This window comes from Equus quagga, chromosome 5, assembly GCF_021613505.1.
Source record: "Equus quagga isolate Etosha38 chromosome 5, UCLA_HA_Equagga_1.0, whole genome shotgun sequence".
NCBI classification, from domain to species: Eukaryota; Metazoa; Chordata; class Mammalia; order Perissodactyla; family Equidae; genus Equus; species Equus quagga.
Window position 1 is genome coordinate 51,414,979 of NC_060271.1, and position 144,179 is coordinate 51,559,157.

The 144,179-nt window shown below is 43.6% G+C and overlaps 1 protein-coding gene across 2 annotated transcripts; it reads left to right on the forward strand.

The window, feature by feature from the left end:
* Positions 1–17,893: 17,893 nt before the first annotated feature.
* On the forward strand, positions 17,894–89,625 carry ST6GAL2 (ST6 beta-galactoside alpha-2,6-sialyltransferase 2). Of its 2 annotated transcripts, XM_046660184.1 has the most exons (6): positions 17,894–17,940; positions 55,465–56,460; positions 64,532–64,629; positions 66,037–66,138; positions 70,906–71,080; positions 84,699–89,625. In XM_046660184.1, exons 2-6 carry the CDS (start codon positions 55,518–55,520, stop codon positions 84,968–84,970), a joined length of 1,590 nt encoding a protein of 529 aa, XP_046516140.1. In that variant the 5' UTR covers positions 17,894–17,940; positions 55,465–55,517; the 3' UTR covers positions 84,971–89,625. The 2 variants fall into 2 exon arrangements, with proteins under 2 accessions (XP_046516140.1, XP_046516139.1); XM_046660183.1 differs by lacking the exon at positions 17,894–17,940 and having other exon boundaries at positions 55,228–56,460.
* Positions 89,626–144,179: the final 54,554 nt, after the last annotated feature.

A 144,179-nucleotide genomic window follows, 5' to 3' on the forward strand; every position in this document is an offset into this window, starting at 1 on the left:
CTAGACGTGCCAAGGAGAGAGAGCTTCAACACATGGAAAGGAGAGCAGATCAACTTGTAAAGTGTGGTTTAGGATCAGCTGGGGAACTATCCTGCTCCCTCACTCTCCGTGGTAACAGACCCTCCCCCTTCCCCTAGAACCCCCATCGGAGGCCTGTTTGCAGAAACCTTGAGAGCTCCTGCTTTTGCCTGCTGGGCGTCCTGGCTCACAGCGCTGCCTACGCTCCCCTTAGGAGGCTGAGGGCGTGGTCGCATGACCTGCCGATCAGAATCCTTCCTCCTGACTGGTCTGAGGGACGTGACTGAGGCCTCTAACCTCTGAGGTCACGGAGCTGACTGAATGAAGAGTCCTTCAGTCCTTGGTGCCCAGTTCCCTGCCTGTGGAGAACGCTTCCTGCACCAACAGAGAATGGCAGGCATTGGGAAACCTTTAGAGGGAGTTGTAAACCTTTAATGGATTTGTAAACCTTTAAGTAATGTTGTCTTCTCAAAGAGCAGAAATGCTGGAAAGGGAAAATATAAATAAAAATGAAACAGCTTGCTTTTCTGATATAACCATAATTTTACTACAATTTTAACCCTATGAAATACATCTTTTAAAAAAAGTGATGCTAGTGAAATAAGTCAGACAAAGAGAGAAAAATACCATTTGATTTCACTTATATATGGAATCTAAGAAACAATAACAACAATGAATTCATAGATGCAGAAAACAGATTGATGGTTTACAGAGGTGGGGGGGCGGGTGGGCAGATGGAAAGAGTGAAGAGGGTCAAAGGTACAAACTTCCAGTTATAAAATAAATAAACCACGGAGATGCAATGTACAGCATGGTAGTTATAGTTAATAATACTGTTTGCATATTTGCTAAGAGTAAATCTTAAAAATTCTCATCACAAGAAAAAAAATTTGTAATTATATATGGTGATGGATGTTATTGAGACTTACTGTGGTGATCATTTCACAATATATACAAATATTAAATCATTATGTTGTATACCTGAAACTAATATTGCGTTATATGTCTATTACACCTTATTTTTTTAAAAAGTTACAATACTTTGAATTAATCACACAATTTTTTTTTAATTTGAAAAAAGAGATGCTATAGCGGATTGAATAATGGTCCCTAAAATGATATGTGCAAGTCCTAAACCCCAGAATATTCAAATGTGACCTTATTTGGAGAAAGGGTCCTTGCAGAAGTAATTAAGTTAAGGATCTCAAGATGAGGTCATCCTGGATTATCTGAGTGGGCCCTAAATCAATGACCAGTGTCACGAAGAAGACACACAGAAGAGCAGCCGAGTGAAGATGGAGGCAGAGATTGGAGTGATGCAGCCACAAACCAGGGAATGCTGGGAGCCACCAGAAGCTGAAAGAAGTGAAGAAGGATTCTCCCCAGAGCCTTTGGCGGCAGGGCAGCCCTGCCAAAACCCTGAGTTAGGGCTTCTGGCCTCCAGAACCAGCTGAGAATAAATTTCCACTGTTTTAAGCCACTGCGTGTGTTGTAATTTGTTACAGCAGCCCTAGGAAATTAATACAAATGCTAAATAAAAACCAGTTTGCTGACTGATCCCAAATTTTGGCTATAGGAGGTAAATTCCTAAAACCAATTTCTTGTTCATTTTAATTCTTCATCTAACATTAAAAGAATACTAAACAAAATGCTGCGTGTTTACCCAAAAATATTTACTTTCAAGCTAAGCCAAATTGGGGAAAAGTCCTAGCCTGTTTTTACAGACTGGCTTTGAATCCTGTTTCTTAAGTCAAAAAGTAATGTACTTTTTGACTACCACTAGAGGTGGCAGAGAAGGACAGTTTAAAAGGGATTAGTATCTTCAAATGAATTTCAGATTTCTTTTTCGGGGTGGGGTGCTTCTAACTATGTGAGTATTTTGACAGATACACTTAAGGCCTTTAACAGAGTTTTCATTGTTTGGTTCCATATTCTTAAATTTTACGCCATGATAAAACATGAAGAAAGGGTAATATTGCTACTACCCTTCAGGAAATAGGGACCACAGTGTCCTCCATACATTTACATTGGTTTCTTCATACTTTCACATTTTTCTAAGGCTTGCAGCATCCAAGAAGTAGAAATGGCACTTCCCTCTTATAAAGCATCATATTGTCACCAGCAAGGAAAGCACCTATGTGATCGTAGGGGAAATTAAACAATTATATTTTCAATTGATTCTTACAATGTCCCAGTGTGGTAGTTCAATATTATTTCCAATCTCCTGACAGATGAAGAACCGAGGTGTTACATTCTTTTCCCCCAAAGCATTCAGTGGCTCAGGAAAGGACAGCCCTCTCCCTCCCAGGTCCCTGATTAGAGCCCCAGGCTCTAGTGTTAATTTACTCATCCACATGGCTCACCTGCTGAATCCAATCTTCAGCGGGACACTGCTTGTCCTTAACCCAAAACCAGAGGGAGACTAGTTCCAGAACAGCTGTAGGTGGTGCTGACCCATTTGTAATTGTTATGTGTTAGCACGGCCTGAGAAAAGCGAAGCTGGCACTCCCCTCCCGTCCTACGACGGGCAGCCACTCTTCGAGGCTCGTATGCCTGAAATGGCCCATTCGACACCCTTTCATTCCCCTCTTAGAATGTAACTCAGCCTGAAGTGGTACCGCACTCAACTGCTAACATCTCATTGAGGATTTGTCTGAAACTATCTTAGAGAGATGAGACGTTGGGTTGCCAGAGAGCACTAGGGGCTGCTCTTGAAGAAGACTGGAATAGCAAAAGTTCTCAAAAAGGGTAGTGAAGATGCTGCAACAAGACACGGGGAAGATAAGCACCCCTCCTAAACAGTATTCCTGCAACATATAGAGAAGAAAAAATCATGGAGGGAGGGCTAGAGCTAAAGGGAGCAATTTTTCATCCCGGTATTTTAGATTGTGTACCGAATGCGCCAATGCAGCATTAGGGGTACCTTCTAGATACCCACTTGGTTAGTGTTGCTGATGCTATTGGTGTTCTGCCATACTCCATCAGGCCTTGCCATTGTAGCGCACCAGGCTGACTTCCAGCTGCCATCATGTCAGCTCTGTGCCTGGGGACATTCTCTGACAGCTATAGTCCTCTTGGTCAGCAACAAAGAATTGACACCACTCTCACCACCTCCCCCACCTAGGCAGCCCTTGAACAGAGACTGACAGGAGCTAATGTGCAAAACCCCTGGCTCCTTCACACTCCAAGCTGTGTGTACCACACTGGTGCCCACAGTACCCCACAGGATTGAGCTCAGAGTGTCCACACTGGTTATTTGCTTCACAAGCACTCTTCATTGGCTGCCTTCCCTGCCAGGCCTTCCTTCCCCACACCCCCTCCTACTGATGTTTCCTGGGATCACCTCCAAACAAACTTGCACTTGTCTCAAGGTCTGCTTCTGGGGAAACCAAAATAAAACAATTGGCAAAGTTACCTGTAACCAGAACCTTTTCTTTGCCTAAATGACTGCTGGCTGTACATTCACAAAGCCTTTCTCTGTCAGTAGTGCTATCTTATCCTCTCAAGAAAGAATCAGCCAGAATAGTTATCTGGTGTAAATACATTATTTTCTTCTCAGCTATGATTTGATTATTGACAGAGAAATGCTTTTAGATCCATCATTTTTAACACCCCAAGAAAGAAAATATGCTGGGAGCCAAGGCAGTATCAAGTAGAGGGCGACAGGGCACCTAAAGCCCACCCCCACCCAGCAATTCCAGGGAGTCCCAGCTGCCCCCGCGAGGCCAAGTGGAGACTTTCACCACCGCTTGGGAGTGACAAAGTACCGTCCCTTCTCCCCTCCCTGGAGTGGTGTCAGAGGAGCCCTACTAAAACACAGGATGTAAATAAGACCCTGAATCTTATAGTATCCAAAATATCCAGGTTTCAGTAAAAAATCACTGCCATACGAAACATCAGGAAGATATCAAACTAAATGAGGCAAGACAAGAGACAATCGATAGACGTCAACCTGTCACTGATGTTGGAGTTACCTGACAAGCATCTAAGCTAGCCATTACGAAAAGGCTTCAATGTCCTAATGCGAAACCCTCCAATAATATGTATTCTTTTGTGTCTGAACTATTTTGCTTAACACTCTGTATGTGAGACTCACCCAGGTTGTTGCAAGTAGCTATAGTTTATTCATTTTATTATTGTATAATATTCCATGCATGAATATTTCATCTTATTTAAGTTTTACGGTTGGAGGACTCTGGAATGCTTTCAGATTCGGGTAATAAAATGATACTGCTACAGGGGGCTGGCCCGGTGGCGCAGCGGTTAAGTTCGCACGTTCCGCTTCTCGGCGGCCCGGGGTTCGCTGGTTCGGATCTCGGTGCGGACATGGCACTGCTTGGCAGCCATGCTGTGGTAGGCGTCCCACGTATAAAGTAGAGGAAGATGGGCACGGATGTTAGCTCAGAGCCAGGCTTCCTCAGCAAAAAGAGGAGGACTAGCAGTAGTTAGCTCAGGGCTAATCTTCCTCAAACAAAACAAAACAAAACAAAACAAAAATGATACTGCTACAAAAATTCTTATTTTTTTATTGTTGGCATTGTCAGTCTTTTACTAAATTTCAGTCATTCTGTTATAGAGAATAATCACAGAGTTAATTTGCACTTCTCTGATTACAGAGGAGGTTGAACATCTTTCCAGATTTATGGGTCACTTGTACATCCTCTTGTATGAAGCACCTGTTGGATTATCTTGTTTATTTTCCATAGAGTTGCTGTCTATTTCTTACTGATTCATAAGTGCTGCAAATGTCTTCTGTCATTCTGTGAATTACACTTTCTATTTGTTTTTCTTGCCTATAGGAGGTTATCATATTAGGTCATTTTCTCACATAGCAGAAGAATGTTGGTGGAACTAGGATATTATGGCCTGAGGGGAAACAAAGGTGGGAAAAGAATGAAATATTTCACTGGATTTCAGAGTTACTAATCTCATGATAGAGATGGATCTTCATACTGTGGATACGGGAGCCAAAAGAGGAAGTGGCTAATGTTAACTCAAGACATGGAGAAGGCATCAGATAAGAAGGGCTTGCCAAGTTGGGTTAGGAAAGAAGACTAAGATGCCAATAAACTGGGGAGGAGAGAAGATGAGTAGAAACCAAAGATTCTCAAACTTTCTTAGTTTACAATGCCATCAGTGTTTCAGAAAATTTTCAAGTTGCCAGTTCCATTTATTAATTAGTTAGGTCTAAACAACTTAAAAAGTATATATATTTTAAGATCTTAGTACAGCCAGTCCTCATTATTTACAGATTCTGTGTATGCAAATTCACTTATTTGCTAACATATATTTGTAAACCCAAAGTCAACGCCCATGGCACTTTCATGGTCATCTACAGACATACACAGAGTGTTGAAAATTTTGAGTCAGGTAACGAATACATTTCCAGTTGAGGTCAAGCAAGGGGATGCTCTGCCTTCTTGTTTCAGCTCTCATACTGTAAACATGTGTCCTTTTCATGGTCTATTAAGTGCCGTATCTGTCACATTTTTAGGCTTTTTGATGATGATTTCACTGTTTAAAATGCCCCCAAGTGTAGCGCTGAAGTACTGTCTACGTTCCTACGCACAAGAAAGCTGTGAGGTGCCTTACAAAGAAAACATGTGTGTTAGATGAGCTTCCGTCCAGCACGTGTTATAATGCTGTCAGCTGCGAGTTCAGCGTTACTGAGTCAGGAATACATATTAAATAAGACGTCTTGAAACAGAAACACAAACAAAACACATTTATGAATTGATTAGTTAATGAAAATGTTGGGGTCAGGAGCTTGTAGAAACCAATTCTATATTTCGCCTAGGAGCAATGATTCAGTATTCACTAATTCACATTTGCAGGAACGTTCCAGAACATAACTACTACAAATAACAAAAACCGACTGTAGCTATTTGAAAACATTATATATAAATTGAAGAAAAAAAGTACTTTTACTCTTTTCTTAAATATCTAAAATTATTTAATAATATGTGTGCCTACTGAATACTGCACAACATCTCAAACTTGGAATCAGATTGAACACTGCTGCCTTCATTTCTGGTTCCACTTTGATTTTCATATGACACTTACTTTTAATCACAACAACTGTCAGAAACACAATTTTAAAGAGATATGATATCATCAATACCAATGTAGCGCAATCTAATGTCAAGACTATCAAACTACATTATCCCACAGGTATCAAGTATAACGGAGTTTCCTTCAAAAATTTAAAATATCCTGTAGCATCTCAGTGAGTTTGCTATGGTATCCTGGACACCTCTGCACACAGTTTGTGAACAAGGGGCCTAATTAAAGAAAGAATGAAGACACAGTGAAATTGAATATTTTGTTTAAAGAAAATCAATTTGGTTATTTTTCCAACATGAAAAAAAATTGCATACATATGAGAAATGGCAGGAAAATAAGACTGGAAAGTGAGGTTTGAACTAGCAGAAGACCTTGAATACCACTTTAAAAACATTTAGCTTTTATTCTGAAGGCATTAGAGAGCCAAAGATTTTACAGAGAGGAGGACAGACTGGCAAATCTGTGTATAGATATGTTTCTAAGATATGTAGACATATCTACACATAAAGATAGATAAACTCACATATGTTTATATGTTATGTATACATTATATATGAATAATATATATTTATGTATATAAATATGTGATTATATAAAACTATATAATTATAAAACATTTTTATATATACACATATTTTATATATACACATATTATTAACTAATATTAAAATATATATATATTTTTAGGAATCCAATATAGTGGCCATGAAGAATGGACTGAACTGGGGAGAAATTAGAGGTAGGAAGACCAGACTGCACTGTTGGGTGCAAGATGATGAGAATCTGACCTAAAGCAATAGAAGTGAAAAGGAATATTTTTAAGAGATGGTGCAAACATAGGAGTTAAAGAATTCAATTAGATATTAGAGATAAAGGGATGAGTGTGTTTGACTTCCAGCTTCTTAGCTTGGGTCACTGGGTGGAGGGTGATGCTATTAACCAAGCCATATCGTGACTTGAGTTTAGAATTCTTTTCATTAGTGTTAGGGGACAAGGATAAAGTAAAGCTCTGTTTTAGTCCACGTCCAGTTAATCTTTAACACACACTGCTGGTATCCAACACTGTTTCATTTCTCTGTCAACGCTAAACCACATTTAGTACTGATAGCCAAAAACATTGCTCCTTTTAGAGTTTGAGAGGCTAAGCCTGTACCTTCCAGGCTATTTTCAGATTTTGGGGCGTTTTTTTTGTGTGAAGATTGGCACCTGAGCTAACATCTGCTGCCAATGTTCTCTCTTTTTTTTTTAATTCTTCTCCCCAAAGCCCCCCAGTACATAGTTGTATATTCTAGATGTGAGTGCCCCTGGCTGTGCTATGTGGGACACCACCTCAGCATGGCCTGACAAGTGGTGCCATGTTGGTGCCCATGATCCGAACCAGCGAAACCCTGGGCCATGAAAGCAGAGCGCGCGAACCCAACCTCTCGGCCACGGGGCCGGCCCCCAGATTTTGTTTTTAAGTCAAGCCTTACTAAGTCAAATCTATGCTCCTTGGTGTACACACCCAGGCAATTTTTCTAAGATTAGCACATCAGGGTAACAGTTATTACCCACATTCCCTTGGGACCACAAACTCTGCCCATTAAAAACAGAAATGGGACTCCTTGGGGAAGAAGCAAGTTTACGGTGGGGGCCTTGCTATGGACTGAATGCTTGTGTCCCCCCAAACTCCTACATTGAAGCCCTAATCCCCAGTGTGACAGTGTTTGCAGGTGAGATCTCTGGGAGGCAATTAGGTTTAGATGTGGTCATATGGGTGGAGCCTCATGATGGAATTAGTGTCTTTACAAGAAGAGGAAGAGAGATCAGAGCTTCCTCTCTCCACCACGTGAGGACACAGCAAGAAGGCTGCCAGCTACAAGACAGGAAAAGGGCCCTTACTGGGAACTGACTCTGCCAGCTCCCTGATCTTAGACTTCCATTCTCCAGAACTGTGAGAAATGGATTTCTCCTGTCTAAGCCACCCAGTCTATAGCATTTTTGTCATGGCAGTGCGAGGTGACTAAGACAAGGATAACGAGTTTAACTGTAGGCCTGAGGAGTTCTCAATGCCCAGCAGGCAGATGCATGCCTGGCACTGGCCTGGGGAAGAGGTCAGTGGGTGCTTCATGCAGGGGACATGGTCTCCCAGGTGCCTCTAGTGCCCCGAGGATGAATGCTCGAGAGGCTGAGCCCACTCCCAAGGAGAGCCTCCATTTATGGGACAAGTCAAGGGAAAGAACCCATGGAGATTACAGGAACAGCAGCCAGACTTTAGGAGAAAGAGGACCGCGTCGTTAGGGGGAAGCCACATGGCGCCGGGCGGAGGAGTGAATGGGAGGTGAAGTGGAGGCAGAGCTTGTGTGTTCATTCAGATTCATCTACCGCACATTAATGCAGCACTGACTCGAACAGACGACATCCTTGCTTTTATTGATTCAAGCAGGGGAAAGAGAAGCCACAGAAAATATATAATCATACTTTAAAAGGATATAATTATACTTTAAAAGTGTATACTTCTGTATAATATTTTATAAATAAATAGCATCCATTATCATTGCTGTTTACTGTTCTCTACTCTCCTTCTCTCCTGGGCCCGCTGCAATGAGTTTTGCTCCATCACCTTCACAATGAGGCTTTCCCTGATCAGACTTTTCAAAACAGCAACTCTCCCACTCCCAGCATTTTCTATCTCCCTTTCTTGTTTTATTTTTCTCTATAGCTCTTATTATCATCTGGCATACTATATAATTTATGTATTTATTTGCTTACTGTCTGTCTCTTCCCCACTCTGCACCAGAACACAAGCTCCACAAGGCCTGGGGCTCCTTTATTGTATTTTGCACTGATATTTCCCAGCACCTAGAACAGGTCCTGGCATAGAGAAGACAGTCCATAAATATTTGTTGAACATCACTATAGTTTTGTTACATGCAACAAAAGTACTATGTGCCATAAAGTTATATTTTAAAAGGACTTAACATGGTCTGGGGTATCAGTATGTTTTTTCTGAGATAATGAGATATAAGTTGAGGTGTGAAGGATGAAAAGAAATGAGCTGGAGCAGGCAGCGAAAAGAAGAAGAAGCAGAGGCTGAGGCAGGGTGGCCCTGCGCACAGGGAGTCAGGGGAGGTGGTGGTGCTGGGGAGAGGGACGCAGCAGGAAACCAGGCCATGAAGCCCTGGGGGACAGTGGCCAGGGTTCTAGGCAATTACTGAGGGAGCTTAAGCAGAAGCCAGACTGGTGGAGCTCAGGCTACTGTCAACGAGCCAGGGAGCCTCACCACATTCTAGAACATTCTCATGGTCAACTGTACTCCAACTCTCTGGTATAGTGGTTCTCAAACTTTTTCATCTTGGGACTTCTTTCAACTCAAAAACTATTGAGGCCCTCAAAGAGCTTTTATTTATCTCAGTTGTATCTATTGCATATTTACCAAAATCAATACTGAGAAATTTTATTTCATTATTTAAAAATAACAACAATAATAAGCTATTACATTTTAACATAAGTGACATATTTTTGTGAAAAAGTAACTATATTTTCCAAAACAAAAGAAAATAAAATCCCAGAAGAATCACACTGCTTCACATTTTTTGCAAATTGCTTTCATGTCTGACTTAAAATACGGGTGAATTCTCATACTGCTTCTGCAGTTAATCTGCATATCAATCACACAGCCTCTAGAAAACTCCACTGTATGCTCATGAGAGAGTGAGAGTAAAAAGGAAAATAATATCTAGCATTATTATAAAATGATTTGGACTTCAGGAGCTGTTTCTGAGAGGCCTGGAGGCCGCGGGCCACACGCAGAGGTTGTCTGCTCTCCCAGGAAGAGAAGAAGCCTATGGAATATAACCCATTTGCACGAGGACAACCTTGCTGACGTCTTTGAACTCTTCCTTCAAGAGTGTTCTTACGTGGATACTGTTATTTTCCAAAAAAGTAAAATCATGAACATGAATGCTCTTTTGCTTGTATCATTTCTCAATGACTCATCCTCCGCAACCTATGTAAACTAGAAAGAAAAAAAGATCACATTTTTAAAATGCTAAACTTTTCAGATGAACTAATTATTCATTGTATCTCAACAATGCTGTCACCATCAGTGCAGGTGAACTAAGAGAGCAGAAGAGATCAATCTGTCCTCTAATATTTTTACATTTCACGGGATAATTGGTTCCTCTTAGTCAAATCACTCGAAATTTAAAAATTATTTCTTGCATTGGGGTTCAGGGCAGTCTGCCACAAAACATGCCAAAGTGGTATACTGATTATTTTGAGTTAAAATTACTTGAGAAACAGCTGGTACAAGAAGGACACTCTGAAAGGAGGACATGAATCTCCAATACAAAAGGTACCCTTGCTGCACCCGAAGGTGAGGGGACATCCTTATCAGCAGAGATGGGGAATTGAGGGCTGAGAAGGCTGTGCAAACAAACTCTACTCTAAGTCTCCACTTAGGTAAGTACCCAAACCGAAGTTTCTTTGTCCTGTCAGTTCACTTATTCATACAATTTATTGTTTCTTTGTCTTAAAAAAACATAAAAGCTGCCTCACTTGTCTCATGTCTGTATGAGGCTCCCGTCTGTATGAAATTAAATTGTTTTTTCTCTCATTAATCTGTCTTGTTTCAATTTAATTCTTAAACCAGCCAGAAGAACCTAGAAGGGTAGAGGAAAAGTTTTTGCCTCCCCTACACTTGCATGTAATATAACACAGGTTAGTTTGGCAATTCTTTTTTACTTTTGTTGATATTTGAATTAAGAAATTTATGGCTATCTAAATTGTGCTATTTAATATATAACTTAAAATCAATCCTAGTCACGAAAGAATTCTCTTGGGAAGCACGCTTTGATTTTAAACTGTGTTAGACAAGACCTAGAAATATGTTGGGGAGAATAGCTAGACAGCTTAGTGCTTCTTTTAAAAGACTAATGTGTAGGTTTTAAAAAAAATTTGTCCAAAGTTTCCACTTTATATTCATGCTTCTGATGTCTCTTAAATTAGTGCTATTATTATTCATTAGTTTCTATAGCTAAAGCTATTTTGTATCATTTCTATCACTGACTGAAAAAAATTTAAATTGCTGTAGCATTTAGACTTCTGAAATCGAATGGTGTTTTCAACTCTGGTGTAACTGTGTGTCAGTACAGGCTGCTTCACCTTAAAATGATTAGTGTTTTGTGAGAGATGTATAACAAATTGCAGGGCTAATCAATGCGAAAATTATCCAGCACTTGAGGTAGGTTTTAATTAATTATATTGCTAGCTGTTAGAGAGAGGTCTTTGAAAAGGTAATCAAAGAAACATCACATATGGGCTGTTTGTTCTTGTAGGACTATTTTTAAAAAGGAAATGTCCTGACTAGTCTTCAGCCCATCTCCACATCCTCCCAAGCACTGGGGATGCAATTAGTTGTCCTTCTGGCAACTTTTCCCTGGGTTCCCCCTCTCCTTGTGTGGAAATAAATGAAGACCACCTAAATGAGAACAAGCAAAGGCTATTCAGAGCTTTCTAGAGCAAAGGAGTTAGCATCATCATTCACATTTGCCAGAGACTCAAAGGCTGGCAGGGGAGTGGGAAAGCTTCTACAGTGGAAAAAGGAAGGTTTCAGGGGTGCCCTGATTGAGACTGTTGGCCTGGGGAAGCTGTAGGTGAGGGTATTAATTTGTTAGGGCTGCCATGACAAAGTACCAAAGAGTGGGTAGTTTAAACAACAGCAATTAATTTTCTCACAGTTCTGGAGGATGTAAATCCAAGATCAAGGTGTCACCAAAGTTCCTTCTTTCTGAGGCCTCTCTCCTTGGCTTGCAGATGGCCATCTTCTGGCTGTGTCCTCATGTGGTCTTTTCTCTGTGAGAGGCTGTCCCTGGTGTCTCCCTGTGTGTCCTAAGCTCCTCTTCTCACAAGAACACCAGTCATAGTGGATCAGGGCTCACGCTAACGACTTCATTTTATCTCAGTCACCTCTTGAAAGGCCCTGTCTCCAAACATATTCTGAGACACAGGGTTTAGCGCTTCAACGTCTGAATTTTAGGGAGACATAACTCAGCTCAGAACCATGGGCTAACCAGAAATGGGACATCCTATGTGATTGCTAGGGGAACATATTTGGCTTTCTGTGTATGGTCCTAAGTTGGGACAAAATTTTGAGAAGTAGGGACAAAAATTTGAGAAGCTGGCAGTTATTAAGCTCTGATTAATTGGGGCCAATTGTACAAAGGCTGAGGTTTGGCTTCCTGGTCTGGTTGCTGCCAATTTGGGGTCACAGTTTCATACATGGTCTGGATGTTCTCGGTTTGTATAGTCAGTCTCACCTGGAAAAAAAATAGAAGGTAGTGAGAGCAAGCACCTGTTCTGCCATTGACTTTTGTATTTGTAGATGCTAGAACTGAACCTGGCAGACAGCTGGCACTCAACAAATAGTTGCTGAAGAAATGGATTCAGGGTCAGACCATTGTTTGGTTACAAATAATCTTATGCATCTCTCTTACCCTCTATAATCAGATTTTCTTATCTACAAAATGGGCATACCCTCATGCTTTCACTAACAGCTATTGCATATCGAACAATTACCATATGTTCAACTGGAAGGGGCAATTTGAAGTCACTATTTCTTTTAATCCATCTACCAGCTCTACGACATGGATTATTATTCTCATTACACAGATGAGGAAATAGGTTGAGAGTTGTTATCTTGCCTGAGGTACTCACAATTAGTAGATGTGTGATCCAGGACAATTTGCTTCCTTTCTCTGGGACCCTTCAGTTTCTTCTTCTTGAGAAAGAGGGTGACAAAAACGCTTACATCAAACGATTATTATGAAATCAATAAATGGGGAAAAAGAAAAATCGCTTCCTTGTGACAAAATGCCAACCACTACGTGTCAAGGAATCATGGAACTAGAAAATCATCATTGTTGCAGGTAAGAATCACGAATTGAGGCTAAAACTAGTGATACGAGTTGGAGGAGGAACAATATTTAAGTGGCCTCAAAGAATTTCCACAGAAATTACTTTTTAAACTATAAAGGAAGAAACAGCAACTTCAGTGTGGAGAAAACTGGCAGACACCACCTTAACCAGGTGATAAAAGTTAAGCTCACTACTATTGGAACAAATGAGCATAATGCCTAATTTTGAAATGATGCTCTGAGAAGGACGTACCGCTCTGGTATTCCTGGCCAAAAAGAAAAAAGAAAAAAAGCATAACCTGAATTGAATCTGAATTGAATTGTGAGGAAACAACAGACAAGTCCAAATTGAGGGCATTTAACAAAATAAACAGTCTAAACTCAACAAAAATGTTAAGGTTAGAGAAACTGAGGAAATGTTCCAGATTAAAGAGACCAAAGAGACAGGACAACTAAATATAATAGATGATCTTTGGTTGGATCTTGGGCCTTACTATCATTATTTCTTATTTGCTATAAAGGACTTTAGTGGGAGAATTGGTGAAATGTGAATAAAGTCTGAGATTAGACAATAGTATCATCCATGTTATCTTCCTAATTATGATAGTTGCTTACTCTCCAAAGTTCAGGGAGAAATATAAATCAGAGGTAAAGAAATGAAAAAGCAAACACAGTAACATGTCAATGTTTGGGGAATTTTGGAAGAAGGTATTATCTATCCAATTTTTCTGTAAGTCTGAAATTATTTCAAAATAAAATTTAGAAACAAAAAAGTTTACAAAACCCCTGTTATAAAGGTTAAATGAGTTAATACTTACAAAGGATTTAGAGCATAGGCCTTAAAATATTACTGATTAGGTATTCTCATTATTATTACCATACAATTAAGAAGTGGCAGGGCCAACTCTAGATGGCCCCAATCCCCTCACACCTTCACTTACAATTCAGCTGTGGAAAGTCCAATGAGATAATGGACAAGAAAGTCTATACATAAACTGTGAAGTGCTGTGCCCTTCTGAATATTTATAAGCTTGCAATAGAAGCTCAGATTCTTGTAGGGAACTATAAAATGGGTTTAATCCCTATTGCCAATGCAGTACTTGAGGCACACAAAGCTTGAATAACTTCACCAAGGTGACAAGGTCAGAACTAAAACCGAGATCTCCTAGCTTTCAGTCCTGACCTTTTAATATTAGATGGTGGACTCCAAGGAAAAGTTTAGGAAAAGAAAATTTCTTTCACACCCTGTCATGTTTTTATCCTGCTCTGTTGGGAAGGTGCTGGTTGCCAATCGGAGGTCAGGTTGTGACCCCCGCCCCACCCTGAAGATGGCTGCATTTACTTGACTGGAGCCCAGGGACCAGGATGGAGGTGGCGCAGACCGTGGACCCCAGCAAGCCTAAGGGCAGCAACTGCATTTTAGTGTCCTCTCTTCCGGATCTGATGCTGAAAAGGCTCCTTTTTCATGGCTGATGCCAACCAAGATTTTTTTTCTCTCCATCTGAAAATATTGAAGGGATGGTGGGAGAAAGCTCCTGCAGGCCTAGGATCCTGGCCTCCACACATCCAAATAGCTCAGGCTGTTTCTTCCTAATAGTGGTCCATTTCCTTTTAACATTTCTAAAGACTAAATGAATAAATTTTAAAAAAAATCTGTGGGTTGGCTAGGCTGCGGAAAAAATGTCTCTTCCTGATTTTAGCAATGTATAATGGGTTCTGAACAAATGAGTATCGGAAATTCATTTTTCACACTGACATTTTGTTTCACTGATTAAGAATAAAGAAAACATCCAAAGGTGATTTTCCTCCCTAAGGTACTAATCTCACTTACAGAATAGCAATCTCGGGTAAATCAGAACTGAAGCCGTTATGCTTAGAGAAAATGGTCCTAAACATATCTGTCAGCCTCAGTCTCCCCATCTGTAAAATAATCTATGGGTTTATTGTGAAGAATCGAATGGTAAAATAAACAGAAGAGAAATATGTATTTTGTAGGAATAGTAGTTAAGTGAAAACAAATACCCCAGATTCAGCAGTGGGACAGTCTGAAAATAGGTGCTCTCACTTCCTACCCAAACTCAAACACCTCTCAGTTGGGAGACTCCCTGAGCTTCCCAATTTGACCGCTAACCAAGGACCAGTTCCTGACAATGGGAGGCATGTTCCTGTGAAACACAGCCCTCATTGGGCAACAGTGGATACAAAGTGGAGGAACTCTGAGTTTAAAAACAAAAAAGGAATTTCAGGTTTTTATGAGCAAATTGATAATACCAAGCAGGTTTCTGATGCTTTCTATTTGTAGGAATAAGGTGGGGTTTTTTTGTTTTTTTTTTCTTTTTGTAAGGAGATTGGCCCTGAGCTAACATCTGCTGCCAATCTTCCTCTTTTTATTTTTTTCCCAAAGCCCCAATACATAGTTGTATATCTGAGTTGCAGGTCACTCTAGTTCTTCTTTGTGGGATGCCACCACAGCATGGCTTGATGAGGGGTGCAATAGGTCCGTGCCCAGGGTCACGAATCAGTGAAGCCCAGGCCCCTGAAGCAGAGTGGGCAAACTTAACCACTAGGCCATGGGCTGGCCCCTGGTTTGTTTTGTTTAAGGAAATGAATATTAAAGTGCCAGAAGAGCTCAGGAATTTCTTACGAATCTACAGCCTAAAAAAAAAAAAAAATTAAATAATCTGCTCCTATTTGGGGTGTCTCTAAGAATTAAACTAAAGGATGTCAAAATATTTTATTTACCACTATACTTTGACAGAAACAATCACAAGTTGATAGTTTTATGTCTATCAACCGGCTTTCTGATTTCTTTAGGAAGCCATGGATTGTCAGTTTAGTCCCACTTTGTTTACTGCCCTAACCATAAATAAGAAACTCAGTCTACTTAAAATTTTACAACAGTGATTTGCATATTTGCCCTCAGGCGGTAACTTTTCTACAACATAATTGTTATTTGGCCACTCTTATTTAACTTATTAAGATTTCTTTAAGGTAGTCAGGACATTAACTTTTGCAGTATTTATGCAAAGGAACAGGAAGCGTATACAATACAAATACACTATAAGAAATGAACACAAATTATTTTTCTACGTCATGGTTAAAGTGTTTTAATAACGGTTACTGTAATTTATTAATGTCTACAATATATTAAGTATCACATTCCGGGCACTAGGGGTGACCCTTTAACACGTACTCTCTACTTCTTACAACAAACCGTGAAGGTAGGTACTATCACATGCTCTCTACGGACGGGAAAACCCAGGCCCAGCGTCCGCCACCTGCTCAGGGCCCCTCAGACAACAGCGATGGAGTTTTCTCCATGACTCCCTCTCCCACCCCCGCTAGCTGCGAGACTCTATCACGTCAATTTCTTTTTTTTTTTTTTTACTTTCTTTTAGCCACACTGTACGTATATTTATGTAACAGAGTTGTTGTTTTTAAATCCGTGTGACACATGGTCCCTTAATGCAGGTCAGCAGAATTCCAGGTATCCGAAACCTTTACCACAATCGGAGAAATACTGACAAACCGTTTTCGGTCCTCATTTTTGATTGAGTACAATGCAGTTTGCCCAGTTTTAGTTCAACCCCGGGATGTTTAAAAATTTCTGCAAGCTTATTGAGGGTAGGAAAGAGATTTTTGCCTGTCTGCTGCCCAACCCAGAGTCCCCAGCACGTAGGCACTCAATACACACTGAATGAACTGGTTACCTAATTACTTTCTTGTAAAAAGTCTGTTAGATGAGTGTACACACGAATTTTAAAATAGTGATTTAGTGAAGGATTTGTGTCTCTAAAATGTTAGCCCAGCAGGGACCTGGGATGGAGGGCACGGCGAGCCACTTGCTGTCCCTTAGAGACGGGCACCGCCAGGTACTATCACCCCATTCAACCTTGCTCCACCTGGAGGCTCCCCACACCTGAACAGCCCTCTTGGTCCGCGAGGACCACTGGGTGGGGAGCGGGGCCCGCTGCCGCTGCGCGCTCGCGGGGCGCCACCTTGAAGTTCAAAGGAGCGTGTTACAGGCAAACAAAGGGCGGCGCGGTCTCGGGTCCCGGGACCAGCTGCGGCCGCCTCGGAAGAGCAAGAGGGCCGCGGTGACAAATGGACATTCCGCGCGCGAGCAGACGGACACCGGATCCTCGGCTCCCGGCGGCCCCACCCGCCGGCTCCAGCTGCCCGGCCCCCGGTCGCCGCCCGCCCCGCGGCCGGTTCCACCCGCGCCCAGCGAGCAGCCTTGGGCGCCACCGTCCCGAGAACTTTCCATCCTCCCCGGGCTAGGGGTCGGCGGCGGGGAGGGGCGGGGGCCTCTAGGGATTCCTGCGCCGGACTCGGTGGGCGGCCCTTCCCAAGTGGAAGGTGCCCGCTCCCAAGTCCACAGCAGTTCTCGGGCGCCTTGGAGAAGCTCCCGGGAGCGACGGCCAGGCGGCAGCGCAGAGCCGGGCCGAACGGGAGGAACAAAGGGAGCCGGCGGGCCCGGGAGGATGCTGCGCTCCCCCGCGCCGAACCCGGCCGGCTCGCGGGCGCTGCTTCGCGCGCAGGTAGCCCGGCCTTTGGCGCCGCAGGAGGGTGTGTTCGAGCGGGGTACACAAAGACTCACTTCCGCGGGGCCAGGCACCCGGACTCCCCTCCCCGTCACTCACAGCCGGTCACATTCCTGCATCCCTGCCGCCGACGGGGACCTGAGTGCCCGCCGAGTGCCGAGCGCGGCGCCCGGCAGAGCTGTGCAGGTAACCCTCAGCGGAACCGGGCTGGCTGGAGGCGGCGGCCGGGAAGGCACGCCTTTTTAGGCAGCTGCGCCGCCCGCGCTTCCAGTCACTCTCCGCCAGAATCAGGGCTCGGCGCGCAGCCGGGGAGCGCCCCGCCTTGCATCCCGCCTGTGCTGGCCGGCGGCGGGGCAGCCGGGCCGGGGGCATGGGGAGCGGACAGCGCAACTTCCCGGGGCCCGGCGCCTGCCCGCTAGGTGAGCCCAGGCCGGGCGCGGGGAGGATGGAGGCGATGGCGGAGGGAGAGGGGGCCGGAGCGAGCAGAGGGGGCGCGCGAAGCTCGGGGGTGGGGCGCGGCGCAGCCTCGCTCAGGGGCCCGGACCCTCCGCCTAGCCCCGGGGCTCCCGGCCGCGGTCCCTCCCGCCGCCCGCGCCGCCGCCGCGCTGCCGGGAACAATGAGGCGCGCGGCGAGGAGCTGAGCGCAGCCCCGCGCCGGCCCCGAGGCCGAGCCGCCCGCCGCGCCCGCTGCTGCCGCCCGGCGCCGAGCAGCTCTGGCCCCGGGGAGGTGATCCCACAGGCCGCCCGGGACGCGAACGCGGGTCGCTCCCGAGATGGTACTAGCAGGCTGCTAGGCGGGCGCGGGGGCGGCCACGAGCAGGAGGATCGGAGCCGCGCGCTCGGCGTCCGCAGCCCCCAAGTTCCGCGGCGCGCGTTGGGCGCCCCCGGCCCAGGTCCCCGCTCCAGCTGGCGTCCGTGCGAGTGTGGGAGCGCGTGGCGCGCGTGCCCGAGCGGTACCGGGGAATAAAATGTGACACGCAAGTCGCCGACTCCATCGCCGCGCGGCCAAGGAGCGCCGAGCACGGTGGTATCGGGTGCTGCGAGGCACGACGTCTGGGGAAGGTTGGTAAGGGCGGGCAGGGGGCTCGGGCGTTGGGGCGACGTCTTCCTCTCTGTCGCCGCAGCCTGTGCACTGCTCAGGACGGAGTTGGACTCGGCGGCAGGAGCCAGACCTCTGTCTGCAGGACGTCGAGGGTGGTTTTGGGGGTGAAGCAGGAAATTCTTGGAGAGGGTGAGCGAACAGGAGGGCTTGAGCTTTGGGGACGGGAGGACACAGTTGTGCTCCTGTGGCTCAGTTAATGGTGATCTTTTATTTTATTTTGGCGGTAGAAGGAAACTGAGATTTTTAATTGTCTTTCTTGATCCCACCCCCATGCAAAACTGGACTTCTTAACGCTAAAAGTGTGTTCTATTGATTTCTAGTTTTCTGGAGCCATAATGTTTAGGGGTGGAAGGGATCTTTAGAATCCTAAATACCCTGGTATTAATTCTTATGCGTTTGCACGGGGAAAACTCCAGCTTTTGAGTCGTTTGACTTTTGGCCGTGTGCGGAGAGGATGTTTGATGCATTCCTCTGAGTCCGGGGTGTAACATCCGTCTCGGTCGGGTTGGACCGCGCTGGGGGACGGAGTGCAGCTGAACTCGTGGCTCGCAGTAAGTGATGCCTTGGAAAGCGAGCTGAATCGCTGTTTGGAGAAGCCGTGCTTTCCAGGAATTTAAATAAGACTTTTTGTGACTGCCTTCCAGGTCTCTCCTCTTAGTACCATATTTGTTTTTGCAGGCTGAACTTTCAAAGCTGTTTTATAATCCGAGAAGCACTTTGGGAGAAAAGTAATGATTGGCTGGATTTTTGTGAACTTATTTTTACTGGTCATGCTGAAAATTTAGCGAGAGGCAAACCATATTTGGTCGAAATCTTTGTTTCTGTGCCGTTGGCGTTCAGACCGCGGAGGGGCAGGGCGTCTTCAGCGCCTCGGACTGTCTGCTGGGGTGAGGGTTTTGTGGGCGGGCTTGCAGCACATTTTAAGTACTTTCTGCACATTTCAAAAGCCTCATGCGGGTTACTTGACATTTAAATTTTTAAATAATTTTGGTCAATATATTTTGCCATTTTGAAATAAAATTTGTGACTAACGAAAAATTTCAAAACTTGAAATCTTATATGTCATCTTGCTGTTGCAAATTTAGGGTTCACACTTCTTTTAAAAGGAAAAATGATATGTGGCCTTGAACTTTTTACCCACTCTCCTTCCGCCATTATTTTTCTGAGACTAACAACCAAAATTTGTACTCTTGAAGGCCTGTATTTCCTACGAATGCATTAGAAAAACTGTTGACAATGGTGAATGGATATTTTGATCAAAGTGAAGAACAACCTAAAATAATAGGGAATTGCCTTGACATTTACAGCCAGGTTAAAAGAAGGCACTCAAATGTGTTGGAATTTTGATCCAGTTTTTATTGTGATTGATATAAATTGTAGCATTTTACATTTTTGCTTAGTGCACTTGAAGCTTCTGGAATTTTGAGCTAAATCTCTTGTAGAGATTGTGATATGAGCCTAAGCTCTTAGTGAAGTTCTGAGCCTCACAATTTAGAGAGGACGTGGAGACTCCTGGAGAGAGTTCGGAGCCAAGACCAGCGTTTGGTGAGTTTATTATGTGGCCCATGTGATCTGGGAAGTAAAGATTAAGAAATGAGGATGTTTAGCCTGGAGGATTCAAGGATTTCGAATAATTTAATATTTGAAAATACATGGGTGGATTTATTATGCAGAGAAGGGCAATCAACTGTGCTCAGTTTCTGATGAAGATAATTAAGAGAGAAAGGCTTTACTCTGTGGAGTGAAGACTTACGTTGGGTCTGGGGGAGGAATCACGGCCAGCCAGAGAGATTGGTTAAACAGTGAAGTGGATCCTGAGAATTCCTGTAGATGATTGTTTCGGGAGGTTTTTTTGAGATTCTCCTCCTTCTGAGATGGTTTAAGTGTGTGAGTCTCTGATCTGTTGCTTATACTAACCGAAATTTTATACTCTGGTTCTACAGTTTATCCAAGCATTTCTCAAGTGCTTAAGTCTTCGCTAAAATGACAAACTCAGTCCTAGGCTTCTGCACCTACTGCTTAGGTAAATAAACGATGGCTTCCTTTCCAAAAACTTGGAGATATGTGCTCTTTGAGAAACTTTCAATTAATTTTCAGATTTGGTGCCTCATTCTTTTTACTTCTGAATAAAAGTATCTTATGCATTGATAAGGACAGTCTTTTTTCATTTTTTATTTTATTTATTTATTTTTTTGAGGACGATTAGCCCTGAGCTAACATCTGCCAATCCTCCTCTTTTTCCTGAGGAAGGCTGGCCCTGAGCTAACATCTGTGCCCATATTCCTCTGTTTTATATGTGGGATGCCCACCACAGCATGGCTTGCCAAACGGTGCCATGTCCGCACCCAGGATCCAAATCAGCAAACCCTGGGCCGCCGAAGCAGAATGTGTGCACTTAACCGCACCACCAGGCAGGCCCCGGACAGTCTATTTTTAATATTCACATTCCCTTTAAGTATGTTGTATTTTCCCCCCTCTTGGATGTTCTGTTATATGATGTTACATTTTAATTGTTTAAATTACATGAAGTATTTTATTTAGCTTGCTTAACTTTCTAAGTGAAAGATAGTGCCCTCATGGTAGGTGTATGTCAAGTTTTGAGTTTTTAAGCATTGAAAGCTCCTCTTTTTAAAAAGACCTATGGGGTGAAATTCACAACTGACTGTACGAGAAATAATTACATAGAATAGATAACTAATTTTGTGATCAGGAAAGTGCAGGTGAACATTTACACAGAAGTTTTCCACTGTTCTTGACAGGTTGCTGTCAAGGCCAAGGGCTGAGCGCGCTGTGGAAGATGCCCAGCTACCATTAGCGGATAAACGTCGGACTTTCAAGTCCATAGATCTGCCATTTTCCTGGAAGCCCTCCTTCCTGCTTCTGAGAGATTTGTTTGTAAACATTGTTAAGTATACAGGGCACAGACAGAGCTGTCAGAGAAACCTGGCTTTATTGTGCCCTTACCAAGTCCATCCTGATATGAAATCCCAAGCCCCCTCCCCCCCGCAGAATTGTTGGGGAACAGGTGCAATTTAGAATGCCTGGAACCCACCTAGCCTGTGGGCAGAATGGTGGCTGTATGTTTGAAGGGTGTGAGGTATGAACTGGGCAGTCCTAAGGCTTTGCAGTCGCCGGTGGATTGGTCAAGCACTAGTGTGGGTCTTAGACCTGCCACTTGGTAAAAGCTGGGTCTCAGCAGTTGCCCCACTACTGTCTTGTCTTCACTTGGCACCTGCAGGTTCCGGGCTGTCCCACAATGCAAAGTCCCTCCTGCTTTGGGCGAGGAATTGCTCTGTGGAGGAGAGATGACATCAGAGAAATGCCACCCACCCTCTGGGAGCTCTCTCTGCGCTGAGCTGTTCTGTGCCCCCCTTCCTGGTTTTTGCTGCCCCCTGTGGTCTTCTCTGGGAAAGAACTCGGAATTCAAGGCTGACATTGGCTCTAACAAGCCAGAAGGCTGGAGGGTGGGGTTTGCAGTTTCGCACTGGACTTTCTCACAGAGCGGAGCAGCAAGGAGAGCTCTTGCCTGGCGCCCTCAGACCTGAGTCCTAGGGAGGGCTGCCCCTGCGGGGACCCGCACTGGAGGCGGTCTGAGCCTCCCAGAGCTCAGTTTCCAGGGCTGTAAAATGAAGGCTTAGATTCAGTCCTCTCCAAGGTGTCGTCTTGTGCTGAGATTCCACGAAATTGATCTTTGTATATTCTGGCACACTTAAAAGCTAATTCCCACGTTCAAAAGAAAATTACCCTTTAGTCAACGTGCTGAACCTCCCTTCAAACACCATGTAGCCCCAGGGGAGGAGTAATTCAAAGAATAATGAGAGCAGCTGATAATGAACTTGGGAGAGGTTGTTAAAGTACACCTTAGCCACAGCCCAGGGACGTACCATCATCATCCCCATTTTACAGGCATGGAGACTGAGCCTCAGAAAAGTGCAGTGCCTTCCTCAGAAGTCCCTTAGTGAGAAGATGGAGAGCTGGGATTTGGACGTGGATCCATGTGTCTCCAGAGTCCATGCTGTTAGACGGAGAGCCTACCGCAGAGGAACAGGAATGCCTCCCCCAGTTGTGGGGTCAGGGCCAGAGAAGGACTAACTGAGCTTCAGGTCTTCACCCCACGGCGGAGCTTGCTGGGTCAGGAAGATTGTGTAGGGTGGGAGGGGCTGGCAGGGGAGCCAGGCAGACAGACAGCCCGTGTATCCACCAGAAGCTGGAAGCAGAAGGAGGCTCAAGCCTGCTGGCCCTGCCGTGTGGAATGTCCAGGCGGTCAGGACTGCACTAGAGTGAAATTTGGGCTTGTGGGAAGGCTGGAAGAGCAAGTGAAATTCCCAAGGAAAAATTTAGGCTAGGATTTGAGAAAATTATTCCTATGCTTTGAGGTATTGGGTTGGTGAAGAGAGCAAGCTCAGAAAGTAGTCTTCTAGGACATTTAGAAATATATCAGCTAAAGCGTTAGAGAATACGCTGGAAAGCAAAGTCCTGCAATATCTTGATTCTAAGCCTCTGTTTTCAGAGTTTATAATTCACACATTAAGTTCTACTGTAGGCTGCTTCTAGTATTTAAGCCTGAGAGGAAAATGCTTTATTAAATTTAAAATAATTGGTTTTCCATGTTCAAATTATACAGTTTTTTCAAGTAGAGAGGTCCTTGCATGTTGGTAATTGTTGTGGTTTCTAAAGTGACTTAACTATAAATTAAATTTGGGAAAGGGTAAATCTCACCAATAACCCACTAGCTTCCATTATTCAAAAACAAATTTGAAAAGTAACTTCCTCGAAAGTGTAGCGATGATTTTTCTGAAATATAAATTTATAATTGTGTGCTAAAAACCTATATTTGTACCTGTGACCACAAATGGATACCAAAAAGTACAATTAATATAGGATTTGTTTTCAAATGATACAGTTAACCCAAATATAATATGGACCTATAGGTACGTGATTAGATGAATGAATTCATTTTTACTATTAGAAGAGGGACCTTGCTATGTAAATTATACTTTAAAATTGGGAAAACTGCATCCTACGAGTAATCCCAATATGAATAAAGAGGACTGTCCTTAAAAAGAACACGTGCACACACACACAGTCACAAATACCAAGGGACTAAGTCCCTGCATTAATATGTTTTCACATGAGCGATTAAGAGTGGGAACTTGAAGTAGAAATCTTAAGCATCAACTGTCAGCATTCTGTTGCCACGTAACAAAATCGGGTCTAGGACCCTGGCCTTCAGGCTGAGAGCAGAGCGTTCTTTCTCCGGTTACTTATCTCTGTGGGAAGGGTATGTTCCAGGTTATCAGAGGCTTGTGGGAAGATATCAAAAATGTTTAGCGTTTAAACTGCACCCTTAATTTCTTATGAAGAGGAGATGTGTGCGTGTGCCTGTGTGAGTGCGTGTCTCTGTGAGTGTTCTTTGTCTTCAGGTGGCTCTCGTGGCGTGCAGGGTGTTTTTGGCGGTGGAGACTAGCCCCTGAGGGAGGCTGCTGGGCAGGGCGTCCAAGAGAGCCGGCCGGGGCTGCTGCCTGCGGCCTGTGTGTCAGTCAGCTGTTGGCTGGGATCGAAGAGATGGGACATCTTAGGTGTTTCAGGTCAACCTGAAGTTGGCCAGATAATGTAGGTGACTCAGCCACCTGGAGAAGAGAGAAGTGTTTGAAATTGCCCTGAATAGTAATGTCATCTCATCACTGTAGACTTTAGGTAAGAGAATTAAGGCAATAAGCCCAAGTGTTTTATTTTTAAAAAAAATACTATACTGTCTAATTCTCGAGGCATTTTTTGAGCAATTTATGAATAAATGGGAAGCTAACAAGGGCAACATTGTTTACTTTATATTAATAAATATGTGTGTATTTATGTATATAATGTGTATGTAGGTATATAATTTCCATTTTTCAAGGGGCAGTTTTCCCCCTTTGAGTCACAGTGTAGTTACAAACTATATTCCTCTGCCCTATGTTCAAAATTCATAGCTGGAAGAGTCAAACTAATTAAGTAATTTGCCTGGCTCAGTTCTTGGTACTTTATAACAACATTCAAAGAACATCGTTAAATAGATTACCGTATTAACTATTTGAGGTGGCAGAGTTTCAGAAATTGACTTTGATAGTAATAGGAAAATGTCTGTAAGGTGTGACTTTAAAATAATGTGATTGCTTCCATAAGTTAAACGCAAACATTTCTATACTTGCCTTACTATACTTTCCGCCACACAGTTAAAACATATCATGCTGTATTATAATAATACCGCAGTAATACCCCACGTGTCACAGTTGGATACATACACAGAAAGGGAAGAATTAATTTTTGGCTTGGAGTTGTTTCAATATTCCATGACTGGTAAGCATCGTGTTAGATGTAAAACCAGAAGTGGGTAAAATAAAAGCAGATGGTTTTTAATAATGTGCCTTGTAAGGGGTACTCAAAAGAATCCTAGACAAGGAACCTTTGTTGTTTGGCTTATATATAACCCAGTTAGAATGTGGAACTCTGTGAACACAATCAGATGCATGGTGTGCATGTCTTTCTGGCAAAATTAAACTCACCTTAAAGCCCAAATCTGCACATGGATCCCTGCCTCTCAGTTGCCCAAATTAGATCTTTCTTAAACTTATCACATAGTATTGCAAGTGAGAGGTGAGTTTATAATGTAAAAATATGGAGAGTGACCCTGCATAATGGCCAGCACATTTGGTCTGGGAATTACTGTGTCCACGTGGGCCTTTGCAGCACACGGCCAGGTGCCGGGGTGCTGTCCGCCCGGTCCCTGCTCAGCTTCCAGCAGGGCTGCTCCTTAGACCCATCCTTGCTAGACTGATTGATTAATTTGCTTTCCAGGATATACATTTCCTGTGAACCCACATATTCTTTTTTCTCAAGTACAAGTTCAAGTTCTGTGTGAGGGAGATAGAGGACAGGGTTATTGGAGGGAGGTCACGTGTGTTTTTATTTCTTTGCTTTATATTGCTTTTTCATATTGTGGGTAGAAAACAAGGATTGGTGATGACAATGAGGTATTTAAAGGTTCCCCTTGTTTATCTTGTGTAGTTGCTAAGCACATCTTTTTTTTCAGAGATCAGGTAAAGTCCCCTGGAGTGTGCGTTCACTGTGTCCTTCAGATGAAATTTCCCTCATTGGTGCTGATGGCTTGTGGATGGAGGAAAAGCAGGAACTGAGTCGTGGCCTCCGAGCTCATGTTAGTGGGATGGGAGATGGATGGAGCGTTTACCAGAGAAACTGACGCTACAAGCAGGTGTTGAACTCAGGGTGCCTGGAGTAGTGACATCATTGAACAACACAAGTCTAGAGCATGTCTTTCTTTTTTTTAACTTTTTTTCATTCACAGAACTGCATTTACTTTCACGTGACATTAGTCTCTCTCTCTCTCTCTTTTTTTTTTTTTTTCTGAGGAAGATTCGCTCAGTAATAACATCCCTACCCCTTTTTTTTTTTTTTTTTTTTTTGGCTTGAGGAACATTAGCCCTGCACTAACATCTGTGCCAGTCTTACTCTATTTTTATGTGGGTCACCGCCACAGCATGGTTGATGAGTGGTGTAGGTCCACACCCGGGATCCAAACCTACGAACCTAGGCCACCCAAGCAGAGCACACCAAACTTAACCACTATGCCACAGGGCTGGCCCTTCATGTCGCATTATTCTTGTCAGCTACATGTATGCTCACATATCAGATTTCATCAACCTCGAATACAAAAGATAAAGGTGAAACAGTGCTCCCAAACCACCTTCTGGGATCTCTGAGGGACACAGAAGAGCAAGTGTGGCTCTGCCCAGCTTGCAGATCAAATAGGCCCTAGGAGGATGTGCTGAACCCTGGAATCAGGGCTCTAGTCAGTAAGAAGTGGCCTTTGTTGTGTCTGTTTCCCTGCTAGTCCTCAAACCAGAAGCGGATAATGTCAAATGGAACTCGTGAGAGGAAAAGAAGTCTGTGGAAACGTGTCATCTTCCTGCATCCCCCACCCCATGCCAGCTGCCACTTGCTTCTTTCCACCAGCGAGTTTAGAACTCTCATTTTCTTCTTCATTTCGTCCAAGCGTGTCTGTATTGGTCGTGTGCTTCTTGTGTCAATGCATGTAGGGAGGAAACTGTGTCACTCTCTCCAAGGTTTGGTTTTACGCTGGTTTTTGGGCAACTGGTTTACCTGTCCTGTTTTCTTCAGCTGTGTTCCTCAACCAGCGGATCACCGCAGAGGAAGGTTAATTATTAAATCTCATGCCATTGCCAGCTGTGCACACATCCTAGGGGGGAAGCTTGATGAGTATGCATCAACTGAACATACCTGTGTAACCGGCTAGATGAAGAAACAAATACTACCAACATCGCAGAAGCCTCCTCATGCCCCCTCTGGCCACTGTCCCCCAAGACATAACCACTATCCTGATTTCTAATAGAATAGATTAGCTTTGTGTCACCTGCTTACATTCAAGTTTAAACAAATAACTTTTTAACAATTTAGTGTATTTTTCTAGTGTTAAGGCAGAGTTAACCAGCAATGAAATATAGGTTGTCCTCTTAAAGTAGAAAAGTTTTATTTCTGCTGGAAACCTTCACACTGTATGAAGTGCATAGCTGGGCTTTGCTATTTGTTCGATGCTATAGATCATCCTTTCAGTTCTCTCCAACCACAGGATCAAAAATAAGTTTTAAAATGTATTAAAAACTAATACATTATGCTCTAAATCTTAAAGATATATTTTAATATATTTCAGTTGATTAAAAATAAAGCTGAACGTATAGCATTTCTATGGAAAAAACACTTGAAAAACAAAATTTTCTTTACTAACTGAATTTCATTTCATTTGGCAACTTGTAGCCTCTGCATTGTGAATTTGGAATCCTTTAATATTGCCAGTGGACACTGACAGATGAATAGTTCTGTGAGATATTTTATGTAATATAGTGACACTCTTAGGAGATGTTTTTAGGAAACTAGCTCATAGAAAAATTCAGCAGGACATGGAAGATTAAAGTCATATAGAGCCTTCAGAGGTTTTGTCCTCATAGAGACAGTCTGCATTGCAGTTTGGAAGTAATAAATAAAAATCTAAAAATTAAAAAATCTAAAAGCTCAGCGCAGCCTATCAGTTGCCTGGCCTGTACTTGGAACACGTTGACCAACTTATTACCAAAAACTAAAGTTCAAAGGGATCTAAAGAAAAGGTAGAATGATATCTTAAAATTTAGTAGAAAGGAAGAGAATAAGAAATGGAAATGCGATTTAAAAAGTAAAAAGACTGACAGATTCCTTAATAAAGATCTAATGTACTCAGATTCTATTGCGTAAATTTGGGATTTCCCTGAGGCTAGAGAGATTGGCTTAAACCCAAAGCCACACGCCAGTGGAACCAGTTGGTCGGGAGCAGCCTCTGGCAGCCAGAGCTCACAGGCCGGCGAGTCTCAGGATCCGGTTTCTGTCTCCTGAAGGTGAAGCTGTGTTGTCTTACCTGCTGCTGAAAATGCCGGCTTTTCCACAACGTGCCCTTGGGCGTGTGCTGTTTAAGAGGCTTGAAGATACGTGATGATGCTTCCTGGGCCTGTCCAGAGTCTCTCTCCTGATGGAGACTGACATTTGCAGTTTCTGGAGGGCAAGCGTTTCTTGGACTCCAGCTTCTAGTGTTTATCATATTCTTTACAGGAAGAATGGAGGGAAGCTCTCCACTGTTAGTAGCAAAAAGAGCATTTTATGTTAGGAATTTGTTTTACAATGTCTCCATCCACTCTTGCTCACCTCCTGCACCCCATGCATTGTCCAGATTGGCAGAGTCACTTTCTAAACTCGAAGCTTGATCGTGGGACCTTCTCCTCTCCTTAGATGCTCTTGTTGCTCGCTTGCATAAAGGCCACAGTGTAGAATTTTTACAACATTGTGTGCTTCTGGATTGGGCCCCAGTTTTTTGTCTCCACTTTCCCATTGGCTATTTCCTCTGACCATATTAGGGCAAAGCTAAGGATGGAGCTTGTTCTTTCTTCCTCTTTCAGCAAGCTTTTGGTCTGTCTCTCTCTCCCTCCTCTCTCTTTCTCTCACATACACACACGTGCACATGCATAACGCTCCCCTTCTTTGCTATAGCATCATCCCCCTGTGATGCACTTACTCCTCTGTGTTATCTTTGGCTGTTTACTTCTCTCTCACCCCTGCTTAACTGTAAGGTCCTTACAGTAGGCAGCCCCTGGGACTCTGTCTCAGCTAATTGGCACATCTTGAGGTACTGGGCTCAGTAGATGCTTGATCACTGTTTGTTGAATGAATGGAGCTAAGAGTCCTGTCAGATTGGGAGGCCTATTGTCTACTCCTACATGATTTCTAAAAAGGGACAGGATGGGATCTTTTCTGTCTCTTTTAAAGTTGAATCCCCATTTATATAGCTTCCCCAATTCCAGTGATCCATTTATGAACAGGACGTTCTATAGACGCGGGTCCATGGGTCAGGTGAACCATTCTGTACATAGATTAGAGTTGCAGTTCATCACTTTGGAGAAACACATTTACTAGCAGTGTTAGGAAATCAGAGTTAACCATCAGCCTTATCATTTTTATGCCCCTTGCGAATTTCACAGGGAAAACCTGAAATTCACATTTCTTTTCGTGATTATTACATATGTGGTTGGGCATCTTTGCTTTTTCTTTAACAAAGCATTCAGAAGTGAGGGACACGTGTAATTGGTAAGTAATTAGTAAATAAATCAGGTTCTGTCCAGGGAGATTTTATAAAAGCACTTTGTCTTGGATTCATAAATATTGTTTCAGGTTCCAACAAGAGCTACGTACATTATCAGCACCTGGTGTGATAACAGGCTGCTCCTGAGCCAGTGGGCTCAACAGCATTTGGCTGTTGTGCTGCGATTTTTTCTGCCTGCCCATGAATCATCTATGAATAGATATTAAAATTTGGAAAAAGTACTTCTAGACCTGGGAGAGTATAAAATATCAGCCGTCTATGAAGAATTATAAATGCAATGCCTTGACCCTGAGTTCAGGCCAACTGGGTGCAGGTGGGGAAACTAACACACACCTTTAGCTGATGGCGTGGGGAAGGCGGTGTGCTGCGCCTTCCCGTGTGTCAGAGCGTGCCCATGACCTCCTTCTGCCAGTGCTCCCTGCAGGAGACAGCTCCCAGGGCACCTTCCATGGATAGAGACTCTGTGTGCATTTGTGTCATTAGAGTGTATTTTCAAAGTATCTTCCCAGACACATATCCCCTTGAGTGCTGAGTGCTGTGCATTTCTTTCCCCACTATCTGTTTAAGACAGTTTTGTTTTGAATTTTGCAATCTCTCAAAAGGTGGAGTCGGGGCTAGGAGCATGCCTGGGATGAGTCAGTTAATTAAAGGAGTCTTTCCCTTACTCTGAACACACAGTAGAATTAAAATAAAAAATGTTACTAGTGGTGGAAGTGTTGGAAGTTAGGGACCGTTAGTGATTCTCAGTGGTAAGTAGAACATTGCAGGAATTTAACAAAGGCACAGGGAGTTAAAAAAAATACATGGGGGCAGTTAAGTTCGCACATTCTGCTTTGGCAACCTGGGGTTCGCTGGTTCGGATCCCAGGTGCAGACCTTCACACTGCTTGTCAAGCCATGCTGTGGCAGGCATCCTACATATAAGGTAGGGGAAGATGGGCACAGATGTTAGCTCAGGGACAGTCTTCCTCAGCAAAAAGAGGAGGATTGGCGGCAGATGTTAGCTCAGAGCTAATCTTCCTCAAAAAGAAAAAAAAATACATGGAACACTGAATAAACGAGTTCATTGCTCTGTTTGCATGTGATAGGATACAAGGGACTGCTTGGGAGTAAAAAGAACCGAAGTGTGGATTTCCTCGCACCCGTGGAAATTGTGTTAAGCACTTTCGTAACCAAGTTGAGTGGAGTTTAATGACTTGGTGTGTGTTGGCTATTGCATTTGCGCTGTGGACTGTGGTACTCTGGCCCTTCAGTCTGGTGACCCCACCACCCCGGCTGTGGGTGACTGCGTAGCATCAGCACAGACTCGTGTCTGTGCTTGGAGTCACGCACCAGGCAACGGGAGCTCTTCAAGTAAGAAAACTCAATCCACTTAGAACTCTGGGTTGGTACCAGAGCATCCGAGTGTTGCTGTTATTTAAAGTAACATATTAAATTTTGAAAATCTGTGAAAATTATTTCATTTTTCTTAATGACCTTCGATGTCCGCACTACCCCCCAGCTCTTTTCATTTTCCTCGTGAGTCCTGCTATGCCAGTTTCCTAAGGTTTGCATTGCCAGTTGGGTTTCAATTATGTTGTTGTCCTGGACATAGTTTTTGATGACTGGATGTGGTTAGAAAATTCTGATACTGTGTCCTGGAATTCTGGTGCCAGCCGGGAATGCCCAACCCTCTGATAAAACCAACCCACCAACTTACGTTGTCCTCTTCAGGACACTCATAACCATTGGATATTGGAACTAGTTTCAAATGGATCCCAAGCTGTTGGGAGTGGGAGAGAACTGGGCCAAGGCTTCAGTAATGCCTTTGTGTTTTGCTTGTTTATTGGTTTGGTTTTCTTTTTTTTCCACTGCTGTAGACTCCTTGAGAAGGTTTACTCTCAGGCAGTGAGCCTTACTTTCAAAGTAAGCACAATTTTGTGGCTTCCTAGAAACTGGTAATGAATAATATGGATCTAACCAGAAGTCCTGCATTTACTGTGTTTACATTTCATGAATATCTGAAGTAACTGGGAATTTCAACTTTACAGGCCCTCTTACTGAATTACTATTAAACATTCAGTTTGCACACCAAAATCCCTGTCTTTATTCTTTTTTTGAAAGGCCTTCTCCCAGGAAGGGAAGACTAGCATCCTGCAGGGTGAAATGCATAATGCCTTCAGCTCTCTCTGCCAAATGAGAGGTGGGGAAGATCTCGCTCTGTTTTGTTTGGAAGAATTCCTTGTCTCAACAGTGGCTGAGTGCAGGTGACTGCCTGCACAGAGCTGCCTCTCCTGCCCTCTCCTCACTGGCCGTTTTGCAGAAGGCCACCTAGCAGTCGACCCAGGCATGTTCCCTGTGTTGGTCGGCCACACCAGGCATAGTGGAACATGGCTCATCACAGAGGTCGGCCTGATTGCAGTCTTCCCAAATAAATACCTAAAGGGTAATCTGTCTCCTGGCTCAAAGGTCAGGTGCCCCCTGGGCTGGGCCCTCTGTGCACTCCTGCTTCCTGTCAGGAAGGGGTGGGTGTGGGTGGGAGGGGGCGTGGGGATCTTCAGCTTGAGCCTGGGATCCCTGCTATGCGGAATGCAAGAGGGAGGCCTAGGCCATCAGTCAAGTTAATGAGAAGGGCTGAAAAGCAGATGAATCCTTTCTTCCCTCTACAGGGTTCTTCAGCGTTTTGGAAGGGTCTGACTGACAGCTTTGAAGGCTCCCTTCCTTCCCAGAGAGCTGAGGCAGCGGGAGGGGGCTTCTGCACTATGTAAACTGTCAGCCTCTCCCCTTGCTGCGGCAGGAACTGGGGTCTACCCCCGGCCCAATCTCAGCAGGCTTCATAGGACAGAACAGTTAAATCATTGAGTTCGAAGGGCCGTTGTTGTTTGGGGCTTCTGGAGGAAAAGATGAAAAGATGAGATGAAATGTGTTTTCTGTTTGCTGAAGGAAATTAACGGAGTTGTCTGAGTTTGGTATTTCCCGGAATATCTGAGTGGGAAGAGGCAAGGCTCCATGCACAGGGGAAGCTGCCAGAGGTCCAGATGCGCAGCCCCTTGCCCGCTGGCTCCACCTGCGGGAAAGGTGTCCTTCCAGATGGCAAATTCCAGGGAGTCAGAGCATCTTCCTCAGGACTTCTCAGTGCTGCTGGTATCTCCTGGAGTCCCTGCTTTGGGATATTCTTGTCACCACCCCCAAATCCTCCAAAAATTCTTAGATATGCCACATTATCTGATTGGCCAGGGCCTAGCAAATACCTTGATAGATACTTGTTGAGTACAAGAAACTTCTTTTGTGGTAGACAGGGGTTGGTTGCAATCTAGCAATGGATTGCCACCCGTCTACTTTTTATCTGACTAGTAATTTAACGCAGAATGTACTGGCACTCCTTCAATGAATAATGTATTTAATAGGTGTTTTTTAATTGCACTCCCTGATTTCATGCTCTTCAACCGTAATTAACATGTGTGGGAACAGAGATTTATAGAAGGAAGGCATGTTCTGGGGTTAGAAATTTCCTTCTTAAGAAGAAAAACAAGTTGGCTTATTCCAAGTGTCTCTTAAGCCCCCAAACTCTGCGTTGTTGGTAGACTGATGACAGTTTTTTATATTGGATTCTCATTGCCTTTCTTCGGCTTCCAGTCTCTCGTCTCCTTCTCTGATGCGTCCTGTCAGTACTTCTGCATTAACAAGCTCTGTTGGGGCACTACTTGAGGTTTGCAGGACAGTTATCTTGCTTTGGGACTTGTACACAGATATTTAGTTTATTATGGCAGGTTCTAAAAATTTATGACCTGTGAAAAGTTTATTTTCAGCATAACTGAGGTCAGAATTGGACATTTAATCTGAAATCCATATGGCACTGATTTGCACAGTATGTGAAAGCTCTTTGTAAACTGTAGAGGGCAGCCTGAGCAGAGAGACGGGCTTTGGAGTCAACAGTCTAAGTCTCAAATTCCAGGGCCTTCACTTTGGGGGCATTTCTGTGAGTTATTCTTTTTATTTTCTTCTTTTTTTCCTACTGTTTTTAAAATTAAAACTTTTAGAGCAGTGTAAGATTCACAGCAAAATTGAGCAGAATATACAGAGATTTCCCATATCCCCTCGGCCCCCACACGTGTACAGTCTCCCCCACTATCAGCGTCCCCCACCAGGTGATACACTTGTTACAATCGATGAACCTGTATTCACACATCCTCATCACCCAAAGTCCACAGTTGACATTAGGGCTCACTCTTGGTGGTGTACATTCTGTGGGTTTGGACAAATGTATAACAACATGTACCCATCATTATAGGATCATACAGAGTATTTTCACTGCCCTAAGAGTCCTCTGTGCTCTGCCTGTTTCCTCCTCCACCCTTCTCCGGCAACTGCTGATCTTTTACTGTCTTCATAATTGTATCCTTTTCCAGAATGTCATATAGTTGGAATCATATAGTATGTAACCTTTCAGACTGGCTTCTTTCACTTAGTAATATGCATTTAAGTTTCTTCAGTGTCTTTTCATAGCTTGATAGCTCATTTCTTTTTAGTGCTGAATAGCATTCCATTGTCTGGTTGTTACCACAGTTTATTTATCCACTCACCTACTGAAGGACATCTTGGTCGTTCTAAGTTTGACGGTTATGAATAAAGCTGCTATAAACATCCGTGTGCAGGTTTTTGTCTGGACATAAGTTTTCAGCTCCTTTTAATAAATGCCAATAAGCATGATTGCTGGATCATATAGTAAGACTACATGTACTTTTGTAAGAAACAGACACACTGTCTTCGCAAGGGGCTGTACCATTTGGTATTCGCACCAGCGATGAATGAGAGTCCCTGTCGTTCCGCATCTTGGCCAGCCTTTGGTGTTGGCCATTCTAATAGGTATGTTGTGGTATCTCTTGGTTGTTTTAATTTGCGTTTCCCTGAGGACTTATGATGTGGAGCATCTTTTCATACGCTTACTTGCCAATTGTATGTCTTTTTTGATGAGGTTTTTTAATCAGATTGTTTATTTTCTTAATGTTGAGTTTTAAGAGTTCTATGTATAATTTCAATAACTGTCCTTTGTCAGATGTGTCTTTTGCAAATATTTTCTCCCAGTCTGTGGCTTGTCTTATCATTCTCTTGACATTGTCTTTCAGAGAGCAGAAGTTTTTAATTTTAATGAAGTGCACCTTATCAATTATTCCTTTCATGGATTGTGCCTTTGGTGTTACATCTAAAAGGTCATTGTCATACTCAAGGTCATCTAAATTTTCTCCAGTGTTATCATCTAGGAGTTTTATAGTTTTGCATTTTACATTTAGGTCTGTGATTTCTCCGACTTTTTGTTCTAACAAAAAAGTTAACCATATTCCAGGCTTCAGTTTCCTCCTCTGTAAGATGAGAGTAAATGATCTGGGTCTTTTTTGACAGACAGTATTTTTAAGTGCCAACCAACACATCTGTAATGGGCGCAAGGGTGGCATTTGTACTATTACTTTTAGAGCGCAGTGCGGTAGTCAAGGGAAATGGAACTGGCTGCTTGTGTAGCAAATTGTTTTGGCTCTTAAGCAGCTCTCCTAAAGGTTTTGGTTGTTATGTTGTTTTGTATTGCATTACCTTCTTATATAATACCTTATTCTTTGAAGTTACTTATGGTTTATGAAACTTATAACCCAGTAAGTGGTTTGGGGGACTGGAGGATGCAGAAAGGTCATGACCTGGAAATTCCCTGACTCTGAGTCCTCTGTGGGACTCAGCACACAGAATTTTAATCTGCTGCTTCTAGTCCACATTTGCTGTTCAACTGAACAAGCTCTCTTTGAAACAGAATGCCTGCTTAGCAGCCAAATGCTCATTTTAGTCCCTGCTCCTTCCTAAGCAGCCCAGACCTCTAAAAGATTACACCTGCCATAAAATACAGACTCTGGTTACAGAGGTAATTAAGTACTGGGCAAAGGAGCAGAAAGACTTTGAAGTTACATAAAAATCCTCATTTATTTGTTTTTATTAAGGTTCTTAGAAATGACTTAGCCATCTTTGTCTCCAAAATTATATGCTTTGCTGATACTGCGTTGGATAACATTTACACGTTACTGGCTCAAAGTGAATACTTGCTCAGTGAAGAGAGAAAATATAGCTTAAATGATTCAGAGAAAATAACCAAAAAAAGAAAGAAAAGCCAAAGGAAATAAACAATTAATTGTCAGATGTCCAGATCTGTACTAACAGTGCTAACAGTGCTATTGTACTGTGCTAACAGTACAATAACGACAAAATTTTTCTGAAACTATAGGAAGCCAGCTGCTTTCCTGGAGGCTGAATAAGATGGTGTCTAAACAAAGGTGCTTTGGAGTCAGCCTGGGCTCAGATCTGACTCTACAACCTGTGTGACATCCAGGCAGGCAGAGGGGCCCCATTGCAAAGTTACAATCTGGGGCCCCTTATTCAAAAAGCAGGGGAAAAATGCCCTTAATGGACTGTTTTATGCTTTTTCCTGCCTTTCCCTTTCTTGACTTGTCATGGTGTTTTTGATTTTCTAAGCAAAGAAAAATTAAAATTCAATTATTAGCATGACTTTTACCATTCATCTTTATATTGTGCAATACCAGCTTTAAATGCAAATCTAAGACCATTTACTCCTATGCAAAAGCACTGAGGTTGCACGATTTGTACTTCATAGCTGGCACGTGTGTATGTGTTTCGTTCTTACCAGAACAGTGGGAACACAGCTCGATACTAACTCAGCTGTTTTTATTTCACCTCGTGACACATGCACATTCTTCCAACAGTCTGTCTGCAGCTTTCTGTTGAGGAAGGCAGGGCTTTCCCTCTGTGTCATCATTTTCAGCACACATGGATGGCTAATACAGGGAAAAGGAAAGGACATGATAGGGGCCCTTGGCCGATTGTGTTTCTTGGGACACCCTTGCTTCTTTTCGCTTTTGAAGCAAGTTCTGGTTCTAACAGAAAGCGCAGCCTCTCAGGGCTGTTGGATCCCCCCACTTAGTCACAGAGGTGACATGCTACCATGGACTCCCTTTGAGTCTTACTGAACCCCCCCGTGCAGTGTGGGCTTACTGGAATTCTATGCTCATGGGACATCACGGATGCTGCACATGGCAAGGAATGGTGGACACAGATACTGCACCCTCATTACACGTCTGGTCTGCTCCCGTGCATGCTTCATGGCCCCGTTCCCCCATCAGACTTCACTTACAAACACAGACTCAAAGGGAAAGTTAGTTAAGAACTTCAAGACAGTGAGAGGAGAGCATTAAACCAAGCGTGGCCCTTCAGAATGTGGGGTCCTGTGGGACTGCTCCAGTCCCAGGCCCTAGTGATGTCTAATCGACTCTTAGCTTCAATGAGCGTCTGTTTCCTCACCATAAACTTGAGGCAGTAATACTGCCTAACTCCCAGGCTGTTCTTGTGTTTACAGGATGCCCTGTGTGTCGTTTGTGCAGCACCACACCTGGTGCCTAGGAAGCCTTTACTGAAAGTTCATTCTTACCACTCCCACTACCGAGCAAGTCTTTAAACGAGACCGTTTTCTTGTTGCAAAGACAACCTAATGCAAATGCAAGCCAGAGTCATTAAATGTCACTTCTAGAATTAAACAGGCTGTAAAAAATATTTTTATAAGGCACAAATATATTTTATTATCTTTTTTGAAATGAGTCAGTGTCCGTATAAATGAATAAGCAAATAAAATATAGTGCCTTAAGGGCTTTGCAGAGCACAGTGGTTTTATAAAAACATGAGACGTGGCTTCCAGTTCCACATCTCTACGTGTGGGCAGCTTGCTTTGCTCCCTGTACCTCAGTTTCCTCATCTGTCAGATGAGAGGGTCAGGTGTCTGACATCGATACTACAAATTGTCGCATCATGGCAAGATGTCTCACAACTAGGGTGGACCGGAATGAAAACACAGACATAAGTGGACGTCAGGAGGACGTGATGGAGACAAGAGCCACAATAATCAGGTTTATTCTCGCCCCTCCTGTTGACTGGGGGCTGGCAGTGTGTTAGGTACTACTGAGCTTTCTCTCCCACCATCCAAGGCTCGCGCCCAGCAGGACTAATGCTTGTGTGCACTCCGTTTGTTCCGTACAGATTCGTGCTGTTCATAGCTGTATTTCATCCTTGTACAAAATCTAAGCATGTACTTCCTGTGTCTATTTTCATCTAGGTAGGATGAAAAACCTCATGCCCTGGAATTAATACCCCCGTGTAGTCAGCATCTTCTTGATAGGGTGAGATAGTGGTGTGTGGAGCTGGCTTGTAAGTTTTCAGGAATTCTGTGAGCCAATTATTAAATTATATTAAAAACAAAGGTAGTAAGTACTCAAAACTCATGACATCCTAATTATTTTATTACATTTGCTATCGCCTCTTCTCTTGGGGTTGTTTACACCTAATGTATCTGTGTGGTGCCAGTACCAGACCATGATGAACTCCTGCGCATCTCTTCCCAGCCCTGTGTTGGGTGACGTCACATTGCTAGTTTGGAGTTGGCTGTGGTAGAAGTATTTACACCATGGAAATGGGCAAATACTAAAAATCAGGTCTCCTTTCTGAACCCTCTGCCCTGATAGCCAGTTGTTAAACGTTTGTCAGCATGTTACTGAGTAGAGATGAAATTTAGTGCACAAGTTCCTTTTGCAAGATTTGTTACAAGCCGTAGCTATTGTAGACCATTACAGACCCTTTAGAAAGCGTGAAAAAGGGAAAAGAAAAGAGGGAGTGAACATTCTTCAAGCATCTGTGCCTGGCAACACATTCATCGCCTTTCGTATAGAGTTCAATTAAAATCCTCTTAAAGGCTGGCTAAGCTGTGCGGTATTACTTCAGTCTTGCAGTTGAAGAAACTGATCTGTGGTTTAATAACTTGCCCATGTTGATACAACTATTAAGTGAAGACATTTCTTTTGGAAAAGCATTTGAATGTAGGTGTTTGTGACTCAACTCCTTGTTATCTTTTCCCTATGGAATGGAAATTTGAATACATTTTGCAAAGGAAAGTAGTGTTAAATGCTATGGTAAAATTTTTGTAAGTATAATTAATACTGTACTTTTTCTTTCATTCGTTTATTTGTACAGCAAGCATTGAAAGTCATATGTGCCAGCCACTGGTCATTTAGAGGTTCTGCCTGAGGGAGAAATAGGTGCGAAGTGCTGGAGTGGTACAGGAAATGACCGGGGAATGTCAGAGAAGGATGCTTAAGCTGTTTATTAAAAGGTGACAACTCCAGTTTTCGTGTAGAGAAAACAGCCCTTGCAAAGGCATGTAGAGGTGTGCCTGGCATCGTGTGTGGCCTCCAGGGTTTCAAGTGTTGTGGTGGAGGTTGGTCTAGGTAGAGGGAACCGGAATTATGAGATTGTGGTCAGAGAGGCATCTGTGGGTGGTTTGGGGCTTCCTGCCCGACCACCACCTGTGGCACACTTGGAAGGCATCGCCCATTCTTACCGGCCTCTCTGGCTGTCGAGGGCATGCTGTTCAAAGAGAAGCTTCTACAGTGCAGGCTCGTGGGCCCTAACCTCAGATTTTGGTTGAGCAAGTCTAGGGTAGAACCCAGGACGTTTCATTTTTATCTTACATCCTTAGGGATTCTGAGCACCAGGCACCACACACTGAGAAATAGTATTGTTCTGTAGCTTCTGTGCTGTCTTCACCAAGAAGAAGAAAGGACACGCACATAATAATAAGCATAGCTCTTCCCAGCTTCACGTCACTTTCGTACCCAGTCTCTGTCTCTCCTCACAGTTACCCTGTGAGATGTTCAGAGCAATTAATTACTCTTCTTATTTTACAGTTGAGAGAAATGAGGGTGGCAGAGGTTAATTACGGAGCTCCAGGTCCCACCGTTAGCAAATGGCGGACCCAGACTTCTCTGTATTTGCCAGTGTATTTTCCTCGGGTGCACATTGCCCATGAAGGGCTCGGCCCTGGTGCCCAGGATGCCACCTTGTGGTGATCTGTGCTCTGAGGCCAACCTCAGTAGCATTGTGCCTTAAACAAGGGACCATCTATACTGCCCCAAATAATTTGCACTCCGGTGGAATGACTCTACAGACTTTACAATGTAGGGATTTTATTCTTGAGGTTCCTCTCTCAATTTCTGCAGCATTCTGGTCAGCTACAGAACTTGAGAAAACTCTGGAAGTAAAATCCATGATCCCACCTATTTAGTATCGTTCAATGACGAGGAGCATATTGCTAGTAGGGTAGATTTCCATAGGTTTTGAGTATTTCAGTCTCTTTCCATCAGTTAATGTGGAGAACAGACAGAACAAGAGAGTGAGCTTGAACCAGGAAACCTGTGTGCTCATTCTGTGCCTGCCTCCAGCTGGCTTTGTAACCACAGGTCGCATGCTTCGTTTCCCCAGACCCTGGCTTCCTCACAGGAAGCTGGAGTCTTTGTATCCAAGCTTTTGTTCAATCTCCCGAGTCTCCAGGACGGAGGGAGAAAATATCACCACTGATTTCACGTTCTTTGGCTTTTCCAAGACAGGTAGCACGTTTGCATTGTGAGCAATGCACTCATGATTGTATTATTGTGTTTATTTATTTGGGGGTTTGGAAAATAGAAATGTATTTTACCTATGAAATTAATTATGTTTAAAATAGTTCTTTTATCCGTTTTCTCTAAAGTTGTGTCCCTTTTCTTGCCTGCTCTGCTGCCCTGCCTCCATTTCGAAACCTGGTTTTCCCAAATAACCAGCCTTTGCTTAGTGCCTAGATCAAAACATAAAGCATAATAAGATTACCTTCATCTCCGCCCAGGCTTCTTAGTTGCTTTCACTTAGAACTGATATTTTGTTTCATTGTAGAATAGGACTAAAAATTTTACTAAAATGAGAAGGACAACCAAGTCAGAACTGCATTTTTAGCACGTAACGCAGTGCACACCCACAGTGGCCACACATGGCTTAACCTGAACTTTACATTCTGAGAGAGCCAGAACACATTTTAGGGTATATTCTTTTCCTTTGAATTCAGAGTAATAACTACACTGTTCAGAAATGAATTCAGATATAGATCTTTATCAAACTCAACTGACATTTTAAATAAATTTTAGACAGATGAATTGAGTGTTTCTGTGATGGAAACAATCTGGGGAGCATTCATTTGTACTGTGGTTAATGCTCTGGTAAGTCAGTGCAATATAGCTGCTGTAAACATTTGTAGAGCAAAGGAAAAAAACGCCTTTATTTAAATCTTGCCAAGAGCAGAAATAAAATGAGCAAATGCACACTGGAGGGAGAGGCAACAGAGAGATCCGCGCTGCTTGATAACTGTGGTGCGGCTGTACTAGCATCTCATTTAAGCTGCATGAAATATATAGTATGGTCACTAATAATTTTATGTCTGAGTGTGTGCTTTAGAAGAGATGTTTGTTGAGTTGGTGCATGGTGGATCGGTGAGGTTTTCTTTTCTGCAGAGAACTTTCATTTACTCAGCATGGAAATTAGATACAAATACCCTAATTGTAATTACTATTTGTATATTTACAGAAGAGTAAGAAGTAAGAATAAGTGAACATCAATTCCATTTAATAATGAAATATTCTTGGCTGACACAGGTACCGTGAAGACAACTTTAGCAGTTATTGCCCCTGAATTAACGAATCATAAAGGATAAGACCAGGCTGTATTATCCTTTTAATCCCCGTCATCTAGCCCTGTGCCTGGACATATAATAAATGCTTATTACATACATTTTGTGTCTATATATTCCCATCAAGGGTAGGCGGGCAGCTTGTATACCATAACTTATTTACAAATTAGAAGAAAGAGTGTTTTTGCAGGCCATACAGAAATTATAGCAGTAAGAAAAGGGCCTGGGCTGGGCTAGACTGGGCTGGGGAGATAACCAGAGTCCTTGTTTAGCAGAGAGATTGAACTAGAATTCATCAGAACATTTTACGATTCATGGTGTCATCTCAGAGAGACCCAATTTCAGACAGCATCTTTCTGCTCCTTTGATGTGGTATTTTCCTATGTCATCCTGGTTAGCTGTAAGTTCGAATTCTGCTGATTTAGCCGTGACTGTGGTCTCACCCTTCTCTCCCTCCTTCAGTCTCTGTCCCTGACATCTTAAGAGTTGGCCGGCCTCTCTGGAGCAGGTCTGGGTCTCCACCCTGTGGCACTGGTGCCTCCTCAGTTGGTGATGACTGGAAATGTTCGGTCCTGCTGGAGCAGCGAAAGTTCCGTGCAATCGATCAAGGCTGGGTGGATGCGGATAAATCATTCTTTTCACTTTCCCTCTTCTTCCTAGTTCCATGTGTCACAAAAATTAACTTCCAGAAGTCATACTTCTGAGTTCCCATAGCTCAATTGTATGTGGTTGAGTTTTAGCTAAAACTATTTGTGAGGGAAAATTTTTACTGAGCTCTAATGGAGAGGCTGAAACCCATTCCATTTTGTTTATGTCGTTAGATGTGATAAAGACATTAAAATTACAGTGTTTCTCACAAGTTCTTGTCCGTATATTTCATAGAAGCCAGTGTTTCCATTATCACGGTGTGTTTGTAGATTAAGTAACAAGTGGATTGATCTTAATAAAGAGGATTTCTTATATACCCATGCACATAACCCAAATTCCAGTACACGGCCTGCGATTCCTGCCGGCCTTCCCCGTCACAGCTCTTATTCTGCTACTTGCAATACACCCCACCCCAGAGTACCTAACTCCTCATCATCCGTTTGTTCTCAGCTTAAATTTTACTGCCTCCACATGACCTTCCCAGGCTCCCCCAATCTCCAGTCTGCCCTGAAGTCATTTGTCTTGTGGCCCCTCCCTCATTTCCTTCCTGGTCTCCTTCCCCGAGTGGCTGAGCACTTACTCTGGGCCAGGCTCTGGTCTGGGCACTGAGGAAAGACAGGTCTCCCTCCTGCAGCTCACGGCCCGCTGGCGAAGAAAAGCAGAAAACAAATGAACATGTCAGGTGGTGATCAGGACCAGAAATGACAATAAAGCCAGCCAAGTGGGTTAGAGAGGATGAGAGAGTGTTGCACGTAAGCCTTTCGGAATAGAGCAGAGACTTCACCAAAGCAAGGGGGAAGCCAGGCCAGTTTCTAGAGGAGGGTTGCTCCAGACAGAAGGAATGGCCTGTGCAAAGGTCCTGCAGCAGGTGGGAGTTGAGTGTGTGCAAGAAGCAGCAGGGGCCAGAAGAGAGGCATCGAGGGTGGGGGCAGTGGTGGGAAATGAGGTCAGAGAGACGGGGGGACACACCATGTACCAAATGTGTCTTATCGGAGGGAAGAAGGAGGGTTGAGAGCAAGCAACCAGCTACATTAAATTTCCGTTTTAAAAGTTTCACTCTGCTGCCTGGCGCGTTCACAGAAGAGAGGCAGCAGGGAGACCTGTTCCCAGGCTGATAGCCAGAGCAGGGAAGAGGCAGCTAGGACCACACTGGGGCACGGGAGAAGGCAACCAGTTGTGCAAGTCCAGACATATTTTAGAGCTACAGCTGTCAAGGTTTGCTGGTGGCTGGGATTGGATATGGGTTTAACTGGAAAGAAGAATCAAGAACAAAACCAAAGTTTTTGACCTGGGCAGTTGGGCGAATGGCCATCCTATTTACTGGATGGCAAGAATAAGGAAGGAAAAGAGAGTGACACATGTTTTGTTTGGGCATGAAGGTTAAGATTCCTAGAAAACATTTAAGCAGTTGGTTATATGGCTCTGTGGTTCAGGGGAGAAACCAGGGCTATGGGTTTAAACGTGGGAATCGTCATTAGATAGAAAATATAGCACAATTATTTGTTAGTGTCATCGAGTGGATTCCGACTGCTAGTGACCCTGTGGAGGGCAGAACAGAACCCAGCGTTTCTTTTTGTGCCATCCTCCCCTCTCCTGGCGCTCTATCAGACAATGCTCTGCTGCTAGTCACGGAGTTTTCACGGCCCCACCAGGGCACAGTTCTAGCCACACGTGTATGTAGCAGCAGGTGTATATTTTCAGTCCATACCCACAAATGTTCAAGAAATGCAACTTTATGTGAATTCAACTTGAGCTGTATTTTGAGACCCCATTCCACTCAGTATTGGAAAATCTAACTGCCAATCCAGGCAACGTTTGTGAGTTGATTAAATTAAATGAAGTCGCCATAAGCATAGGTGATTTAGCTCTTTGTTTCCCCTCTAACTCCTGGAACTTAGACAGTCTCATGACATCAGGGGAATTGTCTGTCCTTAGTCAGCATCCACTTGCTGTCTGAGCACTGGGTCTCCTGGTCCCCTGCCTTGTGGTGCGTTACATACAGTACATGCTGCCCCCTAGTGCCATCCCCCCAACGCCCATGCCTGCAAATCCTCTTTATGTCTGTAGCTTCTCTCTACTTTCGGGGCTGCATTTGGTTTTTCTTCCATGCATTTTTGGGCACAGAAAACCCTGGCTCACACACTCATCGCTGTGCTAGCATTTCCAGTGGGGTAGAGAATCCTCGCAAGACCTCCCCATCCCAAGGTTCGAGGTGCAGAGTGGGACAGCATCCCCTCTACATCCAGTCTCCACACTTACCCAGGGTCCCGGTGTTCTCTTCCTCTTGGTGTTAACCCGGTGGGTTTGGGGTTTGCAGGATGTTAGAACCATCTTCAGAGACCCTTGCCAGTATCTAATAGACAGAAAACGTAGCACAATCGTAGCGTCCACTCATGTAGCAGGTGGATTTTTTCAATCCGCATCCACAAGTGTTCAAGAAATGCAACTTTATCTAAATTCAGCTTCTTAGATTTTGAGTATCTAATTCTTCTGTTTCAGTTCCCATTCTCCTTTTCTATCAGTCCAGGATAGTTTTTATCTCCCCTTGGGCAAGAGAAAACTGGCTCAGTAAGTATTCTTCCAAATTTTTGTCCTCCCCTTTCCCACGCCTTGAAATACAGTTTTTGAACTTAAAAGCCAAGAATAGACATAATCCTCTCCCAGTTCCTTTGTAACAGTTCTCCTTTGGGCGTGGGAGTTTATGTTTATCCCTGTGAATGGAGGAAGGCCATGGGGTAAAACGGAGTGTGGTGAAAGAAATCAGTTAAGGCTGCGCAGGCTCCTGCAAGATTCGTGTGCTTAATTTCTGTCTTTCTCATGTCACTGTAAGCTCAGTAAGGGAGAAGTCATATTTGATTTGCTCAACGTTGTATACGTAAATCCAGTATGTAGTAGGTGTCCCCATACCTGTAGAATTTATGAATAAAGTAATGAGTGAATGTGTAATGGAAGATCTGCACTGTGCTCGCGTGTACACACACAGATACAAAAACAGTCTGTGCTGCTGTTCACATGGGAACTGTGACTCAGTGACTGGCCATGACTGGGGTTTGTTGGCAATTAGAGCATATTATAAGTGCGAGCTAATCCTCAGAGTTAGAAACTTGAGAAATTATTTCATAATCTGGCAACTTTTTATTGGCTTTGAAAAATGAAAACTAGAGAAGCAGACTAGAGAGAAAGCATCTGAGCTATGTCTCGGTTATTCCTAAGTCTGCTGGGGAGCCTTGTATGTGAGTCTTGCCCCAGCTTCTCAGCTTTCCCACTGGGGGACTCTGGGTGGAGGAGAAGAACATTCAGCTTGGGAAAGTCAGAGGCTGAGTTGAAAGCTCTGCACTAAGAAATTTCTTTGAGCTCTCATGTTTTATATTAAATCTTCAAGTTGATTTTATATTTGTCTCCATATATGTGTGTATATGTATTTTAATATAAAAGTTAATGTATGTCTCCCATTTCACATCTTCTGTTAGAATTACCACCCCAGGAGGATGCTGGCTTATCCTGTTATTTCTGTGGAAAACATGTCCTATCATAAGGAGCATGGTGTTAGGTCATTTGGCAACTTGGTGTTTTCTCTTAATAAGGTTTCAAAAGTTCTGTCCTTAAAAGAAAATCTCAGGAGGGTGAAGACTGCAGTGCTAAAGCCACTGAATAGCCTTGCAGCAAGCTACTACCATCGCCACTTGCCGAGAAGTGTTCACTTGCCCACAATTTTCACTGGCACCTCTACATCTGCAAAGGTGATTTTTTTAATGTATGCCAGGATCCTCTTTTTATTTACACTTGTTTTATGAAACAAAAAATCACCTAAGATTACTTTGACACAATAATTAAATCTAAATATTGACAATTCTTCATATCATGACAACTGAATGAATTTGTAGGACGTCCACATTTGAGATGTTCTTAACTACATTTTCTCCTGGCTGTTTTCAACAACCCTAGGAAGTGAGGAGAGCCAGCATTGTCGTTGTCCTCATTCTGAGTGCCTACAGTTACACCAGGGACCGCCCTTGCACAGCGCTCAGCACGGAGCCTGCGACCACACAGCACAGCTGATAGTTTTAGAGGCTTATTTTTTATGATAGTAACAATAAGTGCTTTATTCGCTTTTTCTCATTTAAAATATGTTATTCCGTAGCAACCCTTTAAGGTCAGGATTATCTTCATTTTACAGAAGATGAAACTGAGGCTGCAAGAGGTAAGGTAACTTGCCCAAAATCACATGGATAGTAAGAGTCAGGGCTGGAATCCTCGTTTCACTGTAAGCTCAGTGTGCATCTGAGCTTTCTGAAATCACTGTAGCTTGAAGTTAGTCTAAGTCTTTTCTAGACCGATAATGTTGTTGCATGAAAGGTTTTATGTTTTTCTTTGGCCCTGAGCTACCATCTGTGCCAGTCTTTCTCTATTTTGTATGTGGGAAGCTGCCACAGCATGGCTTGATGAATGGTGTGTAGGTCCATGCCAGGGATCCAAACTCATGAACCCCGGGCCACTGACATGGAGCATGCAAACTTAACCGGGCCAGCTCTTCATGTGAAAGTTTTAAGCAAAGCTGGAATCCAGTGTAAAATATTAGATTTATATTTTGTTCTAATGTATTAGCAGGAATTATCACCCAAAGAGATTAGGAAATAGAGACGTATATTATAAACACAATTAATGATTTCTCTTTCTTGTTTTTACAACTTTCATTACAACTTTTATTTTTACAACTTTATGTCTAAAATCATAAATAATTTAAATCTGTGTAAATAGAGAAAATGATGTACTGAGTATATGTACCCATATTTAATACGTCACTATTCTGCCTCGTGGCTTCAGATCTTTCCTTTATAAGAAAGGAAACACTTTAGCAATGATGCGAGCATCGTCCCTCCCATCCCCGCACCAGTCTCCTTCCTCTCTCCTCCAGGCAGCTGCAGGCAGATGTTTGTCTTGGTGTTTTAAAATCTGACATAAATGGCACGGTTCTGTGTGTTTGCTTTTCCAGCTTGTTTTTCCCTTTGCGTTACACTTGAGATTTCCCTGCGCAGATCTGTGGAGATGGAGCTAACGCGTTTAGCTTCTTTCTAACATGTGGCTCTTGTCACATGAAACAGCTTCTTTCTGATGGGAGGAACGAGCGCCCTCTGGGGCCTTGGAAGGCCCTGGTGCTTCCGAGCACCCTTTCTTTGAGTCCTTGTGAGAGGCCTTATTGTCCGGACTGAAGAGAGACTTTGGAATTTGAATCTTTAGTGTACTTTTCGTTCATTCTTTTGTTATTCAAGAATTTAAATCTTAATTTGCTCAAGAGCTTAATTCAGTTCCCCAAGAGCAAAGCGTCATATGAAGTATATTCAGCCTTACTTTAGGCTTAATAAGTGTTGGTTGATTTATAGCAGCATAAATTATAATAAGCTGATCAGCACAGTGAACCCATCAGAAGACATTTATCTGACATCCAGTCCATGAAAGGGTTACCTTTTAGGACTGAAGCAGAGGTTTCAGTTCGGGCAGGCTTTAGCTAGTGCTTATGAGCCTGACTCAGGTGCTAGTGTTTATCTAAAGGAGGGCACATCAGTTTGGGGTCATTTAAAGAGAGGTATGCCTACTGGTTAACAGGACCTATAACTCATCCTGTGAAATGCATGCTTGTTATACCACGTTTTCACTTTGACAGGATTTCAAAAGATGGACTGAAATAATACTGACTGAATTCTTGCTTTGCACTGGGTACCGTGCTGAGCATGGCATATGCTTGCCTCACAGAGCAACGGTGATCCAGGCAGCGTTATGGCTCACATTCCATGAAGACACTGCAGCTCAAAGGAGTTATCCAAAACGACACAGCTGGCAAGGGTCTGAACAGGCTGTCTGACCATAGGGCTTTCCGGTCAACTGCACATTGCCTTTGCTCCTCCCAAGAGATGAAGTCGTCTTTCTCACTCTCCACACCCAGTGGGTAGACCAAGGATGGTGCCCTGACTTGTCATCTGAGGTGTGCCAGCAAACCCATCCACTGCCAGCCCACAGTGACGCTCCGGACCTCTCTCCAACCAGGGCAGAGGACTTGCTTTTCCTAAGAAAAAGTGGCTTCTGCTGCTGGTACAGAGGCTTCTTTGTAAGAGCCACCTGCTGGCCTTGTACACTTACCTGAAGCATACTTACATTTGAGGAATCAGAGCCAAACTTTCAAATCTCAATGGCAGGTACACAACCTTCCATCTTATTAACTAGAAAACATCAGTGCTGAAGCTAATTTCATTTTCAGTCATAAGCCTTGGCATGTTATTGGTACAAAGTGTAAATATTTGAGTGCTAATTTTTATAAAACAAACAGGCCACCATGTCTAAAGCAGATGAATGCTGTTTCAGGAAGCTAGCAGACCCTAGCTAGTAGGCAGCTTGTGTTGTCTCTGCATAACCAATAATAGATGTCTGGAATCATTTCCAACCCCTCCTGGCCCCACAGCACCTGCCACCTCATTGCAGAAAGTTCTGAAAGCTAAAAGCTGCCCAGAGTGGCTCACATATGTGAGTCTTTGCCTTTAAACTATTTCCCATCTGCCCTGCCACTCGAGGAAAAACTTGTACTGCTGAGATTATTTGCCTAGGAAGATAATACTATCATCATAATAAGGGTGGCCCACTTGTGTCCAGCCTTAGCCCATCACTCCTGGTCACCAGGCTGTGCACCATGCATGTTCTCATCGCAGGCACACTTGGCTCAGGTATTCCACTGGCTGGACATGGCTGACTCCCTTCTATACTGATGTGTCTTTCAATGTCCAGCTTTAGTCCCCCTCCTCTTGGAAGCACTCCAGGATTACTTTAATTCATATCACTCTTCTGAGCATTCACTGGTTCTGGGACAGAAACTAAGCCATCAGAATCATTTGTCTTCCTACCTGGATAATGAACTCCTTGAGATCATGGGCCTTCACACCTGCTTCCTCTCTAAAAACGTTGGTGAATTGGCATCCCTTTCTGACTGGGAGGAATCTAGCTGGCTGGCACGCCAAGGCTAAGCTCTCTGGTGAATGCCGAGCACGGGGAGGTGTGGGTTCTGAGGTCTAACTGGGAAGATTCAGCGAACAAAACCAGGGATGTCAGGGAATCACATGGTCCTCCAGTCAATTTAGGGAGCTAGCCTGAAATCCAGCAGCACAGCACTTTGTGGCAGAGAGAAAAAAAATCTCATTAAAATTTTAAGCGTGGTGCCGCTTGCCCTGGCTTCGTGATATAGAGCAAAACGACGGGTTCTGGAACAACGTACAAGAAGGGAACCACTTAGAACTTTGGTTTCTGTATATACCAAATGAGAATAACAACATTTACTAAGGGGTTTGTTGTACAGATTAAACTGAGAATGAAGACTTGAAATGAGACAGTGCGTACGAGGTGCTCCGTCCAGGGCTGGCACACGGTGGACGTGTGGTCAAAGCGCGTCGGGTACCCGCTGCTGCTAGTTCACCTGCCACCCTGACTACCACCAGACTGCTGCTCATGATCCTAACCTAGCCATGCGACAACTGGTTGCGTCTGCCTGGAGCCTCCCCAACGTTCCTGCTGGCCTGGCAAGGACAGGCCGCGTGTCCCCCCTCCCTCGAGGCCCTGCACTAATGTTCTAAACTGTGCCTTCGCCAGGAGAGCTGCCCAGCCCACCAGCCCTGGCAGGGACGCCCCCCACAAGATAGCAGCAGCCCCCGGGCACGAGGAGACTTGGCCTGGGCCTGAAGAAGCTGCCTCGCCCACCCTCAGGGCTCTCACCTCCCCTCCGGCAGTGGGGCTGCCCCTCTGGGACAGTGAATTGGCAGTTCTGCGGGGTCGCATCCCTCCCGCCACGAGCTCTACTGGACCAGGCTGACCTTTTTCTTTCTGTTCTTCAGGACATTAGCTTAAGAGTGGGCTGGGACCAGAGAAGGACTGAACTGAGGGGCGGACCCTTAGTGTTATGCATTTAACAATCTGGAGGCTTTCTTACAAAATAGAAGATAAGAAAAGGTAAGATGAGAAAAGGGGTCATTTTTAAAAGGAGCCGATGAGGTTGTGAATAGAGAAGAATGCCCACTGGAGGTGGTACCTTCCCCTTTTCTGCAGACTGAGTGTTTTCTTGGGTATGTGACGATAGCTAATTTTAGAAAAATGATTCTTGAAAGAAAATGAGTCCTGAAGGCTATTAAGATACATGACTGTCTCACTCTCGCTACACGCTAAATCTTCTTTATTATTTCAATGTGAAAATAAAGGCTTAGGTTTAAGATCGGTTCAGACAACTTCTACACGAAAAAAGACACCATTTCTCCGACCAATGAAAACCTGGCCAGATGGCAGCAGTAGCAGGCACATCAGTTAAAGTGTGTTAAAAAGGACTCTCCGTTCAAGAAAACTGGGGATCAAGCCTGTCAACCTCAGGACTTAAAAGGGACGTCACTGAAGTGGCAAAGCCCAGAAGTAACTTCTTTTTACCCTTCAACAAAATAAGAAGCGGCTGTGTTAACCCTGAACTCATTGTAATGTTCATCTGTGGCAGTGCTTACATTTCATAATTTCATCTGACAACTTGTGCCTTTTGGAAAATGTGATTTCCTTCTGAATGATTTGAAGGAGAATTTAAACTCTTTTGTCCTGTTTTGAATATCTATGCAAAAATGTGGCTCATTTCTTTGAGACTTAATGTCTAAGATATGGGCACCGAAGTTCCAGCAGGTGGAAAAATCAGAATAACTTCTAGTAGGGGTCATTTTTTATTTTGTCTGTAATCATTGCTGTGGTGTTACCGTACAGAGTTCCCTGGCTAGACAGGCAACAGAAAGTGCGAGAAAGGTGGGAATGGAGAAAAGCAGGTCAAATAGGCAGAACATATCCACAGAATTTAAACCTTAGCTTAACGTTAGAATCGCTATGGGAAAGAAGAGAAAGCTACACCATGCAAACTATGCACATAATCTCACCAGTTCTTCCCAGGGGAAAACTGGCAAGAACTCAACATCCTCAGCCACGTAAACCGTCCTCGACAGCTACCTGAGCATATGATTAGGGAGCACGTCTTCGCTGGTGCCTGGGGACAGATGATGTGGTGGAGGGGCCTCTTACATCTCCCTGATGGGGTTGATATCACTCCAGCTAATAAAGGGATACAGCAACAGTATCACAGACACGTCTTTGTCTAAGCTCTATCATTGTAATATTCAGATGTGCTATATTAGAGAAAAAATGTTGTTGTTTTTCTCTTGCTTAGCCAAACATTTCTTCCTATTGGACAGTATGGTCATTTTAAGGAAAAGAATGGCTATAAAACTGATGATGTCCTTCACCTCACTCTAACCTGGATTTTTACCAAATTCCTGATGACTGGGACCTATGGTGCGTGTCATGATTTCCGTAGCGTTTTGCCAGCAGAGGATCTGCTGTTGCCCTGAGATTTGCCCATTCTGGAGAATGTTGCTTGAATTGGCAGCAGAAGGTTTGCAGCGACAGAGCTTTCAGGGAAGGCTTTTGGATTATTCAGAGTTGGAGCCTAATCCTGAGCAAGACAGCTAGCCCGTCCCTTCTGTTATCCCCGTGCGTTAGGAGCCACGTCAGTCTTTCCTAGTGAAAAGTCATCATTCTTTGCTTTGTGATAATACTCCTTTCACGGTGCTCAGAGAGCTTCACAAATGCCACCTTTCCCACCTCCCTGCATGCTGGTCGGAGAGAACACCGTCGCAGGGCCTGACCCCACAGCAGCCCCTGTGTCCCGCTAGGCTTTTCCTGTACTTTCTCTGCGCCCCCAGGCTTCCTCTCACTGTTCTCCCTCCCTTTCGTGTCCGTCATCTCCGTGTGAAGAGAAAGACTCCGCGTGCCTTCGGCTGGGAAGGAGCGTTTCCGTGTAGTGACGTCTGTAAGCATGATACTCTGGATGCTGCCAGGAGATACAGCAGGTTCACTTTCTCAGCTCCACTTCCCAAGGCTTCCTGACTCTGCTGATCTCAGGAAGGAAGGCTTATCTGGCTTGGGGGACCCTGGCCCCCAGCTCCAAGCCCCGAGGCCAGAGGTTTTCAGTTCCTCGCAACAGACAAAGCTTCCTTTCCACTGTTTCACCTCCTGCAACTCTGCACACACCTCACCTTTTGACTTTTTGTTTTAAAAATAGTCTCTCAGGCAAATGCTGAAGTAAGAAACCTCCCATCTTTAGGAATCCACCAGAATAAGTCCCAGAGCTGTTGCTGAGGGCAGAGCAACCAGCTAATGAGGCTTTCCAGCCAGAAGCAGAAAGACTGCCTTTCAAATTACCTACTACAGCCATGTGGTGGAATAATGATTTGTCTGATCTTTGTTCTGGGGTCCTGGCATGGAGCTTCTAAAACCCTTGGAATTTTCTGAGCGATAGGAGTGGCTTTAGTATGCTAATGACGTGACTCTTGGTGGACCCCTCCAGCTTCAGGATGGGAGCTGGTCACCAGAAAGACCAACCCTGGTGTTAGAGGCTGGGGGACGCGGGCCAGCCTGACCTCTGGAGAGAGGAAAGGGACTGGAGATTGAATTCAGTCACGTGGCTAATGATTCAATCAATCATGTCTATTTAATGAAACTCCAATAAAAACTCTGGATGCCAAGGCTCCATGGAGCTTTGCGGTTGGTGAACACATTGATGTCCCAAGAGGGTGACATTCCCTGACACCCTGGGGAGAGGGCATGGAATCTCTGCCTTTGGGACTCTCTAGACCCAGACATTGAACTCTGTGTATCCCTTACAAAAAAACTATGATCGTTACAGTGCTTTCCTGAGTTTTGTTAGTCATTCTAGCAAATTATCAAAACCTGCAGGGTGTCATGGGACCCTCCCAGATTGGTACCCAAACAGTCAGAAGTGCAGGTGGTCTGGGGACCCCACTGAAGGCTGCTGTCTGAGGTGGGGGCAGTCCTGTGAGAGGCTGTAACGCGTGGGGCTGTGCTAGCTCCAGCGGTTAGTGTGAGAGTTGTTGCGGTGTACTCAGTAGGGGTGGAAGCAGAATGACTGTTATTGAGGGTAATTTTCTGATTTCTAATAGAAATGTTGAAACACTGGAAACAGCTTCTAGGTCTTCAGGTTGGGCATTACAGCTTGAAGCACTGTCTCCTGAGCGGACAGGTTAAGAAAGATCATTTAGCAGATTCTACTCAAAGTGTGGGCCCATTCATTAGCAGGTCCTAATGAGATCTGTGCAGAACTTGACAGTAAGCATTTAGAAACTTTTACAGCAATTGGACATTGCCAAGACATTCAGGAATGCAAATATAAAAGTAGCAAATTGTGATAATTTGGGGAAAAAAGATGATCCTTTGCCACAGATAGTTTAAGAAGCCTTATTTAGAATATATAGGCTTGGTTGGTATGATCAGATGGAATCAGAACTTAGTGTTAAAAGTGTGAGCCCTAGAATCAAGCAGATGGGTTTGTATGCAATATCTGCTGCTTGCTATCTCTGTGGCTTTGGGCAAGTTACTTAACCTCTCTGGGCTTCAGTTGCCTTATCTACAAAATGGTTATAGGAGTACCTCCTACCTTATTAGGTGGTGGGAAGACCAAGGAGATAACCTTGGGAAAGTGGTAAGTACAGGGTCTGGCACATGGCAAGTTAACTGTAGGTATTATTTCTTTGATGTTCATTTCTTGGCATCAGTGCTTCTGACTTGACAAAAGCATGTTCTGTATACACATGTTTGATTTATGACTGTAAATGAAATCTACAGCCTTGCTTTCATGTGAATACAAGGTAAAGCAAACACTTTGTAAAAAGCCACAAATTATACATATAAGGAAATGTTGCTTTCTGTAATCACTCCAAGAGGCTAGACTCTCATCTCCAGGAGTCCACAATGGTGGAGGCACTTTGGCATCTCCTGTTTGGCCTTTCTAGGAGAGCCTGTTCCAGTGATATTCTGATGTGACTAATCACCTCAAAACTTAGTGGCTTAGAACAACGGTCTGTCATTATCACTCACGGTTCTGTGGATTGCCTGGGCTCAGCTGGCTTCTCACTTGGGGTCTTTGGTGTGGTCACAGTCTGAGGCTGGCCAGGGCTGGAATCGTCTGAAAGCTCAACTGGGCTGGACATCCCAGGTGGCCTCTTCACTCTTCACGTTAGGTACCGGGGCTGCGACAGCTGGGACAGCTCAGGGGTGGCCGGGCATCTCTCAGTCCATGTGGCCTTTCCACACGGCTAGCTTGGGCTTCCTCACTGCATGGCGGATTCCAGTTAGAGAGGCGTCTTTGTTGGTGGCTGGCCTCCCCCAAAGAGAACGTTTTAAGAGGCAGGAAGTGGAAGCCACTGGACCTGGGCCTGGTAACTGATCAAAGCAGTCACACATCCCTCCTCTCATTGAAGGGGAGGAGACACCGACTCCATCTCTCCATGGGATGAGAGTCAAAGAATCTGTGTACATCGTTCATCAGCTGCAGATCCACAAAGCAAATGTGGTTTTCTTACTTTGGTATATCCTTTTTTCCACCAAAGACAGTGTATAGCTTCCCACATGACTACACTGACGTAGGTATCACTCATCTTCATTTCAGTCTTATGTGAGTGAAAACCCCAGCCGTGGCATTATGGCCACCCCCAGGCTGGGAAGGATTGGATGACTCGCTGATTTCCCCCTGCGAGCTCCTCCCATCACACTGGACTTTCTGAGTGTCCGATTTCTACCCATGATCTCCTCTTCCCCCGGTTGCCTCCCTGCACTCCTCCCTGCCCCTGCCTTCCCTGCCACAAAGAAACCTCCTGAAAGCCCATGCAACCAGCACGTTCCTCCTCCCCATTCTCCACACAGTGTGTGGCCCACACATCCAAGCAGGCCCTCCAGGCCCCCATGGCTGGAAGGGTGTTGCTTTCCAGTTAAGTTCTCCCTGAGTGGCCTCCCTACTTCTTCCAACCCCATCATCCAGACACACAACCATGCACTCCTGCAGACACACAGCCCCCACCCCCAACACGCGCACACACACACAGATTCAGGTGCTTCTTTCAACCAGTATTTATTCAGTGTCCGCCTGTCTCGGGCACAGTGCTCAGCTTTAAGCTCCAGCAAGCTCAATTATTATTCCACACAAATGCCTCATGTTTTTCCCTTCTGGGATTTTGTTTACATTCCTGAAGGTTAGGTGCATTTCTTATTAATGTTTTATTGTTTCCCCTAGTACCAAGCACTGTGCTCCCCACATAGCAGCAGAGCAGTAAACATGGGTTGCAATACTGTATGAAGGAGAGGTTCCTTGTCTCTTACATTTGATCTTATACTTTTCCTCTCTGCCTCCTTTCTCAGCCTTTCTCGTTTGAGGCTCATCTAGAATGAGCAAGCTCTCTCCTCATGGCCTTCCTTATTTAAAATTTGAACACACTTCCCACTTACTCCATCAGAGACTCATGGTGAGAATGAAGTAGGAAGGCATTATTTGAGAGCATTTATTGTTGAGTCCACAGACACACTGGCATAACATCTGCCCACAGCCATAGTCACTGAAGCGTTGCTTATTTAGGACCATAAGTGGACTTCTGGTATGTTCCAGGCAGCCTCCTGGGCCTGGGGGAGACCATGAAGAATCAGATACGGTTGTCACCCCTTAGAAATGCACAGCAGTGCCGCTGTACAATATATAAGCTTTGAGCCTTTTGGTGGTCTGATAAGCAGGTAGAAGTGGGCAAACTCTGCTTGACTCTCCTGGTTTGCTTTTCCAAACTGGAATTATGGAAACTCAGTTGCCGGGAGGGTTTGTTGGGATGGGTGGCTGAGATGCGGGAGCGTCCGTCTTCCAGCGGTCTGAAGTGGGGAGAATATGACACCTGAATTTAGCCAAAGTTCCCAGATAATGCTGGTGTCTGATGTCTCTTCTATCCGTTCCCTGCAGAATCACTGCTCAGATAGACTGTCCCCAGCGATGTCTGAGCGGGTGTCCCACGTTGGCTAACTGCAGACCTCGCTGTTTTTCAGGTTCGTTCCTCCCACCGCTTTAGGACACAAGGGGCCGACCCCAGAGACCTGCCATGAAACCACACTTGAAGCAATGGAGACAACGAATGCTCTGCGGGATATTTGCGTGGGGGCTCCTCTTCGTGGTGATTTTCATCTACTTCACCGACAGCAGCCCTGCCGAGCCCGCGCCCAGCTCCTTCTCAGTCCTGGAGACCGGGAGGCTGCTGCCCCTGCAGGGGAAGCAGAGGGCCATCATGGGCGCCGCGCAGGAGCCCTCCCTGCCGGAAGGCGTGGACGCCGACAGCGCGCTGCTCCGGGGACGCCCGTCTGGCCCCTTTCTCGCGGGTCCCGGCGACCTGCAGAAAGGGGCCGAGGGGCAAGATGGGTTTGAAAGTACAGAAGAGTTCTTGGCATCCCAGATCGGGAGAAAATCTCAGAGTGCTTTCTACCAGGAGGACGACGACTACTTCTTTGCTGCCGGTCAGCCAGGGGCGCACAGCCACGCTCAGGGCACGCCGGGGCCCCTAGCGCCCGGGGACCGCGGCCGGCGGGAGGCGGTGCTGCCGGCAGGCCCGGCGCAGCGGCGGCGAGCGAGCAAGGGGCCCGGCCCGCAAGCCGGGAGCCGGGCGGTGCAGGAGGGCGGCGGGGCCCGGCGGGCCGCCTCCATGTCCCGGGCCTTCCTGCAGCGGCTGTGGCAGGGCAACGTGTCCTCGCGCATGCTCAGCCCGCGCCTGCAGCGCGCCATGAAGGACTACCTGGGCGCCAACAGGCACGGCGTGCGCTTCCGCGGGCGGCGCGCGGCCGGCCGCAGCCGGGCCCAGCTTCTGTGCGCGCTGCGGCGCCGTGTGCGCGTGCGCACGCTCGACGGCTCCGAGGCGCCCTTCGCGGCGCTGGGCTGGCGCCACCTGGTGCCCCGCGTGCCGCTCGGCCGCCTGCACCCGCGCGGCCTGCGCTCCTGCGCCGTGGTCATGTCGGCCGGCGCCATCCTCAACTCCTCCCTGGGCGAGGAGATAGGTGGGTCTAGGCGCGGGCCCCCGGCGGCGTGCTGGGCGCGGGCGGTCTGGAGCTCCCGGGGCAGGCCGGGGAGTTCCCGACGTCAGCCAGAGCCCTAGGGTGCTTGTCCCTCGCTGGGACGGAGCCGGTTGGCGTCCCAGCAGCGGTGCTCTTTGGGGCGGCCTTAGAGCAGAGGTGGTCCCGGCGCGGGAGCCAGAGGAGGGCAAGGCCAGCGCCCCCGCGCCGCCCGAGTCTCGGTCCTCCGCTACTGCCTGGCCCCCGGCTGCCTGCTGAGCCCGCCCTGCGGTAGAGTTACGGGGGAGAAACGAGAGGAGGGCAGCGGCGGTCCGGGTGTCGGCTCCAAAGAGAAGCAGACGTGACGACGATTTTAGTTACTTTAGGGGCTAAACCGATGTTAGGGCTCTGAGGGCGCCCGGCTACCGTTGAGAACGTCGCTCCTGTCGGAACAGGGGGTTCTCACGTCCCACCCGTTGGCACCAACCCAGCCTTTGGGTCATGGCCAGTGCGCCTGGTAGAGACCTTCTCCAAGATGGCAGATAGCGCCACCACACCCTGGGCTGGCAGCTTCCCTTCAAATCCATGTCAAGAGCTCAGGAACGCTTCTGTTTCATAGTTCCTGTATTAGGCCTCTCCGGAGAAACAGAGCGATGGGATATATATGGAGAGAGAGAGAGAGGTTTATTTATTTATTTTGAGGAAAATTAGCCCTCAGCTAACTGCTGCCAATCCTCCTCTTTTTGCTGAGGAAGACTGGCCCGGAGCTCACATCGGTGCCCATCTTTCTTTGTTTTATATGTGGGACGCCTACCACAGCATGGCTTGCCAAGCAGTGCCATGTCCGGACCCGAGATCCCAACCGCAACTACTGGGCCACCGAAGCGGAAAGTGCTCACTTGACCACTGTGCCAGCAGGCTACCCGAGAGAGGTTTATTTTAAGGCCTTGCTCCTGTGGTTGTGGGGACTGGCGAGGCTGAGAATTCAGGTCGGAGCTGCTACTGCAGTCTGGAGCTGGAAATCTGTGGGCAGGAGGGCAGGTGGGAAATGCAGGCAGGGTTTCTCTCTTGCAGTCTGAGTGCAGAATTCCTTCTTCCTCTGGATGCCTTAAGACCTTAGACTTCCCTCTATGCCCAGGCTGATTCCATTGCTGTACCTGTGAGCAGGCAGTTTGGCCCTTTACACTCATTCAGTCATTTTACAAATGTGTTCAGCCCCTCCCATGTGGCAGCTTCTGTGCTAGGTGCCAAGAAAACAAAAGTGACTCAGACACTGTGTTGGCCTCCAGTCTAGAGGTAAAACAATGGTGTCTAATACATCCTCATATTAGACAGTTAACTCCTAACTAATCCAGAAGGGCCTTTCAGGAGGCATTGTGCACATGTGAGAAAGGAGTAACTGTTGTTTCTTGGACCCGTTCATTGTTCTGTGTCCTTGAAGGGTGGCTGATGTTCAGAGCTGTCTTGAAATAGGGTGGTGCCATTATAATCAGGTTCCACAGCCTGGACCTCATCTCAGATGTTCTTGAGCATGAACCTGAATGTGAAATTTTTAAAAAGCTAAAAAAGCAAGGCACAAGTCTGGGCCTGAGGTCTGGGTCCCAGTGTCCCTGTGCTGACATTATAGCAGGCTCGTAGTAACACTGTCCACGTGTCACATGTGGCCAAAGCGAGAGCCAAGCAGCCTGCAATTGATTAGGAAAGAGTAGTGGTTTAGAGGTCCCTGGGGCGAAGTAACACCACAGTTCTTCCTCGTTTCCCAGGACCGTTATTAATAATGTAAGAAGGAATTAAGTATTATGCTCTAAGGGCAGTAGCTTGCTTCTGGTTTTGTTTTGTTTTGTTTAAACACCGCTGCATCGGAGCTGCGTATTTGGATTGCTATGTCAGAGAGAATTCCCTTGCTCTTTATTCTGGCGTAAATATTCCTGACCAGAGCCTTGTAAACTCTACTCCATTCAGAATTTGGAAGAGTGTGAAAGACACTGGGAATTACCTGTTTCTGGGGAACATGCAATGTCAGTTATATCTTTGTTAGTTTCTAGTATCTAGATTTAATTTACATTGTATGCACTTACACACAGCTTCATGATTAGAATTGTAGAGTCAGAGCTGAAGAATGCACAGAAGTTTTTTAAAAATTCTTTGTTGTTTTGCCTAGATTCCTTTGAATCTAATTTTGTACCTTCCATTTTAAGCATATGTAGCCTTAGCATAATTCAGTTTGTGAAAATGAAAAGTCTTTCATTTTTGTTAGCTGGTGTCTCTTAGCATCAGTGCTCCTGCGGGCCAGGTGCTGACATTTCTCCTTCCTGCTCACCTGAATTTACACGGGCTTATTACCGCATAGTTGTTAACGGCTTTCTTAATAAAAATAAATTCTCGTATAGCCGCTTCCTTCAGGCCTCTGGGAATAATGGGTCATGCTGTACTGCTAGTCAGCCAAATTTATCTTGGCCCCTGAATATCTACTTGTGAGTTGACTAAATGAAGATCAAATGACTTACAAAAGGTCATGGTCTTATGAAAAACTGAGGGCAGAGTTAGAAGGGTACCTGCGACTAGCCCCAGTCAGCCCTGCCGGAGGCCTCCTGCGGGCTGAACTGTCCCTCAACGCTCAGCAAATCCCTCTGGGACAGGGAGACCCCCCTGCGCCTCAGGTTTGCTTCCTGGCTGCCCTCTGGCTCCCTCTGCTGGTTGCTACGTTGGCAGTGGGGTCCTGTCTCCCCTGTTCCCAGGCAGTTAGACCATGGGATGTTTCTGAGAACAATGGTGTGGCAGTTGTAAACACCTCCACTTCCAGTATGACATTGAAGAGCAAACTGAACGGCTTTGGAAACTTGGAACAGTGTTTCCTAGAGTCAGGAGATGATGTTTTTTCACCCATACGTATAAACAATAATTTGGTAGTGAGATCAGCGAGCGACAGTCCTGTGGACACAGGCTACAGAAGAGAAATGTCTACTCTGAACAATAGTAGCCTGGAGGTGGCAGATCAGGAGCTGTGTAGCTGGGAGAGTGTGGGAAATGGGAGAGTGGGGAGACGAGTGTGCAGGGAGTGGGGCGCAGAGTACTTGGTGGTAAGCGCTTGGGATTTGGCGTATCCTGATATCTTACCTAAAAAAAGCAGGAAAGCAGATCATACAGTCATTTAACAAGCGTTGATTATTTATCGATTCCCATCTCTCTGAGGCCTGATACTATACTAGCCACTAGTGACACAAAGATGAATAAGACACAGACCTAAACCTCAAATCCTTTGCAGTCTAGTGGGAAGACAGATCGTAAACAGACAGTTCCAATATTGTGGTTAGAAGGACGGGAGATATGTAGTCTGACGGGGAAGAAATGACAATGGAATCCTAACCCACCGTGGGGGCTGATGGCTGGGCAGAGTCATCGGGGGGGGTTATCAAAGACTGCTCAGAAGAGGGGAATCCGGGCCAAAGGCCAGCATAACAGGGAGGTGAGAAACAGCACAGTGTGCGGTGTGTGTGATCAGAGCTATGGAGAGCACTAGGCACTGGGACGGGGAGAGGAGACAGAAAAACCTGACAGGTGGGCAGGATGTCAGCTGATGGATGTTCTTGTGCATTATTCTACAGAAATTAGACTTTACTGAATAATTGTAATAATAGGAGCCACTTATAGCGTGCTTACTGCAGACAAGGTCCTTTTCTAAATGCTTTCGTGGGTTAACTGCTGTAAGCTTTGCAGCCCTAAGCAATGGACAGGATTATTCCTGTTTTACCGATAAGGAAATGGAGGCATGCAGAGCTACAGTGGGTGGAACCTGGGTTCAGACCTCCTTCTGGGTCTCCAGAAACTCAGCTCTGAGTCCTGGGCTGGTGGTGCAGAGGCAGTGAGATCTATGAAGCAGAGGGGTGGATGGCTGAGCTTTCATTTTAGAGAGATTGCTCCAGAGCCTAGAATTGAGGGCACCAGTGAGGTAAGTCAGGTTGCAGAAGTCCGGGTGGGAGGTGAGCCAGATGGGGCGGCAGAGGCTGGAGAGAGATGAATCATCTCTTCGGCAGGCAGGCCTTTCCCTAAAGACTAGAGGTGCTTGCTCCTGGCTGTTCAGATCTCGTTTTCTGGAGGAGTGCAGGAGAAGAGGAGGAGGTGGTGGAGTGTAGTGCCCAAGGCAGGCGGGGACTTAGTGCTGGTGCACCTCCTGGCTGGCTGCTCTTTGAAGGGTGTTCATCTTCCTTCAGTGAGTGAACGTACCCTGGCTCTGTTCTCAAGGTCATTGTGAATCCGCTCTAGCCTGGAAATGCCTTCTGCAGAAATGATGCTTTACCTTATTCCCCTTGTGCTTGCTGTCTGATCATTCCTCCTTTTCTAAATGCGAATGGACAGCTTAGTTTTTTAAGGCACATTATCAAGGAGATGCACAGCCAGACATACATTTACAAAACAAGTCTGCATGATAGACACGCTCTCAGCTCGTCCTCCCCCGCACGCCCCTCACCCCCTGTCCTGATCCAGTTCTGCTCACTGGCAGCTTGAAGGAGGTTCAATCTCCATCCACAGCCTCCCTGGCTCCTCCACGAAATTGGCCTTTGAATTCTGCAGACTTGTGCCACTTCCAAAGGAGATAAGCCAGGCAGCATTTCCGTGCCCTGTGCCTTGTGAAGTTGTTCGAAGGCTTGAAACACACCTCAGTGTAGAACACTGGCATTTAAAATCTGGAACATTTTCAGGAGAGATACAGTTAGTTTGGAATTACTGCCTGATTGACTTGAAATGCATCACTGCTTGGCATCCCTGGCATGTCCGCGTTCCGTTTAGACAGGCCGTGCCTAAGGGCCGCAGGGTGTAGTGGGAGAGCCGGGCTTTAGGAGTGCAAGCCTCACGCTTCCTGCCCTGCTGTTGTCTTCATGACCTCTGAGGCCCTGGCCGTCACCTCACTGTCTGGAGCCTCCTCTCACTCTCTGCCTTGTCAGGGGGTCAGCAGTTCACATAGTATGGTCTGCTTATGCTTATGCTTGAAGTCCCCAAGACCCTGTTGGGGGGTCACAAGTGAAAACTATTTTTATGATAATACTCAGAGGTCTTTATAACTGTTGACCTTTGCACTGATGGTGCAAAAGCATTGTTGGATAAAACTGCTGTTTAATACAAATCAAGGCAGTGATACCCATTGATGCTAAGTGTCCTGGTATTTTTCTCTGCCAGCATAGCAGTAAAAGAAGAGAGTGCCAGTTTCCTTATGGATGTCCTCAATGAAGCAGTAAAATTATTGGTTTCACTGAATCTCAGCCTTTGAGTACGCGTGTTTTTGAGGCAAGGTGGGCGATACTGTGAAATGCACTTCTGCATGCCACCGTTGGTGCAGTGGAAGGCACGGTGTGACTGACTTGTGAGCAGAACTAGCCACTTTGTCATGAAACACAATTTTTACTAGAAACAAATGACAGACAGTCATACTTTATTCATATTTGGGTATTTGGCAGATATTTTCTCAAAAAGGAATTAAGTGAGGCTGTCACTTTTAGGAAAATAACTGGCAGTATTTGTTGCCAGTGACAAAATTCAAGCTTTCAACCATGAGTTTGGAAGCTGCTCATGCTTAAAAACTGATGAGATCCGTAGTGATATTAACTAGTGTGATTTTTTTGGATAGTGTATAATGAAATACATCAGTATTTGAAAGATCTGAGTAACTTATTGAACTAATAGTTCTAAACGATCATTGCATGATGTGATAAAATTATGCACGTGTGAATCATCCATTATAAGAGCAAGATAAACTAATAGATTTTAGTGTAACAGAGCATGAAATTTCATTGATATTATTTCACATTCCACCTTGTAACTAACTCTTAAGCAGCCAGCACTTGTCAAGTTTTGATGAAGTATCAAGGAAGAATCTTCCCAGTAACCTGGGAAGACTGACAGTATTCTTCCCGTTCTCAGCGATCCGTCCGCGCCTTCGCAGGCTTCAGCTAAAGTGACGTCGTGCACAGCTTGAATGTCGGAGCAGGTCCCAGAAGCCAGCTGTCCTCTCAGAAGCTGGACGGCCCAGACATTTGAAAACATTTAAAACATTGCCAGTCTTCTCACTATTTTTTTGAAAATGCAGTTAGTTTTCATAAACATGTTATTTTAAATTAATAAACATTTTAAAGTTTTCTACTGTGCTTTCTGATACGGTATATATTTAAAATTGTATTCCAAATAAACAGAAGGTCTTCAGGTTGTCAGTAATTTTTGAGAGTATAAAGAGGTCCTGAGACCGAAAAGTGAGAGCCACTGCTCTGGATAATCTAATTTGTCTGGCTCAAATGTCATTTGAATTTTTATGACAAAATACTATTCAATAAAAATAGATAATAAAGCAATTCATTACCCAAAAGGGGTGAGCAAGTGCTTAAATTGTGAAGTAAAGAAAATCGAAAGTGTTCAGGATTTTTGGCATCATTTATGCAAAGCGTAGATCACCTACAATCTAGAGACTAGCAAGCCTTTTTGTTTTGTTAAGAGCCAAATAGTAAATATTGTAGGGTCTGTCAGACACAGTGTCTGTCACAACCCAAGTCCGCCCTTCCAGACAATAGACTCACAAATGAGAGTGTCTGTGTGGCAGTGCTTTATTTACTGAAACAGGTGGCAGCTCATAGCAAAATTTCCTCTAAAAGAACATTATGGGGTTTTTTGATGATGTAGCCAGGTACCCTTTATGCATTCTTTGTGTTCCGAAAGTGTATTGATTTTGATAGTCAAAACTGGAATCTGAATTCTGAGTTCAGGGCTTGTCAGAAAAGTCATCTTTTGTGACGTGGCGTTAATGGCGGCGCTCGTGCAGAGTTTCCACTACTTAGAGGGTGGGGAGCTCTCTCCCAAGGAGTCTGCTCAGGAGGGGCTAGCAGGACGCAAGTGAAGGAGGCGAGCTGCTGTAGGGACTTGTGTGGGACGTGGTCGTGGTGAATGCAGGGTGTATCCACAGGCTCTTTGGCAAATAAGAAACATAATCTCGTCTCTCGCCTCTCACTCTCACAAACAGGCATTGTCATTGCTCCAAGTTAAACTTGAAATGTGCGTGGAATTTTTGAAGCTAAAGGTAGCCCATAAAAATTTCCTTATTGCTGATTAACTCTGCTTTCAGGCTGGTTTCTGGGAAACACATTAGCTGGCTCGGGAAATTTCAAGACATGTGTGCATATAGACTGCTTTGTGGAAAGGGAGCATGTCTTCCATTCCCATTCCTTAATCAAGTGAGCCCATCTTTCTCCACCTCATGCTCATCTCCTTGTCAGCCTCCATGAAATGGGAGCCTTGCTTTCCCCGGGACCTCAGAGAACTTAGGAAAGTCTGACTGTCAAGTTGAATGAAGAGAGACATAGATTTATGTTGTAGTTGAAGCTTGGTGAACAAAGTGTGCCACTGCAGAATATAAGGAGCCTTGGTAGCCGTACTGTTAGTGGTCTCTCCCATCCTCCAGGGCTGCGGCAATAAGTCAGACTGGGAATTCTGCTGGGAATGCAGAATGTTCTAAGATTGCTCTCATATGGGTCTTGGCATCGTCAACAATATGTAAAGATGCACAGAAATCAGGGCTGGTTTTCTTTTTTAAGCACAAACCAACACCCGAAAGTGATAAAGTTGCGTTGAAGGTTGTGGCTGTCACTGTATGAGAGTCACACTTGATCTTAGTGCAGGCAGCAGCCTTAGAGGCACCTTGAGCAGCCTCCATGCTCTACAAGCAATAACAAACTGCAGACGAGCAGCCCCTATTTATGGCATCCTTACCTGCTCCTACAGAGTCCATCTTCAAAATGTTTTGGAATCTTTAGGAGAATGGCTGCATAAAGCATGTCACCTTTAAAGAATGTGAACACATAAGTATCTAAATATAACTTAGATGAGATGGGACCACTTGTAATGGATTTGTATGTTCCCATCTTGATTTGCCCCCTAGCTAAGATCTCGTTCTACATAGGCAGTAGACTGGTTATGGGTATCTTAACTCTAGGAGTGGCATCTGATTGGTTTCAGGTATTGAAAGATTTGCAAAACAGAATTTTGTTGATTGTACAGAGAAAAAAACAAAGTAAGTTTGTCACTTATGTGCCCTTAGATTCTCATGATGCAGTTTTGAGATTTAACTCTGCTCCTACACGTGGCTATGAGAAGGATGTTGGAAATAAAACCACCGTGCGCATCATTAATTCCCAGGTAAGGCGGATGGAGTGTTTTCACAGATGTGCTTTTTATAGGTAAGTCGTTTAGTTGGATAAGTGAAGAGAAATTACCTAGTTATCCATGACCACAATCTACCTTATTTCTCTGGGTCTTGTAATTATAAAGAATTAATGTGGAAAAATGTAGAAAAATGGGAATTTGTGTGTGACATGAATAGGAAGAAATGAGTAAATAAGATCAAAAGAAAAGATCAAAGTAGATACAAAAATATATATATGTATGTATATAATCATAGACTTAGCATGTTGCATTTTGAGAACTGAGGGAAAAACAGTTAAACTTAGAAAAAATCATGACAGAAATGCAAGGGATGAAGGGTAGAAAAGCAAAGGGACAGAATGCAAGTGCCAGTAGGGTAGCTTGGAAACCTGAGTCTGTTATTTGAAAATTTAAAAAATGAAAATGGATTGTTTAATTGAAAATGAAAATATCTCTTTTCTTTAATAAGAATGTTTACCAAATTTATAGCAGAATTATTCTCAAAATAAACCACAACAATTTCTAGAGTTTCAAACTATATAGAAAAAACGAAGCAATGTGTGATTTATCATAAGTTGGTTGCAGAACAAAAGATTAGCTTTCTGTGTGGTACCCAGAGCCAGGCAGCTTGCAGCAAGTAAGAACCAGTTACCATATTTCCTTAATTCATAGATGCTGTTGATTGTAAGATTCGCCATTCCTTTAATAACAGCGTTTCAGAGAGGAGGAGATAACCCCCATCAAATTAAAGTACATGCCACCTGTAAGATATAGCCTAACTTCAGAAATATTATGTGAAGGAAAAAAGTGCATCTTAAAAACTGAAAAATCACACCTTAAAACTCAGTAAAATTAATACATTATTTTTTCCCCAAACTTCTTAAAAAAAAGATGATTGGCAGGTGAGATTGACGGACTCATCTGAGAGCAGTTAGGGCCACAGAGGGAGACAGTCATCCGGGGCTGACACAGGTCCGCTGGCTCCCTGTGCTGTCTGTCCTGAGGCTGGCACTCTGCAGGTGCCTCAGGCCTCAGTTCATCCCCGCCTGCTACTCTCTCTCCAGATCACCTGGGAAGGCCGTGGTGGGAAAGGCCAGGGGGCCCAGAATAGCTGGGGAGTTACAGCTTCCAGGAGCTGATTCGATACCACTAGAGATGAGGACAGTGCTGGTGAAAATGTAAGAACTGGTAGATTAAAAAAAACCCCTCATTTCCCCAAACATTTCTTTGAGTGCTTTAGCATGCAATTCCAGCCTCTCTCCCCCCCCAGAGGGAAATATAAAGTTTGAGGGATGTTGTTTTTCTTGCTATGATTCGTTTTTGAAATTTTCATCTGTTTTTAAAATATAATTTTGGAGAACCAAACACTTGTTTTGAAATGACTTTTCTGTGTATTTGTAGATTCTGACCAACCCCAACCATCACTTCATTGACAGTTCATTGTATAAAGATGTCATTTTGGTGGCCTGGGACCCCGCTCCTTACTCTGCAAATCTTAACCTAGTAAGTGTTTCTTTGGGCCTCTACCCTGACGGTCAGACAGGTGAATGAGTAATAGTGGGAGCAAGTCAGGGATCAAGCTTTGACAGAATGAAACTGATAGTGGGCGCCACTTAAATACATGTGTGTTCCTGCCATGTGGTACCCAGCTCCAGTAGCATACTTGGTGAACATTATCCATCTAAAGAAAAAGGGCTTTTGCTCTAAAGGATTTTTAAAACAAAAACAGTTGTGCAACGTCTAAATGTTCAGAAATTCCTAGTTACACTAGAGGTTGGGCTGATTAAGTTCAGAAATTTTCCTTGTGGTACGGATGCGTCACCTTCCAGGCAGTTACAAGACCTTTTGAGATACAGGCCTTCTTCACTTTATTGTGCTTCACTTGATTGTGCCTCGCAGATACTGAGTTTTTTACAAATTGAAGTTTTGTGGCAACCCTGCGTCAAGCAAGTCTACTGGAGCCATTTTTCCAACAGCATTTGCTCACTTCATGTTTCTGTGTCACATTTTGGTAATTCTCAAAATATTTCAAACTTTTTTATTACTATATTTGGTGATCTGTGGTCAGTGACCTTTGATGTTACTGTTGTAATTGTTTAGGAGCACCACGAACCATGCCCATATGAGACACCCAACTTAATTGATAAAATGTTGTGTTTGCTCTGACTGCTCCACTGACCGGCCATTTTTCCATCTCTCTCCCTCTCCTTGAACCTCCCTATTCCCTGAGACACAACAATATTGAAATTAGGCCAATTAATAACGCTACAACAGCCTCTAAGTGTTCAGGTGAAAGGAAGAGTCTCACATCTCCCACTTTAAATCAAAAGCTAGAAATGCTTAAGCTTCATGAGGAAGGCATGTTGAGAGCCGAGACAGTCCGAAACCTAGGCCTCTTGTGTCAAACAGCCAGGTTATGAATGCAAAGGAAAAGTTCTGAAGAAAATTAAAAGTGCTGTTTTCAGTGAACACACGAATGAAACAAAAAGAAACAAATGAACACAAAGAAAGTGAAACAGCCTTGTTGCTGATATGGAGAAAATTTTAGTGGTCTGGATAGAAGATCAGACCAGCCACAACCTTCCCTTAAGCCAAAGCCTAATCCAGAGCAAGGCCCTAACTCTTCAATTCTGTGAAGATGGAGAGGTGAGGAAGCTGAGAAGGAAAGTCTGAAGCTAGCAGAGGTTGGTTCATGAGGTTGAAGGAAAGAAGCCACCTCCATAACATAAACGTGCAAGGCGAAGCAGCAAGTGCTGATGTCTCCAGGTTATCCAGAAGATCTGGCTGAGAGAATCAGTGAAGGCGGCTCCACTAAACAACAGATTTTCAATGTCGATGAAACAGCCTTATGTTGGAAGGAGATGCCAGCTAGGACTTTCATAGCTCAGGAGGAAAAGTCAGTGCCTGGCTTCAAAGCTTCAGAGAACAGGCTGACTCTCTTGTTAGGGGTAATGCTGAAGGTGACTTTAAGTTGAAACCAATGCTCATTTACCATTCCAAAAATCCTAGGGCCCTTAAGAATTATGCCAAATCTACTCTGCCTGTGCTCTATAAATGGAACAACAAAGCCTGGATGACAGCACGTCTGTTTACAACGTGGATTACTGAATATTTTAAGCCCACTCTTGAGACCTACTGCTCAGGAAAAAAAAGGATCCCGTTCAAAATATTACTGCTCATTGACAATGCGCCTGGTCACCAAGAGCTCTGATGGAGATGTACAATGCGATTGATGTTGTTTTTATGCCTGCTAACTCAACATCCATTCTGCAGCACATGGATCAAGGAGTAGTTTCAACTTTCAAGTCTTATTATTTAAGAAATACATTTTATAAAGTTATAGCTGTCATAGACAGTGATTCCTCTGATGGTTCTGAGCAAAGTAAATTGAAAACCTCCTGGAATGGCTTCACCATTCTAGATGCTATTAAGAACATTTGCGATTTATGGAAAGAGGTCAAAGTATCAACATTAACAGAAATTTGGAAGAAGTGGATTGCAACCCTCATGTATGACTTTGAGGGTTCAAGACTTCAGTGGAGGAAGTAACTGCAGATGTGATGGAAACAGCAGGAGAACTAGAATTCGAAGTGGAGCCTGAAGATGTGACTGGATTGCTGCCATCTCATGAGAAAACTAATGGATAAGGAGTTGCTTCTTAGGAGTGAGCAAAGAAAGTGGTTTCCTGAGATGGAATCGACTCCTGGTGAAGATGCTGTGAAGATTGTTGAAATGACAACAAAGGATTTAGAATTTACATAAAGTTAGTTGATAAAGCAGCAGCAGGGTTTGAGAGGGTTGACTCCAATTTTGAAAGAAATTTGTGGGTAAAATGCTGTCAAACAGCATCGCATGCTACAGAGAAATTGTTCATGAAGCAGAGTCAATCAGTGTGGCAAACCTCATTGTTGTCTTATGTTAAGAACTTGCCGCAGCCACCCCCACCTTCAGCAACCACCACCCTGATCAGTCAGCACCATCAACATCAAGGCAGGAGGCTCCACCAGCAAAAAGGTTATGACTCGCTGAAGGCTCAGATGATGGTCAGCACTTTTTAGCAATAAAGTATTTTTTAATTAAGGTATGTACATTGTTTTTTAGACATAATGCTATTGACACTCAATCAACTACAGTATTAAACATAAGATATACGTATACAGTAAATATAACTTTTATATGCACTGGGAAACCAAAGAACTTACTTGACTCCCTTTATTGCAATATTTGCTTTATTGTGGTGATCTGGAACTGAACCTGCAATATCTCTGAGGTATGCCTGTATATTGGAAGTGCTTGGCAAGGAAATCTAAACTTTGTGAATCCAGAGCTCATTATTATTTAAATGACATGTGTTACAGGCTTTTCTTAAGTGTCCACTCTAGCTGCTGCCTCTAAGCCTTTTTGTGATATATATGATATAGCATAAACAAGATTATTACTAGCCATCAAAATATAAGCAAGTTATAATCGTGACATTCTGGCACATCATTGCCTTTCTGAACAAGCAGCTAGTTACTTTTGGTGAAACCTTGGAAGAAAAGCCAGTGTACCTGCTTTTTAAAGAGGGCTGGGAAAGATGGATGATCATTTAGCCTCATGAAAGATGCTATCAGCTGTGCCAGTGAGTGTCTTTCGACTTCTGCTATGACTCAAGAGAATGCACCCTTCTTAGGATGAATGTCGGGGAACAGATCTTGGCTCCACCGAGAGGTAACTTTCCAAGAGAGCTGCCCAAGGTGGAATGGGTCCCTTTGGAAGGAGCGTTCTGTCTGTGTTCTTCTTTGAGACTGAGGCTGGACATATACCTAGCATGACTGCTAACTGGTTCTTAACCAGAGTGCACATCAGAGTCACCTGGAGAGTATTTTTCAGAATTCTCTCTCAGGGCCCCGTTTCTAGAAGTGTACCATATAGCCTCTACGTGTGTTTTTTGAGACAGCTCTCTGGTCCATTCTCATATGTATAGCCTATTGAGAATCAGGCATCAAATGGATGTTTGAACTTTTCAGCTGCTTTCCTAGCCTGAGGTCCTCTGGTTTTAAGTCTGACAGCTTTCTTGCTGTTTGTGGAAAGGCTGACAGCTTCTAGCTGTGGGGCCTGTTATTTTCCTCTGTTGGTTACATCCAAGTGCATGGCACAGAGCTGTCCACCTCGGTGGCTCTGGGCAACAACAGTGCTGAAATCCAGGTGACAAACTGCTTTCTGTGGGGCCTGTGCTCTGATACGGTCACATGAGGACCTGGAGGAGGAGCGGTAAAGAACTGACTGACAGTCCCCTGGTCCTCTTGCTTCCCTCCTGCTATCTCATGGCTTGAGACCATAGTTTACGAAAGGTGGTCTGGCCCGGTCCTTCTCAAAGTTTTTAAGCCCATAGAACTCATTCAACCATGGAATCTTACTTGGGATCTTAATCTATACCCACCTTTTATCCACCTTGTCTGTTTGAAGGGATCGTGGGCCCCTCAGAGCCCTATGAGCTAAGCCTCTCCCCCACACTCCTTTTCCAAATCCCATTCATGGTGGCACCTGCGACGCTTCTGAAGACTTTTTTTGAAAGATCAACCTATTGTTTATTTTTTCATATAATTTATGTACAGTCAATGTAAGTGTTCGTTTTGTGAGTATTAGCAATTTTATATAGTCATGTTTCCACCACCACAATTAAGATATGGAATGTTTCCATCACTCCAGAGAGTCCCTGCGCCCTGTGCTCAGTCCTGCCAGCCCCACCCCAGACCTGGGCACTAACTAGTATGCTTTCTGTCACTATAGATTAGAGTTGGAAGACATACTTTAAGTAGACTGACTGAGCCCAGAGGTCAGCAAACCACAGCCATGGGCCAAATCTGGCCCTATATTTGTAAATAAAGTTTTATTGGAACACAGCTATGCCTGGTCATCGTGTATCGTTATGTGTGGCCACTTTCGCAGAGCATGGCGGAGTTGAGTGCAGCAGTTGTAGCAGAGACTGTATGGCCCAGAACGCCTAACGTGGTTACTATGCGGCCCTTTACAGAGACGTCTACTGACCCTGCCCGGCCATCTCCCTCGTTTTACTGAAGAATAAGCATCAGTGTCTCAGGGCCAGAGTCCCAGCTCCCTCATCCAGTGAGGAGGTGCTGTAGAAATGATGAGTCATTACCTTGCCACGCCGTCCACCCCTTGGCCTCTCAGCCTCTACATCGGCTCCCCACCCACCTGGGTGCTGTCTTTTCTTTTCACAGTGTGGCCCGCTGTTCTTGATTGTGTTCATTTTTTTTTCTCTCTTAGTGGTACAGGAAGCCAGATTACAACCTGTTCACCCCGTATGTTCAACATCGTCAGAGAAACCCAAATCAGCCATTTTACATCCTTCATCCTAAATTTATATGGCAGCTTTGGGACTTTATCCAGGAGAACACTAAGGAGAAGATTCAGCCCAACCCACCATCTTCTGGTTTCATTGGTAGGTACATATTAAGAATTGGAATGGTTAGGTGGTTAGGCAGGGTTAAGCTTAATATTTAATAAATATAGTCATGTTATGTAACAAGTACAATTAATTAATAGTTTTAGAGGGAGAATAGATTAACTGAAGAAAGTAGGAACACTGTTCCAATTATCTCTTGCTGCATAACAGACCCCCAATTTAGAGGTGTAAAGCAAGAATTACTTTATTTTTTCTCGTGATTTTGTGGGTCAGGACAGGCTTGGCTGGGTGATCCTTCTGTTCCGCAGGCATCAGTGGGGGTCACTTGGTGGTGGAGGTCACTTTGCTCCCATGGTTGGCCCCTTGGAAGGGATGACTGGGAGGCTGGGTCAGCTGGGGCTGTTGACCATGTGCCCACATGTGGTCTTTTGTGTGGTGGTCTCAGGGTAATTGGACTTCTTAAACGGAAGCTGGGGGGTCCTGGTAAGTTTTCCAAAAGACAAGAAATAGAACTGCCAGTTTCTTAAGGTCGAGGCCTAGAGACTTGCACAGTGTCACTTGTGCTGTGTTCTGTGGGTCAGAGCAGTCAAGGGCACACAGACTCAAGGGGAGGCCACATAGAGCCCACCTTGACCGCCTTTGACCTGGCACCCACTCCCATGCACATTGCTGACGTGGTGCCAGACTGAGGAGCTAAACTGGTGACCATGGGATAGTGCCATATGTTGCAAGACAGTAGGTCCAGGCTTTGATGAGACTAATTCTAGGACCTGGTATAGCTTTCTCTACCAGGGTCCCTGAGCTTTAATCCAAAAGTGGATTTTATATAACAGGATCATCACACTTGGCTTATTATATTTTTTTGCAGCCAGGCTTTGATACTCAAAGTGTGTGGTCTTACCCCATTTCTTTCCTGTGTTTTGGCTTATCACCCCATTATTTCTTTGATTTTACCTAGTAGCATATTATTAAGGAATAGCTCAGATCCCTTTGGCAATAGGAAAACTGTAATAGAACCAAAGGATGTTAATTTTGTCCACAAAAACCTGTAATGTTCCCCCACCCTAATTTCAATTAATTTACAACCCTGCATCTTAACTTGGGTGCCCAGTGGGTCACCGTGAATGAAGGAGAAACTTACATAGGTAACACTGGTTTGGTTATGGCTACCAGGCACACAAGCATCTGAACTGAGGCTTGCGGATTTTGTAGTGAGTTTCTGATATTGTGATAATGTGAAATATTTTACGTAGAATTCAAGACAAAATTTACAATACAACTCTGTATATTATTTTCCTTGAGCATAGGCACCCCCCTTTTAAAGTCATACCATTGATACTCTTTATTCCAAAATCACTCTTGAAATCCTAGGTTCTTTATCTTTTGTGCAGTTTTGTAGGATCCTGTTGGTTTAGGAAAGAAACTATAATCTTGTTTGTCAGCAAAGGTTAAGTGGGATAGAATAATGCTTAGCATAATAGGATGTGGCAGAAGTTTAATAAAGTCTTTTTCATATTATTGCCTTCTCGTGAATTCATGTGGCTGATATTTGATTAGAGCAAAAGTTTTAGAATACCGTGGGGGGCTGTCAGATAGACTTACTATCGACATGTTGTTTGAAAGATTCAACTTAGACACTCATAGCTGGAGAAGAATGTTTTCCTATGTGTTTGTGTCGAAAGAAGTCATGCCACCTGTGGCCAGCTTCCTGTCACAGCTCTTATACTCAGAGTTTGGAGTTTTTGTAGGCTGATGTTGCCTTTAAAGCTTCTTTTACATGAAGAAGGGAGATTGTAGTTTGATGTCATTGCAGGAGCATAGGTTGGATTGGCTGAGTATGAATTCTTCTTTGCTATTTACTAGCTTTCTGATTGTGGGTGAGTCACTTAATCCTGTGAGCCTCAATATGCTCATATGAGAAATGGGCAAAATCATAAAACCTTTCTAAAGATGAGTTAGTGGGCCAGTTTGCAGTTGTTATTATTTTCCAGCACTGTCCTGTCTGGTATGGCAGCTATTAGCCATATGTGGCTATTTAAATTTAAATTAATTAGGATTAAGTCAGAGGGAAACATCAATTCCTCAGTCGCACTAGCCCCATTTCAAGTTCTCAGCAGCCACGTTCTCCTTGGTGGCTCCTGTATTGGGTGGTGCAGCCAGAACATGTCTGTCGTCTCAGAAAGTTGTCTAGGACAGCACTGTTTGGTTTTGCTAATCACAAAAGAAAAAGAGCGTGTCGATGAGGGATCATTATGTCCTACTGGGCGGGCTGTGCTCGGTGGGTGGGATACAGGTGTGATAGAAGACGTGGCCTGACATCATTGAATTTATTTGCTGCTCTTGTCCCTTGCCATATTTAAGTCTGAGCCCCTCACTACAATGGGCAGGAGATACAGCCTGGGAGAGCTGTACCCAGGCGAGCATCCAGTCACCCTCCGAATGAATACCCTGCGGGTGTTCATTGATGTTGTGCAATCATTATACCTCTTCTTTGATCTTGCTCAGAAATATGCTGAGACAGAGTCTGTTTTATAATTTATCTGATGTTCTTAAACATCGCTAAAATGATGTCATCCACATCTCAATCTATCTGCCATAAGAAGTTTTAAAAATCAATAAGCATTTATTTCTGTTATCAAAAAGTGTTCTCCAAATGCCCCTTCGTGTTCTGAAGTCATACTGAAAGCTATTGACCTGTTGTCGCACCACGTCATCATTTCCAGACTCTGACCTCTCCTGTCAGTTGCTGTACCAAAGAACCCATGGTTGAGCCGTGCAGTGGGGTTAGACGTCTCAGTGGATGCAGTCGAGGGTTCTCCCAGGTGCGCTGGTCAGAGGACAGTCTCCACCGCAGAAGCTACTGCAGCAGTTTCTCTGATGTTCTTTCCTGATGAGCACAGGTCTCCACCTGGAGGTGATGCAGGATGAATCCCTTTTCTTTATTGACATGCTCATCCATACATGAAAAATAGTCTCACATTTAATTTCTCATATTTCTAAACCCGCTGCATACATTTCCCTTATATGTATTTATGAAGCTGCATGTATAAAGTAGAGGGACTCTAAAAGTTGACTGTTTTGAACACAAAAGATGTTTCTTTTTATGTAAATTTAGCAAACAGCAGTTAGAGTCCCAGTGGAACACACCTGAACCCCTTAGTGGTAATGCTATTGGTGCTATTCAGAGGCGTGTTCCTGCGGCCTGAATTCTTCCTTTAGGAAGAAGGCAGTGAAGATGGAAGGGAAAAGTCATCCACCACATGGATAACATGGATATTAATTGAGCACCTCTTGTGTGCCAAGCACAGGGCTGTGCCCCGAGGGGTGGTGGTGAGAAAACCAGGCAAAGGTCCTGCCCACCTGGAACTTGCAATGTGGTGGGTGGCAGAGATCATGAAGGTGTGTGCACAGATAAAACGTAATTGCAAACCGTGATATTTGCAGTGGAGGAAAAGAACAGGATGCATCGAAGGCTGAGAAGTATTTGCTCATCACTGTGGTCCTGCTCTTAGCCTGGCATATAGTAGGTACAAAAAATAATTACTTGATGAATGAATGAGTGTTCTGGCTCAGTGCTTCTCAAAGTTTAGCATGCATCAGAATCCTCCAGAGGGCTTGTGTATTAGTTATCTAGTGCTGCGAAGCAAATTACCCCCAAACTTAGATACTGAGAAGAACAATAAGCATTTATTGTCTCACACAGCTTCTGTGGGTCTGTAATCTGGGAGCAGATTGGCAGGATGACTCAGCTCGATGTCTCACGAGGTTTCGGCTGAGCTGTCTAGACCCTGGCTGGCTGATCTGCTTCCAGGATGGCTCACTTCCCTGGCTGTTGGCTGGAGGCCTTACCACATGGACCTCTCCATAGGGCTGTTTGAGTGTCCTCACAACAAGGCAACTGGCTTCCCCAGAGAGAGGAATCCAAGAGCGAGAGCGCGCAGGAGGCCACAAGGATGTCACAAACATGACTTTGAAAACTGCTCTTCTTGCTTCTTAGAATCCTAAAGTTGGAGGAAACTTTAGAAATCTGGTCCACAGGTTCTGTATTAATAAATATGCCATCAAGGTGGTATGCATTTGACTTGGTAGGGAACACAGGATTCTTTCTAAGACTTCACTTTGCCTCAGTCCCTTATTTGTTGGCAATGTTTAAACACAGTTGGAATAATTATTTTTATTTATGCTTAGTTAAAATAATATATTACTGAAAATACAGCTTATTTATATCTTTGTCCTTTTAAACTTTGTAACATTAAATCCTATATTCCAGCGTTAGATTCTTAACTGTAAATATACTATTCTTTTTGTTTCTTTGAAGACATAGCTGTAAAATGTACTCCCATCATTACTTGTGGTATCATTTTTTATGTCTTAAAAACTTATTGTGAAATGATACATAACAGCTGACTGTAAATGCCCTGCTTAAAAGTGGATTTTTGTTTCTTTGGTTGGTTCTATCATCTTGAGACCTAGATTTTTGGATATACTGATCGGTGGAGTGAAAGTTTGGGTACCAGCAAGCGATGTCCCAACTCTCATTAATTTCAGGAAAGCATCCTCTCAGTGATATTCAGGCAGATGGTTCAGCCAACATCTTCACTTCAGGAAGCATAGCATCCTTTTGGCACCTTCATTAGCAACCCCTAGCCCAGCACCAGCAGGCTCCTTGATGGCACACAGATCTTGTGGGCTCACCTTGTTGGATAGGAGCTGTGGCGGGTGTGTGTGTGTGCGCATGTGTGTGTGCGCGTACACATCTTCTGTTGGGAAAAGGGAAGCAGTAAATATTGAAGGGGAGAAAAGTCTAGAAGCAGTTTTTGTTGAGTGCACCATTCTGAGCGTTCTTTAGTTAGAGCGGGCCCAGAGATGCTTCTGTGTCAGCGTTGTCGTCGATCACGATGCCTGAGAGGACTGGGCTGTGCCTTTTCCTGGGCTCTGTGGGATCTATCAGTTCCTATAGAGAAGTTTTCTTTTGGTCAAGATGTCCTAGTAAAATCAGATTTTGACACAAACACTTAGTTTGCAACTAAATAAATTTTTGTTTTATCTGCAGATAATAGCACTGCTTTTTCTGGTTACAGAGAAAGAGCAGTAAGTTGTAGGATTTGAGGAACACGTTGACCTAGCATTGAAAAAAGCAAATATTAAGAGCTTCTTCACTGAAACTCATCTTATTATTGGAAAAACATTTCAGAAGTTTGAAATTCACATACATAAAGAATTTATCAAAGCTAATAATTTATTATGCTTTCTTTATAGTAAAACTGAATTGGACAACATAGGTGCACAATTATAATATTGACGATATAAATACATTTTAATATTAAATAAATTAAACTATACTTTCATTTCAAGCTTACTTTAATATGAATAAGATGCTTATTAAACTTTTAATATCTATGATGTATACTGAAGTTAGTCCTCTCAGATTCCTAAATGAATATCTTTAAACCATTTTCTACCTTTTTAACGTTAAATCCCTGTTCTTACCAGACAACTTTACCAAACAAAATACTTGAAAAATCATTATTAAACAGAAGAATATTTACTGCAGTTAAACCTGAAACCTAATCTGAAGTTGCTCATTGATTACTAATAACTGTTTTTCAAAACATTATAACTGTGCAAATATATTTTGACTTTCGGTAACAAGGTCATTATGTGGAAATCAGTGAAAACTTGACTAACTTTTAAAGAAATCTCATTTTATTAACATATGTAAGTCTCAGGAGATTTAGAGGTATTATTTATCCTGACATAGATATTGGCCCAAAGCTTTCACCAAACCTTAAGGAAAAAGAGTGTCTTTCTTTACAACATTTTTTTTTTGAAGAATCTCCTTTGTTGGCCTTATAAAAAGGGAAAATAGCATTATAACTAAATATTTAAACATTTTTTAAAACACTAAATAACCCCCCATCCCCTAGTACTGCCATCCTAATTTTGTTTCACTCTCTGCTCTTCCAAATCTTGACCACATCTAGGCTTACTTATTCTTAATGTTGTTATAATGAGCGAACCTCCTTCAGTGCATGGCACCACACATCAGGTGCATAATAAATGTTTGCTTATGACTGAGTGGATGAAAAAATGAGTCGGAATTTGTGCTTTGTGTCACCTTATAGACTCTCACCTTTGAATTTGCTGGTCTCACATGTAGCAGGATGCCCATCTCCTCCTGTATCACTTTGTGTGTTCACTTTCGTTAAGATCTTGGTCTCTGTGGAGACCAGAATCAAATCTTGGCTCCACCAGTCAACTGAATATGTGACCTTGAGCAAGTTACTTCATGTCTCCAAACATCAATTCTTTCAACTAGAAAGCGAAGATATTGATGGTATCCTTGTCTTTGAATTCTCATGTGCCCAACGTAAAAGCTAATATTTACTATTTACTATTCTTGTGATGTACCTCATCTAAAACTTTATGCTAGGTCAATTAAGACGATGTTCCCAAATATAAAAAGACCATTCTTTCATTAAGATACATAATCAAGGTGAAAATAGGGTTTTGTATTCTTTGATATCACAGACACCATATCATTACATCAAATAGGTATATCGTAATTTATGCCTGTCTTTAGTTGTTGAATATTCAGTTTGTTTCAAATTATTTGATACTATCAATGTTATTGATAATTCACTACATGTCCTCATACTGTAGTTTATTCTATACGTGACTGTGTAGACTTTTCTTTCCTTTCAACTGTTTGCTTAGAATAAGTTCCCGAGAGTATTAGTGCTGAGCAAAGGGTGTGATGTTTTGATGATTGTTGGTAAGTGTTGATATACAGCGTTTTCTTTGAATCTCTAACCAGAGTCCATATTTGTCCTTACAGTTCACAGAAAGAGGCACACTAGTAGATACATTGGAAATGTATTACATGTACCATCCTCTTCTCCAGAGAAGCAATAAAGAGATTCTTACTCCTCTTGGACCGCACATGTATTTTTAAAATTAAAAGGAAGTCACATGGATCAAGGTAATTTAGATGATCCATAAAGACTTGTTTGTTTGGAACAACCTTTTTGTCTCATTAGGTTCCGTACCCTCAGCCCACTGGGGAGCTGCTTGTTCACGTTTGGAGTGTTTCTTTCATTCCTAGTTGGGTACTAGAGGTTTAGCTTGTAATTTGGTGCTGTGCAGTCATTTTGACTGTACCATAGCCTTACTGAGGATAAGGAATAATTTACTTGGAATCCCAGTTTCCATTTTGCTCTCATAAAGACAGATATTCTTATAGAAGGTCAGCGAGCTGACCTGGGATCATAAAGCATGTCGGGATTGGTCTCCACCGACGTGCAGCAGGAGACGTGAGACACCACCCATGGCTCAGGCTGAGCACCGGCGGGCAGACGGGCTTGGTAACACGGGTTCTGACCAGCAGCCCAGAGATGGGACTTGCTTATAATCTACAGTTAACAATATTTTTGTTGTAGAATCCAGCAACACCTCCCCCAACTTAAAAAAGTTAGAATAACTTAACTTAAAGGTTTTTTTTTTTAAATAAAAATAAGGCAGCCACTACTGATTATAGAGTAAGTAATATTTCTGGAATTCGGATGCAAACACTATAATTTCAGGCTATTTAATGTATGCACAAGAGTAATATGCTTGAAAACAAGTCATAACTTCCTTTGTTTTCTATTTTATATTGCATTCGGGGGGTCTTATTTTCCAATATATGATCTGTGATTAAGACAAAATAATAACACAATAGGAAATAATAAGCCACTTAACATCAACATTTACGATTGTGTAAAGTGTATCACAATTATATTGATTAGGTGCAACCTTTTGTATTTCGCTATAAATAATGAATCCTGACTGTGTGTTCCCATCAAATAATGCAGTATAAATGAGCTAAAAATTGGCCTTCAAATTTTATTCTTGCATTATATGCTCTTGTGTAATATGGTGGATGCTGCTTAAATTTTTATTGTTATTTATTACATCAAATTTAGATTTCCAAAGCATCTTTTAATATTTATAAAATATTACACATATGTTCTGGAAATCTCACTTAAAAAGTCACTTTTGCTCTTTAAATAATCTTAAGGTACAGTTCTCATAATTTCCATTGTATGATAAATTTGTAGAGAAACCACGAAACAGCTGCTAGATTTCCATTAGGCTGGTCTTTTCCATGCTTAGCCTTCCCCTCACCATTCATTCACAAATGTGCCTTTCAGCTGACAGTTCTCAGAAATTCTTCATTCACCTCACACATGAACTGTGTCCAGGCGTTCACGGGAATTGATGGAAGCCAGTATTTTTCCTGTTAGTTGCATTCTGTTCTGTTTATATCCATAGCTTATTTGCCACATGTTGAAAGGATGTGTTCATCAGGGAGAAAATTCTATTTTTCATAATAATTTTGGATGTTACTTTAAGGATTTTTCCAGGTGAAAAGCAAGATAATTTTAATGTAATCACAATTAAGGTAAAGTTTAAATGATTAAACTCTACTAGACTCTGGAAACACATCAAATACATCTATATATGCAAAGTAGAGTTTATAGGGGAAAGCTCATTCATTTAGAATTTGTGATAATCTGAACACAGGTTGAAGTTTGCTTTTTATCCAAATTTTGGAGCAAGTAAGTGTTCAGACTCCTTATTATGCTGAGTCATGTAATGTGACATTTTATTAAGACCAATTGAAATGCTTTTTAATTGGTTTGATAATTATATTGCGTTATACAATATTTAAAAACATATAGCTTGTCAGATGAATTCCTCTTGAGTCATAATTGCCTGGAAAACATTTGCACTTTTTTTCTTCAAATGAATCCCTAGTATGGACTCATTTATAAAACTGGCCAAAGAAACTTGACATTAATTGAATTATGTTTAAAGATTTTTAAAAAACTGACCACATGCCCATTCAATTGGCTTAGAGAAATGCATTAAAAAGTGTCTACACATTGATTTGTCTATCCAAAGTCCAGCTCCACGGTGAGAATGGTAAAATTTTGTTAGTGATGAAAGCAGTTACTTTTTGGTTGTCTATAAACAAACTTATTTAACATAAAAGTTCCTTAAGTGACTTTTAAAAGATTCTTTACTGAATAGCTTTGTATTCTAGCTTTTTAAGGTAATCCTGAGCAGTCCTAAGAAAGGAAATGAAAAAAATAATAACATTTTTAGCATAACCAGATGTGAATTCCTCATGTGGGTCTGGCATGGGGAAATGATTACGAAGTAACATGATACTGTGGAATTATACATATATGGTGTCTGTGCAGAAGAGATTCAACATGGCAGGCCTGACTGCTGGCAAGGTTGGCCCTTGGCTGACATCTGGGAACTTGGATCGCAGAGGGTTCCCACCTCACTAACTGATCAGAGTGGTTCGCTGTGTCTCACCTGCTCTGTGCAAGCAGTGTGGTTGGTGCTGAGCACCGATTTCCTTCTGGAAGTCTGGAATTTTGGTGTGTGCCAGGCAGATTCTGCCTACATGACCAGCTTTCAATAAAAACCTTGAGCACTGTCTCTAAAAAGCTTCCCTGATTGGCAACATTTCACATGTGTTGCTAGGGGGAGTAAGCAAATCCTGTGTGACTCCTCTGGGAGGGTTCTCTGGAACTTCGTCCCGAGGAGGCCCTTTCCCTTTTGTTGGTTTTTGACTTGTATCCTGTAGCCGTAATACATCATAGCCAGGTGCGCTGGGTCCTGTTCGTCCTCATAGTGATTCGTCAAACCTGAGGATGGGTTAGGGAATCTGCACGTGGTACCTTGCTGCTGGTGATTCAGAGGACGTTGGAGAGCCTGGTGGTGTTGGTCTTACCTCATTTGTGGATAACAGGGCTCAGCATCACAGCGTTTCAGAAGAGAAGCTGGTGGTGGCGCGTAAATATTTTTCTCGTACAATATTTAAGACACTTTCTTCGAGTTGACCTAAGAATTGTAGGTTATGGGCTTGCCACCAGTTTTTAAAGGTTAGTTCTTTAATTTGCTTTTTTTTTTCCTTCAATAAACTTTCTCTAACTCCTCAGTAGTTAGCGCTGCACCCAGTTTAATAACTGTTGAATTTAATCAAAAAGAGGCCTCCAGTAGTCCTTGAAGGCTCTGGATGTCCCAACCCTGCCTCCCTGCAGTATCTGCCCCCATACCCTTTGTTACTAAACACACCCACTCTCATCTGTGCCTGAGGTGTGATGTCACTCCAGCAGTGATGTCTACCCAGTTCCTTTTGGAAAACGTGAAGAAATTTCCTCTTCGGGATTTTGTGTGTTGCTAAGTACTGTTAACTCTAGGAAAACTGTTGTGTAGATTTAACCACATTTAACAATAAAGATTTTCAGTATTTATCATATGACGGAATCTGAATCTAAACTCAAATTTATGTATTATTACACATAAATTATAAATTCTAATAAACTATAGGCCTTAATAAACTAAAAAGCAGAGATGCATATGCCAAATGAATTGACCATGCTGTCTGAAAAAAGTTTAAAATAGTAATAAATATTCTCCACTTTTGGTACTATAGACCTTTCCCACCTTTCACATGTACCCAGTGAGTTGTAAATTAATTTTTCCCCTCCCTTTGAAGGTGCTGCCATACCAATTCCAGTATCAGTACTGCAACTGCCTGCCATTTAAACACTTAGAGCAGATTCTACTATTCCTTAAATTTTTGGATGCTCTAAGCCAAGGCTCATAGTTACAGGAAGCCACCAGTTCATATGAGAGTACGAAACGAGGTGGGAATCCATTGTTGCTGAATGTGTATTGGATAGGCAAAAGTTGGGAGGAATTAATAGAGATAACTCAAAATAAGAACCACACTTTCTTAACCTCTGTTGGCCTTCAGTTTGGACTGTCTTAACTGACAGGTTTGTGTATTGCTGAAGCTCCAGAAGTTATTTTAAGATATAAAGTATTTATATATGAAAATGCTAAAATGTACTATTGTAGTGAAACTATAACTTTTTGTCTAGTCTTATGACAAAAATCAGTACTCTATATTTAGCAAATACGTGATTTAAAATGTAATAATTAACTAGCAGCAAGAGTAAAAATTATCTCTTGGGAACTTTCTAGAAAAAAATAATCAGATTCAAGGATCTAGTAGCTCTTGGAGCCCAAGACAATAGCGAGGACATCTAGGGAGACTGCCCAAGGTTCTCCCTACTTGGGTGTGGGGGCTTCACCTCCAGATTAGCTGTCCAGCTCAGGAGACAGCCTGGGGATCCCCTCCAGCAGAGTTGTTCAAAGGATATGTGTGTTGGACCAGCATGGGCAGCAGGCCAGCAGAGGTCCAGGAACATTCGTTATTGGTCTAAAACAAGATCACTGTAGAATTGAAAGTATTTAGAAACTTTTATAGCAATTTGACGTAGCATGGCATCCAAATATGTGATCATTTTTCTAGTAATTCATCGTTACTGTATTTCACACAAGTATTGGTCTGTGATGGATCAGAATTTTTTTAAATGGCCTTCACCACAGAAGTTTAGGATTGTTGATAAATTCCATTTCCAGGACCCCAATGTAAACCAGTGGAATCCAGATCTCTGGTAATGGGGACAGGTCTCAGGAATCAGCCTTGTAACAAACTGCCCAGGCCTTTGGTTTTCATGCTGAAATTTGAGAATTGCTTTTAGGAGGGCCAGCAACATGACTAACATATTTCTTAAGTATAACATTCACTTTTGAAAGCCATCCGCTTTCAGAACCAGAGTTGTAAAGGTGACAACTCATACACAGTTGACCACAGTCCCCACGGGTGAAGTTGTGTTATTGTGTCACAGTACAGCCCAGGTAGCAGAGACCTGAGGTTTCCGAGTACACTTCCACTGCTGGTTTGTAAGATGCCTTTGTGCAAAAGTTACTCTCGAAGCCTCTTCACTGCCATCTGCAGGAAAACTGTTGCAATAAATATGCGAATGGGTGACGTCCAGGATGTGGAGGATGTCTAGGGTCCTTTGCTGTGGTTTCTCGTGCACAGCTGGCACAGCCAGGTGCCGTGCCCAGGGCAGGGAGAGCAGCCACTGCTGGGGCCACATGCAAGAGCTTGTTCCACAGCCCCTGGTTGGCAAACACTGAAGCCATCCTCAGCTCCACGGCCACAGGCCCTGTGACACTCGAAAGAGAGAACACACACATCAGAGGGGCTCCTGTTTGTTTGAGGTTTAAAGTGACTGGGAATACAAGGAGAATTTACTCCTCCCTGGGCACGTAGCTTTCGTAATCATCGTGTCAGTTCCTTATAGATGATTTTATGAGGAAGAGGAGAAGTGTTTATGCAGCAGTAATTGCTTATCAGAGGAGGGAGCCTTCTCTGTTGCCTGTGCTCATGCTTAGGTGCTGGGGCCAGCCCCCTTGGGGACTTCAGGAAGAAGGCCCTGGGCCTGGGTTGTTGTCTCTTGGCTCCACCTGAATCACTGTCACTTTCAGCCAGCCCAAAGAAGGGACCCCAGCTGTGCGGTAGCTTCATCCATGGAAGAGGAGGATGAAATTGGTAGAACTGGGAGGAAAAGCAGAGGAACTGACCAGTAACTGGAAGTTTTGACAGTACTCTTGAGAACAACTTTACTTCATAGAATTTAAGCTGAATAATCTCCTTCTTTTTGTTAGGAAGCTGTTTTACTCTCAACCACAACGATGCATCCTGGCTCTCAAGTCACATCTTTAAAGTCTTCTAGACAGGATGCCACTGTGGTTTCTGGACTAGCACCCCTGCCTGTCTCCCTTCCACCCTGGTCAACCAGGCAGCCCCTCTGCCGTGAGGCCTCGCCTTCCCTGGGCAGCCTCTCTGGATCCCTTCTCTCTTCTCTCCCAGTGTCCCTTATGCAGGACTTTCTCTAGGTGTGGGGATTTTCATGATGCAAACAGGGTTGATTAATTAGAAATATGATCGTCCTCCACAGATAGATATTGCCTATAACAGGAATTAACTATGTGACATTGTGTTTTTTCATAACAAAGAATATCCCTTTTGTAAAAAGAATAAGCATATAATTTTTTGAAGTTTAAAGAATGTTAACACAAGTGTTGGTGGTTCTAGGACAAGAAAGCCCTTTAGCCTAGATCAAGAACTAGATTTGCTCAATGATGATGAGGTTTTATAGCTGTCTGTTTGAAACATTAAAAAAAAAAGAAATTAAAGCAAGTTTAATATTGATAGTTGCAGTGATGAGAATAATTTTGTTAATATGAATCTTAAACTCTGTGTCCCCAACTCCATCTCTTTCCATTCGAACAACTGTTTTATAATCAAGCAGCTATTTTATAATCAGTTTTTTATAGCATGTGTTTCTTTGGAACATAACACTTCTGCTATCGCAAATCAAATGGGACCTGTGTGTAGGATGTAATATGTGATATTCTAACTTGGGGATACGAATCTGTCACTGATTGTTTTCTCCTTAAGTTCAGTAATTTTGTCTTTTCCTCTCTTGGTCCCGGACCCACAGTAATCAACGGAACAAGTGAATATTAATAGTATTACATCTTATTATGCCCCCAGAGCCTGTGAACCATACACAGGCCACTTAATGGAAATGACAGCACTGCCACATTAAAGGCAATGAGGGAGTGCAGAGCAGGTATCTCTTGGACAGTCATTCCCCCGCCACCACTCCTCCAAAACATGATCCCTTCCGCTGGGAGGTGTTCATCGCTTCTGATTTTCTCTCTGCTGCAGGAATCCTCCTCATGATGTCCATGTGCAGCGAGGTGCATGTCTATGAATATATCCCTTCTGTCCGGCAGACGGAGCTCTGCCACTACCACGAGCTGTACTACGACGCGGCCTGCACGCTCGGCGCCTACCACCCGCTGCTCTACGAGAAGCTCCTGGTGCAGCGCCTGAACACAGGTGCCCAGGGGGACCTGCGCCGCAAGGGCAAGGTGGTCCTGCCGGGGCTCCAGGCCGTGCGCTGCCCGGCGCCCAGCTCCGCCGCTCCACACTCTTGAAAAGGGACTCTTGGGAATCAATGTGCAATAAGGTACTACTGTTGTACTCTAAGTCATAAAAGAATACTTGAAGATAGGTTTTAGGCAGTGTAGTCTTGCGTCTTTAAACTGTAATGTAGTGGTGGTCACGAGAATTCTCTTTCTAAGCCATTGAGTATTTATTACTGCTTTGGATATAGAAATGGAATTAAAAGGAAAAAAAAGCTCAAGAAAGATGCAAAAAAAAAAAGATGTCTAGAAAAAAAGCAAATGGGTAGTATACCTCCAAAAATGTTAAGCTTTTCTTAGGCCCTGGGCACCACTGACCAGGGTTGGTTTCAGCTACAGATTTCAGTGATACACCTGGTCCTATGAAATGGGCTGTACCGGGAAACACCCGCCTTGGGCTACAGCGTCTGTAGTCTCTAGTGTGCTAGTGTGCTTGTACATGTGTTCATCATTAAAGATCTAGCGTTCGTGCGAACATCTGAATTATCACTCAGATGTGTATATTTTAATGGCAGAAATCCTCAGCACATGCTACGAGGTGCACATTTCCAAACCGCTGCATCCCCTCTCTGCTGCCCAGTGCCCATGGAATGCTGTGCTCTTCATGTGTCAGGACCATAGAGCATCCGTCCTAAAGTCCAGGGCAAAGCCAGCCCCAGAATAGCATCATCGAGGAGACTCTTTGTTACCTGCAGTGTCCCCTACTCCACTAGGAGTGTCACCTAGACGGAGAGGAATGTCACTGGCCAGGAAAGGCAGCTGCGCGGGGCCCAGGGTGGCCGTGGACAGGATGTCCCCGGCTCCAGCTTTCTCACCTTGCACCTCTCACCTGCCAGGCTCCTCAGCTCCTTTCGTAGTTACACCCACTGACATTAGGACGCCCTGTGGGGGCTCCTCCCACTCTGGAAGGAAGGATGGCGGAGCAGTCCCCCTGTGCTTCTGGGGATGCACACCCATCTCCTTTATACACATTTCTTATAGATTAACGTCAGCTTTGAGAGCCCAGCAGCAATGTACTAAATTTTCACTAATTCTTCCTACAGACAGACATTTAGGGATCCCATCCTTGTTTTCATAGATATGTTTATATAAACATAACAACATAAAAGCAACAAAACAAAGCCATGTAAGTAAATAAAATTGTGTGACAGCATTGCTCTTTAACAACAAGTAAAATACATGTATGCTTCAGAGGAAAGGAAGATAGAGGGAAATTGTCATCCCAGTGTGTTAGCTATATTCAGTTTTGTTTTTTTTAAACCTCAACTTTTTGTCACTGATACATTGAAAAACATTTTTTTTGCTGTGAAAGTAGTGAAACAGAAACTTTCTAGAATACCATAATTAAACGTGCTGTTTCAGTATGTCACCAGAACGCGTCTCAGTGCTGCGGTTACGTCTTCCTGCAGTGACAGTAGCAGCTTAATTAAACATGTTCTCCCGTGCAAGTATGGGAATGTCAGGAGAGTTTAGTGGAAAAGTTTTGTTGTCCCAGGATTGGTGTTTTCCTGAGCACTCTCGAGGCCACTTTCTTGAGAAGAAGGGTTTACAGAAACAGACAGCTTCGTTTGGTCGGTCCCCTCCACAGAAATCAGAGTGGGTAGCAGACCTCTCCTCTCCTCTGACTTACTGTGATAGTGAAGCAGGAGTAATTGAAAAGTTTTAATCCCAGCAGTATCCACTAGAAGCCCAATGGAGAGCTTTGTTTCTAGATCTGTGAGAAAGGATGGATAATTCTGTCTCACACATTAGCTCATTTCTGAGCAGACATGGTCAAGCCGCTTTTCTTTCTGATTTCCTGGAAGAGCTTCGTCTTCCCGAAGGCGTGTGTAGGGAGTTGGGAGTCTGGCGAAGTCGCTGGAGAGGTGGCTCTGTCGTGGTGAGCGGTCCTCCCGCAGCCCTGTTTCTCCCTGGGCCTTCCAGGCTCTGCCTGCAGGTGCCCAAGACATTGACATTCCTTTGACAGTGTCCCTAGTGGATTTCCTTCCTGACATCCTTATTATCCAGAACAACCTCCTTTGGTGACATGAGAACTTGGTTAGAGGAAAATTTATTGGGGTCAGTGTAAATATTCAAGTTCAAAAGCCTGAGAAAACACTTCAAAGATTTTTAAATAGCATTTTATTGTAACACATGTACGTTTTAAAAGCACTTTCTGTCTTCAGAAAAACTGAAGAACATAAAGGAGATTTAATTAAAATTTTTGAATTTATTATGGCCTTAAAGACTCTTGGGAATCAGGGTCTGTTAAGTATTCAGAAAATGTGGTACACATATTAATATAGCGTGGGCTGGGCATTCTTCTATTTAAAAGTTTAAATTGTTTAGCCTCTCAAAAACATTAGGCAGTTAGCGTTAACATGATGCCTGCTTCTAGTATTGCCAAATTGGCCCTAAGTGGTAGTATGTTGCCAGGCTTTGACCAAGTCCTTACATGCTGCATTTACACACAGCCCTCCATGGAGAAATTAACAGTAGATGGTGTCCCGCTACACTTCTCCCAGGTCCTGTCCTTCCAAAACCCTCCATCTGCTTTTGTGAAGGGACACTGATAAAATCCTTGTGCAATCAGAAGCCATTAGGTGTCCCTTTTTTCACTCTCAGGACTAACAAAGTCACATTGCTTTGTGTTTTAGGATAACTTCACTTGACCGTTTTTTGTTTTGGTTGTTATCACACAAAAACAAATGTTGATCAAGAATGACAACTCACCTTCATCTAGAGTCTCCCTAACTCATTTCCCCAGTCCCTCCACTGGGTACAAGGGTGCGGTGTGACAGGTGTAGCATCCTCACTGTCCACATGGAACACCAGTACTGGCCTTGTGTGTCTTAGCCTCCCCACGATGCCCTTACAGGGGTGCTCATATCCAGATCTTTGTGCACAGGGCCACGAGGTGGACAGTTAAAAGTTGCATGTAAGCATCAAGCAACATCAGGGGTGTGCATTACAAAGGGCCAAGTGAGGGGCTTTTGCACATCTTTCCTTGTCTGCCTGGACGCAGAGCTCAAGGAACCCGGTTTCAGCAATGGTACTTTCCACGTGTCTCGTGCCCTCGATCTCTCAGCCGGACACTTAATCAATCCTGGACTCTCCAGTGATCATCTGTCATTGTAGCCATAGCATCTGGACAAAGCAATGCTGAAATAATCATTAGCATTTTCAAAATTAGGAAATAAAAGCAACTGTTTAAAGCTACCACGGGGAACTCTGTTGTACGTTTACGAGCCAGTTCATTCTGGTGGAGCAGATTAATACCTTGTGCTGTTGGCCGACTCTTCGGGCAGGAACACTTACAACCACTGAATTCCTAAGGTCCTGTTTGGCTGCATTAAGTGAGATCAGTCTCACGTGAGTAATAGTATGTGATATAAGAATTCTGTGTACACAAATGACATGATGCGAGTTCTCTGTCCAGGTTTCTTAGAGACCAGTACAGTATGTGTTTGAGGGTGGCGGCCAGAGTGACCTAGTTCCGTTTCTGCTTGCTGTGGGAAGAGACAAAAAGGAGGTAGGGGACCATGGAGAAGTGCACGATCATATATGGGCCAGACAGTCTCTGAATGAATTCTGTCATATTGTCTGTTGCAACTTCTCCCTTTCTGATAGATTAGGACTCCTACCCAGTGGTTACACAACTGATGAAGGCAGCTATGTTTAGAAATTAATTGCTTAGGTAAAATGTGCCTGAGTTCAAACTTGTTTTTTATACTCTGGATATTTCCATTGTGAAATTATTCTGCATGTTTCTGTCACTCAGGCATTATTTACACAATTGGTAAATGAAAGATATTTCTCTGTTAATTCAAGGAAATAAATTGTAAGTTCTGATTCCTCTTTTATTAAATGAATGAAGCCTTTTAGTAAGAAAAAAGAATCTAGCATATTCCTCTACAAGCTTGGAATAATAGAATTTAAAGAATTAAAGACATTGATACAGTTCTTACTCTTGTTATAAAAAGTATGCATGTAGATATAGTTATGTAATTGTATATATACATATCTACACACATGGTTGGTTTTATATTGTCTTTTTTCATCAAACTTTATTTCTGAAATCTTTACAGTAAATTTTATTTTAATTATGCAAACACCATTTTTTTTTTAAAGAAGGAAGCAAATGTTGTATGTCCTGTTAAAAAAAACATTCAGTCTTCCCACACTCATATTCTGCACATCCTGGCTCCATTAAAAAGTATGGCAGAAGCATTTGAAAGACACTGTGAGGGTAGGACCGCTACCTAAAGGTTGTCTCCTGCTCAGAGCCTGTTTGAACTGAACTTTGATGAGAAGCTTGTCTGTAGCTCATGGCTCTACAAGATTAGGGGGAGAAACATGTATTGGTTCTATGAAAAATAGTCTTTTTACTAGGTAGATTTCACACAAATTAACTGCATTGGTAGTGTTAAAACCTAACATTTGTAATACTACATGTTCTGTTTTACTCTAGATGAGTTACTTATGAAATTTTTCCAGTGGAAACCAGTGACCTTTTTTAGCAGCTTTGAGAATTTTTTTGTATGATAGTTTTTAAAATGAAATGTGTACTCTTCAAACTAATTAAGTCTTGAGGTTTTCCAGGAGTCACATTTTAAAAGTGTTTGTACACATTTTAACACTTTGATATTTTCTATTTTGGTTTTGTATATTTGTATGTATACACAGTGTACAGACTTTTTTCTTGTAAATAAAACGTTTTTTCCTTGGTCTAGAAGTTTCTGTTTTAAGTTGTAGAAGTTGCACATACAAATGAGTGAGTGGCAAAATAAAGAGCCGTCCCCAGAAAAAAATGGCACACAGCCGAAGAAATCTAATTAGCGGACTGTAAAGACGTAACAGCAGCCTGCCTTCAGCCCTGAGCTGGGCGCAGCGCCCGAGGCCAGGGTCCTTGGTCCCCGGTGTCCCTCCTCGGAGGTCGCCGCCCCGAGGGAGAATGGCCGCGCAAAGTCAAGCAAGGCCTATGTAGGCCACCGTATCCTGATGTTGACTTAGGAATCCCGCCTTTTGATTAATTTATTTCCCAGTGTGACAAGGCTGTAAGTCTTAGAAAATATACGTAAGTCATTAGAGGAAGCCTGGAGACAGTGCAATCACCTTAACCCGCCCCAGTGTCAAATTAGCCTTGGTATCTTCATCCTCGCCATGTGAAGGGAAAATCAGTTAATTAGGCTCCTAGAGACTCCCAGACGGCTGCGCTTTCTGGTGAGGACGCCACGGCCCCCTTGAAGGGGAGCTCAGGGTGCTGACGTGAGGACTGCGTGAGCATCCTGACGGTCGAGCTGAGAACGCCAGGACGCCTGCCACCTGTGTGTCATCGTCGTTTTTCTCTCCTGGCAAGATGGCTGCTTGTTTGCTGGTGATTAAAACGCAGGCCTGGCCTCGAGGGCCCTGATGGGGAAGGACCGGAGGTGGACCATCAAAGGATGCTCCTCCACACTCAGGGCAGTGCGGAGGAGCCGCCCGGGACCCTGAGGCGCATGCGCAGGAGACCCGCAGCCCGGGACCAGCAGTCCCCAGAGGGATCAGGGGAAGGAAGAGGTTATGCTGCAGGCAGCAGGCGGAGGGCTGGAGGAGGAGGAGCAAGGGAAGGAGTGGGCATGAAGGAGGGGGAGGGGAGGGGAAGGGAAGGCTGGGGTGAGAGGAGTAACAAGTGCCAGGGATCTTCAACGCTGGTTGCATAGCAAAGTCATTAATTCAGAAACAAATCTGCTAAAGGCTCCTCACTGGACATAGCCCTATGCACTGAAGCGTTGTGTTCAAGAAGCCCTGGTGCCCAGAATCTGGCTGGAGGAAGGCCCTCCTGCAGAAACGTCTGCTGGCCCCTCACTGCCTGTAGACGGGCAATAAATTACGGCCCACAGCCTATTTCTGTAAATAAAGCTTTATGGGCAGCCGCCACGCTCACTTGTTTCCTGTTGTCTATGGCTGCTACAAACAAAGGCAGAGTTGAGTCGTTGCAGCAGAACCTACAGCCCACCCTGCCTAAAATGTTTATTATTTGGCCCTTTAGAGAAAAGGTTCGCCGGCCCCAGATGATAAATACAGTTTACTGAGAACTATTTAGGCAATCCTTGTGGTGGATGGTGTGCGTGAGGTCCTCACAAGAACGGCTTCTAAGGTAGATAGTATATTAGCCCCAGGAAAGTTGGGGTCAGAGGGATTGGTTCATCAGCCTGCGGTCACACAGCCAGGAAATGACAGCTGGGCTTGCAGCGCTTGTCTGACTTCAGAGCCCGTGCTCGCAGCCATTGTGGTAGACTTAAGGCAGCCCAGCCTCCCTGAGAGCTGCTCTCCCATTCCAACAGCCCAACCTGAAACGCTGCGTGCGCTCGCTTTGGAGGATAATCATCCTTTGAATATTTTGAGAAATTGTGCTTTGAAATTGATGGAGATTAAGAGGACCCAGGCTTTTCAAGTTCTCTAAATTGCCAGAACACTCAAATGTATTTGAACTACGTGTGCCAGTCAAGTACAAGTTTTTTGTTATTAAAAGCTGGTCTCTCTGTGGACATATCCCAGTGAAAGAGGACCTCTGACGTGGTCCAGAGCACACAGGCGTGGGGGACTAAAGTGCCAGAAACTATTCCCAGCTACCAGCCTGACTACATTGTATCATGTTGGAGAAACAAACAGGACTTCCCTTCAATCATGAGACACTAGCTGAGAAACTGACCGCAGAAGTCGAAGTAAATGAAAAATCAGTAACTTTGGAAAATACGTCTTCTGTCATTGCTGACTTCTGACACTCATAAGGATGGAGAAAAAGGATTTAAGCAGCCGAAGCCCCTTGGCTATTTGAAAGCGATGCTGGCCTGAGGGGTTTGCGGAGGGCACTTTGGAGCTGCTCTGATGCTCCTCTAGGAAAGCTTTGCGGGAGCACAGGAGGGCCCTGAGACCTGGGGGAGGACGTTCAGAGGCCTGGCTGCCGTGCTGCACCCCAGTAGAGGAAGAGCAGAGCGGTGACTGCTGCTGCCGCACTGTGGGCACCAGAGAGGCTGACCCAGAGCTCAGGAAATATGGAGCCAGCAGGGGGCTCTGACGGCTCCCACCTATACTACTAGCAGGTATGTGTAAGAAATAACGATTTTTTCCATAACTAAACAATTTCTATCTTGAATCCCCTTCCCAACACATGGTAAAAACTACTGTATTTCATCTAATCTAAGACATCATTAAGTATAAGGTGGGCCTTTCTGTTGTGTACCCCTGCAGAGAAAATGCTGTAATTAAACTAGTGCGAACTCAGGGCCGCACTGGTGAACACAGTAGCCATGAGCCACGTGTCGCTATTGAATATTTGAAATGTGGCTCATCAGAATTGAGTCACGAAGTGTAAAATGTGCCCTGGGTTTCTAAGACTTAGTATGAAAAAATGAATGTAAAATACCTCAATAATTTTGTTGCATTGCTGACATCTTGAAGTGATATTTTAGATATATTGGTTTAAATAAAAATATATTATTAAAATTAATTTCTGTATCTCAATGAAAATGAAAAAAATTAATTTCACCTGTTCCTTTTTACGTTTTTTTTAACATGCTTACTAGAAGATTTACAATTATGTCTGTGCTCACATTATATTTCCAGTAAACAATAGTAACTTAGAACTTTTAAATTTGTTGAAAAAGCTTTTAGGTGATTTCAACATAAATTTTTATTACATATCGCCTTTGTATATATGGGAAAGCAAAATATAAGTGAAACAAGTCATTTAAGGTATTCTTAAAAGTCATAGTCAGAGGCTTTCTCTTCTGAATGACTTTTTCAGTAAGTCCTTAATTTCTACCATTTTTTCCACCCAGAATTGTCCTCTGCATCATCGAAAGTAATGGTGATACCCCACTTTTTAAAGACCGTTGTACTGTTGTCTCCAGGATTTTCTTCTAAGCTGCAATTTAAAGATATATAAATTAGACTTCATCAAATTAAAAACTTTTGTGCTTCAAAGGACACCACCAAAAAAGTGAAAATAGGAGCCACAAATGGGAGAAAATATTTGCAAATCATGTGTCTGATAAAGGTCTAGTATCCAGAATATATAAAGAACTTTTGCAACTAAATAATAAAAAGCCGAGAAGCCCAATTAAATGGTAAAAGGATTTGAATAGATGATTCTACAAAGAAGATAGACAAATGGACATTAAGCCCATGAAAAAATGCTCAAGATCATTAGTTATTAGGGAAATGTAAATCAAAACCACAATGTGGTACCACTTCACACCCACTAGGAGGGCAATAGTCAAACAACAGACATGACGAGTATTGGTGAGGATGGAGAGAAATTGGAGCTGTCATACATTGCTGGTGGGAATGTAAAATGATGTATCTACTTAGGAAAACAGTTTGGCAGTTCCTCAAAAAATTAAAGATACGGTGACCAAAAGACTCAGCAATGCGTCCTATGTGCAAACCTGTGGTAGGCAAAATAATTACCCCTAAAGATGTCTGCATCCTCATCGCTGGAACCTGTGACTGTTCTGTCACATGGTGAAGGGCATTAAGGTTGCTAGTCAGCTGACCTTAAACTAGGGAGGTTATCCTGGATGATCCAGGTGACCTTAGTGTAATCATACAGGTTCTTAAAGTAATTAGAGCAAAATATGAACCGGAGAGATGGCAGTGTGCAAAGATCTCTGCCCAAAGTTTGTGTCTTTGATGGTGAAAGAAGACAACCATGAGCCAAAGAGTGTGGTCAGCCTCCAGAAACCAGGAAGGCAGAGACTCCAGAGAAGAATGAAGCTCTGCTGACGCCTTGATTTTTGCCTGTTGAAACCCATCTCAGACTTTTAAACTACAAAACTGTAAGATGGTAAATTTTTGTTTTAAGCCATGTTTGTTATAATTTGTTCTGGCATCCATAAAAAACTAATACAATACCCTAAGTAATTATAAACATATATCCACACAAAAATTTGTATACATGAATGTCCATAGCAGCTCTGTTTATTATAGCCAAAAAGTAGAAATAATCCAAATGTCCATATTGAGGAATGGATAAAGAAAATGTGATATATTCATGCAATGGAATCTTTTCTGCTGTAAAAAGGAATGAAGTAGTAATGTTCACTACAACTTAGATGAACCTTAAAAACATCATGATAAGTGAAAGAAGTCGGTCACAGAAGGACAACGACTGTATGTTTCCATTTACATGACATGTCCAGCACTAGGCAAATCCGCAGAGACAGAATGTGCATTCGTGGCTCCTGGAGACTGGTGAGAGGGGAGATAGGGCGGACTGCAAATGGGTGTAGGATTTCTTTTGGGGGTGATGGAAATGTTCTGGAATTAGATAATGGTGATGGTTGCACAAGCCTGTGAAAATACTCAAAACCACTGAATTGTATGGTTTAAAGGGTGAATTGTGTGCCGTGTAAATTATATCTCCACAAAGTATAAATAAACCTTATTTATTTATACTCAATTTTATTTATAAGAATTACACTCAAACTTATTTCTACTCTAAAATAAAACCAAAGTTTTATTAAAATAACATTCTTGACTATGTGAGGGAGCAGCTGCTTATGGTGTGAGCACCAGGAGGAAGTCTGTCTGTCTGAACTGTCCACGCTGCTGCCCAGTGTCCAGCTCCAGGCTAGTCAAGCAGGTCTGCTGCCTCTCCTCCGCCCGCGGTCTCACAGCCTCTGAAGCCTGGTCCCCTTGCCAGCTGCTTCTTTTCCCCTTTGAGGCTCACGTTCCCAGTTGTGTCTCGCTGGCCCCTGAGACACCAGAGAGTGTCTGGCTCATTGCTTGTGGAGTCACGTCTGCTATCCTCGGCCATCCTGGCATGCGGCAGCGCTGCACAGCGTGCTGACTCCTACGGTTCTCCAGGACAAGCAAGTCTACGTTTCCTGTTTGGGGGTCTATTACCCTCCTTGGGATTCTTTCGCCGCCTGCCTTGGATTTCACCTGGGTCGGGAGGGGTCGGGAGGGGTCGGGAGGGGCAGGGAACGGCTCCTTGTTTGTTCTGGGTCCATCCGTGTCTAACTCTCTTGATTCCTCTCCTGCTTTTCTTTTACCCTCAGTCTGGAGAATCTTTAGCCAATCTGGACATAGATAAACACTAGCTCTTTATGATAGCATATTTTTCCAAGTCTTTTGTCTTAAAAGCCAACTATGGCTAGTGAAAGAAGCCAAAAATCTAACTCTATTTCTCTGTATTTTATAGTCATATTCCTTCCCTAAGGAGTGGCGGTGACATGCCTTAGCTCCCTGAGCTGGGGAAAGAGCCAAGGGTATTAGGAATTATGGGGGGAGAACCTTAAATTACTGTTTCATCATATTGTCACCACATGCCTAATTTGCAAGATGGCCAACTTCTGGGCGAGGCGCAAATCAGAAAGCGTCATGGTTCAGGGACTTGCTCCTTATTCATATCATGCTCTAACTTAATGATTCTTTAACGTCTGAAGGCTTTCATGAAACTTTAAAATAATCGTATGCTAAATTCATCTCTTATACTAGAAATTTTTTATTTCAGCAGAAAATCTGTCTCTCATATGTGTTCAATATAAAATCGTAACCATGGACATACCTGCAGAACAAGAGAACAAATTGCTGAGCTAAGAATGAAAATTTATTACTTTACAATTTGTCTTCCTTTGCTACTTGTTGGTTTGTTTTGTCATTTGCTGGCATCATTAGTAGACAAGCAATATATGACACCAAAGGTTTAAGAGAAAAATAGTGATGACGTACTTTATATTGAGGAGGAAAGTCCATTAATAACCATGGATTCCCCCCTGGAAATTAGGGAATGACTGCTTCATGAGCAAAGCAGGTTGTTGCTGAAATGATTCCCAAATATCAGATTTGGATTTTGCTTACGTGATAGCTCAACAGGCTGTATAAGCTGACATCCTTCCACGTGGTGAGAAGGGACACAGGCTCCTCCGACCTGAGCCTCTCCCATCCCCTGAGGGTTTCAGAGCCCTCCACGCATCCTCTGCATGTACCCACAGGATGAGAGGAGCGAGCTTGCAGGATCCCACAGGACGATTTAGGGGCCATGCCTCAAGATGGTGTGTGTTACTGCTGCCCACGGTCACCTGCCCGAAAGCAGTCCCATGCCCTTCCCTGATTGCGGGGCTCTGGGAAATGTTGTCCAGCTGCGTGCCGGCAGGACAAAAGGAGCCTTGCGATGCCTCTGTCTCAACAGCTGTTAATTTAAATTGAGCGACTGGCTCTTTGAGTATCAGCACGGTAGGGGATGTAGTTTGAGAAGCACTGCTTATACCAAAAGTGCTAAGCAGACCAGATAGAAAAGAAACCAGAAAGACGCCTTGGATCTATGGGGCTGACTGAAATGGCCACCAAATAGGAAGTTCTGGATCAAAATGTGGCTCCGGAAATACCTCAGGTAGAGATAGTGCATACTGACGTTGAAAACTCAGCACGTGGACACCAGCCGGAGAGCAATGAATGATTGCCACAGGACTAACACCATGGACATGAGTCCTATGGGCAGTATTTCTTGTATTTTTCACAAGGACAAAGGTACAGAGCGCTTTTAAAGAAAAGAATTCCTCTGGACCCACACTGCCACCTCAGATTATCGTTAGTATAATAACATTGGGGTGGTGTGTTCCAACGTACACTAAGGAAGAGCTCTGTGCGCTTACAGCTTCCACACCACTAGACAACAAGACGGTTTTACACTAAATAGAAATAAGCTGTCAAATTAATTAAACTCCTATTAACCTCACTAATGTGCCAGATAATATTGTCTGTTGAAGTTGAATCACATGAATAGGGGATAGACTGTTCTGGGGCAAATTCATTTTAAATTCTTTTATCTATGCTGTTATAGACCTGTCTCCTGACATGTTGTTCTATGCAATATTTATTCACATAGTATATTTTGACATTTTGGCATTAAATTTTTGTTCTTGTCTCAATAACCCATGTTTAAAGTGGTACCACACAGTGCCAACTTGAATATTAAAAGAAAAAAAAAAGAGCAAATACTGATACATGACAATGCGTGGTCAGCAAACCATGGTCTGCAGCTAAATCCAGTTTGCTATCTGTTTTTGTAAAGTTTTATTGGTACACTGCCAGGCTCATTCATTTACATATTGTCTATGGCTGCGTTCACTGTACAACAGCAGAATTGAGTAATCATGTCAGAGGCCATATGTCTCCCAGAACCTGAAATATTTATGGTCCGGTTGCTTACAGAAAACATTTGTAGATCCAGATTGAGATGATTTGGAATAAATGTACACTATTGGGCCAGTTATTTATTGCTGCCTAATAAATTACTCCCAAAGTTAAACAGCAGCCATTTTTATCAAATCTCGTAATTTTGTTGTTCACATGTTCATGCCGCATTTAGTCGAGTGATTCTTCTGATCTCTGCTCTCAGCTTGTGGGCAGGCTGGTCTAGGGGCTCCAAGACGGCTTCATGCAGCGTCTGTCACTTCGCAAGGGTGGTCGGAAGGCTGGACGCTCCTGGGACAGTCGACCAGACGGTCTACATGTGTCTCTCCAGCGTGGCAGTCTCAGAGTTGTCGGACTTTGTAAAAGGCAGCCCAGGACTCCCAGAGAGAGTTTACCAAGAGGGCAGGGTTAGAAGGTGAAGATTTCTGTTACTGTATCCCCAGAAGACTTAGAATGTCACTTCTGCCACATGTATTGGTCAAGCAAGTCACTAAAGCCAGCCCAGATTCAAGGGGAGGAAAATGAGATCCCACCTCCCAGGGGAGGGGCAGCAAAGGATTTGCAGACACCTTCAACCTATCACACTTGTTCACTGACTGTCCCTGAAATGAAAGCATACAACTTAAAATACACATAGAGCAAGTTTACCAAACCTTGGAAATACATCTCAGCAGGCTGATGAGTCTGTGGGTCCTAGTTTGAGAAACACTGCACAAGAAGATTGAAGGCAAGAGATGGGAACGTATGGGCGAGAGAATCCAAGCAGTTGCTTCAAGTTTCAGTTCAGGGGTTCTGCATGGAAATGTGTATGTATGTCTATGTGTGTGTATATCCAAATCAAAGTCAAATAGTAAGCCAGAGAAAATAAAGATCCATGGAGATTCTTATGAGTCTTCCCTTTGGAGATAATAATAAACTCCTATTGATGAAGGTAGTCTGAGGTTTAGAGGATGGAAATACAAACAGGTAATCCAAAATGCCATGTGGATAAACCCAATGATAATATTTCTTGACCATCAGCAAAGCAGGAAAAACAACAAAACCGTATATTCTGTTCTTCTAGTCAAGTGAAGTCTTCTTCCCTTAATAGGTGAGTAAATGGAGCTGTGGACGGGAGGGGTTTGTGTTTGTTTTTATGGACTGACACACCCTGGGGAGCTGCTCAGAGGATGAAGTGCTAGAGAAGCAGCTCCTGGGGAGTGACAAGCCCTGTGATGATGAAGAGGTTTATAATAAGAGCTAGCATTGGTTAAGCACTCCGTTCTAATGTCCCATCATAACCGCATCACATGTATTAATTATTTAATCTTGTAGAGGAGTACCATTGTCTTTCCATCTGACAGATGAGAAAGCCGAGGCAAAGTGACTTAGTAAAAATTAGAAAGCCGGTGAGTGGCAGAGGCAGGATCTAATCCAGGCAGCTGGTTCCATACCCTTAGTCACTTTGTTGTGCTGCTTCTGTGTTATTGACTGTTAAAAGGAGTCCACTCCAGCACCATATTGGCTACCAGGCACACTACACAGCCATATTTAACAGACATTATGAGACAAATAATCAGTATCTGAAAACTAGCCGCCCTCTCCCTTTGCCAAAGAAAAATAATCTGGAAAAAGAAATTCACATAAATGTTAACACTGAAACCCACGCTGAACATTCAGTATGTAGCAGATGCTGCACCAACATTATCTCATTAATCCTCACAAGATCCTTGGGAGGTAGATATCATCAGCCCCGTCTGATATACAAGGGAGTTGAGGCTCCAGAATGCTCTTACTTTACCGAGGTCATTGTGACAGAGCAGGATTTGAGCTCAGGTCTTCTTTACCCAAAGTCTGTAATTTTTTCACCCAACCTTCTGTCTAATGAACAAGACCTTTCTGTCTAAGAATGCAAGCATAAACCCTGGGACTTGCCCTAAGTCAAAAACATGGGGGCATCCACCGTGAATTAATAGTATTTCCAAGGAAATTGTCCTAGGCTCTTCTATGTCCTAAATTTGGTGAAACATCATAGAGTGACTGAATGAAAACCTTAAGGGAATTCATGCCGCCATGAAAACCATGGCTATAAAGAAAATTATTGACATGGGTAAGTTCATGATATAATGTTAAGGTAAACGAATAGGATAGAAAACTGTATTTACGTTATAATCTCCTTCTCATATATATACACACACACATATAGAAGAAAATCCACGTGCTGCTTCTTGTTTATTCATTTATTGGGTCCAGGTGTGATGGAGATCAGAGCCCCTACATGTCCACAGCAATAAAGGCTAGCACAGTGCCCAGGCTTCTAGCAATGTCACCACCAACAGCAGCCAAGCCCCATGGCCAGCACTTGGGATCACTTTATTGATTAGAAAGGCAAGATTCAGTTCCTAGCTCCTAAATCAGCTATGTGACCTTGTGCAAATTACCTACTCTCTGAAGTTCAGTTTCCTCATGTGTAAAATAGAGATGATAACAGTATCTACTCATTGGATTATTGCAATTATTAATTTAGACAGTACATATAAATTATTTCGCACAGAGCCTGACACCTAGCGAATATGAATTGTTGGTGGTATTATTATATTTTGATCTCCTCAGTCTAATATATCTAAATAACTAATAGAAGAGAACACTGACGGATGCTAAACATTGCAGATGGTTGCTTTTACAGAGAAGTTTCATCTGTTTGTATTTTAAAAGTAAAATAAAACCAAGTCTTTCTGGCGATGATTTGTTTTCATGTCTCTCTAAATAAAGCTCTGCAGGAATCCTCTTTCATGAAATGAGAAAACACAAGTAAACGTGTTTTTTTTAACTTTTTCTTGTTTCTGTCCTTTTTTCCCATTTAGAGGATGTGTACCTGCTATCAGGAGATCTGCAATTTATTACCCCAGGGAAAGGGTTAAACATCGTTAAATGACTCTTGTCAGAATCTGCTCAAACACTCACTAAACAAAATGAAGTGAGCAATTAGAGGGGTGTTGAAAATAGCACAGTTACTGTTTTTCTCCTTCTCAGCTTTTCACTGCATTTGAGCTTTTCCACTGTTGGTGTATCTGCTGCTGCATAGCAAACCACAATGACTTAAACCAAGAGCCACACTGGGCGCCGGCCCCGTGGCCGAGTGATTAAGTTCACGTGCTCTGCGTCGGTGGCCTAGGGTTTCACCAGTTCTGATCCTGAGTGCGGACATGGCACCACTCATCAAGCCATGCTGAGGCGACATCCCATATAGCAGAACTAGGAGCACCTACAGCTGGAATGTACAGCTATGTACTGGGGGGCTTTGGGGAGAAGAAAAAAAAGAGGAAGATTGGCAACAGATGTTGGCTTGGGGCCAATCTTTAAAAAAAAAGACAAAAAAAAGCAACACAAAACATGATAATGAAAGATTACGTTAAAAAAAAAAGAGCCATATACTAGTCCTCACATTTCTGAGGGTTAGTTGGCCAGTTCCTCTGCTAGTTTCTCCTGGGCGCACTCCTGGGGCTATGGGGGGTTATGTTCAGCTGGAGAGTCACCCAAGCTGGGTGGTTTGTCTCATTCACCTGTCTGACCAGTGGCACAGGCAGTCAGTTGAGTCTCCTCATTTCTCCTCTATTCAGCCAGAGAGGTTCCCTTAGGCAGAGGTCTAAGAGGTTGAAGGCGGAAGGTGCCAGCTCCTTGGGACCCAGGCTCCAGAGCTAGCACAGTATCTGCCACATTCGATTTATCAAAACAAGGAAGTGGCAATAAACTGGGAAGAGAGGGAAACTTTCTCAACTTGATAAATAATATCCATAAGAACCTACTCTAACATGATGCTTAATGGTGAGAAAGTTGAATCTTTCTCACTAAGGTCAGGAATAAGGCAAGGCTGTCTCCTCTCACTGCCCCTTTTCAAAATCATACTGGAAGTCACTGCTAATGAAATAAGACAAGAAAAAGAAATAAAAAGTATACAGATTGGGAAGGAAGAAATAAAATGGCCCTTGCTCACAGATGACATGATTGTCTATGTAGAAAATCCAAAAGGATCAACAAAAAAAAATGTCTGGAACAAATAAGCAATTATAGCAAGGTTGCAGGATACAAAGTTAATATACAAAAGTCAATCACTTTCCTATATACCAGCAATGAACAAGAGACATGTCAAATTAAAAAGAATACCATTTTTATTAGCACTCCCTAAAATGAAATACATATGTATAAAGCTAGCAAAGTGTGTACAAGATCTATATGAGAAAAACTACAGAGCTCTGACTAATGAAATCAAAGAAGAGCTATAGAAAGAAAGATATTCCATATTTATGATAGGAAGACAGTGTTGTCAAGATGTCAGTTCTTCCCAACTTGATCTCTAGATTCAGTACAATCCCAGTCAAAATCCCAGCAAGTTATTTTGGGGATATCAGCAAACTAATTATAAAGTTTACATGGAGAGGCAAAAGACACAGAATAGTCAACACAATATTGAAGGAGAAGAACAAAGTTGGAGACTTGATGCTTCCTTACTTTAAGGCTACAGTTATCAAGACAGTGTAGTATTGGTGAAATAATAGACAAACAGATCATTGCAACAGGATAGAGAGCCCAAAATAGACCCACATAAAGGCAAAGGCAGTGCAATGGAGCAAAGATAGTCTTTTCAACAAATGCTGCTGGAACAACTGGACATCCACTTGCAAACAAATGAATCTAGAAACAGAGATTAACTTCACAAAAATTACCTCACAATGGATCACAGACCTGACTATGAAATGCAAAACTATAAAACTCCTAGAAGGCAACATAGGAGAAAACCTAGACAACCTGGGAACGGGGATGACTTTTCAAATATAACACCAAAGACGTAATCCATGAAAGAGAGAATTAATAAGCTAGACTTCATTACAATTAAAAACTGCCCTGTGGAAGACAATCTCAACAGAATGAAAAAGCAAGACACAGACTGGGAGAAAATATTTGCAAAAGACATCTGATAAAGGGCTATTATGGAAAATATACAGGCAACTCCTAAAATTCAACAATAAGAAAATGGCAACCTGATTTAAAAATGGGCTCAAGATTTGGGGGGTTTTTTGGCAAGGAAGATTGGCCCTGAGCTAACGTCTGTTACCAATTTCCTCTTTTTTTTTTTCTCTCCAAAGCCCCACTACATGGTTTTATATCCTAGTTATAAGTTATTCTAGTTCTTCTGTGTGGGATGCCACCACAGCACTGCTTGGTGAGTGGTGTGTAGGTCCACACACAGGATCCAAACTGGCAAACCCTGGGCTACTGAAGCAGAGTGCACAAACTTAACCACTCAACCATGGGGCCAGCCCCCAGGCCGAAGATTTTGACAGCTACCTCATCAAAGAAGATATACAGATAGCAAATACACATATGAAAAGTTGCCCCACATCATATGTCATCAGAGAAATGCAAATTAAAACAACAATGAAATACCACCACACACCTATTAGGATGGCCAAAATCTGGAACCCTGGCAGTGCTAAATGCTGGCAAGAATGTGGAGCAATAGGAACTCTCATTCGTTGCTGGTAGGAATGCCAAATGGCACAGCCGCTTTGGAAGACAGTTTGGTGGTCTCTTACAAAACAACATATTCTTACTAGACAATCCAGCAATTGTGCCCCTTGGCATTTACCCAAAGGTGATGGAATTGAAAACTTATGTCCACACAGAAACCTGCGCACAGATGTTTACAGCAGCTTTATTCATAATTGCCCAAACTTGGAAGCAACCAAGATGTCCTTCAGTAGGTGAATAGATAAATAAACTGTGGTAGATCCAGAGAATAGAATATTATCCAGTGCTGAAAAGAAATGATCTATCAAGCCATAAAAAGACATGGAGGAACCTTGAATGAATATCACTAAATGAAGGAAGCCAATCTGAAAAAAGTTACATACCGTATGATTCTAACTATATGACATTCTGGAAAGGGCTCAACTATGGAGTCGGCAAAAAGATCACTGGTTGCCAGGGATTGAGGGCAGGGAGAGGGATGAACGGGTGGAGCACAGAGGATTGTTAGGGCAGTGAAACTACTCTGTGTGATACTATAAGGGTGGATACATGACATTATACATTAGTCCAAACCCACAGAATGTAAAACACCAAGAGTGAACTCTAATGTAAACTGTGGGCTTTGGATGATAATGATGTGTCAATGTCAGTTCTTTGATTATAGCAAATGTACCATTCTGGTGGGGAATGTTATAGTGGGGGAGCTTATGCATGCATTGGGGTACAGTGTAATAGGAAATCTTTCTACCTTCTTCTCAATTTAGCTGTAAACCTAAAACTACTTTAAAAAATAAAATTAAAAAAAACAGAGTAGAAAGTTGGCTCCACCTCTGGATGGGAGGGGTGGCAAAGGCACACTTGCAAAGCAACATGCATCCTGTGAGAGGAAAAATGCGCGGCTGTTAAACAACTCCCCACGCCTGAGTATGAGCCCTCACTTGTTCTTCTACAACTCCTGCCCCAAGCGCTGTGTATTCATTTTCCCATGAATCTGTCCAAATTTTGAATCGAAGCTTATCCTCCCATAGGAAGAGCAAAGAGCTATTCCTGCATAGCAGTGTCTCCGGTCAACTTGCTATCACCAACACCACAGTCTAAGGTTTCCTCTACACCTTAGAAGAGAAGCCATGCACTCTATTTCCCCAAATCCTGTCCCGCATGGTTCTGAACAAGACTCTGTCAATCAGAGGAACTGAGGGGAGATTTCAAAGGTGAAAGAGAATGAAGGGTCCTCAGTTTCTGGAAGCAGTTAGGGGCAGAACCGTGAGCAGAGGTGTGACTTATGGCGTCTTCCCAGGAAGCTCTTGAGGTCTACCTGCTTCACTGCTTCAGCAGAGAAAGTTGGTGGCAGCTTCCCTGAATTTCACAAACATAGTTCTTCCAGCAGTTTGTATAAGGCATTATTTCCCTACGTTAAAACCTCTAAACCTTTGGCTTCTGTATTACCTGATTGAAGTCTGATGGCACCACAAAATTGTTTCTCAGGTCTGAACAAGTTTCAAGGTAGTAATGACCTATCACCAGGGGGAAAGGGGCTGTTCGTAGTCCATGGCGTGTTGTGGCAAAGCCTTTAGTGCTCAACTGTAGTTGCCTGGAAACAAGTGCTATAGAAGGCCAGCTTTGGGGAGATCAAGTGGCTGCTTCGTAGAATGTTATTATGGAAATGAACAGCTCAAAGACTGAAGGGTTTAATACTTACTTTTTAAAAAATTTTTTTAATTGCAGGAACATTGGGTTATAACATTATATAGCTTTCAGATGTACATCATAATATATCTCAAATTCTGTGTAGATTACATCATGTTCACCATCCAAAAACTAATTATAGTCCATCCCCTCACATGTGAGTCTAATCACACCTTTTGCCCTCCCCCACTTGCCCTGTGGTAACCACCAGTCCAATCTTCATTGCTATGTGTTTTTTTGTCATTGTTTTTATCTTCTACTTATGAGTGAGATCATATGGTATTTGACTTTCTCCCTCTGACTAATTTCACTCAGCATAATACCCTCAAGGTCCACCCATGTTGTCTCAAGTGGCCGGATTTCATCATTTCTTATGGCTGAGTAGTATTCCAATGTGTATGTATACCACATCTTCTTTATCCATTCGTCCCTTGATGGGCACCTTGGTTGCTTCCAAGTTTTGGCTATTGTGTATAATGTTGCAATGAACATTGGGTTGCATGTATCTTTATGCCTTTGCATTTCAAGTTCTTTGGAAAAATACCCAGCAGTGGGATAGCTGGATCATAAGGTAGATCCCTTCTTAATTTTCTGAGGATACTCCAAACTGCTTTCCATAGTGGTTGCACCACTGTGCACTCCCACCAGCAGTATACGAGGGTTCCCTTCTCTCCGCATCCTCTCCAACATTTATTGTTTCCTGTCTTGTTCATTATAGCCATTCCGACCGGAGTGAGGTGATACCTCATTGTAGTTTTGATTTGCATTTCCCTGATAACTAATGATGTTGAGCATCTTTTCATATGCCTGTTGGCCATCCATATATCTTCTTTGGATAAATCTCTGTTCAGATCTTTTGCCCATTTTTTAATTGGATTGTTGGGTTTTTTTAATTGTTGAGCTGTATGAATTCTTTGTATATTTTGGATATTAACCCCTTATCTGATATATGGTTTGCAAACATCTTCTCCCAATTGTTAGGTTGTCTTTTCATTTTGTTGATGGTTTCCTTTGTTGTGCAGAAGCTTTTTAGTTTGATATAGTCCCATTTGTTCATTTTTTCTTTTGTTTCCCTTGCCCAGTCAGACATGGTACTTGAAAATATGCTGCTAAGACAGATGTCAAAGAGTGTACTGCCTATGTTTTCTTCTAGAAGTTTCATGGTTTTGGGTCTTACGTTCAAGTCTTTAATCCATTTTGAGTTGATTTTTGTGTATGGTGTAAGGGAATTGGTCTACTTTCATTCTTTTGCATGTGGCTGTCCAGTTTTCCCAACACCATTTATTGAAGAGACTCTCCTTTCTCAATCGTATGCTCTTGGCTCCCTTGTCAAATAGTAGCTGTCCATAGATGTGTGGGGTTATTTCTGGGCTGTTGATTCTGTTCTATTGATCTGTGTGTCTGTTTTTGTGCCAGTACCATGCTGTTTTAGTTACTATGGCTTTGTAGTATATTTTGAAATCCAGGAGTGTGATACCTCCAGCTTTATTCTTTTTTCTCAGGATTCTTTGGCTATTCAGGGTCTTTTCTTGTTCCATATAAATTTTAGGATTCTTTGTTCTATCTCTGTGAAAAATGTTGTTGGAACTTTGATAGGGATTGCGTCGAATCTATAGATTGCTTTAGGAAATATGGACATTTTAACGATGTTAATTCTTTCAATCCAAGGGCACGAAATATCTTTCCATTTCTTTGTGTCGTCTTCAATTTCTTTCAACAATGTTTTATAGTTTTTGGTGTACAGATCTTTCACTTTTTTTTTTTTGAGGAAGATTAGCCCTGAGCTAACTGCTGCCAATCCTCCTCTTTTCACTGAGGAAGACTGGCCCTGAGCTAACATCTATGCCCATCTTCCTCCACTTTGTATGTGGGACGCCTACCATAGCGTGGCGTGCCAAGCGGTGCCATGTCCACACCCAGGATCCAAAGTGGTGAACCCCTGGCCGCCGAAGCGGTACCTGAGCACTTAACCACTGCCATTGGGCCGGCCCCCTCACCTCTTTGGTTAAGTTTATTCCTAGGTATTTTATTCTTTTTGTTGCAATTGTAAATGGGATTGTATTCTTAATTTCTCTTTCTGCTACTTCATTGTTAGTGTATAGAAATGCAACTGATTTTTGTACATTGATTTTGTATCCCACGACTTGACTGTATTCCTTTATTGTTTCTAAAATTTTTTAGTGGATTGTTGAGGGTTTTCTAGATATAAAATCATGTCGTCTACAAAGAGTGACAGTTTCACTTCTTTTCCAATGTGGATCCCTTTTATTTCTTTTTCTTGCCTGATTGCTCTGGCTAGGACTTCCAATACTATGTTAAATAAGAGTGGTGACAGTCGGAATCCTTGTCTGGTTCCTGTTCTTAGAGGGATAGCTTTCAGTTTTTCTCCATTGAGAATGATATTTGCTGTGGGTTTGTCATATATAGCCTTTATTATATTGAGGTATTTTCCTTCTATACCCATTTTATTTAGAGTTTTTATCATAAATGGATGCTGTATCTTGTCAAATGCTTTCTCTGCTTCTATTGAGATGATCATGTGATTTTTATTTTTCATTTTGTTAACGTGGTGTATCACATTGATAGATTTGCGGATGTTGAACCATCCCTGCATCCCCGGAATGAAACCCACTTGATCATGATGTGTGATCTTTTTAATGTATTGTTGTATTCAATTTGCTAATATTTTGTTGAGGACTTTTGCATCAATGTTCATCAGTGATACTGGCCTGTAATTTTCTTTTTTTCTGTTGTCCTTGTCTGGTTTTGGTATCAGGATAGTGTTGGATTCGTAGAATGAGTTAGGAAGCCTCCCCTCCTCTTCAATTTTTTGGAAGATTTTGAGAAGGAGAGGTATTAAGTCTTCTTTGAATGTTTGGTAGAATTCATCAGGGAACCCATCTGGTCCTGGACTTTTATTTTTTGGGAGGTTTTTGATTGCTGTTTTGATCTCCTGACTGGTGACTGGTCTATTCAAATTCTCTACTTCTTCCCAGTCCAGTTTTGGAAGGTTGTATGTTTCTAAGAATTTATGCATTTCTTCTAGATTGTCCAATTTGTTGAGGTATAGCTTTTCATAGTATTCTCTTTTTATCTTTTGTATTTCTGAGTTGTCCGTTGTAATCTCTCCTCTTTCATTTCTGATTTTATCTATCTGAGCCTTCTCTCTTTTTTTCTTGGTGAGTCTAGCTAAGGGTTTGTCAATTTTGTTTACCTTTTCAAAGAACCAGCTCTTGGTTTCATTAATTTTTTCTATTGTTTTGTTAGTCTCTATTTCACTTATTTCTGCTCTGATTTTTATTATTTCCTTCCTTCTACTGATTTTGGGCTTTGTTTGTTGTTCTTTTTCCAGTACTTTTAGGTGCACTTTTAGATTGTCTGTTTGGGATTTTTCTTCTTTGTTGAGGTAGGCCTGAATTGCTATAAACTTCCCTCTTAGAACCCCTTTTGTTGTATCCCACAGATTTTGGCATGCTGTATTTTCATTTTCATTTGTCTCCAGGAATTTTTTGATGTCTCCTTTGATTTCTTCATTGACCCAATCGTTGTTCAGTAGCATTTTGTTTAATCTCCACATTTTTGTGGCTTTTCTGGTTTTCTTCCTGTAGCTGATTTCTAGTTTCATACCTTTGTGGTCAGAAAAGATGCATGGTATTATTTTGAGCTTCTTAAATTTATTGAGACTTGTTTTGTGGCCTACAATGTGATCAATCGTGGAGAATGTTCCATGGGCATTTGAAAAGAATGTGTATTCTGTGGTTTTTGGATGGAATGTTCTATGTATATCTACTAAGTCCATCTGGTGTAATGTGTCCTTTAAGGCCAGTGTTTCTTTATTGATCTTCTGTTTCGATGATCTATCCATTGGTGTAAGTGGAGTGTTAAAGTCCCCTACTATTATTGTGTTACTGTCTGTTCTCCTTTTATGTCTGTCAATAATTGTCTTCTATATTTTGGTGCTCCTATGTTGGGTGTATAGATATTTACAAATGTTATATTTTCTTGTTGGATTGTTCCCTTTATCATTATGTAGTGCCCGTCTTTGTCTCTTGTTACAGCTTTTGTTTTAAAGTCTATTTTGTCTGATATAAGTATTGCTACCCCCACTTTCTTTTCTTTGCTGTTTGCATGGAATATCTTTTTCTATCCTTTCACTTTCAGTTTGTGAGTGTCTTTAGGTCTGAAGTGTGTCTCTTGTATGCAGCATATACAAGGGTCTTATTTTTTTATGCAATTGGCCACCCTATGGCATTTGGAGCATTTAGGCCATTGACGTTGAAAGTAGCTATTGATAAATATGTATTTATTGCCATTTTGTTACTTTGTTTTTTCTGGGTGTTTTGGTAGTTCTTCTCTGTTCCTTTCTTTTTCTCTTGCTCTCTTCCCTTGTGGTTTGATGGCTATCTTTAGTAATATGTTTGATTTCTTTCGTCTTACTTTTCTGCTTATTTATTATAGGTTTCTGATTTGTGATTACCATGAGGATCCTATTTAATATTCTATGTATATGACAGTCTATATCGAATTGATAGACTCTTTAGCTTGAACTCTTTCTAAAAGCTCTACTTTTTCACTCCCCTCCTCCCACATTTTATGTTTTTGAAATCATATGTAGTCTCTTGTTTAGTGTGTGTCTATCCACTACCCTCTTATCATTGACAGAGGTGATTTTAGTACATTTGTCTTTTAACCTGCTTATTCTCTTCACAGGTAGTTGACCTGCTACCTTTACTATATTTTTACCTTTACAAGTGATTGTAGTGCCTGTTTTTTTTTTGTTTTCTTGATAATTTTTTTATCTCTATTTGTGGACATTGCTTTCCCACTTAAATAAGACCCCTCAGCATTTCTTGTAGAACTGGTTTCTTGGTGATAAACTCCTGTAATTTTTGCTTATCTGGGAAGCCTTTCATCTCTCCTTCCATTCTGAATGACAACCTTGATGGATAGAGTATTCTTGGCTGCAGGTTTTTTCCTTTTACCACTTTATTTATTTATTTTTAGATTGGCACCTGGGCTAACAACTGTTGCCAATCTTCCTTTTTTTTTTTTTTTGAAGGATTGGCACCTGGGCTAACAACTGTTGGCAATCTTTTTTTTTTTCCTGCTTTATCTCCACAAACTCCCCCTGTACACAGTTGTGTATCTTAGTTGCAGGTCCTTCTAGTTGTGGGATGTGGGATGCCATCTCAACGTGGCCTGACGAGCAGTGCCATGTCTGCGCCCAGGATCCGAACCCTGGGCCACTGCAGCAGAGCACGTGAACTTAACCGCTCGGCCACAGAGCCAGCCCCATCCTTTTACCACTTTAAATACATTGTGACATTCTCTTCTTGCCTGTAGTGTCTCAGCTGAGAAGTCCGCTGATAGCCTTATGGGCTTCCCTTTGTATGTCACTTGTGGCCTTTCTCTTGCTGCTTTTAGGATTCTCTCTTTATCTTTAATTTTGGACATTTTAATTATAATATGTCTTGGTGTGGGCCTCTTTGGGCTTATCTTGTTTGGAGCTCTCTGTGCTTCCTGTACTTGGATGTCTGTTTCCTTCCTTAGGTTAAGAAAATTTTCATCTATTATTTCTTCAAATAAATTTTCTGCCCCTTTGTCTCTCTCTTCTCCTTCTGGGACACCTATAATCTGAATGTTAGCACGCTTGATGTTGTCCCAGAGTTCTCTTAGACTGTTCTCATTCTGTCTAATTTTTTTTTCTTTCTTATGTTCAGCTTGGGTGATTTCCTCTAGTCTTTTGCCTAGCTCACTGATCCGTTCTTCTGCTTCCTCTACTCTGCTATTGAGTCCCTCTAGTGAATATTTCATTTCCAGTATTGCATTCTTCATTTCTGATTGGCTGTTTTTTATATCTTCCAGTTCTTTGCTGATGAGTTCACTGTGTTCATCCATTCTTCTCCCAATATCTGTGAGCATCCTTATGATATTTTGTTTGAACTCTTTGTTGAGTAGGTCACTTGTTTCTATTTCATTTAGTTCTTTTTCTGGGATTTTGTCCTATTCCCTTGCTTGGAACGTATTCCTTTGTCTCCTCATTATGCCTCTTTCTCTGTGATTATTTCTATGTATTAGGTGAGTCAGCTATGTCTCCTGATCTTGGAGAAGTGGCCTTATATATGAGATGCCTTATGAGGCCCAGCAGTGTGCTTCCCTCTCGTCACCAGTCCAAATGATCCAGGAGTGACCCCTTTGTGGGCTACTTGTGTTCTTCTGCTGTGGCAGGGTTGCTCTTACTGCAGGTACCCAGGGAGTCTAATCTTTTCTTCCCTGGCCAGCTGTTTGTAAATCCGGTTTGGGGAGCCTCAGCACCATTGGCTACAAAGTCTATCAGCACTCTCCTATTGCATTTTTCCTCTTAATTTGGTTGGTACCCAGTGTAGCTGGTTGCTAGGCTCAGGGGCTTACAATTGCTATAGGCCTCTGGCCTACAAGGCTGTTGTCAGTTCTCTTAGGGGTACAGCTGAGTGGGGCTGGCTCTAGGCTTGGAAGCATTCAATTGTTTCAGGCTTTGGAAGGTGGGGCTGATCCTTTTTATGGCTATTTGTGAAGCACAGGTCTTCTGCCACTGATAAGCCTCACCCCTCCACAGGACCACACATACCATCAACACAGTCCTGGTCCATGCAAACTTCTCAACCCCCTAGAGCGTACCCCGACACCACACTGCAGAGGCCCCCACCTCTGCCCCAATGCCCCCCCCCAGTTCACCTGGTCCTCACACAGGCCCTGCCCCACAGAGGCAGACACCCTTGCCTGCCTGTAGAGGATCAAGGCACCCAGTCAATGTAGGCTGAAAAGTAGCCTGAGGGCTTGGTGTTGGGTGGGGCCAGTCCCTACGGTGGCTGCCAGCTCTGGCTGAACTGGATTAAATCTGTAGTCTAGTGGGTGTGGCAGCCCCCTGGGCTAACAGGCCAAGGGAAGAACCTCAATGGCACCCACCAGGGTCTGTGTCAGCACGCCTGGACTAGGTCAGAACAATGGCCCCCGCCAATGTCTCAGTCTCCAGAGAGGTCCCTCCTCTCACCAAGATGTCCCCAGAGCCCACCAGGTGAGTTTTGTTTCACCAAAGGACTGTCAGCCTTCTCTCTGGTGATTTTAGTTTGCTGCAATGAATGAGTTTGTGCGTGGGCCCTTTAAGACCCGGATCTTTCTGGCTTTCAGCCAATAGCTTTTCTGGGGGTATCCCCACTGCAGTTAACAGCCAGAGAAGCCAGACAGTAAGACCCTCGTCTCAGTTGGGCTGAGTCTGAAGGATGCTTATAGCAGTATCGGCCCCCACTCTGGTCCTCACTCCTCCAGGGAGGGCTGCGGACCTTAGGGTGGCTCCCACCTGGCCAGCTGAGAAGCTCCACTGCTCCCAAGGTGGCTTTTTTCCTCTCCAGCAGGAATTTATGCCTCTTCCACCTTAGTCAGGACTGTCCCTTGTTGTGGGGGTTCTTTTTATCCAGTTTTCAGTTTTCTATCCAGGGTATTTTTTCCAAAAATAGTTGTAACCTGGTTGTGTTCGCGGGAGGAGATGAGTTCAGAGTCTGCTCACACCACCATCTTGAGGAGATCTAATACTTACTTTTTACTGCACTGGAGATTTGGGGGAAAGGAGATGACAAGCTTAGTCCTTTAAATTCTCATCTCAAGGCATGCATAGGCAAAGGGAGCTTCTGTGAGTGTCCTACAGAAATGCCTCATTTCTCATGGCCAGACAGCCTAGGCTTAGGAAAACCAACCCAAAGCTGAATCCTGAAGGTGTCTGAACTACAATACAAATTGAAGTCACAGCCTTTCCAGGTCTCTTATGTAAAGTTAAGGTGTGGATCAGGAAAGAAAGAGTCCCTGAGATTAGAATGGGATCATTATGGAAGATTCCTGTGATTCTGAGGAATCTCATATTCCAGCAGCCTCCCTTGCCAGCACAAGTAGCCCTTTCTCCCTAGGCTGAGAGCCGAGCCTCCCATCACCTGAAGACGGTGTCGTCACTTCACCTGAGGTAGTTACCTTGCAGGGGGATGCTGCTCCTTCCACAGACACGTCCCTGCCCCGTCCCCTCTTGATGCTCCCACACTTGTGATTAGAATCTAGTAACAATTATAGATTCACTGCAGACCACAGGGGCATCTCAAAGGTGCTATCTGCATCAAAATAATTACAGAATGCTGCTGGTTTATATGGAGTTAAATCTGAGGAATATGTATGTAAATAGATTCTAGGGGCAATGTATTTGACGATGCTATTCCAAACTGTTTCCCAAGTTATCCATCAGGCTGCCAGAGGTGAGTGGATCCCACAGTGAGAGAAGGCTCTGCAGCAGATCCAGGCTGCTGGTCAAGATTCTCTGCACAGGGGCCGTGTGTCCCAGCAGATCCCTGGGGTCTTCAGCTGGCCATGATAGGAGATGACATGTGCATGGTCCCTTAGGATTTTGGAACAAGATCACACTCTTTTCTTCTGATAACTTCTCTCCTTTAAAAAATATATATATCTCCTGGATTGCTACTGGGCCCTGGTAGCTCCTATGTGACCCAAGATGCTTATTAAGAGCTGGGTGTTCTCTAAGTTACTGAGCCACAAAGCTGGGCACAGAGAGCTGCTTTCCATTAACAAGTGGAAACTGGTATGTGGAAAATTAGGCTCCAGCAAGTTGCAGAGGCACAAGCAAATTGCTTGAATAAGCAGCTCAAACTCTGGTGCACTTTCTCCTATACTGATACCCTTCCCTCAAACCCCACCAATGGCCCAATAAGGGGTTCCCACGACCAGTTAACAGAGGGAAACAATGTGGGTCATGTTTTTAGATGATTCCACATGTCATACTGGCACACTCAAAAGTGGACAGCTACAGTACTACAGCCCCACGTGGGAGTGATCTTCAGGGCAGGGAAGGAGACCCTCCCAGGCTTGTTCACCATGGCTGCAAGGAGAGACACTAGAGGTATGGAACTTCACTGATGGAGAGGTCACGGCTGATGGTCTCACCGGATGCTCAGGGACTTGGAAGGAACAAGAATGAAAACCCAATGACAAGTTACTCTGGGGAAGAAATGGACCTTTCTGAAGTCACATAGCATGAGGCCATTGGTCCCTTGGGAATTCTCTCCAAGCAGCAATTACCACAGAGGGAGCTCTCACTGCACAGCGGGATTAGATAGCTGGTCTGTGCATGTCGGTCACTGTCCCTGCCACCTTCCCCAAACCTGCCCAATAGACTTGTGAGCCAAGTGACCATACTGGCAAGTTTGGTGGTCATGCATGGGCTCAACAGCATGGACCTCCACGCCAGGGCTTACCTGGCAACAGCCTCTGCTGAGTGCTGAACGTATCAACAGCAGGGAGCAACACTGGTTTAGCAACATTCTTCTTGGTGGCTAATGGACCACCTGGTTTAATGCATTGGACACTCTCCCTCCCCCCTACATCGTGGAGAGGGAAGGAATGTATGATTGTTCATTGGAATCATCACTTATCCCGAATATGGAATTGCATTCCTTGCCTGCAATACTCTGTCAGTGCCTCTATCCATGAACTTTTAAAGACCTCATCCACTGTCACACAATTCCCAAGGCTTCTGACCAGGTAACTCCTTTTCTGGGGCAGGAAGTGTGACAATGAGCTTGCACTCATTGAATCCGCTGGTTTTACCACATGCCCCATCACTACAAATTACAGCACTAGCAAGGTAACAGCAGTGTGGCGTACACTCTGACCAGCCACCCATATATGTGGTCATTTTGCCCATAACTAGTGTACAGGAGCTGAGGAATTTTTCATAAACCACTGGCAAAATGTTGGATCCCCTTTTCTGTCTCATCGACTCACTTAGACCCATGGAACATGAATATATGTGCACATGCCCAAAATAGGCATTTTTTGCAACCTCGTTTCTTTGGTGATTAAGGCCATTCTGCTTTAAAAGAAAGGCTAGAATTTAAATTCTTGATACAGAAAAGTTATTTTTATATCCAAAAGAAGCCTAGACAATTTAACCAAATCTGTGTTTGGATTTGATGCCCTGTCCTTAGGTTAGGGCCCTGGCATATCACTGAGAAATGACAGCAAATCCTTCAAGGCTTGGTGACCACAACCTGTGCCTGTCCATGTTCCTTCCCTCCCCAGACACCTTACAGGAGCCCCCGAGTGCATAATCTGCCACGACTCAGTGCTGAAACATTTACTGTGCTCAATTAAATGCTTATCAAGAAGGATGGAGGTGCTAATGGGATGTGCAGGTGGGATCAAGCCTTGGCATTGTGATTTGTCTCTTGCTGGCTTTGGGCAGTGGCAGGGAGCTCCGGGAAGGTTAAAGAATTGAGTGTGCTACCACAGCTCTCAGAGGAGGTAACAGGACAAGAAGTTTACCAAAGGCAGCATTTGGGATTTAAAGAATTCTTGAACCCAAATATCAAGTTAAAATTCCTTTCCCAAAGGAGTGAGCTGATGGGTTATCAAGTCCTTCAAGCTTTGGCTGCAGGCAGGATGCAGTGGCACAGAGGAACACCTGGATACACGTGAGGAGCCTTCAGCAGAGAAAAACCTCTTCCCAGTCGTCACCCCACAAAGCAAAAAACAGAAACAAATCCCCAAAGTTCTTAGGAGACCGGAGGCTCCTCCTCTGATATCTCGAAGCCCAGCCAAAGGTGACGAGAACAAGCTCTCCTTCCGAGCTGTGGCCAGCGTTGTTAGATGCTCTCCAAAGTCCAGCTGCTTCTCTTTTCCAGGCATAAAAACATTGTTCTGAGACTAAACCACATGTATTTCATCTTTATTTATTGGTATTTATTTTGTTTTTATTAGCGGGCGTTGCATCTAAGGGCAAGGAACTGCTCCACTCCCTGCTGCGTGGAGGGGACTCCCTGGGGGCTTAGGGACTCAGGGCTGTGGGAAGTCACAACCAATATGGAGCTTCACATCTGTGAGGCGAGCAAGTAGGACAGGATCAGACATCAAGATCGGGGAGGGTAAGAATGGGGAGAATTCTGTGACAGGAGCAGGATGTGCTCCTGGGGATAAAAGGTAGGCAGACTCAGATTTGAGTTGAGTGAATGGAAAGTCAGGGGCATGAGTAAGTTTGCATGGGCCTTGACACAGAGCACACTGCTGGACTTCATTTCCTAGCCTCCCTTGCAGTTGCATGTGGCCACAGGACTGAGTCGAGCCAGTGGAATGTGAGAGGCTTTGCGCCCACCACATCCCAGCCTGGCAGTTACAAACCTCCCACAACTCCTTCTCCACTTTCTTTCCCCTCTGCAGCTGGATGGAAGGCCTGTGACCTTAGGAAGCCACACGTTGAAAACAGCAGGGCTTCCATCAGCCTAAGCTCCACAGTGGTATAGATCCTGTTAGAGCCAGAGAAAACATTTGGTAAAATTGTTGCCTAACATGGCTTGGAATGTAGGCCGAGTACTTCTAGAGCCTGTGACCCTGCGGAAAGTGGTGGGAGAGATCTGGAACACTGGTGTGGGCTGCTTGCTCCTCACCGCACTTAATGTGTTGAAAGAAGAGAGGCATGTAGGAAAGTCTGGCCAGTTTGCAAGCAAAAATAAAAGGGAGTAGAGAATATGCATCAGTTTAGGGTCTCACGGGGTTAAGAACAGCTGACAATGTCTAGACTCCGAAGTTTTAGGAAAAAAGACTGAAAGGCTTTGAGCCATAAGAGTCGTTGTCTTCTCAGTTAAATAAAGTGACTCATCCCCAAGTATCGGATCAACTATGTGGCCTTCCCTGAAACAATTGTTTCAAGACACCTCGCCATTGCATTGAAGGAGGCATGGAGTCCCAGAAGAAAAAAAAATGCAGGCTTGAGAATTACACCTAGAAATTGTCCTTGGACTCCTGGAACGCAGAACAGAGTGGACTCACATAAATCAGAAGAAACTCGACCGCAGTATGAGAGAATTGCCCTGCCAATGAGGCTAGACCGAAACCAAAAACAGAAGCCTTTGAGCCTTACTGCAGCCTTGCCCTCCCAACTTGCACATCAGAAAGTGGACCAGGAAAGTTCACCGTCCTGCTGAAGGCGATCAGAACATACCACCCCAAAATATGCTGCTTTGATGTAAGTATTGTTTTGAGCTGAAGGCAATTAAGAAGGAGCAAATGCAGAAAAAGCTCTCTGCCCTCCCTATCGGCCTGAAAGTGGGCGTCTGTCTCCATTTGTGAAGCTGTTCCCCGCCTCTCCCATTCCAGGAGGAGAATGACCATCCACACTGGAGATAGAAAGTCAGCCGTGAGTTGGGTCTGCATAACAAACTTTACTAAAGTAATCTTCATTTTCCATTAGTTTCCCCCATATATTTACCTTCCCACAATTTACCACCCCTAGAATCCCAAACCCCTTTTCCTTTGTCTTGTCGCTTCCAGAATTTATCATTTTTTGTTAAAATGGTACATTAGTCCCTGGGTCTAACTGCTTCTTGAGTCTTCTTTTCGATGAAGGCTTCCGTATGTATACATAATAAACCTTTTCCCCTGTTAATCTGCCTTTTGTCAGTTTAATCTTCAGGGCCCCAGTCATGGAGAAGAGAATAGAGGAAAAAGGTGCTTTTTCTCTCCTGCACTGTCTAATATCCTAAAGTTTCCTTCTGCTGTGAATATGTGTAATAACGAACAAGAAAAACCCTCCCAGAGGGCAGAATCACAGAAATCACTGAGCAGGGCAGTTCCTTCTAGACTAGAGAGGAGAACTGGGGTCAAATCGAGGAATTCTGCCCCGTGCAGGAGCAGAGGGGCCTTGCAATGCCTGCCTGAAAGGATTTCATCATTGCAGTGACTTCTGCATGTCAAAGTCTTTCCTTTTTCAAATGGGACATTTTTGCTGTGGTTATCTTGTCCCTGCTTCAGCATTAGGAGTGAGTATAGTCGGTGGGGTGGTTGGGAGTGGTAGGAAGAAGATAGCCAAATGGAACTACATTCAGACCTGGCGGAGTAGGCTGTGCATCAGCTGGAGAATGGGGACTTTAAGCTTGACGCAATAGCTGGATAGGACTTACTTGTCTCTGTGAGGGAGGGAGTAGGTGTGTTCTATGTGGGGATAAGGATGTGAACGGATATTTGGGAAGTAGAAAGATGGTCTGGACAAAGACTACTAGCTTCACACCAAACTTCTTCTAGTCTGCCTTTTGGATACTCAGCTAGATAGTACCTGCCAGTTTACTTTACAATTAGATGGGGCAACATGACTGAGTTCCAGCCAACAGATTATGACCAGCAGTGATGGGTACCACTTCCTGGTCTGGCCCATAGTCACTTCTCAGTGTGATGCTCTGGATGCTTTCCTCTTCCCCTGGCTGAATAGAGACAACCAGGGCAACACTGAAAGTTGAAGATGGCAGAACCTCGCTTAGCCTGGGACCCTGAATAGCTGCATGGATCCAAGCTCCCCAGTTACCTGAACTACTCAGAACTGGAACATGAACAAGAAATAAACTTGGGTTGTTTTAAGCCATTTTGTATTTGGGGAATTCGATTATTTTTTATCCCAACTAACACTACCCTAGGTAACATATTGATTGTCTCCTTATGTTTTCCTGATTCCCTGGCTACCAGCCAAGGTCAAACTTGTGAGTATGAAGTCAATTACAATTTTACTGATATTGGAACGCCTCCCTCTGCCTCCAGATAGCTCCCTTGTGTTCCAGTGCCTTAGCTTGCTCTGTTAGAGACACTGTCTTCAGTTTACCATCGCTCCGATGGTGGGCAAAGCAGTGAAAATCTTGGGGTCTCGAAGCCTCACTGTAATGTAGGGATGGTGACACAACACCTCGCATGCTGTGTGAGGAATGAGTGAGATGACGCCTAGCCCATTCTTAGCGCAGTACCCGACACACAGGTGTTCACATTAATGCTCATGTCAACGTTGTTGTTATTATTATTACCTTAAAGAGACCATATTCTGATTTCTGAGGGGTAAACACCTCCACAGTGTGAAATGAGGGTGTAATCCCTCTGCCTGGACAGGGTAACCTGACGCTAGCTGAGGGCCTGGGTGGGAAGAGGGGTGGGTACAGGAGGGGGCCCGGGGCTGAGCATACAGCTCCCAAAGGGGCCAGGGACACCATGAGCCAAGGGCACCTGTGTCAGGATCCCACTGCAGACTGGGCCAGGTGTGAGGCAGTCGTCACTCCTGACAGCATATCTTCACAGAGAGCAAACCCCTAGCAGCCGAGGGACTGAGGAAACTAGGATTTGAAATAAAAGGAGTCTGATAGGAGTGAGAGGAGCCCGTGTGAAAAGTTAACAACTAAGGCAAGGGACCTAGAGAGTCAGGAGCTAGTTTCTTGGGGCAAAACAAAAGTCAGTTCAATTACTTTCCATAATGTCATTCTCAGGCCACCGGCACCATTATACACGTTCTTGGACCCCCTTCCTAGACCTTCTGATCACTGTCTCTGGAGGTGGAGCCCAGGAATCTGTATGGTTTAAAAGTCTCTATTGGATCCTTATCACTAACATTTGTGAGCCATTTGCCCAATTGTAGATGCTCAATAAATACCTCTTTTCTTTCTCCAGGCTTCTAAAGGACACTTGAGAAGATCCTTGTAGCTCCCAGCTCCTACAAAGCTGCATATCAGAAAGAAATGAAAATTGATTCCTTTACTTGCATATAAATATTTATACCCTGGTTGTGTTTCCAAAAGATCAATGTTCAAACAGTTATCTGTTTTCTTTCACATAATCTGTAAATAATCTTAGAAAGTCTAAGGTCTAAGCAGCCTGAGGGTCTTACTCATGTGTGCGCGTGTGTTCGTGTGTGTGTGTGTATTTTATTGACTGTATCTTCAGTGCCCAGCACACAAAAGAACCACAATGAGTGCTTATTGTAGTGTGTTGAGTTTTAAAATAAGACTCAAACTAGAGTCTCAGCTTAGTTTATTGGTAAAAATCTATTCATATCATTCATCAAAAGTTTTGCAGAAAAAATTCGGCAGCACTATTGTCTATTAGGAAATAGCATTGTTTTTGGTGTTCTTTCCGTGCATTTCATAAATCGCTGTGACTCAATAATATATAATTATAAGCCCAAGCTTTGCATTCAAAAGTGCGCTGAGTATATGCATGTCTACTAAGAAATGCCACAGTTTATAACAATAGGTGATAAACTATTAAAATTTCCAGGGAGACACTATTCACTGCCATTTATGAAATGTGTCTCAATTAAGACCATCGGTCCTGAATTCATTTTTGATCATTTTACCCCTACTATAATCTTTTGAATGTTCTTGAATAGAATACTGGTTTTCATCACTCACAATGGAGAGGGAAAATATCAGAAAAGAAAAGGAAAATCAGCAGCAGCATTGAACACACCAAAAAACTCGTAAGTAGGTTCTTGTGTGATGTATTTGTCTAAAAAAATAGTACTGAGCGTGTAACTGTGTACCAGGTATTATTCTAGCTGATAGGAATTCGAAGAAGAGAAACGCCAAGTCTCAATTCTTTGGAGATCTTCCAGGAGAGATATAAATATGCATAAACAAATAGTTGTTGTTTGGTGAACACCAGCCTTGTTCTCTCACCCCCTCCCGTGAATCCCACCGTAGTCAATACCGTGATCCAGGAAAAGAGGACAGAGTACACAGAGCACTCTGAGAGTGACACGCTCTGTTAACTACCCAGAGGTCAGTTAGGAGAAGAGGTAAGCCGGCAGATAGAAAGCTGTGTTCCCAGCTCTTAGAGAACACCCTCTCCAGAAGAGCGGGGGGCTGCAGTACGGTGGGAGTTTCCATTGGAAAGCACAGTCTAGGCATGTTCCAATGCGAATGCGGCAGACGGCGGAATGCTGGGCAGTGCCTGCTCCGCAGCAGCCAGCTGTCTGGCTCTGCTTTCGCACAGGTGGCTCCCCCAGTCCCAGGATGAGTGTCACGAAAGGTCCTTGACCTCTAGAAGCTTACAGTCTAGTTGAACAGCAAAACGAATAAAATCCCCAGTTAGAGAGCATGGAAGGACCAAACTACCATGATTCTGAGTTCATGGTCTGGATCCCGGCAGCCTAGGCCAACCCCACTCCACCACGAGCAGCGTGTCAGTTGGTAAATTGCTGAAGCACCTTTGGTCCCTTTTTCTGTAAAGTCCAGCTATACTAATAATACCGACCCTCCAGGTTGTTGTGTTCAGTGAGCGGACCTGGGGAAGGTGCTCAGCACACAGTGCATGCTCAACAAGCAGAAGCCGTCTTCTGATTTCCCTGTTGACCAGAGCCCACAGGACCTGCCCTGGCCAACACTCTAGGCACAAAGTTTCTGAACGGTGCTCACTTCACGTTGCAGAGGAAGGACAGTGGTTTTCAAGAAGAACAGTGGCAGGCCATCTCTGTGCATGGCAGGCATCCTTGTCTTCTATTGGGAGCAGGGCTGTAAGTGGCAGGGTGGGGGGTGGGGTGTTGCTCCTCCACGCCGGGCTGGTGGACAATAGGCGGTCCTCTCCGAGGTTACAGTGGCAGAGCTACCGCCCCCCCCGGTTGTTTATTTTTCCTCGGATGAAAGACTCCTGATTCCTTCCCGTGAAAACTGCTCTTCAGTAGCAGCCCAGTTGAATTAAAGGCATCTTGGGGCTTAATTTAAAGAGAAAATAAGGTTTGCCACAGTAATTAACCAAAAAAGAGACCATACATCTTAGAGGAGAGATTCACATTATCCCACTGCTGAAGTTAATAGGAATGCTATCTTGCTTTTCTCCCTAGAGATTATGTTGATCTGGCAAATTAGTGGCCTGCCTCAGCTCGTTGGTATTCCTCGCCGAGAACTTCCGCTGCAAAACACAAGGAGGTGACCGACTGTAGAAGGAAGACCTACGATACTGTCTCTCCCCCGAGCTTTCCCAGAGTTGTCTGGTTTATTCACCCTTGTCTTTCTCAGCCTGCTGCTTCCTGAGCATTCGTCCATGGAGTCCTATTATAAAAGAAAGGAGGACAGGAAGGTTAATTTCCATGAAAGGATTAAGAAAAGCCAGGAGTTCATATCCTGAGAAATGGTCATAAATAGCCAAGACAACAGCCAGTGAAGAAGGGTGAGGAGACCCAGGGACTCAATGGCTACAGCTGCAGTGCCCCGGCAGTGCAGCCCCGGCTCTGGGAAGCCTGCCTGTCTTTCTCCTAAGCTTTCATTCATTCAGCCGTCCATTCACTGGTCAGATATGAATGCTCATCAACTATGTTTTAGGCACTCTGCCACAATTTGGGGCCACAGGCATAAATTAGACAGTCACCGTGTGTCTTTGGGGCTAGGTATTCGCCAGCTCCAGTCTTCTACAAATCTGCCCACGTCTCTCAGGAGCCCATTTATAAGTTCTATCTTTATTATTTATTGGGTCATGATTTTTTAAGTTAATACGTCCTTTCATTTTTCTTGGATCTACTTAACAGTTTCAAATACTAAGTTGAGAAACATTTTAGGGGATCATATCTACTCTCATAGTTTGTAATACTATCTAAATACCAATGACTCCCAAACTGATTGTTCAGCACATGGATGCTAGACTTGTGTATCCAAATGCTTTCTTGACATCTCTTCTTGGACGTCTAATGGAGTTCTCAAAGTCAACATGTATAACCTTTTCCCCAAAACACTCCCAGAGACCCCCATCGTGATAAATGCAATCTCCTTTCTTCTTTTAGCCCAACCTAAGAACAACAAAATCATCCTTGACTCTTCTTTCTCTCACGTTCCGTGTCCAATCCGTTAGCAGATGTTGCTTGTCTTCTGCCTTTGTTAGATCCTGACCATCACCACAAATCTAAGCCGCTATCCTCTTCCCTGAGGAACACTTCAGAAGCCTTCTAACTGGCCTCCCTGCTTTCTTTCTTGCCTCCCTTCTATTTAACAACTTAAAAAAAATTTTCTAAACCTGGCACAGGATAAGCGTTCAATCAATGTTTGCTTATTGAATAAAGAATGTTGGAAATCTCTCATAGTTTAGCAGCCAACATGCATTTCATGTGGCTTTGTACACTAGTGCTACTTCGACGGGATGGTTTCTTTCCCGAACTTCAATATATGATAGTTCAGCAAGGAAAATCACACCACGCTTTGTACGTAAGTTCTGCAGAGCCCCGCTACTATGTTTATTAACGGTATCTACTGTATTCCTTCCTTAAATGGTGAGTGAGTCCCCTCCCTCCAAAGGAAGTGGGTCCAAGCAGTGACCACACCCCCTTCAGAGAATGTGGAGGCTGCTGCATCCTATCTCAGGCTGTCACCTGCGCTCAGGCACAGACCACCCAGCTCAGACCCCTCCCCTATGAATTCTCACTCCCGGTGTTGCTCCAAGCTGCAGACAGACAAGCAGCCTCCTTCTTTGTCTGTTTTCTGGCCCATTGACTCTCCCATTTAATTTTAAGTCCCAACTGAATATCTCCTCCTATTTCTTGCCTGGGATTCTTTCGTCCCCTGCCTCCATGCTGTATGTTTTGGAGTGCTGTTGTTATCACCTCATTCAGTGGAGGAATTTCAGGAGAAACTTGGGACAAAACATACAGTCCCTAATGACGCTATAATGTGTGTTTTTATTGCTGCCATTACCTTTATATCAAGAAGAAACTGTTTTTAAGGGATTAACAAATGATGTTGAGAATTTGGGAAAGTTAGTAAATACATGTGATTTGCTTTCTTTGAGAATTTACAGCTTGTAGGAATAAAACTTGACTCCTTTATGTAAACACACAAAAGAAAAAGAAAGAAATCATTTACGAACTTTCCAGGAGCTAATTCACGAGATTTTTTTGACAACATTATTTCTTCAAGAAAGGAGTTGAAGTTTAATAAAGACTTTGATGCCTTTTGTAAAATGCATATCCTTAAAATATACTGCATTCCATTGTTTTTGATGAAACTTCTGGAATAAAAAAAAGGAATAGATTTCTAAGAAGGCATATTTTCATATGCATAAGTTACTACTCATCCATATTTATGCACATTCAGATGAGAGCCTTGTTGATATAGAAAATAGCATTTTTTGTCTTTGCAAGTGTCAAAACATTCAAAGTCTTTTAATAAGTGGACACCTAACATGTTCCAGAAACCATATTAAGAATTAGGAATCAATGGCCACCAAACCAGAAGTGGCAAAGAATCGTGGCAGCCAAAAACTCAATAGACTGATTTATGCCATGTGATCAAGGGTGAAGAAAGCATGTGCTCCCCAGTCCTGCAACTCTGGGAGCCACCTTCCTGCAGCCTGAGGAATGTCTGCCTTGACTACCCAACTGTGATCATCCTTCATCCCTGCTTGATGCCTCTTCTCAGGAAGACTAAGTTAGGACCCATGTCTTACATTTTCATAGCATCTGAACTTTCCCTTCACACACTTTGCTCACCTGAAAACAGTTAATCAAGATTTGCTTAGGTAGGGACTGTATTTGTCTTATTCACCAGTTCCATAGCATGTCAGTCATAGGAAGCTCATGATAAATATCCATTAGCTGACTGCCATATTGATAAAAGGCATAATAAAACTCTAGAAAATCTATAGGGGCAACCAAATGACCAAGGGAACGGAGGACTGAAAAGTTTCCATTCTGAAAGATGAAAGCTGAGAGAGAATAATGGGTCTACATTATATATGTAAGTTGGGCGGATTTGGGCAAAGAATATTACCAGTTCCAGAATATTAGACGAAGGGGCAGCTCTTGATAAAGCTCTGCTCAGCAGAGAGAATGGGAAACTTCTGAAATAAACTATTTCAAGATATGATAAAAATGAAAACACAAAGATTAAAGAAGTATTGCATTCTATTTGTGGTTGAGAAATTTATAAAATGTCCTCAAAAGGAATACATGATGTTTGAATATTACTGCACTTTCTGCACCTTTTGAAATGAGCTTATGGAGGCCACAGATACTTCTTGGAACTGTAGAGAGCAAGAGACTTTTCCTCTATCCTCAGGTTCTGTGGCTGGACCTGAGACTTAAAATGACAGAAGACAGAGTCACAGAAGAAAAAGCATACAAATTTGATTTTGCATTAATAGTTTTAAAGTACATGGGGGCCTTATAAGAAAGAAAGGAAGATTCAAAGAAGCAGATAGGCCTGAGAGTTTATAGACCATTTTAACAAAGAAGGACAAATTATGGACATGTGACCAGGCAAAAGAAAAAGAAACCCAGGCTAGGCGTGGCAAATTGTAGGAAAGTGACTAGGAAATATATGGGGGAAACTAATGGAGGATAAGGATCATTTTAGTCGGTTTGTTTGTACACTTTCTCCTCTGTGTCCACTCTCCATCTCCAGTGATAAGAATGTTCTCCTCTTCCAGATCCAGAGAGGACACCGTTCTGGTGGAAAATTTGTGCCCTGCTTTTAGGTGGAAAAGGGCAGCTCAGAGATCCCTTCCTGTAGCTGCTTTTTCTTAATTGTCTTCAGCTCAAAATAATTAGTACAGCGAAGTGGCATATTTTGGGGCAGTGTGTTCTAACTCCCTTCAGTACTGTCATCAATGTCAGAAAGCTACTATTGGATAAGAAGGACTGTGGTGATGTCTCTATCTTTCTGTCAGATTCCATAGTGTATGCTTAGTCTGGTAGCAATACCATAATTCTGGCTTGTTTTAGTGACAGAAGCTGCCCTTAGAATGCTGTGTTTTGCAACAATCTAGATGAATCTCAAAAAAATTTGCTGAGTTAAAGAAATCGTACCAAAATAGTACGCTCTGTATGAGTCTAATTACATGAAGTTCTAGAAAGGACAAAACTAATCTTTGGTGGGGAAAACATCAGAAGAGTAGTTGCTTCTAGAGGATGGGGGTGAGGATTGACAGGGAAAGGGCATGAGGGACATTTTGGGGAGAGGTCATTTTCCATATATTGGTAGGGATTTGTGTAATAGAGGTGTACATGTTTGTCAAAATCACACATTCATTGTACGTAAAGTTTACATTATATTGAACTTTAGTTAATGATATTGTCAGGGAGAAAAAAATTTTCCTCTACTCTCTTAAGTTCAGTGACTGGGGACCTGCAAATTTAACAGACAAAAGACAGATTAATAGGAGAAAAGAAATAAAATTTGTGTTAATATTTGACATGCACAAGAGCTCACAGAGAAGAACTGAAACTCAAAGAAGCACTTAGACTCAGGGACTTATGTGTCTTTTCAACAAAGGAAAGGGAGTGTAGGCTTTGAGGGATGATGGACCGTGGGAAAGTGACTAGGAAATATATGAGAGAAACTAATGGAAGTTAAGGGATATTTAGTAAGGTCTATTTATGCAGACTCATCTCAGTGCTGATCCTTCATCTCCGGTGGTAAGAGTTGCTCTCCACTTCCTGGTACAGGAGAGACGGACTCCCTCAGAAAGGGAAATTTATGCCCTGCTTTTAGGCAGAAAAGGGGAGGGGAGAGAACTCTCCCTGCATCTGTTCATTTTCAATTGCTGTCAGCTCAGAATAATCCTTATGCCAAAGTGGCATATTTTGGGGTGACATATCCTGATGCCCTAAAATATACATTTAGCGTATATATAGCTTATTTAGCAGAGTATTTAGAAGGATGCATACTGATGTATGGAATTTACTTTGAAATGTATCAAAAATAAAATGGATTGTTAAATACTTGGAGGATTAGATAGATAAATAGATGTCTAATTTTTTGTTGTGGTTTTCTGGTTTTTGGTTTTTGCGGGGAAAGATTTGCCCTGAGCTAACATGTGTTGCCAACCTTCCTCTTTTTTTTTGTTCCTCCCCAAAGCCCCAGGACGTAGTTGTATATTCTAGTTGTAAATCCTTCTAGTTCTTCTCTGTGAACCACCATAACAGCATGGCTACTGACCCACGACTGGTGTCGTTTCACAACCGGAAACCAAACCCAGGCTGCCGAAGCGGTGAGAGTGCCAAACTTTAACTGCTGGGCCATCAGGGCTGGTTCTGTAATTTTTTTTAAAGGATAATAAAATGTTAATGGTAGAATCTAGGTAGTGGTATATGGGTGTTAATTTGTAAAATTATTTAACTTTGCCAAATGTTCACAAATTTTCAGATTGGTGTCAGAAACTATGCTGTATCCATTAGTAGGGCTTCCACTGTCCTGGGAGTGATGTCTGAGTGGGCCCCTTCTGTAGGGCTGTGCCACTCTCCAGCCCCACATGCCCATCCCACAGCTTCTCCATGAGTCCAGTCGCCCTCCCAAGAATTCTGCATTCTTCTGGAGATTCACATTGTCCCTAGAGGTTTCTGCTTCCGATGAATTCCCGTTCTCTTCTTCACAACCTGTCACTTTGTGCTCCACTCCATACCTGCAGAGAACTAGAGCAAGCCCCTTGCCTTTGATTTCCTTGAAAGCCTCTAAGCAGACTTTACTGAAAGTCTAGAGGGACAAAGAAGGTTTGGATCACTAACTTGCGAGCAGCATAATTAACTGCGACAAGTTCCTGCTCTTAAAAATTGTCCTCTGCTCTTTCTGCTATATCAATTCCCCCACCTCCACCCCTGCTGTTGGCCCACTCTCCCTCTTTCCAGACCTTACCCCAGTGCCTATCATCTCATTTCTAAGGCCCCATCAAAATCGTTTACTTAACAAAAATACTGTTCTTTTCCCAGAGCAGCTCTGCCCAGTGGAAATAGAGTGTGAGCCACATGAGCAATTTTAAATTTTGCATTAGCCACCTTAAAAACATAAAGAGAAATCCCACCGTTTGCGACAGCACGGATGAACCCACAGCACAATACACCAAGTGAAATAAGCAGACACAGAAGGACACACACTACATGGTCCTCCCTATATGAGGAACCTAATGAGTGAAACTCACAGAAGCAGAGAGGAGAAAGGTGGTGAGCAGCGGTTAGAGGAGGGGGAACAAGGAGGTGTTGGTCAAAGGGTACAAAGTTCCAGTTACACAAGAGCAATAAGTCCTGCAGGCCGGCCTGGTGGTGCAGTGGTTAAGTTCAGATCCCAGGTGCAGACCTACACACTGCTCATCAAGCCGTGCTGTGGTGGCGTCCCACATATGAAAACTAGAGGAAGATTGGCACAGATTTTAGCTCAGAGACGATCTTGCTCACCAAAAAAAAAGAAAAAAAGATGAATAAGTCCCAGAAACCTACTGTACAGCATAGTGCCTGTATTGTCTACTTGAAAATTTGTTAAGAGGATAGTTCTTATGTTAAGTGTTCTTATCACAAAATAAATAAATAAATTAGGAAGAGGAAACTTTTGGAGGAGATGGTTGTGTTTATGACATCGATTGTAGCAGTGGTTTCATGGGTACACGCTTATCTCCAAATTCTTCAAGTTGTGTACATTAAATGAGTGCAGCTTTTTGCAATACTTCAATAAAGTGGCTTTAAAAAAAATAAAGAGAAACAGGGGAAATCAATTTTCATAATATGTTTCATTTAACCTGGTGTCATCCAAAATATTGTCACTTCAACATATAACCAACATAAAAATTATTAATGAAATATTCTACAATCTTTTAAAAATTCATTTTATTGTTTTACTAAGTCTTTGAAACCAGCATGTATTTTACAGTTACAGCTCATCTCAATTCGGGACAGCCACACTTCAAGTGTTCATTGGCACATGGCCACGGCCACTGAGTTATTCTGGAGGAATTCAGCCTCTGGCTTTTAGAGTGTGTGTGTGTGTGTGTGTGTAATTCCTGTTCCACGTACTTGTAGAATAAATTGACACCTATTGTCCAGGGAAGAAGAGTAATCTGGCTTCCTCTTACTTTTAGGCAAGGTCCCCTTCTCTGTGCTTCAGTTCACAGGCTCCCGGGAATGGGTGCACGAATCTGCGTAGAAGGCTCCTTCAGAGGATGCCCACCACTTGAGGTTCAGTTCCTGATTCCTCTGATGGGCTGAGATGACTTCGTATAAGAAATCTGGCATACTAGGATGGCAGGGACCCTGCAAGTCACCTAGAGCACAGGAGAAAGGAAAGTCTAGAATGTTCCCAGGCTCAACCTCAGGGCCTAGACTGTGAAGGGGGAAGACTCATTCTGCTCACAGCACGTGGTGTTGGAAACGCTGACAGTAAGAGCTTTCCCTGGGGGAGGGGTGTGTGTGCGTGTGTGCAGGGGTGGGTGCGTGCGTGTGTTGCAGACACCTCGTAACTACAGAGCTGCGAGGGTGGGTTAAGCCCTTGGTGTTACTGAGTGACTGCAGCGCTGCAGGCAAGAGGTTTACTTCAGTGGAGCCTCGAGGAGTCACTGGCAGACCCGCGGCAGCGGGCAGGGCTCTGCCACCAAGGCAAGTCCCTCCATGGACAGAGAAGGCCCTGTGGTGCCAGTGGCTGGGTCTGGGGACAAGGAACACACAGCTGGCAGTGGACTAGGACACGGCCTTCTAGCCGAACTGCTCTGAGGGTGGTCCGCAAAGCCAAGGCGCCAGGTCACAGAGGGGAGCATTGCTTACTGCAGCCACCTGCCCGGCGGACTTGTGGGCACGGAGGTGGGCCCTGTGTCTGTCTCCTCCGGACACCCCAGAGCCCATACCTTCTGAAAGGTGGGCTGTCAGGAGACAAAGGGAAGCACCAGGTAGTGGTTCCCATGAAAGGGAAATAGATATCCTCCCATTCAAAGCGTGTTTATGAAGCACCTATTATGCGCAGAGCATGGGGAGAGGCGTTGGGTGGGCAGGTGGGAACAGGTAGTAAGTACCAGACTCCATGTGTCCTACGAGAGCTTGCAACCAAGTGGTCAGGTCACACGAAAGGTAGGGCAACACTGGAAGGGTGTGAGTGGGTCAAGTACGTGATACCGATGCGGGGGCCACAGGGATCTTCAAGGAGAGGTCAGTGAGGCATCTCATTATGACTTGGACCCACCTTCTGCATCCAAGAATAACAAAATGTAATTGTCTTTATTCATATGCCGACTATTCCTTCCTCGGGCATACAGTTACCCATGAGGCAGAAAGGCGTGATAATCATCGCCATCAATACAGAGCACGTATTGAACGTCAAGCGCAGATTGATTAAGAAGAAAGATCACACGGCTGTCAACGGAGTCTCTTTCAAAAGACAAAGATGAAAGGAATCTCTCCGTCTGGTGTCTTTCCTGGAGGAGCACGGGCCAGTTGTGAGCAGTTCAGGTCAGCAGTTAAGGAAGGCCCTGTTCTGACCGGAGGAGACTCTCAAGTTGACTTTCTCTCCAGCGCCCAGGTTCAGGAGCGAGCCCGTCGATCATGTTTGGGAGGACAAATTCGTTGGTAACACACCACAATGTTACCACTTCATCTAAAGTCCTGTCCGAGGCCCTACCTTGAATAGCTTTGGTGACCAGAAGCTTAGCCTGAACCCCTTGGGACAGAGATGCTGACCAGAGCTGACTCTCGGGTCAGGGTTCTCTTTTCTAGCTAACATGTCTCTGGGGTTTTGGTGCAAAACTGTGCTCTCTATAGGCAAGGGGACGTTTTCAATGCCCCCCCCCCCCCAAGGCCTGGGAGCCCCTGTCCTCCCTGTGAGGGCAGGGTCGGCCCCTCACCCTGGAACTGCTCAGCTGTGCCCCAGGCTCGGGGTGACATTGTGCCGCTCCGCACATGCTGTGGAAGCATCTGTCCATCCCCCACTTCCCGCTCCCCACTGCCACTCTCCTGCCCGGTGGAGGCTCCTGAGCTTCTCCCCCGAGGGAAACGCTTGAGCTCAGGGGTCAAACCGAAGCTATCGGGCCCTAATGCACCATTGTTTCTACAGGAATTGCTTTATACCAAGAAGCCAAATACACGTGAAGTTTTATATTTTCATGAATACAATTGTAAAAATCAATTTATACTTTTTATCATGCTAATACGGACATCCCTCAATTATCTAAGGGATCATTGCTTCCCAAGTGGGAACCATAACTTTTTCCTGTATCGTTTTGGGACATGAGACTGCCAATGAATGAGAGAGAAAAGTTAAATCAGGCTGGAATATTGCTGACAGGAATGGACAGATGAGAAGGTGCATATTAAAGCACAAATAGTAACATGTTAATGGTAGACTCTAGATGGTGGGTATATGACTGGAGTTAATTTCCCAGGGCAGCTGTAACAAAGTAGCACAGATGGTGGGGCTTAAAGAACCAGGCTTAAAGAACGGACGTTTGTTCTCTCACAGTTCCGGAGGCTAAGTAGGAGTCCAAGATCAAGCTATCAGCAGAGTTGATTCCTTCTATGGACTGGGAGGAAAGGATCTGTTCTGGCATCTCCCCTTGACTTAGACATGGCCGTCTTGTCATCTCCATGTGTCTTCCCTCTACCTGCCTGTGTCTAAACTTCCTCTTCTTACAAGGACACCAGTCAGATCAGGTTAGGGCCCACCCTAATGACCTCATTTTAACTTACTTACCTCTTTAAAGACACTGTGTCCAAAAACAGTTGCATTCTGTCATAGTGGGTGGTTAGGACTTCAAAATATGCATTTTATGGGGACACATTCAACCCATAAAATGGATGTTCACTATAAAATTCTTCCAACTTTGCTATATATTTAAACTTTTTCATAATAAAATGTTGAAAAAAAATTAAATCAGGCAAATATATTTCTTGTTTGTAATTCTTCTGGGCCATTTGGCCAAGAAGGAGACTATAACCCCTAAACCAAGAATTTAAGAGTTTCGTATATTTGCACACTGTGTGTCAGTCCTGCTCCCTCCCCCCAGCCTCCATGGGCAGAGATATAAAGAGAGGCTGCAGCACTTTGAATTTTATTTACAATGTCTGCTGAAAATCTTATGACCCTTGGCTAAGTGTCTTAATATCTCTGGATGGTAGACACAGACAATATCAATTGCCATCATAGCCTGAGACTACTGTGGCTTAATCTATAGTGAAAATTCTCCAGCAAGACTCAGCTCCCTCTCCAACCTCCTACAGCACTGGACAGACAACAGGCCAGGATAGGCAGAAGGCAGCCAGTGGAAGACCTGAGGGAGGAGTGCGCAAATGAGTGATGGAAATTCACCTGCAGTGCCCACCAAGGCATTTAGGGATGGGAGGAGCACGAAGCTCTTAAGGATCAGAGTAGAGTGGGGCTTCTGCCCTTTGTCACTTCTGAAAAAACAGAAACAAACCCAAAGCAATCCCATGGAGCAAAGATAAACAACTTTTAGCAAATTAAACAGATGCAGGTTAGGATCTTCTCAGTATCCAGAGCAATTCACAAGTAGTAAATTTGGCACTTACGAATTGGTACACTGAACATCCCATGCTGCCGTTTCAGGACTACGGAAATTTTAAAATTATGGTGGGAATAGAAGGGCTGGGGCAGAGGAAAGAGGAGGAGCTGCCTAAAATGTCTCAGCAGGCTGCTCCATGCTACCACCAATTTTCAACCACGTTTGCACGTGCAATAGCTCAGAGTCAGGTCTCCTTTGATCTGTTTCCAATTCCTCAATAAAGAGTGATGGAATTTGAATTGCAGTTATTATTTTCCTTTTCCATATAACTCATCCCATAGACTAACCATACCAGTTAGAAGATGGATACACTATACGGTTCTTCAGAAGTCAAAAAGGTTGATAGGAAATACAGGAAATCAGAGCTTGATTGCTGTCCTGGTCATCAACATGTAGGGACCTTGAGAAAGTCGCTCTTTCTGCTGTAGCAGGCTTCTCTGTTAATTGAAAATGACAGTTTTAATCTAAGTCTCAAAAGAGCTGAGAGGAAGGAAGGGCTCAAAATATCCTGAATGTCACTGCCTATGACATCCCAGGCAATGAAGTCCATGTGTTATACAGGGCATGAATGATCTTTTAAAAAAGATAAGGGAGAACCTTTCAAACATGGAAGTTTAGCACACGCATAGAGGACTTTGAAACAGTATGGCATTCCCCTAGTATCACCCTCAGCCATTTGACCTGGTTTGGATGAAGTTCATTGAAAACACATGTGAACAAGCACTTGCAGTTCACAGGTATGTGGACTTTGTGCAATCAGATTCTAGTAGAAAACAGATGGCACACTCAAATTGTGTGGTTGACGAAGTTTAATAAAATGATTATTTGTAGATATGTGGGTGTGATATTGAGGATCACAGGGATAGCACAGGACCTGGGGGCCCCTCCAGGGCCAAAGGAGTAAGAGAAGGAGGAATTACTCTAACCCAGAGGGGGTGGCTAATAGAGGGGGCTACTGGAGAGAAGTTGTGACCTGGTCCTGGGTCATAGTCCAGCCAGAGGCGACCCCTGAGGGAGGAAACAGGAAGAACAAATGCCCCAACCTTCTCCTCCCCTCCCATCGCCCACTGCTGATCCCCACTGGCCCAAGTCAACAGGAGGCTGAGGGCAAGGAAACCCACTGAGGCCATCCATAAGGGCCCGCCTTCTGGGCCAAGAAGGGCAAGGGCAGGGAGGAGGGACTGGGAAGGCCTCTGTTGTGTGGTTCAAAGCACAAGTTCTGGAGTCGAACTGCTTAGAACCAATCCTGGCTTCTCCACTTATACGAGTTGTGTGAGTTATGCAAACTTTCTGTAAATTGTAGATAATCATATTAAAGAGTAAGCCAAAAATAACTGAATGTTTTCAAAAATTTTTCCTCAGCAACTAGGCGGGAGGAAAGAGCTGAAGTTGCTGGCCTGGGATCCCTTGACTCACATTACCAGTGGGTGTCCCCGGTCTAAGCTTCTTGTCAACTGAACAAATGGGTGAAAAGACTCATGGTGTCTGCAGGAGGGAGAGACTTTATTTACTGAACGCCATTAGCAGGATGTCCTGCCTAATGAATAACTTTTAGTAAGTAAACTCAGACACTATGAAGCTGGAGAGAATGTCCCCTCAGCTCTACACCCCTCCGGGGTATAATATGGGGACATTTCTGCATTCAAACCTTCCTTGCTGGGCGGATCCCCACAGAACTTCACTTGGAGCCATCTGTCATTCCAAGCCAGAGTGTGGGTCTGACGTGGGAAGGAAGCCCTGGGGAGCTACGGGGATCTCCCAGACTTCCTCCTGCTTCCTCTGAGACTGGATTGTCTGTAACCTGGGAATTACTAGGTACAGCTTGGTGCAGGAAAGGTCTCTCATTTGGGTGAGGCCCGTTTGACAAGCAAATCAGAGCAGGGACTAGCAGGAGATAAACAAGGAGACTGGGAGAGAGCGGACGGCGGCGCTCCCTCCCAGCAGCATGCGCACGTAGGGAGACCCCTGGGAGCCAGTGCCTCCTCTGGTTTTGCATCGTGGCACCTGTCTTGCGTCTCCCTAGTGCTGCCCTGCCCGGACCTCGTCCTTGAGGTCAGTCAGTCAGGCCTGCAATCTTACAAACACTCAGGAGATGCCCGTTGCGTTTCAGGCCTCACATCACGCCTGTTGTCTGCTTGCCTGCTGAGCAGCGTGTGCGTGGAGGAGCAGCGCCAGCTTTACCAGCGAAGTCTCAGGCCCCACCTTGGACCCACTGAATTATTATCTGTGTTTCAACACCATCGCTGGTGAGTTGGGTGGATGTCAAAGTTTGAGATGCTCTGCACTGATTCCCTGTGGCCTTTTGTGGCATATTATGGTTCATGGTTAACACAGCAGCCACAGTCTGGCTCCTCGTTGTCTCAAAGCTGGGTGGAGAGGTGATATACGGTGCAAGGTACCTATGCAATTGTTCTTGACAATTTTCATACATGAGCTGCTTTCCAAGGGATTTGTTTTGAAAGTGCTCAATTCCTTTTATATTTCTGTGTCCCTAGCTCACAGGGTTGTTGAGAGTAAACGAGTAAACACATGCAGAACTTCTGGAATGGTAGGTGCCTGGTACATGGAAAGGATTCCCTAAGCGTTAGCTCTTACTATCCTAGGTGAGTTCTACACAGGAAGGACAAAAACTGAATTATGCATTCCATTGATACGAGGAAGTAAACTGAGAAAATTTAACCATTAAGTGTCTCGACTTTAAACTCCAAAATGAAGAACTTTTCACTGTTTCCAAATTGATGTGCAGATCAGTATATTTAAAGAACCATGAGGCAAACAAACCAAGCACAATTAAGGAAGATGCACCACAAATGGGCATGCTTCATGTTTTTCATGCCTGTATTTGAGGATCATTGATATTTGAAGGGGAGCTGTCGTTTGTCAGAGCTCATTTGTGCATCAGTCTGTACCAGACTGAAAATTCATAAAGGGAGATTTTATGCCAGTTCTTGGTTATTCGAGTTGTAGTGTTCTAGACCTTGGCAAAGATGCTCTAGGAAGAGAATGCACATCAAAATGCTTCACTTCCAGCCCAGCAAAGGGCTCAATTTGGAGCTGAGTTGGAAAGTTGCTAACTCTCTTTGACACTGCTGATTTTCCCAATGTAGAGTGGTTTTTTCCCGCATCCTAAGATTTTACTTCCAAAGAAGCAAGACCTCAGAATTCTTCATAAGTAAAACCTGTCTTCTCCTGCCTTCCATTGAGATTTTATGCCTCCAGCAGACTGACCTGGGGTCTGACATCCCTGGTGCCAAAGCTGTGGCCTTTCAGAAGTTAATCTAGAATGTTTTCATTTTCTTCAATTGAAATAACAGTCCTCCAGCATTTTTTTCTCATTAGTTAGCAATGAGTGTTCAGTTCGGTACCTACTTATTTCCCTGGTTCAGTTAAAAGATACACAGGCCATTTTGACACTAAGGATTTAGTAAAAATACTTCTTTTGAGGAAACTTACTCTTTTGAATTTCACCAACGAAGGCAGAGACAATTTTAAGAATATGATTTTTATTTCCAAAAGAGAATATACATATTTTGCGCAGATAATGATAATGGAATTGTGCCAAAATAAATGGACATTTTATCTCTAATTTAAAATTTTTTTGAGTTATTCAAAAAATTTCCCATTCTTTGTCTCATCTGTCCTTTTTTTTGGTGAGGTCTATGCTTTTCCCTCAATTAATAGACTTGGGCTTTGAATTGTATTAAATATACTATAGAAACAGATCTTATCTCCATGATATCAATTTAATTATGATTTTCCTTTCCATGAGGATCAATTCTTTTATACTCACTTTTTTCAATAACAAAAATGCAGAAAAAAATGAGGGAATAAATTCGCTTGTCCTCAATTTTTTCCTGTTTTCTTAGGTTCTTCTCATTACTTGATTTTCTCCAAATCATAGTGCGTAATCAGTCCTATTTTACAATCATGTGATCGTGTTTATTTTACCTTAATAACCTGTATTTGCGTCTGTCCCATAGGCCTTCATGGCCAGCCCGGGGCGGTGGCTGCAGATGGCAGCCTGACCTGTGTCTGGCCACTGCCCCAGGCCTCCAGCCACCACCCGTGGTGCTCACAGGCCCTTCTTCTTGAAGGCAGCTCTGCTTCCTGCATCCAGTCTCCACTGGGATCCTTGGTGGCCACCTAGGCAAACCCGAGGGCTTTTGCCTCCCTTGACCCCACACCCAGCCGGACCCCCAGCCTCACCCCGTACAGGGATTGTGTTAGTGTTTGAGGGTCCCGACTTAATACCGCACATGTGATCTCCATTAGCCCAAATAATAAAGAGTCAAAATGGGCAAAGGAACTTTAATCAATCCTCTTTCTCTAAAATGACTCTGAAAGTTCTCTCACATTATTAGAACCAGTCAGAGAACATACATTAAAGTCAGGGCATTCTTCTCTCTCATTACTTCTTTTTTTTTTAGTGTTCTTTCTCCTTAGTTTTTCTGCCTATTCCTCACTGACAACGTCTGAGTTCCGTGCGCTGACACCCTCCCGGGCATTGCGCCTGCTCCTAACAATCTTCTCAGTACCTTTGTTCCTACAGCCTCTCCTGGTAACTGTGCACACTCAGGGCCGGGGATGGGGGGATGGGGGGTGGGGAGCAGCCGCCCTGCCCTTAGTCAGGGGCTCAGCATAGCCTTTGCCTCCTTGTTTTAAACCTAATTTGCTCTCTCGAGGTCTCCTTTTCCAAGTTTGTTCTGTCCTCTGAGGTTAATTGATCCTTTTCTCCTCATGTCATCTAAGAAAAGCATATCCCTTACCTCATGTCCCATTTTTCATTTTAGTGCCACTGGGTAATGGATTGTGTCTCTTTTGCTTTCTTAAAAATGATCACTTTCAGGCCGGCCCGGTGGCACAGCAGTTAAGTTCACATGTTCTGCTTCTCTGCGGCCTGGGGTTCACCGGTTCAGATCCTGGGTGTGGACATAGCACTGCATGGCACACCATGCTGTGGTAGGCGTCCCACATATAAAGTAGAGGAAGATGGGCATGGATGTTAGCTCAGGGCCAGCCTTCCTCAGCAAAAAGAGGATTGGCAGTATTTAGCTCAGGGCTAATCTTCCTCAAAAAAAAAAAATTATCACTTTGGTATGTGTTTGTTTGCTTGGTTTCAGGGTGTGTGTGAGTAATATAAACCTTTCATCTTTTCCATCTTCTAAGTCTAAACACCTTCTCTGCTACCCAAATCTATGCTTCCTGAAGGGTATCTGCCCCAGCCGGTCCACTGTTGACCCTCCCAGAGAGATTAATTGGTTCTGTCTTTTCTTTTCCTCATCCAATCAGCCGTGTTTTTCATTTAAAATGTTAAGGCACACACGCATTCCCAGGTCATACTTCCAAAAGCTCATCTTTCTCTAAGAGTCAGTCATCTGAGACTGAACATCTCTCCTCTGTTCTGTTTACAAAGTTTGATTTCCCACAGCCAGCCAGGGGCTTTCCCTCTCAAACTGTCTGTGCAACGTGAGCAGAAATTGATACACTTTCAGGAAAGAAATTGGGCAACAGTTTTCAAGTCTTTTAAAATCTCAGACCTTCCTTTGAGATGCAATCCATGAAATAAATTTCATAAAATTAAAATTTCATGGAAATTAATGACAAAGTTATTTACCTAGAAACAAATTTATGAAATATTTGGAAACATATGAAAATCTTTACACAAACATATTTATGATGAAATCATTTACAGAAAAATGTAGGAAATGAAGTAATTACTCAATAAATAAGTGTAACTCTATAAAATCAAGCTCTATACAGTAAGATTTGGAAAATTCCGAAGATTTCCGAAGATTTAACAACATGGAAAAGTGCTCTTAATACAAACCAAAAAAAACCAAACAAAACCAAGATACAAGGTGAATAAATAATATGAAGTCAATTGAGAAAACACACACACAAATAGAAAATATTATGAATAAATACACCAATATGTTAATAATATTATTCTCTGCATGGTGATATTAAGGATGATTTATTTTATTCTTAATATTTTCTGTATTTCCCTATTTCTACACAATAAACATCTATAACATTATAATCACAAAAAGAAAACCAGGTATTTAAACGATGGGCAATATAGTTAGTGGCTAAGAGTGCAAACTGACACCAGACTGCTTGGGGTCACAGTCTGGCTCTGAACGACGTCGTCTATGAAAAGACCAGTGCCTGCCCCATGGTTGGTCCCATATGAGAGATGGTCATTACTACAGGCTATAGGGGACAGCTATTAGACTGTCAAACCTGCTCCTCCACCCTACACAGGGGACAGCTGCAGGAGCTGCAGTGCCTTCCTGGTGTCAGCTGACCAGTCCAGGCAGCAGTGAGGATCTGAGCCAAGCTGGCCAGTCAGCATTTCTCCCTGGGAATGGCGGAAATGGCCTGAGAAAGGAGTCAGGCTATCTGGAGTGCCTGGTCTGTAATACATAGAATTGGCAAGTATTAGATTATTTCTCTATCTCCTCTTGACTCACCTCCTGCCTCTACCATATGACCCAGGTAAGTCATATTTATCCAATGTGCATATATAGGGTGCCAATAAAGTCTAGAAACATAGATGCCATTTTTTGTTGCATATTGTAATGTAATATCAATAAATCATTTATTATGTATTCATAAAAATGCATCATAAAAGCGTATATATTACATAAATATGCATGAGTCCATGTTTCTAGACTCAGTGGCCAAGCTGTAGAATAAACAGACAAAAGCAGAGACAAGGAACTTGCAATGGCATTTGAGTCCCCAGGTCCATGTGGCCCAGATGCTCGGCTATCCCTCCAGCCGGGGTCTTATCTGGTCCTCCTGATAAACAGATCTAGGATTTTGCAACCATAGGAATCCTAACTAATTCAGAACTTTTAAGCCCTGCCTGTGCACCGCCCACAGACCTGAGCCTTCTAGCACCCCACCCCTTGCCGCTTGGAAAAGCAGCAGACAGGAAAAGCCGTGACTTCTCCAGAAGATCCGATGGCTCAGCAGGATGGGGAGGAGAAGGAGCCAAGGTCTGGGAGCAAGGAACTATCCAGAACTTATTGCCCAGCCTCCACTTATTAGTAGGAGACTAGGGCATTACCTGAAAATACTCAAATGAAGACACCAGTAAATGTATCAGAGTCTTTGTAACTAGTGGCCTAAAAAATGTTTCATTAGATCTACGGAGTCAAGATTTTACACTTTCATAAAAACAGCCTTGAGTTCAGGTATTCAGACTCAGAAACAAAGTCGTAAGACTTTGAGAAAATTAAAATTATATCACATTCGCTAATATTTATTCTATAATGTTAATAGTTACAATATGCTTAACAGACAAGGTTCTTCTTTAATGGTTAATATATTATGAATAAGATATTTTTCCCTTTGTAAATAATAAATATTTGGGGAAGATACTTTGAGGCTATGCAAATATCGATTTTTCCTTAACTTTTTGCCCACTGGATTTGGCATCCGTCAGTTGTTCTCACCTACAGCAATTAATACTGTGGGATTCTAATGGTAATTTTCCATTTCCCTCATTCCTGCTACATGTATTAATTGAATTCTTCTGTAATGACTGGTTGTCTCTTCTCCATTTGTTTATTTATTAATTTATGTAATAGAGATTCATAGATATTTTATTCATTGGATGACAATCCAATAACATGGTCTTTTATTTTGTTGATCAAATTGTTCCAGTTTTGTTCACCAGGAGCTCTTTTAGCTTGGCTCCTATGTCCTTTCGACCTACTTTCATCTTTCTTTTTTAGGATTTCCTTACTTTCTGGTATCACAAGATGCTCCAGGTTCATGTTGCACTGTCCCTGGCCTGGCCTTAACCCCAGCTCCTTCTCCAAGGAGTCCTGGTTTATTTTATTAGACACTAAGACCTGGGCATTAGGTGCGCTTGTCGCTCCTGGGATGGCACTGCCCCAGGCCCTCGCAGCAGGCAGAGCTGGGAAATATATGTATGGATACTAAACCATGTGTACACACAGTTCTTTTTAATAATAATTCAAGATAAAATGATAATTTAAAATAAATTAGTATATTATTTATTGTTGAATCTCTCAGTATATACATTAAAAATTACATGAGTTCAGGCTGATCTCTCCTGACGTCCCGGGGTTCATTCTAGCCTTGCTCTTCGCTTGTTTGAGGTGATCCTATTAACGAGCAATAGGAGGCTCAAGGAGCCCTAGGAACCAGAGCTTCCCTGGGGCCTGAGGAGGCCAGCTCTCAGAGCACGGTGATGCCGGGTGCGGGGCCCAGACCCTCAGAAGTAGCCTGGCTGGGATCTCACCAGATCTCTTTTGACTCAGAGAACCCAGGAAACGCCTTCAAAAGCCTAGAAAAGCAAAGATAGTTCTCCCCCTCTTATACGAGGAGAAGGTAAACCAAGGCACCTGTACTCAAACAGTGAAAATTGGATGGAATCATCCAACTCCGCCAACTTATTGCTGTGAATGCAAAGCCATTTGTAGTCTTCTTCAGAATTTGCTGGAAAATAGCAAAGCATGTGAAAAGTACCCCTATTGAAATAATACACGTCATTTTAAATTTTTTTGCTATGAGTTTAGTTCTTTTAACTTGAAGATTTATGCAGGCTATCCACTTGGGTGTGGTGGTGGAAAAATGTTGTGAAGTAAAGATGATAAATTGGTAGTTGGGGAGCCACTTGAGGACGGCGGGGTCTGAATTCCAGGCCCGCTGTTTCCCTGACTCACGCTGAGAAGCTCCAGTGTGTCTTCTCAGCTTTGCTAGCGTGAGGGCTCTGACAGGCAGCGGAGCCTGTCTCTACATGCTGGAGCCCGTCTGCTGGCCTGGATGTGTCCAGTTTGCTCCCTGAGCAGCCCTGGTTACAGTCCCTGTGGCCCTGTCTTCTAAAAATAGAAAACCAGACACAAAAATGTGAGGAAAGGAAATCACAGCTGCCCATTCTGGCCCAGACCTTAGATCATTTGTGTGGCTTTTTGCTTCAACATTTTAGGAACAATCAGGTTTTAAATTTCAACAGGCAGTTTCCAAGGACTTGATTTCCCGGCAGCAGAGGCACGCACAGAGGGAAGCTCCCAGAACTGCCTGGAGTACACGTTAGGGCCTCTGGGGACAAAGCTGCACCTTCTTTATCACAGTAGGTGTCAGCTGTCACCAAAAGTAATTGTTCCCCTGTCATTTTTGCCAACTGCAGAGTTAGTAAATTCCCTTCGACTATGTTTATTCTTTGTTCAGAATTCTATAGCTTTTATAATTTCTAAGTGCTTAAAATATTTGCTTAAAAATATTAATCTCCACTAATTCCACTTTTAGAAATTTATCCTAAGTGTATATTAAGAAATGTACACAAACATTTACAAACTGTGATAATCATTATATTACTATATATTTCATTACAGAATGTTAGCAATTTGAATGTTAATCATGGTTAAATAAATCATGGTCATTCATCAACAAGATGGACTATACTTCAACTATTTTTACATTTTTTCAAAGTCTGCTTAATGATATTTTCATCACTCCAGTAAGAGCTCTCTTATCTGTGTGCCAGAGAGACCTTTTTGGAGTGATGAAAATGTTTTAAACCTGATTTATGGTGATGGCTGCCCAACTTGGTAAATTTACTAAAAATCATTGAATTGTACACTTGAAATGGATGAATTATATGATGTGTAAAATATGTCTCAATAAAGTTGTGAAAAACTTCCTGGGGACCTAGAACACCTCTGTCATCCATTGGTCACAGTGAGGGCATTATGCAGATTAAGAATAAATGGAGTGTAGACCTGACTTCCCTTCACGGTTCTTGAAATGAGACCCCCATCCCTCCTGTGGTTGTTCTCTAGTTCCTCAGGGGGATACGTGTACTTAGAATAGTTATCCTCAGTACCTGGAATGATTCCTGCATTGGCTCCTGGACCCATCAAATAGGGAGGAAAACTCAGAAGCCCTTGAACCTGTGAGACTGATGAAATCACATTCTGGACACGCCAAATAGGAGGCAGCAGACACTGTAGATGACCTGGGAAAACACAGGTCGGCTGGAGGATGGGAGGCAAATGCCGCGGACACACGTGGTGCTGCCCTGGTGAAGCTTTGGAGTCTCATGTTCCGGGGCGTACCAGGACACCTCTCCCTGATGGAGCTGCCAAACCCAGCGCTCTCTGCCACCAAGAAGGAGGCACACTGGGACTTTGGAGGCAACATATTCCATAACTTTTGAACAGCCCACTCTGACTCATTTCCTGTTTTCCTAAATTACTTCCAGTTTTGAGTGGTGCCCAGAGGAAAATAAGACTTTTCAAGTGATCGGCTGCGGTACAAGCAGCTGGGTCAATCACCTTCTATAATCTGGCAGAGCGAGGCCCAGTGGAGAATGAATGGCCCCTAGTCCTCATCACCAGTAATTACTTTCCTTCTGAGAAACAACTTGTGGTTTGTTACGAGACTCTTGTGGAAACGGAATGCCTGTCATCACCAGGTGCATTTGACACTGTTGACTGCCAAATCAGTTCCTGTGCTCAAACTCTTACTCCCATGTCTACGCCATTACCAGGACCGAAGAAGCTACAGCATCAAATTCCCAACCACTTTTACAACTGGAGGTGGGGGTATGAGTGGCCTATGTCACAGTTCTGGCCAGTGAGACGAAAGCAGAGGTCTCTGCGGCATCTGGTGAAGACGTTCCTCTCCTAACATAAGGGGATCCTGAACTGTCGCCCCTCTTCCTCTATTCCTCAGGCCTGGAATGTGGATGTCGGGAATGAAGATATTCCACATTCCATCCTGGATCAAGGAGCTATTTTAAGATCAAAAGGAAAAAGCCAAGAGAATCACAGAGGCCCTGGCCGTGACTCACTGAGCCACCAAACCAAGCCATTGACTGCCTCCCCTTGGACTCCTTTCTCCACGAGAGAAGCAAAGTGCTCAAGTTAGCATTTGTTGGACTCTGCATTCTGAAGCATTCCTAACTGAAATATTAGGGAGCCATGTGGCCTGAGCTATAATTACCTGGGAATTATGGATGCATCTTGCATAAGTTTTGCACTCCGTCATCTAGCAAACCTGGAGCACCCACTCCCAGAGAGCCTGTCTTACCACCTTGTTGCCTTTTCTTTACCCTTCACTTCTGTCTTCAGGGGAAACGCCTGATGAACAACTGATTAGGAGGAAACAGGTGGCTCTGCGTGGCACCGCAGCACCAGTCAAGCTCTGCAGAAACATTCAGTGGTGACTCTGAAGGCCAGTGGAGGAGGGACATCCCTTCAGTGAACAGAACTTCAAGCTGCATATGCCATTCCCAAAATTTCCTGGAATGAGAGGTGGCCAGAGATAGGGCTGCACTGATCCATCACTGGTTAGTGCAATGGCCAAATAGTCAGGGATTTAGAAGAAGCACAATAGGAGAATTGGAGACAAAAAGTTTGGAAAAGAGGGTGTGGATTGTCTTCTCAGAATAGACCAAGAGTGTCAGAATATTTGTACTCTATGTGGTTGCCCACCAGCTGGATGAGATGTCCTACTCAATGGCTACTGATCAGTATCCTTCTCCAGCCACCCCATTGCTTGCTCAATGCAATCCTAGAGAGTCACTAAACTGGCAGGAAGGGGGGGCTGTGCACAGACTCAAAAATGATTTCACCAGGACATTCTTTGCTATCCCTCTGAGAGAGTGCCCAAGTAGCTGGCACATTAACCAAACTGCGAATCCAACACTTACCACACCCTGGGGAACAGCCAGCTTCCCAGAGGCAAACTGACTGCACAGAACACCTTCCATACAGAAGCACAGGCCTCTCCCTTCACTGGAACAATTACTTATTTTGTGTTTCAGTTTTCTTTCATGATTCTTTTGGCATTTCCATCCCTGGGGTTTATAAATATCTTACACATTGTCATGTTGATTCATCTTATACTGCTTCAGACAAAGAAATAAATTTTATAACAAAAGACAGTAAGGCTTTAATGTTTGTGGGATTCACTGGTCTTATCAGGTGTATTATCATCCAGATATAGACAGTAGATACATTGTAAAATACATATTAAAGACTTGGTCTTGACCCCAGGTGAGAAGGAACATCTTACAAGGTTGGGATACTATCTTGTGGGTACAAACATGCACTGAAACAGCCATCGACATGTGGTGCTTTCTCATCATCAGCCAAAATGCATAGATCCAAGGGTGAGAAGAAGCGTGGCACATCTCATGATTAGACCTAATGTCTGAAGGGTGGCAGGATAGGCAACCCGAAATACACCACTTCAGTGTAAGCATTATTTTGAGCTAAGAGCTCTTGAAAATCAGCAGATGCAAGAAGGGCACTCTGATCTTCTGTTTTCTTCCCAAAAGCAGGAGACAAAATGCTCCTACGAAAGGTGTCCTTCCTGTACCCAGAGGAAAGAAACAGTCTCTTCATCAGAGATGGGGAGTCAAGGCCGGGAGAATTATGTAAAAACAAACCTTGTTAAAATACCTCTTATCTTCTTTTAGCCTCCCCATAGATTTTCGTCACTTTTCCACAAATGCCTCTCTTTGTTGAACCTAGTATATGAACGATTAGGGCCAGCCACACCTTTGGTCTTCATTGTCCCATGGAGGCTCCAATGTACGTGCAAAAATCTGTACGCTTTTCTTCTATTAATCTGTCTTATGTCAATTTAATTCTCAGGCCCAGATGGAGACCCTCTTTTGGACAAATGAAAAGCTGAATTGTTCTAATCCATTTTAGCCTAAATTATGCCTCAATTTAAATTCAAATCAGGCCATTGCCAGAAGGGAAAAATTAAGGGTAATGGGAGACAACATACT

Bases quoted from the DNA above. Each gene is read 5' to 3' on its own strand.
- ST6GAL2 (XM_046660184.1), top strand. From the start codon at position 55,518: ATGAAACCACACTTGAAGCAATGGAGACAACGAATGCTCTGCGGGATA. The intron at 56,461-64,531 runs GTGGGTCTAGGC...ATGTGCCCTTAG, and splicing joins CTCCCTGGGCGAGGAGATAG to ATTCTCATGATGCAGTTTTG. The intron at 64,630-66,036 runs GTAAGGCGGATG...GTGTATTTGTAG, and splicing joins TGCGCATCATTAATTCCCAG to ATTCTGACCAACCCCAACCA.